This window comes from Silurus aristotelis (assembly GCF_946808225.1).
Source record: "Silurus aristotelis genome assembly, chromosome: 7".
Lineage (NCBI taxonomy): Eukaryota > Metazoa > Chordata > Actinopteri > Siluriformes > Siluridae > Silurus > Silurus aristotelis.
Window position 1 is genome coordinate 17605687 of NC_139580.1, and position 144179 is coordinate 17749865.

The following is a 144179-nucleotide window of genomic DNA, read 5'->3' on the forward strand; positions in this document are numbered from 1 at the left end:
CTATGCTGGTTCATTAGGCTTATTGACTGCTTGCACAGGACAGATCTAATAGCTCAGTGGGTTAAGCATAGGTTTACTGGTCAGCAGGTCCCCACAAGGTTGTGGGTTCAAGCCCCAGCTTTTGCATGGTAGGATTTTTTATTTTTTATTAATATAATAGTTTGTCTACTTTGTGCTATTAAACTGTAAATCAATTTGTTAATTAAAGAGACCTGTTTAAAAGATTGCTCCTTTTATTTGTATTTTTTTTATTTTTAACTTGTTTGGCCTACTTTTAATATAAGTTACATAGTGTTGAAGTATGGAAAAGAATCTATGCTGGTTCATTAGGCTTATTGACTGCTTGCACAAGACAGATCTAATAGCTCAGTGGGTTAAGCATAGGTTTACTGGTCAGCAGGTCCCCACAAGGTTATGGGTTCAAGCCACCAGCTGTGGCATGGTAGGATTTTTTATTTTTTTAATATAATAGTTTGTCTACTTTGTGATATTAAACTGTAAATCAATTTGTTAATTAAAGAGACCTGTTTAAAAGATTGCTTCATTTATTTGTCCTTTTTTAAACTTGTTTGGCCTACTTTTAATATAAGTTACATAGTGTTGAAGTATGGAAAAGAAGCTATGCTGGTTCATTAGGCTTATTGACTGCTTGCACAAGACAGATCTAATAGCTCAGTGGGTTAAGCATAGGTTTACTGGTCAGCAAGTCCCCACAAGGTTGTTGGTTCAAGCCCCAGCTTTGGCATGGTAGGATTTTTTTTTTTTTTAATATAATAGTTTGTCTACTTTGTGATATTAAGCTGTAAATCGATTTGTTAATTAGAGAGACCTGTTTAAAAGATTGCTTCATTTATTTGTCTTTTTTTTTTTTTAAACTTGTTTGGCCTACTTTTAATATAAGTTACATAGTGTTGAAGTATGGAAAAGAAGCTATGCTGGTTCATTAGGCTTATTAACTGCTTGCACAAGACAGATCCAATACCTCAGTGGGTTAAGCATAGGTTTACTGGTCAGCAACTCCCCACAAGGTTGTTGGTTCAAGCCCCAGCTTTGGCATGGTAGGATTTTTTATTTTTTTTATATAATAGTTTGTCTACTTTGTGATATTAAACTGTAAATCAATTTGTTAATTAGAGAGACCTGTTTAAAAGATTGCTTCATTTATTTGTCTTTTTTTTTTTTAAACTTGTTTGGCCCACTTTTAATGTTACATAGTGTTGAAGTATGGAAAATAAGCTATGCTGGTTCATTAGGCTTATTGACTGCTTGCACAAGACAGATCTAATAGCTCAGTGGGTTAAGCAGAGGTTTACTGGTCAGCAGGTCCCCACAAGGTTGTTGGTTCAAGCCCCAGCTTTGGCATGGTAGGATTTTTTATTTTTTTAATATAATAGTTTGTCTACTTTGTGATATTAAGCTGTTAATCGATTTGTTAATTAGAGAGACCTGTTTAAAAGATTGCTTCATTTATTTGTCTTTTTTTTTTAAAACTTGTTTGGCCTACTTTTAATATAAGTTACATAGTGTTGAAGTATGGAAAAGAAGCTATGCTGGTTCATTAGGCTTATTAACTGCTTGCACAAGACAGATCCAATAGCTCAGTGGGTTAAGCATAGGTTTACTGGTCAGCAGGTCCCCACAAGGCTGTTGGGTCAAGCACCAGCTTTGGCATGGTAGGATTTTTTATTTTTTTTATATAATAGTTTGTCTACTTTGTGATATTAAACTGTAAATCAATTTGTTAATTAGAGAGACCTGTTTAAAATATTGCTTCATTTATTTGTCCTTTTTTAAACTTAAAAATATTGCTTCCTGTTTAAAAGATTGCTTCTTTTATTTGTCTTTTTTTTTTTACTTGTTTGGCCCACTTTTAATATGTTACAGTGTTGAAGTATGGAAAATAAGCTATGCTGGTTCATTAGGCTTATTGACTGCTTGCACAGGACAGATCTAATAGCTCAGTGGGTTAAGCATAGGTTTACTGGTCAGCAGGTCCCCACAAGGTTGTGGGTTCAAGCCCCAGCTTTTGCATGGTAGGATTTTTTATTTTTTATTAATATAATAGTTTGTCTACTTTGTGCTATTAAACTGTAAATCAATTTGTTAATTAAAGAGACCTGTTTAAAAGATTGCTTCTTTTATTTGTATTTTTTTTATTTTTAACTTGTTTGGCCTACTTTTAATATAAGTTACATAGTGTTGAAGTATGGAAAAGAAGCTATGCTGGTTCATTAGGCTTATTGACTGCTTGCACAAGACAGATCTAATAGCTCAGTGGGTTAAGCATAGGTTTACTGGTCAGCAAGTCCCCACAAGGTTGTTGGTTCAAGCCCCAGCTTTGGCATGGTAGGATTTTTTTTTTTTTTAATATAATAGTTTGTCTACTTTGTGATATTAAGCTGTAAATCGATTTGTTAATTAGAGAGACCTGTTTAAAAGATTGCTTCATTTATTTGTCTTTTTTTTTTTTTAACTTGTTTGGCCTACTTTTAATATAAGTTACATAGTGTTGAAGTATGGAAAAGAAGCTATGCTGGTTCATTAGGCTTATTGACTGCTTGCACAAGACAGATCTAATAGCTCAGTGGGTTAAGCATAGGTTTACTGGTCAGCAGGTCCCCACAAGGTTGTTGGTTCAATCCCCAGCTTTGGCATGGTAGGATTTTTTATTTTTTTAATATAATAGTTTGTCTACTTTGTGATATTAAGCTGTAAATCGATTTGTTAATTAGAGAGACCTGTTTAAAAGATTGCTTCATTTATTTGTCTTTTTTTTTTTTAAACTTGTTTGGCCTACTTTTAATATAAGTTACATAGTGTTGAAGTATGGAAAAGCAGCTATGCTGGTTCATTAGGCTTATTGACTGCTTGCAAAAGACAGATCTAATAGCTCAGTGGGTTAAGCATAGGTTTACTGGTCAGCAGGTCCCCACAAGGTTATGGGTTCAAGCCACCAGCTGTGGCATGGTAGGATTTTTTATTTTTTTAATATAATAGTTTGTCTACTTTGTGATATTAAACTGTAAATCAATTTGTTAATTAAAGAGACCTGTTTAAAAGATTGCTTCATTTATTTGTCTTTTTTTTTTTTTAACTTGTTTGGCCTACTTTTAATATAAGTTACATAGTGTTGAAGTATGGAAAAGAAGCTATGCTGGTTCATTAGGCTTATTGACTGCTTGCACAAGACAGATCTAATAGCTCAGGGGGTTAAGCATAGGTTTACTGGTCAGCAGGTCCTCTCAAGGTTATGGGTTCAAGCCACCAGCTGTGGCATGGTATTATTATTATTATTATTTTTTAATATAATAGTTTGTATACTTTGTGATATTAAACTAATAGCTCAGTGGGTTAAGCATAGGTTTACTGGTCAGCAGGTCCCCACAAGGTTGTGGGTTCAAGCCCCAGCTTTGGCATGGTAGGATTTTTTATTTTTTTAATATAATAGTTTGTCTACTTTGTGATATTAAACTGTAAATCAATTTGTTAATTAAAGAGACCTGTTTAAAATATTGCTTCCTGTTTAAAAGATTGCTTCTTTTATTTGTCTTTTTTTTTTTTTACTTGTTTGGCCCACTTTTAATATGTTACATAGTGTTGAAGTATGGAAAAGAAGCTATGCTGGTTAATTAGGCTTATTGACTGCTTGCACAGGACAGATCTAATAGCTCAGTGGGTTAAGCATAGGTTTACTGGTCAGCAGGTCCCCACAAGGTTGTGGGTTCAAGCCCCAGCTTTGGCATGGTAGGATTTTTTATTTTTTATTAATATAATAGTTTGTCTACTTTGTGCTATTAAACTGTAAATCAATTTGTTAATTAAAGAGACCTGTTTAAAAGATTGCTTCTTTTATTTGTATTTTTTTTTTTTTTTTCTTGTTTGGCCCACTTTTAATATGAGTTACATAGTGTTGAAGTATGGAAAACAAGCCATGCTGGTTCATTAGGCTTATTGACTGCTTGCACAAGACAGATCTAATAGCTTAGTGGGTTAAGCATAGGTTTACTGGTCAGCAGGTCCCCCCAAGGTTGTTGGTTCAAGCCCCAGCTTTGGCATGGTAGGATTTTTTATTTTTTTTAAAATAATAGTTTGTCTACTTTGTGATATTAAGCTGTAAATCGATTTGTTAATTAGAGAGACCTGTTTAAAAGATTGCTTCATTTATTTGTCTTTTTTTTTTTTAAACTTGTTTGGCCTACTTTTAATATAAGTTACATAGTGTTGAAGTATGGAAAAGCAGCTATGCTGGTTCATTAGGCTTATTGACTGCTTGCACAAGACAGATCTAATAGCTCAGTGGGTTAAGCATAGGTTTACTGGTCAGCAGGTCCCCACAAGGTTGTGGGTTCAAGCCCCAGCTTTGGCATGGTAGGATTTTTTATTTTTTTAATATAATAGTTTGTCTACTTTGTGATATTAAACTGTAAATCAATTTGTTAATTAAAGAGACCTGTTTAAAATATTGCTTCCTGTTTAAAAGATTGCTTCTTTTATTTGTCTTTTTTTTTTTTTACTTGTTTGGCCCACTTTTAATATGTTACATAGTGTTGAAGTATGGAAAAGAAGCTATGCTGGTTCATTAGGCTTATTGACTGCTTGCACAGGACAGATCTAATAGCTCAGTGGGTTAAGCATAGGTTTACTGGTCAGCAGGTCCCCACAAGGTTGTGGGTTCAAGCCCCAGCTTTGGCATGGTAGGATTTTTTATTTTTTATTAATATAATAGTTTGTCTACTTTGTGCTATTAAACTGTAAATCAATTTGTTAATTAAAGAGACCTGTTTAAAAGATTGCTTCTTTTATTTGTATTTTTTTTTTTTTTTTCTTGTTTGGCCCACTTTTAATATGAGTTACATAGTGTTGAAGTATGGAAAACAAGCCATGCTGGTTCATTAGGCTTATTGACTGCTTGCACAAGACAGATCTAATAGCTTAGTGGGTTAAGCATAGGTTTACTGGTCAGCAGGTCCCCACAAGGTTGTTGGTTCAAGCCCCAGCTTTGGCATGGTAGGATTTTTTATTTTTTTTAAAATAATAGTTTGTCTACTTTGTGATATTAAGCTGTAAATCTATTTGTTAATTAGAGAGACCTGTTTAAAAGATTGCTTCATTTATTTGTCTTTTTTTTTTTTAAACTTGTTTGGCCTACTTTTAATATAAGTTACATAGTGTTGAAGTATGGAAAAGCAGCTATGCTGGTTCATTAGGCTTATTGACTGCTTGCACAAGACAGATCTAATAGCTCAGTGGGTTAAGCATAGGTTTACTGGTCAGCAGGTCCCCACAAGGTTATGGGTTCAAGCCACCAGCTGTGGCATGGTAGGATTTTTTATTTTTTTAATATAATAGTTTGTCTACTTTGTGATATTAAACTGTAAATCAATTTGTTAATTAAAGAGACCTGTTTAAAAGATTGCTTCATTTATTTGTCTTTTTTTTTTTTTAACTTGTTTGGCCTACTTTTAATATAAGTTACATAGTGTTGAAGTATGGAAAAGAAGCTATGCTGGTTCATTAGGCTTATTGACTGCTTGCACAAGACAGATCTAATAGCTCAGGGGGTTAAGCATAGGTTTACTGGTCAGCAGGTCCTCTCAAGGTTATGGGTTCAAGCCACCAGCTGTGGCATGGTATTATTATTATTATTATTTTTTAATATAATAGTTTGTATACTTTGTGATATTAAACTAATAGCTCAGTGGGTTAAGCATAGGTTTACTGGTCAGCAGGTCCCCACAAGGTTGTGGGTTCAAGCCCCAGCTTTGGCATGGTAGGATTTTTTATTTTTTTAATATAATAGTTTGTCTACTTTGTGATATTAAACTGTAAATCAATTTGTTAATTAAAGAGACCTGTTTAAAATATTGCTTCCTGTTTAAAAGATTGCTTCTTTTATTTGTCTTTTTTTTTTTTTACTTGTTTGGCCCACTTTTAATATGTTACATAGTGTTGAAGTATGGAAAAGAAGCTATGCTGGTTCATTAGGCTTATTGACTGCTTGCACAGGACAGATCTAATAGCTCAGTGGGTTAAGCATAGGTTTACTGGTCAGCAGGTCCCCACAAGGTTGTGGGTTCAAGCCCCAGCTTTGGCATGGTAGGATTTTTTATTTTTTATTAATATAATAGTTTGTCTACTTTGTGCTATTAAACTGTAAATCAATTTGTTAATTAAAGAGACCTGTTTAAAAGATTGCTTCTTTTATTTGTATTTTTTTTTTTTTTTTCTTGTTTGGCCCACTTTTAATATGAGTTACATAGTGTTGAAGTATGGAAAACAAGCCATGCTGGTTCATTAGGCTTATTGACTGCTTGCACAAGACAGATCTAATAGCTTAGTGGGTTAAGCATAGGTTTACTGGTCAGCAGGTCCCCACAAGGTTGTTGGTTCAAGCCCCAGCTTTGGCATGGTAGGATTTTTTATTTTTTTTAAAATAATAGTTTGTCTACTTTGTGATATTAAGCTGTAAATCGATTTGTTAATTAGAGAGACCTGTTTAAAAGATTGCTTCATTTATTTGTTTTTTTTTTTAAACTTGTTTGGCCTACTTTTAATATAAGTTACATAGTGTTGAAGTATGGAAAAGAAGCTATGCTGGTTCATTAGGCTTATTGACTGCTTGCACAAGACAGATCTAATAGCTCAGTGGGTTAAGCATAGGTTTACTGGTCAGCAGGTCCCCACAAGGTTGTTGGTTCAAGCCCCAGCTTTGGCATGGTAGGATTTTTTATTTTTTTTATATAATAGTTTGTCTACTTTGTGATATTACACTGTAAATCAATTTGTAAATTAGATAGACCAGTTTAAAAGATTGCTTCATTTATTTGTCCTTTTTTAAACTTGTTTGGCCTACTTTTAATATAAGTTACATAGTGTTGAAGTATGGAAAAGAAGCTATGCTGGTTCATTAGGCTTATTGACTGCTTGCACAAGACGGATCTAATAGCTCAGTGGGTTAAGCATAGGTTTACTGGTCAGCAAGTCCCCACAAGGTTGTTGGTTCAAGCCCCAGCTTTGGCATGGTAGGATTTTTTATTTTTTTTATATAATAGTTTGTCTACTTTGTGATATTAAACTGTAAATCAATTTGTTAATTAGAGAGACCTGTTTAAAAGATTGCTTCATTTATTTGTCTTTTTTTTTTGTTAAACTTGTTTGGCCTACTTTTAATATAAGTTACATAGTGTTGAAGTATGGAAAAGAAGCTATGCTGGTTCATTAGGCTTATTGACTGCTTGCACAAGACAGATCTAATAGCTCAGTGGGTTAAGCAGAGGTTTACTGGTCAGCAGGTCCCCACAAGGTTGTTGGTTCAAGCCCCAGCTTTGGCATGGTAGGATTTTTTATTTTTTTAATATAATAGTTTGTCTACTTTGTGATATTAAACTGTAAATCAATTTGTTAATTAAAGAGACCTGTTTAAAAGATTGCTTCATTTATTTGTCTTTTTTTTTTTTTAACTTGTTTGGCCTACTTTTAATATAAGTTACATAGTGTTGAAGTATGGAAAAGAAGCTATGCTGGTTCATTAGGCTTATTGACTGCTTGCACAAGACAGATCTAATAGCTCAGGGGGTTAAGCATAGGTTTACTGGTCAGCAGGTCCTCTCAAGGTTATGGGTTCAAGCCACCAGCTGTGGCATGGTATTATTATTATTATTATTTTTTAATATAATAGTTTGTATACTTTGTGATATTAAACTAATAGCTCAGTGGGTTAAGCATAGGTTTACTGGTCAGCAGGTCCCCACAAGGTTGTGGGTTCAAGCCCCAGCTTTGGCATGGTAGGATTTTTTATTTTTTTAATATAATAGTTTGTCTACTTTGTGATATTAAACTGTAAATCAATTTGTTAATTAAAGAGACCTGTTTAAAATATTGCTTCCTGTTTAAAAGATTGCTTCTTTTATTTGTCTTTTTTTTTTTTTACTTGTTTGGCCCACTTTTAATATGTTACATAGTGTTGAAGTATGGAAAAGAAGCTATGCTGGTTCATTAGGCTTATTGACTGCTTGCACAGGACAGATCTAATAGCTCAGTGGGTTAAGCATAGGTTTACTGGTCAGCAGGTCCCCACAAGGTTGTGGGTTCAAGCCCCAGCTTTGGCATGGTAGGATTTTTTATTTTTTATTAATATAATAGTTTGTCTACTTTGTGCTATTAAACTGTAAATCAATTTGTTAATTAAAGAGACCTGTTTAAAAGATTGCTTCTTTTATTTGTATTTTTTTTTTTTTTTTCTTGTTTGGCCCACTTTTAATATGAGTTACATAGTGTTGAAGTATGGAAAACAAGCCATGCTGGTTCATTAGGCTTATTGACTGCTTGCACAAGACAGATCTAATAGCTTAGTGGGTTAAGCATAGGTTTACTGGTCAGCAGGTCCCCACAAGGTTGTTGGTTCAAGCCCCAGCTTTGGCATGGTAGGATTTTTTATTTTTTTTTAAATAATAGTTTGTCTACTTTGTGATATTAAGCTGTAAATCGATTTGTTAATTAGAGAGACCTGTTTAAAAGATTGCTTCATTTATTTGTCTTTTTTTTTTTTAAACTTGTTTGGCCTACTTTTAATATAAGTTACATAGTGTTGAAGTATGGAAAAGCAGCTATGCTGGTTCATTAGGCTTATTGACTGCTTGCACAAGACAGATCTAATAGCTCAGTGGGTTAAGCATAGGTTTACTGGTCAGCAGGTCCCCACAAGGTTGTGGGTTCAAGCCCCAGCTTTGGCATGGTAGGATTTTTTATTTTTTTAATATAATAGTTTGTCTACTTTGTGATATTAAACTGTAAATCAATTTGTTAATTAAAGAGACCTGTTTAAAATATTGCTTCCTGTTTAAAAGATTGCTTCTTTTATTTGTCTTTTTTTTTTTTTACTTGTTTGGCCCACTTTTAATATGTTACATAGTGTTGAAGTATGGAAAAGAAGCTATGCTGGTTCATTAGGCTTATTGACTGCTTGCACAGGACAGATCTAATAGCTCAGTGGGTTAAGCATAGGTTTACTGGTCAGCAGGTCCCCACAAGGTTGTGGGTTCAAGCCCCAGCTTTGGCATGGTAGGATTTTTTATTTTTTATTAATATAATAGTTTGTCTACTTTGTGCTATTAAACTGTAAATCAATTTGTTAATTAAAGAGACCTGTTTAAAAGATTGCTTCTTTTATTTGTATTTTTTTTTTTTTTTTCTTGTTTGGCCCACTTTTAATATGAGTTACATAGTGTTGAAGTATGGAAAACAAGCCATGCTGGTTCATTAGGCTTATTGACTGCTTGCACAAGACAGATCTAATAGCTTAGTGGGTTAAGCATAGGTTTACTGGTCAGCAGGTCCCCACAAGGTTGTTGGTTCAAGCCCCAGCTTTGGCATGGTAGGATTTTTTATTTTTTTTAAAATAATAGTTTGTCTACTTTGTGATATTAAGCTGTAAATCGATTTGTTAATTAGAGAGACCTGTTTAAAAGATTGCTTCATTTATTTGTCTTTTTTTTTTTTAAACTTGTTTGGCCTACTTTTAATATAAGTTACATAGTGTTGAAGTATGGAAAAGCAGCTATGCTGGTTCATTAGGCTTATTGACTGCTTGCACAAGACAGATCTAATAGCTCAGTGGGTTAAGCATAGGTTTACTGGTCAGCAGGTCCCCACAAGGTTATGGGTTCAAGCCACCAGCTGTGGCATGGTAGGATTTTTTATTTTTTTAATATAATAGTTTGTCTACTTTGTGATATTAAACTGTAAATCAATTTGTTAATTAAAGAGACCTGTTTAAAAGATTGCTTCATTTATTTGTCTTTTTTTTTTTTTAACTTGTTTGGCCTACTTTTAATATAAGTTACATAGTGTTGAAGTATGGAAAAGAAGCTATGCTGGTTCATTAGGCTTATTGACTGCTTGCACAAGACAGATCTAATAGCTCAGGGGGTTAAGCATAGGTTTACTGGTCAGCAGGTCCTCTCAAGGTTATGGGTTCAAGCCACCAGCTGTGGCATGGTATTATTATTATTATTATTTTTTAATATAATAGTTTGTATACTTTGTGATATTAAACTAATAGCTCAGTGGGTTAAGCATAGGTTTACTGGTCAGCAGGTCCCCACAAGGTTGTGGGTTCAAGCCCCAGCTTTGGCATGGTAGGATTTTTTATTTTTTTAATATAATAGTTTGTCTACTTTGTGATATTAAACTGTAAATCAATTTGTTAATTAAAGAGACCTGTTTAAAATATTGCTTCCTGTTTAAAAGATTGCTTCTTTTATTTGTCTTTTTTTTTTTTTACTTGTTTGGCCCACTTTTAATATGTTACATAGTGTTGAAGTATGGAAAAGAAGCTATGCTGGTTCATTAGGCTTATTGACTGCTTGCACAGGACAGATCTAATAGCTCAGTGGGTTAAGCATAGGTTTACTGGTCAGCAGGTCCCCACAAGGTTGTGGGTTCAAGCCCCAGCTTTGGCATGGTAGGATTTTTTATTTTTTATTAATATAATAGTTTGTCTACTTTGTGCTATTAAACTGTAAATCAATTTGTTAATTAAAGAGACCTGTTTAAAAGATTGCTTCTTTTATTTGTATTTTTTTTTTTTTTTTCTTGTTTGGCCCACTTTTAATATGAGTTACATAGTGTTGAAGTATGGAAAACAAGCCATGCTGGTTCATTAGGCTTATTGACTGCTTGCACAAGACAGATCTAATAGCTTAGTGGGTTAAGCATAGGTTTACTGGTCAGCAGGTCCCCACAAGGTTGTTGGTTCAAGCCCCAGCTTTGGCATGGTAGGATTTTTTATTTTTTTTAAAATAATAGTTTGTCTACTTTGTGATATTAAGCTGTAAATCGATTTGTTAATTAGAGAGACCTGTTTAAAAGATTGCTTCATTTATTTGTTTTTTTTTTTAAACTTGTTTGGCCTACTTTTAATATAAGTTACATAGTGTTGAAGTATGGAAAAGAAGCTATGCTGGTTCATTAGGCTTATTGACTGCTTGCACAAGACAGATCTAATAGCTCAGTGGGTTAAGCATAGGTTTACTGGTCAGCAGGTCCCCACAAGGTTGTTGGTTCAAGCCCCAGCTTTGGCATGGTAGGATTTTTTATTTTTTTTATATAATAGTTTGTCTACTTTGTGATATTACACTGTAAATCAATTTGTAAATTAGATAGACCAGTTTAAAAGATTGCTTCATTTATTTGTCCTTTTTTAAACTTGTTTGGCCTACTTTTAATATAAGTTACATAGTGTTGAAGTATGGAAAAGAAGCTATGCTGGTTCATTAGGCTTATTGACTGCTTGCACAAGACGGATCTAATAGCTCAGTGGGTTAAGCATAGGTTTACTGGTCAGCAAGTCCCCACAAGGTTGTTGGTTCAAGCCCCAGCTTTGGCATGGTAGGATTTTTTATTTTTTTTATATAATAGTTTGTCTACTTTGTGATATTAAACTGTAAATCAATTTGTTAATTAGAGAGACCTGTTTAAAAGATTGCTTCATTTATTTGTCTTTTTTTTTTGTTAAACTTGTTTGGCCTACTTTTAATATAAGTTACATAGTGTTGAAGTATGGAAAAGAAGCTATGCTGGTTCATTAGGCTTATTGACTGCTTGCACAAGACAGATCTAATAGCTCAGTGGGTTAAGCAGAGGTTTACTGGTCAGCAGGTCCCCACAAGGTTGTTGGTTCAAGCCCCAGCTTTGGCATGGTAGGATTTTTTATTTTTTTAATATAATAGTTTGTCTACTTTGTGATATTAAGCTGTAAATCGATTTGTTAATTAGAGAGACCTGTTTAAAAGATTGCTTCATTTATTTGTCTTTTTTTTTTAAAACTTGTTTGGCCTACTTTTAATATAAGTTACATAGTGTTGAAGTATGGAAAAGAAGCTATGCTGGTTCATTAGGCTTATTGACTGCTTGCACAAGACAGATCTAATAGCTCAGTGGGTTAAGCATAGGTTTACTGGTCAGCAGGTCCCCACAAGGTTATGGGTTCAAGCCACCAGCTGTGGCATGGTATTATTATTATTATTATTTTTTAATATAATAGTTTGTCTACTTTGTGATATTAAACTGTAAATCGATTTGTTAATTAGAGAGACCTGTTTAAAAGATTGCTTCATTTATTTGTCTTTTTTTTTTTAAAACTTGTTTGGCCTACTTTTAATATAAGTTACATAGTGTTGAAGTATGGAAAAGAAGCTATGCTGGTTCATTAGGCTTATTGACTGCTTGCACAAGACAGATCTAATAGCTCAGTGGGTTAAGCATAGGTTTACTGGTCAGCAGGTCCCCACAAGGTTGTTGGTTCAAGCCCCAGCTTTGGCATGGTAGGATTTTTTATTTTTTTTATATAATAGTTTGTCTACTTTGTGATATTAAACTGTAAATCAATTTGTTAATTAGAGAGACCTGTTTAAAATATTGCTTCATTTATTTGTCCTTTTTTAAACTTAAAAATATTGCTTCCTGTTTAAAAGATTGCTTCTTTTATTTGTCTTTTTTTTTTTTACTTGTTTGGCCCACTTTTAATATGTTACAGTGTTGAAGTATGGAAAATAAGCTATGCTGGTTCATTAGGCTTATTGACTGCTTGCACAGGACAGATCTAATAGCTCAGTGGGTTAAGCATAGGTTTACTGGTCAGCAGGTCCCCACAAGGTTGTGGGTTCAAGCCCCAGCTTTTGCTTGGTAGGATTTTTTATTTTTTATTAATATAATAGTTTGTCTACTTTGTGCTATTAAACTGTAAATCAATTTGTTAATTAAAGAGACCTGTTTAAAAGATTGCTCCTTTTATTTGTATTTTTTTTATTTTTAACTTGTTTGGCCTACTTTTAATATAAGTTACATAGTGTTGAAGTATGGAAAAGAAGCTATGCTGGTTCATTAGGCTTATTGACTGCTTGCACAAGACAGATCTAATAGCTCAGTGGGTTAAGCATAGGTTTACTGGTCAGCAGGTCCCCACAAGGTTATGGGTTCAAGCCACCAGCTGTGGCATGGTAGGATTTTTTATTTTTTTAATATAATAGTTTGTCTACTTTGTGATATTAAACTGTAAATCAATTTGTTAATTAAAGAGACCTGTTTAAAAGATTGCTTCATTTATTTGTCCTTTTTTAAACTTGTTTGGCCTACTTTTAATATAAGTTACATAGTGTTGAAGTATGGAAAAGAAGCTATGCTGGTTCATTAGGCTTATTGACTGCTTGCACAAGACAGATCTAATAGCTCAGTGGGTTAAGCATAGGTTTACTGGTCAGCAAGTCCCCACAAGGTTGTTGGTTCAAGCCCCAGCTTTGGCATGGTAGGATTTTTTTTTTTTTAAATATAATAGTTTGTCTACTTTGTGATATTAAGCTGTAAATCGATTTGTTAATTAGAGAGACCTGTTTAAAAGATTGCTTCATTTATTTGTCTTTTTTTTTTTTAAACTTGTTTGGCCTACTTTTAATATAAGTTACATAGTGTTGAAGTATGGAAAAGAAGCTATGCTGGTTCATTAGGCTTATTGACTGCTTGCACAAGACAGATCTAATAGCTCAGTGGGTTAAGCATAGGTTTACTGGTCAGCAGGTCCCCACAAGGTTGTTGGTTCAATCCCCAGCTTTGGCATGGTAGGATTTTTAATTTTTTTAATATAATAGTTTGTCTGCTTTGTGATATTAAGCTGTAAATCGATTTGTTAATTAGAGAGACCTGTTTAAAAGATTGCTTCATTTATTTGTCTTTTTTTTTTTTAAACTTGTTTGGCCTACTTTTAATATAAGTTACATAGTGTTGAAGTATGGAAAAGCAGCTATGCTGGTTCATTAGGCTTATTGACTGCTTGCACAAGACAGATCTAATAGCTCAGTGGGTTAAGCATAGGTTTACTGGTCAGCAGGTCCCCACAAGGTTATGGGTTCAAGCCACCAGCTGTGGCATGGTAGGATTTTTTATTTTTTTAATATAATAGTTTGTCTACTTTGTGATATTAAACTGTAAATCAATTTGTTAATTAAAGAGACCTGTTTAAAAGATTGCTTCATTTATTTGTCTTTTTTTTTTTTTAACTTGTTTGGCCTACTTTTAATATAAGTTACATAGTGTTGAAGTATGGAAAAGAAGCTATGCTGGTTCATTAGGCTTATTGACTGCTTGCACAAGACAGATCTAATAGCTCAGTGGGTTAAGCATAGGTTTACTGGTCAGCAGGTCCCCACAAGGTTATGGGTTCAAGCCACCAGCTGTGGCATGGTATTATTATTATTATTATTTTTTAATATAATAGTTTGTCTACTTTGTGATATTAAACTGTAAATCGATTTGTTAATTAGAGAGACCTGTTTAAAAGATTGCTTCATTTATTTGTCTTTTTTTTTTTAAAACTTGTTTGGCCTACTTTTAATATAAGTTACATAGTGTTGAAGTATGGAAAAGAAGCTATGCTGGTTCATTAGGCTTATTGACTGCTTGCACAAGACAGATCTAATAGCTCAGTGGGTTAAGCATAGGTTTACTGGTCAGCAGGTCACCACAAGGTTGTGGGTTCAAGCCCCAGCTTTGGCATGGTAGGATTTTTTATTTTTTTTATATAATAGTTTGTCTACTTTGTGATATTAAACTGTAAATCAATTTGTTAATTAGAGAGACCTGTTTAAAATATTGCTTCATTTATTTGTCCTTTTTTAAACTTAAAAATATTGCTTCCTGTTTAAAAGATTGCTTCTTTTATTTGTCTTTTTTTTTTTTACTTGTTTGGCCCACTTTTAATATGTTACAGTGTTGAAGTATGGAAAATAAGCTATGCTGGTTCATTAGGCTTATTGACTGCTTGCACAGGACAGATCTAATAGCTCAGTGGGTTAAGCATAGGTTTACTGGTCAGCAGGTCCCCACAAGGTTGTGGGTTCAAGCCCCAGCTTTTGCATGTTAGGATTTTTTATTTTTTATTAATATAATAGTTTGTCTACTTTGTGCTATTAAACTGTAAATCAATTTGTTAATTAAAGAGACCTGTTTAAAAGATTGCTTCTTTTATTTGTATTTTTTTTATTTTTAACTTGTTTGGCCTACTTTTAATATAAGTTACATAGTGTTGAAGTATGGAAAAGAAGCTATGCTGGTTCATTAGGCTTATTGACTGCTTGCACAAGACAGATCTAATAGCTCAGTGGGTTAAGCATAGGTTTACTGGTCAGCAGGTCCCCACAAGGTTATGGGTTCAAGCCACCAGCTGTGGCATGGTAGGATTTTTTATTTTTTTAATATAATAGTTTGTCTACTTTGTGATATTAAACTGTAAATCAATTTGTTAATTAAAGAGACCTGTTTAAAAGATTGCTTCATTTATTTGTCCTTTTTTAAACTTGTTTGGCCTACTTTTAATATAAGTTACATAGTGTTGAAGTATGGAAAAGAAGCTATGCTGGTTCATTAGGCTTATTGACTGCTTGCACAAGACGGATCTAATAGCTCAGTGGGTTAAGCATAGGTTTACTGGTCAGCAAGTCCCCACAAGGTTGTTGGTTCAAGCCCCAGCTTTGGCATGGTAGGATTTTTTTTTTTTTTAATATAATAGTTTGTCTACTTTGTGATATTAAGCTGTAAATCGATTTGTTAATTAGAGAGACCTGTTTAAAAGATTGCTTCATTTATTTGTCTTTTTTTTTTTTTAAACTTGTTTGGCCTACTTTTAATATAAGTTACATAGTGTTGAAGTATGGAAAAGAAGCTATGCTGGTTCATTAGGCTTATTAACTGCTTGCACAAGACAGATCCAATACCTCAGTGGGTTAAGCATAGGTTTACTGGTCAGCAAGTCCCCACAAGGTTGTTGGTTCAAGCCCCAGCTTTGGCATGGTAGGATTTTTTATTTTTTTTATATAATAGTTTGTCTACTTTGTGATATTAAACTGTAAATCAATTTGTTAATTAGAGAGACCTGTTTAAAAGATTGCTTCATTTATTTGTCTTTTTTTTTTTTAAACTTGTTTGGCCTACTTTTAATATAAGTTACATAGTGTTGAAGTATGGAAAAGAAGCTATGCTGGTTCATTAGGCTTATTGACTGCTTGCACAAGACAAATCTAATAGCTCAGTGGGTTAAGCAGAGGTTTACTGGTCAGCAGGTCCCCACAAGGTTGTTGGTTCAAGCCCCAGCTTTGGCATGGTAGGATTTTTTATTTTTTTAATATAATAGTTTGTCTACTTTGTGATATTAAGCTGTTAATCGATTTGTTAATTAGAGAGACCTGTTTAAAAGATTGCTTCATTTATTTGTCTTTTTTTTTTAAAACTTGTTTGGCCTACTTTTAATATAAGTTACATAGTGTTGAAGTATGGAAAAGAAGCTATGCTGGTTCATTAGGCTTATTAACTGCTTGCACAAGACAGATCCAATAGCTCAGTGGGTTAAGCATAGGTTTACTGGTCAGCAGGTCCCCACAAGGCTGTTGGGTCAAGCACCAGCTTTGGCATGGTAGGATTTTTTATTTTTTTTATATAATAGTTTGTCTACTTTGTGATATTAAACTGTAAATCAATTTGTTAATTAGAGAGACCTGTTTAAAATATTGCTTCATTTATTTGTCCTTTTTTAAACTTAAAAATATTGCTTCCTGTTTAAAAGATTGCTTCTTTTATTTGTCTTTTTTTTTTTACTTGTTTGGCCCACTTTTAATATGTTACAGTGTTGAAGTATGGAAAATAAGCTATGCTGGTTCATTAGGCTTATTGACTGCTTGCACAGGACAGATCTAATAGCTCAGTGGGTTAAGCATAGGTTTACTGGTCAGCAGGTCCCCACAAGGTTGTGGGTTCAAGCCCCAGCTTTTGCATGGTAGGATTTTTTATTTTTTATTAATATAATAGTTTGTCTACTTTGTGCTATTAAACTGTAAATCAATTTGTTAATTAAAGAGACCTGTTTAAAAGATTGCTTCTTTTATTTGTATTTTTTTTATTTTTAACTTGTTTGGCCTACTTTTAATATAAGTTACATAGTGTTGAAGTATGGAAAAGAAGCTATGCTGGTTCATTAGGCTTATTGACTGCTTGCACAAGACAGATCTAATAGCTCAGTGGGTTAAGCATAGGTTTACTGGTCAGCAAGTCCCCACAAGGTTGTTGGTTCAAGCCCCAGCTTTGGCATGGTAGGATTTTTTTTTTTTTTAATATAATAGTTTGTCTACTTTGTGATATTAAGCTGTAAATCGATTTGTTAATTAGAGAGACCTGTTTAAAAGATTGCTTCATTTATTTGTCTTTTTTTTTTTTAAACTTGTTTGGCCTACTTTTAATATAAGTTACATAGTGTTGAAGTATGGAAAAGAAGCTATGCTGGTTCATTAGGCTTATTGACTGCTTGCACAAGACAGATCTAATAGCTCAGTGGGTTAAGCATAGGTTTACTGGTCAGCAGGTCCCCACAAGGTTGTTGGTTCAATCCCCAGCTTTGGCATGGTAGGATTTTTTATTTTTTTAATATAATAGTTTGTCTACTTTGTGATATTAAGCTGTAAATCGATTTGTTAATTAGAGAGACCTGTTTAAAAGATTGCTTCATTTATTTGTCTTTTTTTTTTTTAAACTTGTTTGGCCTACTTTTAATATAAGTTACATAGTGTTGAAGTATGGAAAAGCAGCTATGCTGGTTCATTAGGCTTATTGACTGCTTGCACAAGACAGATCTAATAGCTCAGTGGGTTAAGCATAGGTTTACTGGTCAGCAGGTCCCCACAAGGTTATGGGTTCAAGCCACCAGCTGTGGCATGGTAGGATTTTTTATTTTTTTAATATAATAGTTTGTCTACTTTGTGATATTAAACTGTAAATCAATTTGTTAATTAAAGAGACCTGTTTAAAAGATTGCTTCATTTATTTGTCTTTTTTTTTTTTTAACTTGTTTGGCCTACTTTTAATATAAGTTACATAGTGTTGAAGTATGGAAAAGAAGCTATGCTGGTTCATTAGGCTTATTGACTGCTTGCACAAGACAGATCTAATAGCCCAGGGGGTTAAGCATAGGTTTACTGGTCAGCAGGTCCTCTCAAGGTTATGGGTTCAAGCCACCAGCTGTGGCATGGTATTATTATTATTATTATTTTTTAATATAATAGTTTGTATACTTTGTGATATTAAACTAATAGCTCAGTGGGTTAAGCATAGGTTTACTGGTCAGCAGGTCCCCACAAGGTTGTGGGTTCAAGCCCCAGCTTTGGCATGGTAGGATTTTTTATTTTTTTAATATAATAGTTTGTCTACTTTGTGATATTAAACTGTAAATCAATTTGTTAATTAAAGAGACCTGTTTAAAATATTGCTTCCTGTTTAAAAGATTGCTTCTTTTATTTGTCTTTTTTTTTTTTTACTTGTTTGGCCCACTTTTAATATGTTACATAGTGTTGAAGTATGGAAAAGAAGCTATGCTGGTTCATTAGGCTTATTGACTGCTTGCACAGGACAGATCTAATAGCTCAGTGGGTTAAGCATAGGTTTACTGGTCAGCAGGTCCCCACAAGGTTGTGGGTTCAAGCCCCAGCTTTGGCATGGTAGGATTTTTAATTTTTTATTAATATAATAGTTTGTCTACTTTGTGCTATTAAACTGTAAATCAATTTGTTAATTAAAGAGACCTGTTTAAAAGATTGCTTCTTTTATTTGTATTTTTTTTTTTTTTTTTCTTGTTTGGCCCACTTTTAATATGAGTTACATAGTGTTGAAGTATGGAAAACAAGCCATGCTGGTTCATTAGGCTTATTGACTGCTTGCACAAGACAGATCTAATAGCTTAGTGGGTTAAGCATAGGTTTACTGGTCAGCAGGTCCCCACAAGGTTGTTGGTTCAAGCCCCAGCTTTGGCATGGTAGGATTTTTTATTTTTTTTTAAATAATAGTTTGTCTACTTTGTGATATTAAGCTGTAAATCGATTTGTTAATTAGAGAGACCTGTTTAAAAGATTGCTTCATTTATTTGTTTTTTTTTTTAAACTTGTTTGGCCTACTTTTAATATAAGTTACATAGTGTTGAAGTATGGAAAAGAAGCTATGCTGGTTCATTAGGCTTATTGACTGCTTGCACAAGACATATCTAATAGCTCAGTGGGTTAAGCATAGGTTTACTGGTCAGCAGGTCCCCACAAGGTTGTTGGTTCAAGCCCCAGCTTTGGCATGGTAGGATTTTTTATTTTTTTTATATAATAGTTTGTCTACTTTGTGATATTACACTGTAAATCAATTTGTAAATTAGATAGACCAGTTTAAAAGATTGCTTCATTTATTTGTCCTTTTTTAAACTTGTTTGGCCTACTTTTAATATAAGTTACATAGTGTTGAAGTATGGAAAAGAAGCTATGCTGGTTCATTAGGCTTATTGAATGCTTGCACAAGACAGATCTAATAGCTCAGTGGGTTAAGCATAGGTTTACTGGTCAGCAGGTCCCCACAAGGTTGTTGGTTCAATCCCCAGCTTTGGCATGGTAGGATTTTTAATTTTTTTAATATAATAGTTTGTCTGCTTTGTGATATTAAGCTGTAAATCGATTTGTTAATTAGAGAGACCTGTTTAAAAGATTGCTTCATTTATTTGTCTTTTTTTTTTTTAAACTTGTTTGGCCTACTTTTAATATAAGTTACATAGTGTTGAAGTATGGAAAAGCAGCTATGCTGGTTCATTAGGCTTATTGACTGCTTGCACAAGACAGATCTAATAGCTCAGTGGGTTAAGCATAGGTTTACTGGTCAGCAGGTCCCCACAAGGTTATGGGTTCAAGCCACCAGCTGTGGCATGGTAGGATTTTTTATTTTTTTAATATAATAGTTTGTCTACTTTGTGATATTAAACTGTAAATCAATTTGTTAATTAAAGAGACCTGTTTAAAAGATTGCTTCATTTATTTGTCTTTTTTTTTTTTTAACTTGTTTGGCCTACTTTTAATATAAGTTACATAGTGTTGAAGTATGGAAAAGAAGCTATGCTGGTTCATTAGGCTTATTGACTGCTTGCACAAGACAGATCTAATAGCTCAGTGGGTTAAGCATAGGTTTACTGGTCAGCAGGTCCCCACAAGGTTATGGGTTCAAGCCACCAGCTGTGGCATGGTATTATTATTATTATTATTTTTTAATATAATAGTTTGTCTACTTTGTGATATTAAACTGTAAATCGATTTGTTAATTAGAGAGACCTGTTTAAAAGATTGCTTCATTTATTTGTCTTTTTTTTTTTAAAACTTGTTTGGCCTACTTTTAATATAAGTTACATAGTGTTGAAGTATGGAAAAGAAGCTATGCTGGTTCATTAGGCTTATTGACTGCTTGCACAAGACAGATCTAATAGCTCAGTGGGTTAAGCATAGGTTTACTGGTCAGCAGGTCACCACAAGGTTGTGGGTTCAAGCCCCAGCTTTGGCATGGTAGGATTTTTTATTTTTTTTATATAATAGTTTGTCTACTTTGTGATATTAAACTGTAAATCAATTTGTTAATTAGAGAGACCTGTTTAAAATATTGCTTCATTTATTTGTCCTTTTTTAAACTTAAAAATATTGCTTCCTGTTTAAAAGATTGCTTCTTTTATTTGTCTTTTTTTTTTTTACTTGTTTGGCCCACTTTTAATATGTTACAGTGTTGAAGTATGGAAAATAAGCTATGCTGGTTCATTAGGCTTATTGACTGCTTGCACAGGACAGATCTAATAGCTCAGTGGGTTAAGCATAGGTTTACTGGTCAGCAGGTCCCCACAAGGTTGTGGGTTCAAGCCCCAGCTTTTGCATGGTAGGATTTTTTATTTTTTATTAATATAATAGTTTGTCTACTTTGTGCTATTAAACTGTAAATCAATTTGTTAATTAAAGAGACCTGTTTAAAAGATTGCTTCTTTTATTTGTATTTTTTTTATTTTTAACTTGTTTGGCCTACTTTTAATATAAGTTACATAGTGTTGAAGTATGGAAAAGAAGCTATGCTGGTTCATTAGGCTTATTGACTGCTTGCACAAGACAGATCTAATAGCTCAGTGGGTTAAGCATAGGTTTACTGGTCAGCAGGTCCCCACAAGGTTATGGGTTCAAGCCACCAGCTGTGGCATGGTAGGATTTTTTATTTTTTTAATATAATAGTTTGTCTACTTTGTGATATTAAACTGTAAATCAATTTGTTAATTAAAGAGACCTGTTTAAAAGATTGCTTCATTTATTTGTCCTTTTTTAAACTTGTTTGGCCTACTTTTAATATAAGTTACATAGTGTTGAAGTATGGAAAAGAAGCTATGCTGGTTCATTAGGCTTATTGACTGCTTGCACAAGACAGATCTAATAGCTCAGTGGGTTAAGCATAGGTTTACTGGTCAGCAGGTCCCCACAAGGTTGTGGGTTCAAGCCCCAGCTTTGGCATGGTAGGATTTTTTATTAATATAATAGTTTGTCTACTTTGTGCTATTAAACTGTAAATCAATTTGTTAATTAGAGAGACCTGTTTAAAAGATTGCTTCATTTATTTGTCTTTTTTTTTTTTTAAACTTGTTTGGCCTACTTTTAATATAAGTTACATAGTGTTGAAGTATGGAAAAGAAGCTATGCTGGTTCATTAGGCTTATTAACTGCTTGCACAAGACAGATCCAATAGCTCAGTGGGTTAAGCATAGGTTTACTGGTCAGCAGGTCCCCACAAGGTTGTTGGTTCAAGCCCCAGCTTTGGCATGGTAGGATTTTTTATTTTTTTTATATAATAGTTTGTCTACTTTGTGATATTAAACTGTAAATCAATTTGTTAATTAGAGAGACCTGTTTAAAATATTGCTTCATTTATTTGTCCTTTTTTAAACTTAAAAATATTGCTTCCTGTTTAAAAGATTGCTTCTTTTATTTGTCTTTTTTTTTTTTTACTTGTTTGGCCCACTTTTAATATGTTACAGTGTTGAAGTATGGAAAATAAGCTATGCTGGTTCATTAGGCTTATTGACTGCTTGCACAGGACAGATCTAATAGCTCAGTGGGTTAAGCATAGATTTACTGGTCAGCAGGTCCCCACAAGGTTGTGGGTTCAAGCCCCAGCTTTTGCATGGTAGGATTTTTTATTTTTTATTAATATAATAGTTTGTCTACTTTGTGCTATTAAACTGTAAATCAATTTGTTAATTAAAGAGACCTGTTTAAAAGATTGCTTCTTTTATTTGTATTTTTTTTATTTTTAACTTGTTTGGCCTACTTTTAATATAAGTTACATAGTGTTGAAGTATGGAAAAGAAGCTATGCTGGTTCATTAGGCTTATTGACTGCTTGCACAAGACAGATCTAATAGCTCAGTGGGTTAAGCATAGGTTTACTGGTCAGCAGGTCCCCACAAGGTTATGGGTTCAAGCCACCAGCTGTGGCATGGTAGGATTATTTATTTTTTTAATATAATAGTTTGTCTACTTTGTGATATTAAACTGTAAATCAATTTGTTAATTAAAGAGACCTGTTTAAAAGATTGCTTCATTTATTTGTCCTTTTTTAAACTTGTTTGGCCTACTTTTAATATAAGTTACATAGTGTTGAAGTATGGAAAAGAAGCTATGCTGGTTCATTAGGCTTATTGACTGCTTGCACAAGACAGATCTAATAGCTCAGTGGGTTAAGCATAGGTTTACTGGTCAGCAAGTCCCCACAAGGTTGTTGGTTCAAGCCCCAGCTTTGGCATGGTAGGATTTTTTATTTTTTATTAATATAATAGTTTGTCTACTTTGTGATATTAAGCTGTAAATCGATTTGTTAATTAGAGAGACCTGTTTAAAAGATTGCTTCATTTATTTGTTTTTTTTTTTAAACTTGTTTGGCCTACTTTTAATATAAGTTACATAGTGTTGAAGTATGGAAAAGAAGCTATGCTGGTTCATTAGGCTTATTGACTGCTTGCACAAGACAGATCTAATAGCTCAGTGGGTTAAGCATAGGTTTACTGGTCAGCAGGTCCCCACAAGGTTGTTGGTTCAAGCCCCAGCTTTGGCATGGTAGGATTTTTTATTTTTTTTATATAATAGTTTGTCTACTTTGTGATATTACACTGTAAATCAATTTGTTAATTAGATAGACCTGTTTAAAAGATTGCTTCATTTATTTGTCCTTTTTTAAACTTGTTTGGCCTACTTTTAATATAAGTTACATAGTGTTGAAGTATGGAAAAGAAGCTATGCTGGTTCATTAGGCTTATTGACTGCTTGCACAAGACAGATCTAATAGCTCAGTGGGTTAAGCAGAGGTTTACTGGTCAGCAGGTCCCCACAAGGTTGTTGGTTCAAGCCCCAGCTTTGGCATGGTAGGATTTTTTATTTTTTTAATATAATAGTTTGTCTACTTTGTGATATTAAGCTGTAAATCGATTTGTTAATTAGAGAGACCTGTTTAAAAGATTGTTTCATTTATTTGTCTTTTTTTTTTAAAACTTGTTTGGCCTACTTTTAATATAAGTTACATAGTGTTGAAGTATGGAAAAGAAGCTATGCTGGTTCATTAGGCTTATTGACTGCTTGCACAAGACAGATCTAATAGCTCAGTGGGTTAAGCATAGGTTTACTGGTCAGCAGGTCCCCACAAGGTTATGGGTTCAAGCCACCAGCTGTGGCATGGTATTATTATTATTATTATTTTTTAATATAATAGTTTGTCTACTTTGTGATATTAAACTGTAAATCGATTTGTTAATTAGAGAGACCTGTTTAAAAGATTGCTTCATTTATTTGTCTTTTTTTTTTTAAAACTTGTTTGGCCTACTTTTAATATAAGTTACATAGTGTTGAAGTATGGAAAAGAAGCTATGCTGGTTCATTAGGCTTATTGACTGCTTGCACAAGACAGATCTAATAGCTCAGTGGGTTAAGCATAGGTTTACTGGTCAGCAGGTCACCACAAGGTTGTGGGTTCAAGCCCCAGCTTTGGCATGGTAGGATTTTTTATTTTTTTTATATAATAGTTTGTCTACTTTGTGATATTAAACTGTAAATCAATTTGTTAATTAGAGAGACCTGTTTAAAATATTGCTTCATTTATTTGTCCTTTTTTAAACTTAAAAATATTGCTTCCTGTTTAAAAGATTGCTTCTTTTATTTGTCTTTTTTTTTTTTACTTGTTTGGCCCACTTTTAATATGTTACAGTGTTGAAGTATGGAAAATAAGCTATGCTGGTTCATTAGGCTTATTGACTGCTTGCACAGGACAGATCTAATAGCTCAGTGGGTTAAGCATAGGTTTACTGGTCAGCAGGTCCCCACAAGGTTGTGGGTTCAAGCCCCAGCTTTTGCATGGTAGGATTTTTTATTTTTTATTAATATAATAGTTTGTCTACTTTGTGCTATTAAACTGTAAATCAATTTGTTAATTAAAGAGACCTGTTTAAAAGATTGCTTCTTTTATTTGTATTTTTTTTATTTTTAACTTGTTTGGCCTACTTTTAATATAAGTTACATAGTGTTGAAGTATGGAAAAGAAGCTATGCTGGTTCATTAGGCTTATTGACTGCTTGCACAAGACAGATCTAATAGCTCAGTGGGTTAAGCATAGGTTTACTGGTCAGCAGGTCCCCACAAGGTTATGGGTTCAAGCCACCAGCTGTGGCATGGTAGGATTTTTTATTTTTTTAATATAATAGTTTGTCTACTTTGTGATATTAAACTGTAAATCAATTTGTTAATTAAAGAGACCTGTTTAAAAGATTGCTTCATTTATTTGTCCTTTTTTAAACTTGTTTGGCCTACTTTTAATATAAGTTACATAGTGTTGAAGTATGGAAAAGAAGCTATGCTGGTTCATTAGGCTTATTGACTGCTTGCACAAGACAGATCTAATAGCTCAGTGGGTTAAGCATAGGTTTACTGGTCAGCAGGTCCCCACAAGGTTGTGGGTTCAAGCCCCAGCTTTGGCATGGTAGGATTTTTTATTAATATAATAGTTTGTCTACTTTGTGCTATTAAACTGTAAATCAATTTGTTAATTAGAGAGACCTGTTTAAAAGATTGCTTCATTTATTTGTCTTTTTTTTTTTTTAAACTTGTTTGGCCTACTTTTAATATAAGTTACATAGTGTTGAAGTATGGAAAAGAAGCTATGCTGGTTCATTAGGCTTATTAACTGCTTGCACAAGACAGATCCAATAGCTCAGTGGGTTAAGCATAGGTTTACTGGTCAGCAGGTCCCCACAAGGTTGTTGGTTCAAGCCCCAGCTTTGGCATGGTAGGATTTTTTATTTTTTTTATATAATAGTTTGTCTACTTTGTGATATTAAACTGTAAATCAATTTGTTAATTAGAGAGACCTGTTTAAAATATTGCTTCATTTATTTGTCCTTTTTTAAACTTAAAAATATTGCTTCCTGTTTAAAAGATTGCTTCTTTTATTTGTCTTTTTTTTTTTTACTTGTTTGGCCCACTTTTAATATGTTACAGTGTTGAAGTATGGAAAATAAGCTATGCTGGTTCATTAGGCTTATTGACTGCTTGCACAGGACAGATCTAATAGCTCAGTGGGTTAAGCATAGGTTTACTGGTCAGCAGGTCCCCACAAGGTTGTGGGTTCAAGCCCCAGCTTTTGCATGGTAGGATTTTTTATTTTTTATTAATATAATAGTTTGTCTACTTTGTGCTATTAAACTGTAAATCAATTTGTTAATTAAAGAGACCTGTTTAAAAGATTGCTTCTTTTATTTGTATTTTTTTTATTTTTAACTTGTTTGGCCTACTTTTAATATAAGTTACATAGTGTTGAAGTATGGAAAAGAAGCTATGCTGGTTCATTAGGCTTATTGACTGCTTGCACAAGACAGATCTAATAGCTCAGTGGGTTAAGCATAGGTTTACTGGTCAGCAGGTCCCCACAAGGTTATGGGTTCAAGCCACCAGCTGTGGCATGGTAGGATTATTTATTTTTTTAATATAATAGTTTGTCTACTTTGTGATATTAAACTGTAAATCAATTTGTTAATTAAAGAGACCTGTTTAAAAGATTGCTTCATTTATTTGTCCTTTTTTAAACTTGTTTGGCCTACTTTTAATATAAGTTACATAGTGTTGAAGTATGGAAAAGAAGCTATGCTGGTTCATTAGGCTTATTGACTGCTTGCACAAGACAGATCTAATAGCTCAGTGGGTTAAGCATAGGTTTACTGGTCAGCAAGTCCCCACAAGGTTGTTGGTTCAAGCCCCAGCTTTGGCATGGTAGGATTTTTTTTTTTTTTAATATAATAGTTTGTCTACTTTGTGATATTAAGCTGTAAATCGATTTGTTAATTAGAGAGACCTGTTTAAAAGATTGCTTCATTTATTTGTCTTTTTTTTTTTTAAACTTGTTTGGCCTACTTTTAATATAAGTTACATAGTGTTGAAGTATGGAAAAGAAGCTATGCTGGTTCATTAGGCTTATTGACTGCTTGCACAAGACAGATCTAATAGCTCAGTGGGTTAAGCATAGGTTTACTGGTCAGCAGGTCCCCACAAGGTTGTTGGTTCAATCCCCAGCTTTGGCATGGTAGGATTTTTTATTTTTTTAATATAATAGTTTGTCTGCTTTGTGATATTAAGCTGTAAATCGATTTGTTAATTAGAGAGACCTGTTTAAAAGATTGCTTCATTTATTTGTCTTTTTTTTTTTTAAACTTGTTTGGCCTACTTTTAATATAAGTTACATAGTGTTGAAGTATGGAAAAGCAGCTATGCTGGTTCATTAGGCTTATTGACTGCTTGCACAAGACAGATCTAATAGCTCAGTGGGTTAAGCATAGTTTTACTGGTCAGCAGGTCCCCACAAGGTTATGGGTTCAAGCCACCAGCTGTGGCATGGTAGGATTTTTTATTTTTTTAATATAATAGTTTGTCTACTTTGTGATATTAAACTGTAAATCAATTTGTTAATTAAAGAGACCTGTTTAAAAGATTGCTTCATTTATTTGTCTTTTTTTTTTTTTAACTTGTTTGGCCTACTTTTAATATAAGTTACATAGTGTTGAAGTATGGAAAAGAAGCTATGCTGGTTCATTAGGCTTATTGACTGCTTGCACAAGACAGATCTAATAGCTCAGGGGGTTAAGCATAGGTTTACTGGTCAGCAGGTCCTCTCAAGGTTATGGGTTCAAGCCACCAGCTGTGGCATGGTATTATTATTATTATTATTATTTTTTAATATAATAGTTTGTATACTTTGTGATATTAAACTAATAGCTCAGTGGGTTAAGCATAGGTTTACTGGTCAGCAGGTCCCCACAAGGTTGTGGGTTCAAGCCCCAGCTTTGGCATGGTAGGATTTTTTATTTTTTTAATATAATAGTTTGTCTACTTTGTGATATTAAACTGTAAATCAATTTGTTAAATAAAGAGACCAGTTTAAAATATTGCTTCCTGTTTAAAAGATTGCTTCTTTTATTTGTCTTTTTTTTTTTTTACTTGTTTGGCCCACTTTTAATATGTTACATAGTGTTGAAGTATGGAAAAGAAGCTATGCTGGTTCATTAGGCTTATTGACTGCTTGCACAGGACAGATCTAATAGCTCAGTGGGTTAAGCATAGGTTTACTGGTCAGCAGGTCCCCACAAGGTTGTGGGTTCAAGCCCCAGCTTTGGCATGGTAGGATTTTTTATTTTTTATTAATATAATAGTTTGTCTACTTTGTGCTATTAAACTGTAAATCAATTTGTTAATTAAAGAGACCTGTTTAAAAGATTGCTTCTTTTATTTGTTTTTTTTTTTTTTTTTTTCTTGTTTGGCCCACTTTTAATATGAGTTACATAGTGTTGAAGTATGGAAAACAAGCCATGCTGGTTCATTAGGCTTATTGACTGCTTGCACAAGACAGATCTAATAGCTCAGTGGGTTAAGCATAGGTTTACTGGTCAGCAGGTCCCCACAAGGTTGTTGGTTCAAGCCCCAGCTTTGGCATGGTAGGATTTTTTATTTTTTTTAATATAATAGTTTGTCTACTTTGTGATATTAAGCTGTAAATCGATTTGTTAATTAGAGAGACCTGTTTAAAAGATTGCTTCATTTATTTGTTTTTTTTTTTAAACTTGTTTGGCCTACTTTTAATATAAGTTACATAGTGTTGAAGTATGGAAAAGAAGCTATGCTGGTTCATTAGGCTTATTGACTGCTTGCACAAGACAGATCTAATAGCTCAGTGGGTTAAGCATAGGTTTACTGGTCAGCAGGTCCCCACAAGGTTGTTGGTTCAAGCCCCAGCTTTGGCATGGTAGGATTTTTTATTTTTTTTATATAATAGTTTGTCTACTTTGTGATATTACACTGTAAATCAATTTGTTAATTAGATAGACCTGTTTAAAAGATTGCTTCATTTATTTGTCCTTTTTTAAACTTGTTTGGCCTACTTTTAATATAAGTTACATAGTGTTGAAGTATGGAAAAGAAGCTATGCTGGTTCATTAGGCTTATTGACTGCTTGCACAAGACAGATCTAATAGCTCAGTGGGTTAAGCAGAGGTTTACTGGTCAGCAGGTCCCCACAAGGTTGTTGGTTCAAGCCCCAGCTTTGGCATGGTAGGATTTTTTATTTTTTTAATATAATAGTTTGTCTACTTTGTGATATTAAGCTGTAAATCGATTTGTTAATTAGAGAGACCTGTTTAAAAGATTGTTTCATTTATTTGTCTTTTTTTTTTTAAACTTGTTTGGCCTACTTTTAATATAAGTTACATAGTGTTGAAGTATGGAAAAGAAGCTATGCTGGTTCATTAGGCTTATTGACTGCTTGCACAAGACAGATCTAATAGCTCAGTGGGTTAAGCATAGGTTTACTGGTCAGCAGGTCCCCACAAGGTTATGGGTTCAAGCCACCAGCTGTGGCATGGTATTATTATTATTATTTTTTAATATAATAGTTTGTCTACTTTGTGATATTAAACTGTAAATCGATTTGTTAATTAGAGAGACCTGTTTAAAAGATTGCTTCATTTATTTGTCTTTTTTTTTTTAAAACTTGTTTGGCCTACTTTTAATATAAGTTACATAGTGTTGAAGTATGGAAAAGAAGCTATGCTGGTTCATTAGGCTTATTGACTGCTTGCACAAGACAGATCTAATAGCTCAGTGGGTTAAGCATAGGTTTACTGGTCAGCAGGTCCCCACAAGGTTGTGGGTTCAAGCCCCAGCTTTGGCATGGTAGGATTTTTTATTTTTTATTAATATAATAGTTTGTCTACTTTGTGCTATTAAACTGTAAATCAATTTGTTAATTAAAGAGACCTGTTTAAAAGATTGCTTCTTTTATTTGTATTTTTTTTTTTTTTTCTTGTTTGGCCCACTTTTAATATGAGTTACATAGTGTTGAAGTATGGAAAACAAGCCATGCTGGTTCATTAGGCTTATTGACTGCTTGCACAAGACAGATCTAATAGCTCAGTGGGTTAAGCATAGGTTTACTGGTCAGCAGGTCCCCACAAGGTTGTTGGTTCAAGCCCCAGCTTTGGCATGGTAGGATTTTTTATTTTTTTTAATATAATAGTTTGTCTACTTTGTGATATTAAGCTGTAAATCGATTTGTTAATTAGAGAGACCTGTTTAAAAGATTGCTTCATTTATTTGTTTTTTTTTTTAAACTTGTTTGGCCTACTTTTAATATAAGTTACATAGTGTTGAAGTATGGAAAAGAAGCTATGCTGGTTCATTAGGCTTATTGACTGCTTGCACAAGACAGATCTAATAGCTCAGTGGGTTAAGCATAGGTTTACTGGTCAGCAGGTCCCCACAAGGTTGTTGGTTCAAGCCCCAGCTTTGGCATGGTAGGATTTTTTATTTTTTTTATATAATAGTTTGTCTACTTTGTGATATTACACTGTAAATCAATTTGTTAATTAGATAGACCTGTTTAAAAGATTGCTTCATTTATTTGTCCTTTTTTAAACTTGTTTGGCCTACTTTTAATATAAGTTACATAGTGTTGAAGTATGGAAAAGAAGCTATGCTGGTTCATTAGGCTTATTGACTGCTTGCACAAGACAGATCTAATAGCTCAGTGGGTTAAGCAGAGGTTTACTGGTCAGCAGGTCCCCACAAGGTTGTTGGTTCAAGCCCCAGCTTTGGCATGGTAGGATTTTTTATTTTTTTAATATAATAGTTTGTCTACTTTGTGATATTAAGCTGTAAATCGATTTGTTAATTAGAGAGACCTGTTTAAAAGATTGTTTCATTTATTTGTCTTTTTTTTTTAAAACTTGTTTGGCCTACTTTTAATATAAGTTACATAGTGTTGAAGTATGGAAAAGAAGCTATGCTGGTTCATTAGGCTTATTGACTGCTTGCACAAGACAGATCTAATAGCTCAGTGGGTTAAGCATAGGTTTACTGGTCAGCAGGTCCCCACAAGGTTATGGGTTCAAGCCACCAGCTGTGGCATGGTATTATTATTATTATTATTATTTTTTAATATAATAGTTTGTCTACTTTGTGATATTAAACTGTAAATCGATTTGTTAATTAGAGAGACCTGTTTAAAAGATTGCTTCATTTATTTGTCTTTTTTTTTTTAAAACTTGTTTGGCCTACTTTTAATATAAGTTACATAGTGTTGAAGTATGGAAAAGAAGCTATGCTGGTTCATTAGGCTTATTGACTGCTTGCACAAGACAGATCTAATAGCTCAGTGGGTTAAGCATAGGTTTACTGGTCAGCAGGTCCCCACAAGGTTGTGGGTTCAAGCCCCAGCTTTGGCATGGTAGGATTTTTTATTTTTTATTAATATAATAGTTTGTCTACTTTGTGCTATTAAACTGTAAATCAATTTGTTAATTAAAGAGACTTGTTTAAAAGATTGCTTCTTTTATTTGTATTTTTTTTTTTTTTTTCTTGTTTGGCCCACTTTTAATATGAGTTACATAGTGTTGAAGTATGGAAAACAAGCCATGCTGGTTCATTAGGCTTATTGACTGCTTGCACAAGACAGATCTAATAGCTCAGTGGGTTAAGCATAGGTTTACTGGTCAGCAGGTCCCCACAAGGTTGTTGGTTCAAGCCCCAGCTTTGGCATGGTAGGATTTTTTATTAATATAATAGTTTGTCTACTTTGTGCTATTAAACTGTAAATCAATTTGTTAATTAGAGAGACCTGTTTAAAAGATTGCTTCATTTATTTGTCTTTTTTTTTTTTTAAACTTGTTTGGCCTACTTTTAATATAAGTTACATAGTGTTGAAGTATGGAAAAGAAGCTATGCTGGTTCATTAGGCTTATTAACTGCTTGCACAAGACAGATCCAATAGCTCAGTGGGTTAAGCATAGGTTTACTGGTCAGCAGGTCCCCACAAGGTTGTTGGTTCAAGCCCCAGCTTTGGCATGGTAGGATTTTTTATTTTTTTTATATAATAGTTTGTCTACTTTGTGATATTAAACTGTAAATCAATTTGTTAATTAGAGAGACCTGTTTAAAATATTGCTGTATTTATTTGTCCTTTTTTAAACTTAAAAATATTGCTTCCTGTTTAAAAGATTGCTTCTTTTATTTGTCTTTTTTTTTTTTACTTGTTTGGCCCACTTTTAATATGTTACAGTGTTGAAGTATGGAAAATAAGCTATGCTGGTTCATTAGGCTTATTGACTGCTTGCACAGGACAGATCTAATAGCTCAGTGGGTTAAGCATAGGTTTACTGGTCAGCAGGTCCCCACAAGGTTGTGGGTTCAAGCCCCAGCTTTTGCATGGTAGGATTTTTTATTTTTTATTAATATAATAGTTTGTCTACTTTGTGCTATTAAACTGTAAATCAATTTGTTAATTAAAGAGACCTGTTTAAAAGATTGCTTCTTTTATTTGTATTTTTTTTATTTTTAACTTGTTTGGCCTACTTTTAATATAAGTTACATAGTGTTGAAGTATGGAAAAGAAGCTATGCTGGTTCATTAGGCTTATTGACTGCTTGCACAAGACAGATCTAATAGCTCAGTGGGTTAAGCATAGGTTTACTGGTCAGCAGGTCCCCACAAGGTTGTGGGTTCAAGCCCCAGCTGTGGCATGGTAGGATTATTTATTTTTTTAATATAATAGTTTGTCTACTTTGTGATATTAAACTGTAAATCAATTTGTTAATTAAAGAGACCTGTTTAAAAGATTGCTTCATTTATTTGTCCTTTTTTAAACTTGTTTGGCCTACTTTTAATATAAGTTACATAGTGTTGAAGTATGGAAAAGAAGCTATGCTGGTTCATTAGGCTTATTGACTGCTTGCACAAGACAGATCTAATAGCTCAGTGGGTTAAGCATAGGTTTACTGGTCAGCAGGTCCCCACAAGGTTGTGGGTTCAAGCCCCAGCTTTGGCATGGTAGGATTTTTTATTAATATAATAGTTTGTCTACTTTGTGCTATTAAACTGTAAATCAATTTGTTAATTAGAGAGACCTGTTTAAAAGATTGCTTCATTTATTTGTCTTTTTTTTTTTTTAAACTTGTTTGGCCTACTTTTAATATAAGTTACATAGTGTTGAAGTATGGAAAAGAAGCTATGCTGGTTCATTAGGCTTATTAACTGCTTGCACAAGACAGATCCAATAGCTCAGTGGGTTAAGCATAGGTTTACTGGTCAGCAGGTCCCCACAAGGTTGTTGGTTCAAGCCCCAGCTTTGGCATGGTAGGATTTTTTATTTTTTTTATATAATAGTTTGTCTACTTTGTGATATTAAACTGTAAATCAATTTGTTAATTAGAGAGACCTGTTTAAAATATTGCTGTATTTATTTGTCCTTTTTTAAACTTAAAAATATTGCTTCCTGTTTAAAAGATTGCTTCTTTTATTTGTCTTTTTTTTTTTTACTTGTTTGGCCCACTTTTAATATGTTACAGTGTTGAAGTATGGAAAATAAGCTATGCTGGTTCATTAGGCTTATTGACTGCTTGCACAGGACAGATCTAATAGCTCAGTGGGTTAAGCATAGGTTTACTGGTCAGCAGGTCCCCACAAGGTTGTGGGTTCAAGCCCCAGCTTTTGCATGGTAGGATTTTTTATTTTTTATTAATATAATAGTTTGTCTACTTTGTGCTATTAAACTGTAAATCAATTTGTTAATTAAAGAGACCTGTTTAAAAGATTGCTTCTTTTATTTGTATTTTTTTTATTTTTAACTTGTTTGGCCTACTTTTAATATAAGTTACATAGTGTTGAAGTATGGAAAAGAAGCTATGCTGGTTCATTAGGCTTATTGACTGCTTGCACAAGACAGATCTAATAGCTCAGTGGGTTAAGCATAGGTTTACTGGTCAGCAGGTCCCCACAAGGTTGTGGGTTCAAGCCCCAGCTGTGGCATGGTAGGATTATTTATTTTTTTAATATAATAGTTTGTCTACTTTGTGATATTAAACTGTAAATCAATTTGTTAATTAGAGAGACCTGTTTAAAAGATTGCTTCATTTATTTGTCTTTTTTTTTTTTTAAACTTGTTTGGCCTACTTTTAATATAAGTTACATAGTGTTGAAGTATGGAAAAGAAGCTATGCTGGTTCATTAGGCTTATTAACTGCTTGCACAAGACAGATCCAATAGCTCAGTGGGTTAAGCATAGGTTTACTGGTCAGCAGGTCCCCACAAGGTTGTTGGTTCAAGCCCCAGCTTTGGCATGGTAGGATTTTTTATTTTTTTTATATAATAGTTTGTCTACTTTGTGATATTAAACTGTAAATCAATTTGTTAATTAGAGAGACCTGTTTAAAATATTGCTTCATTTATTTGTCCTTTTTTAAACTTAAAAATATTGCTTCCTGTTTAAAAGATTGCTTCTTTTATTTGTCTTTTTTTTTTTTACTTGTTTGGCCCACTTTTAATATGTTACAGTGTTGAAGTATGGAAAATAAGCTATGCTGGTTCATTAGGCTTATTGACTGCTTGCACAGGACAGATCTAATAGCTCAGTGGGTTAAGCATAGGTTTACTGGTCAGCAGGTCCCCACAAGGTTGTGGGTTCAAGCCCCAGCTTTTGCATGGTAGGATTTTTTATTTTTTATTAATATAATAGTTTGTCTACTTTGTGATATTAAGCTGTAAATCGATTTGTTAATTAGAGAGACCTGTTTAAAAGATTGCTTCATTTATTTGTTTTTTTTTTTAAACTTGTTTGGCCTACTTTTAATATAAGTTACATAGTGTTGAAGTATGGAAAAGAAGCTATGCTGGTTCATTAGGCTTATTGACTGCTTGCACAAGACAGATCTAATAGCTCAGTGGGTTAAGCATAGGTTTACTGGTCAGCAGGTCCCCACAAGGTTGTTGGTTCAAGCCCCAGCTTTGGCATGGTAGGATTTTTTATTTTTTTTATATAATAGTTTGTCTACTTTGTGATATTACACTGTAAATCAATTTGTTAATTAGATAGACCAGTTTAAAAGATTGCTTCATTTATTTGTCCTTTTTTAAACTTGTTTGGCCTACTTTTAATATAAGTTACATAGTGTTGAAGTATGGAAAAGAAGCTATGCTGGTTCATTAGGCTTATTGACTGCTTGCACAAGACGGATCTAATAGCTCAGTGGGTTAAGCATAGGTTTACTGGTCAGCAAGTCCCCACAAGGTTGTTGGTTCAAGCCCCAGCTTTGGCATGGTAGGATTTTTTATTTTTTTTATATAATAGTTTGTCTACTTTGTGATATTAAACTGTAAATCAATTTGTTAATTAGAGAGACCTGTTTAAAAGATTGCTTCATTTATTTGTCTTTTTTTTTTTTTAAACTTGTTTGGCCTACTTTTAATATAAGTTACATAGTGTTGAAGTATGGAAAAGAAGCTATGCTGGTTCATTAGGCTTATTGACTGCTTGCACAAGACAGATCTAATAGCTCAGTGGGTTAAGCAGAGGTTTACTGGTCAGCAGGTCCCCACAAGGTTGTTGGTTCAAGCCCCAGCTTTGGCATGGTAGGATTTTTTATTTTTTTAATATAATAGTTTGTCTACTTTGTGATATTAAGCTGTAAATCGATTTGTTAATTAGAGAGACCTGTTTAAAAGATTGCTTCATTTATTTGTCTTTTTTTTTTAAAACTTGTTTGGCCTACTTTTAATATAAGTTACATAGTGTTGAAGTATGGAAAAGAAGCTATGCTGGTTCATTAGGCTTATTGACTGCTTGCACAAGACAGATCTAATAGCTCAGTGGGTTAAGCATAGGTTTACTGGTCAGCAGGTCCCCACAAGGTTATGGGTTCAAGCCACCAGCTGTGGCATGGTATTATTATTATTATTTTTTTTTAATATAATAGTTTGTCTACTTTGTGATATTAAACTGTAAATCGATTTGTTAATTAGAGAGACCTGTTTAAAAGATTGCTTCATTTATTTGTCTTTTTTTTTTTAAAACTTGTTTGGCCTACTTTTAATATAAGTTACATAGTGTTGAAGTATGGAAAAGAAGCTATGCTGGTTCATTAGGCTTATTGACTGCTTGCACAAGACAGATCTAATAGCTCAGTGGGTTAAGCATAGGTTTACTGGTCAGCAGGTCCCCACAAGGTTGTTGGTTCAAGCCCCAGCTTTGGCATGGTAGGATTTTTTATTTTTTTTATATAATAGTTTGTCTACTTTGTGATATTAAACTGTAAATCAATTTGTTAATTAGAGAGACCTGTTTAAAATATTGCTTCATTTATTTGTCCTTTTTTAAACTTAAAAATATTGCTTCCTGTTTAAAAGATTGCTTCTTTTATTTGTCTTTTTTTTTTTTACTTGTTTGGCCCACTTTTAATATGTTACAGTGTTGAAGTATGGAAAATAAGCTATGCTGGTTCATTAGGCTTATTGACTGCTTGCACAGGACAGATCTAATAGCTCAGTGGGTTAAGCATAGGTTTACTGGTCAGCAGGTCCCCACAAGGTTGTGGGTTCAAGCCCCAGCTTTTGCTTGGTAGGATTTTTTATTTTTTATTAATATAATAGTTTGTCTACTTTGTGCTATTAAACTGTAAATCAATTTGTTAATTAAAGAGACCTGTTTAAAAGATTGCTCCTTTTATTTGTATTTTTTTTATTTTTAACTTGTTTGGCCTACTTTTAATATAAGTTACATAGTGTTGAAGTATGGAAAAGAAGCTATGCTGGTTCATTAGGCTTATTGACTGCTTGCACAAGACAGATCTAATAGCTCAGTGGGTTAAGCATAGGTTTACTGGTCAGCAGGTCCCCACAAGGTTATGGGTTCAAGCCACCAGCTGTGGCATGGTAGGATTTTTTATTTTTTTAATATAATAGTTTGTCTACTTTGTGATATTAAACTGTAAATCAATTTGTTAATTAAAGAGACCTGTTTAAAAGATTGCTTCATTTATTTGTCCTTTTTTAAACTTGTTTGGCCTACTTTTAATATAAGTTACATAGTGTTGAAGTATGGAAAAGAAGCTATGCTGGTTCATTAGGCTTATTGACTGCTTGCACAAGACAGATCTAATAGCTCAGTGGGTTAAGCATAGGTTTACTGGTCAGCAAGTCCCCACAAGGTTGTTGGTTCAAGCCCCAGCTTTGGCATGGTAGGATTTTTTTTTTTTTAAATATAATAGTTTGTCTACTTTGTGATATTAAGCTGTAAATCGATTTGTTAATTAGAGAGACCTGTTTAAAAGATTGCTTCATTTATTTGTCTTTTTTTTTTTTAAACTTGTTTGGCCTACTTTTAATATAAGTTACATAGTGTTGAAGTATGGAAAAGAAGCTATGCTGGTTCATTAGGCTTATTGACTGCTTGCACAAGACAGATCTAATAGCTCAGTGGGTTAAGCATAGGTTTACTGGTCAGCAGGTCCCCACAAGGTTGTGGGTTCAAGCCCCAGCTTTGGCATGGTAGGATTTTTTATTAATATAATAGTTTGTCTACTTTGTGCTATTAAACTGTAAATCAATTTGTTAATTAGAGAGACCTGTTTAAAAGATTGCTTCATTTATTTGTCTTTTTTTTTTTTTAAACTTGTTTGGCCTACTTTTAATATAAGTTACATAGTGTTGAAGTATGGAAAAGAAGCTATGCTGGTTCATTAGGCTTATTAACTGCTTGCACAAGACAGATCCAATAGCTCAGTGGGTTAAGCATAGGTTTACTGGTCAGCAGGTCCCCACAAGGTTGTTGGTTCAAGCCCCAGCTTTGGCATGGTAGGATTTTTTATTTTTTTTATATAATAGTTTGTCTACTTTGTGATATTAAACTGTAAATCAATTTGTTAATTAGAGAGACCTGTTTAAAATATTGCTGTATTTATTTGTCCTTTTTTAAACTTAAAAATATTGCTTCCTGTTTAAAAGATTGCTTCTTTTATTTGTCTTTTTTTTTTTTACTTGTTTGGCCCACTTTTAATATGTTACAGTGTTGAAGTATGGAAAATAAGCTATGCTGGTTCATTAGGCTTATTGACTGCTTGCACAGGACAGATCTAATAGCTCAGTGGGTTAAGCATAGGTTTACTGGTCAGCAGGTCCCCACAAGGTTGTGGGTTCAAGCCCCAGCTTTTGCATGGTAGGATTTTTTATTTTTTATTAATATAATAGTTTGTCTACTTTGTGCTATTAAACTGTAAATCAATTTGTTAATTAAAGAGACCTGTTTAAAAGATTGCTTCTTTTATTTGTATTTTTTTTATTTTTAACTTGTTTGGCCTACTTTTAATATAAGTTACATAGTGTTGAAGTATGGAAAAGAAGCTATGCTGGTTCATTAGGCTTATTGACTGCTTGCACAAGACAGATCTAATAGCTCAGTGGGTTAAGCATAGGTTTACTGGTCAGCAGGTCCCCACAAGGTTGTGGGTTCAAGCCCCAGCTGTGGCATGGTAGGATTATTTATTTTTTTAATATAATAGTTTGTCTACTTTGTGATATTAAACTGTAAATCAATTTGTTAATTAGAGAGACCTGTTTAAAAGATTGCTTCATTTATTTGTCTTTTTTTTTTTTTAAACTTGTTTGGCCTACTTTTAATATAAGTTACATAGTGTTGAAGTATGGAAAAGAAGCTATGCTGGTTCATTAGGCTTATTAACTGCTTGCACAAGACAGATCCAATAGCTCAGTGGGTTAAGCATAGGTTTACTGGTCAGCAGGTCCCCACAAGGTTGTTGGTTCAAGCCCCAGCTTTGGCATGGTAGGATTTTTTATTTTTTTTATATAATAGTTTGTCTACTTTGTGATATTAAACTGTAAATCAATTTGTTAATTAGAGAGACCTGTTTAAAATATTGCTTCATTTATTTGTCCTTTTTTAAACTTAAAAATATTGCTTCCTGTTTAAAAGATTGCTTCTTTTATTTGTCTTTTTTTTTTTTACTTGTTTGGCCCACTTTTAATATGTTACAGTGTTGAAGTATGGAAAATAAGCTATGCTGGTTCATTAGGCTTATTGACTGCTTGCACAGGACAGATCTAATAGCTCAGTGGGTTAAGCATAGGTTTACTGGTCAGCAGGTCCCCACAAGGTTGTGGGTTCAAGCCCCAGCTTTTGCATGGTAGGATTTTTTATTTTTTATTAATATAATAGTTTGTCTACTTTGTGATATTAAGCTGTAAATCGATTTGTTAATTAGAGAGACCTGTTTAAAAGATTGCTTCATTTATTTGTTTTTTTTTTTAAACTTGTTTGGCCTACTTTTAATATAAGTTACATAGTGTTGAAGTATGGAAAAGAAGCTATGCTGGTTCATTAGGCTTATTGACTGCTTGCACAAGACAGATCTAATAGCTCAGTGGGTTAAGCATAGGTTTACTGGTCAGCAGGTCCCCACAAGGTTGTTGGTTCAAGCCCCAGCTTTGGCATGGTAGGATTTTTTATTTTTTTTATATAATAGTTTGTCTACTTTGTGATATTACACTGTAAATCAATTTGTTAATTAGATAGACCAGTTTAAAAGATTGCTTCATTTATTTGTCCTTTTTTAAACTTGTTTGGCCTACTTTTAATATAAGTTACATAGTGTTGAAGTATGGAAAAGAAGCTATGCTGGTTCATTAGGCTTATTGACTGCTTGCACAAGACGGATCTAATAGCTCAGTGGGTTAAGCATAGGTTTACTGGTCAGCAAGTCCCCACAAGGTTGTTGGTTCAAGCCCCAGCTTTGGCATGGTAGGATTTTTTATTTTTTTTATATAATAGTTTGTCTACTTTGTGATATTAAACTGTAAATCAATTTGTTAATTAGAGAGACCTGTTTAAAAGATTGCTTCATTTATTTGTCTTTTTTTTTTTTTAAACTTGTTTGGCCTACTTTTAATATAAGTTACATAGTGTTGAAGTATGGAAAAGAAGCTATGCTGGTTCATTAGGCTTATTGACTGCTTGCACAAGACAGATCTAATAGCTCAGTGGGTTAAGCAGAGGTTTACTGGTCAGCAGGTCCCCACAAGGTTGTTGGTTCAAGCCCCAGCTTTGGCATGGTAGGATTTTTTATTTTTTTAATATAATAGTTTGTCTACTTTGTGATATTAAGCTGTAAATCGATTTGTTAATTAGAGAGACCTGTTTAAAAGATTGCTTCATTTATTTGTCTTTTTTTTTTAAAACTTGTTTGGCCTACTTTTAATATAAGTTACATAGTGTTGAAGTATGGAAAAGAAGCTATGCTGGTTCATTAGGCTTATTGACTGCTTGCACAAGACAGATCTAATAGCTCAGTGGGTTAAGCATAGGTTTACTGGTCAGCAGGTCCCCACAAGGTTATGGGTTCAAGCCACCAGCTGTGGCATGGTATTATTATTATTATTTTTTTTTAATATAATAGTTTGTCTACTTTGTGATATTAAACTGTAAATCGATTTGTTAATTAGAGAGACCTGTTTAAAAGATTGCTTCATTTATTTGTCTTTTTTTTTTTAAAACTTGTTTGGCCTACTTTTAATATAAGTTACATAGTGTTGAAGTATGGAAAAGAAGCTATGCTGGTTCATTAGGCTTATTGACTGCTTGCACAAGACAGATCTAATAGCTCAGTGGGTTAAGCATAGGTTTACTGGTCAGCAGGTCCCCACAAGGTTGTTGGTTCAAGCCCCAGCTTTGGCATGGTAGGATTTTTTATTTTTTTTATATAATAGTTTGTCTACTTTGTGATATTAAACTGTAAATCAATTTGTTAATTAGAGAGACCTGTTTAAAATATTGCTTCATTTATTTGTCCTTTTTTAAACTTAAAAATATTGCTTCCTGTTTAAAAGATTGCTTCTTTTATTTGTCTTTTTTTTTTTTACTTGTTTGGCCCACTTTTAATATGTTACAGTGTTGAAGTATGGAAAATAAGCTATGCTGGTTCATTAGGCTTATTGACTGCTTGCACAGGACAGATCTAATAGCTCAGTGGGTTAAGCATAGGTTTACTGGTCAGCAGGTCCCCACAAGGTTGTGGGTTCAAGCCCCAGCTTTTGCTTGGTAGGATTTTTTATTTTTTATTAATATAATAGTTTGTCTACTTTGTGCTATTAAACTGTAAATCAATTTGTTAATTAAAGAGACCTGTTTAAAAGATTGCTCCTTTTATTTGTATTTTTTTTATTTTTAACTTGTTTGGCCTACTTTTAATATAAGTTACATAGTGTTGAAGTATGGAAAAGAAGCTATGCTGGTTCATTAGGCTTATTGACTGCTTGCACAAGACAGATCTAATAGCTCAGTGGGTTAAGCATAGGTTTACTGGTCAGCAGGTCCCCACAAGGTTATGGGTTCAAGCCACCAGCTGTGGCATGGTAGGATTTTTTATTTTTTTAATATAATAGTTTGTCTACTTTGTGATATTAAACTGTAAATCAATTTGTTAATTAAAGAGACCTGTTTAAAAGATTGCTTCATTTATTTGTCCTTTTTTAAACTTGTTTGGCCTACTTTTAATATAAGTTACATAGTGTTGAAGTATGGAAAAGAAGCTATGCTGGTTCATTAGGCTTATTGACTGCTTGCACAAGACAGATCTAATAGCTCAGTGGGTTAAGCATAGGTTTACTGGTCAGCAAGTCCCCACAAGGTTGTTGGTTCAAGCCCCAGCTTTGGCATGGTAGGATTTTTTTTTTTTTTAATATAATAGTTTGTCTACTTTGTGATATTAAGCTGTAAATCGATTTGTTAATTAGAGAGACCTGTTTAAAAGATTGCTTCATTTATTTGTCTTTTTTTTTTTTAAACTTGTTTGGCCTACTTTTAATATAAGTTACATAGTGTTGAAGTATGGAAAAGAAGCTATGCTGGTTCATTAGGCTTATTGACTGCTTGCACAAGACAGATCTAATAGCTCAGTGGGTTAAGCATAGGTTTACTGGTCAGCAGGTCCCCACAAGGTTGTTGGTTCAATCCCCAGCTTTGGCATGGTAGGATTTTTAATTTTTTTAATATAATAGTTTGTCTGCTTTGTGATATTAAGCTGTAAATCGATTTGTTAATTAGAGAGACCTGTTTAAAAGATTGCTTCATTTATTTGTCTTTTTTTTTTTTAAACTTGTTTGGCCTACTTTTAATATAAGTTACATAGTGTTGAAGTATGGAAAAGCAGCTATGCTGGTTCATTAGGCTTATTGACTGCTTGCACAAGACAGATCTAATAGCTCAGTGGGTTAAGCATAGGTTTACTGGTCAGCAGGTCCCCACAAGGTTATGGGTTCAAGCCACCAGCTGTGGCATGGTAGGATTTTTTATTTTTTTAATATAATAGTTTGTCTACTTTGTGATATTAAACTGTAAATCAATTTGTTAATTAAAGAGACCTGTTTAAAAGATTGCTTCATTTATTTGTCTTTTTTTTTTTTTAACTTGTTTGGCCTACTTTTAATATAAGTTACATAGTGTTGAAGTATGGAAAAGAAGCTATGCTGGTTCATTAGGCTTATTGACTGCTTGCACAAGACAGATCTAATAGCTCAGTGGGTTAAGCATAGGTTTACTGGTCAGCAGGTCCCCACAAGGTTATGGGTTCAAGCCACCAGCTGTGGCATGGTATTATTATTATTATTATTTTTTAATATAATAGTTTGTCTACTTTGTGATATTAAACTGTAAATCGATTTGTTAATTAGAGAGACCTGTTTAAAAGATTGCTTCATTTATTTGTCTTTTTTTTTTTAAAACTTGTTTGGCCTACTTTTAATATAAGTTACATAGTGTTGAAGTATGGAAAAGAAGCTATGCTGGTTCATTAGGCTTATTGACTGCTTGCACAAGACAGATCTAATAGCTCAGTGGGTTAAGCATAGGTTTACTGGTCAGCAGGTCACCACAAGGTTGTGGGTTCAAGCCCCAGCTTTGGCATGGTAGGATTTTTTATTTTTTTTATATAATAGTTTGTCTACTTTGTGATATTAAACTGTAAATCAATTTGTTAATTAGAGAGACCTGTTTAAAATATTGCTTCATTTATTTGTCCTTTTTTAAACTTAAAAATATTGCTTCCTGTTTAAAAGATTGCTTCTTTTATTTGTCTTTTTTTTTTTTACTTGTTTGGCCCACTTTTAATATGTTACAGTGTTGAAGTATGGAAAATAAGCTATGCTGGTTCATTAGGCTTATTGACTGCTTGCACAGGACAGATCTAATAGCTCAGTGGGTTAAGCATAGGTTTACTGGTCAGCAGGTCCCCACAAGGTTGTGGGTTCAAGCCCCAGCTTTTGCATGTTAGGATTTTTTATTTTTTATTAATATAATAGTTTGTCTACTTTGTGCTATTAAACTGTAAATCAATTTGTTAATTAAAGAGACCTGTTTAAAAGATTGCTTCTTTTATTTGTATTTTTTTTATTTTTAACTTGTTTGGCCTACTTTTAATATAAGTTACATAGTGTTGAAGTATGGAAAAGAAGCTATGCTGGTTCATTAGGCTTATTGACTGCTTGCACAAGACAGATCTAATAGCTCAGTGGGTTAAGCATAGGTTTACTGGTCAGCAGGTCCCCACAAGGTTATGGGTTCAAGCCACCAGCTGTGGCATGGTAGGATTTTTTATTTTTTTAATATAATAGTTTGTCTACTTTGTGATATTAAACTGTAAATCAATTTGTTAATTAAAGAGACCTGTTTAAAAGATTGCTTCATTTATTTGTCCTTTTTTAAACTTGTTTGGCCTACTTTTAATATAAGTTACATAGTGTTGAAGTATGGAAAAGAAGCTATGCTGGTTCATTAGGCTTATTAACTGCTTGCACAAGACAGATCCAATACCTCAGTGGGTTAAGCATAGGTTTACTGGTCAGCAAGTCCCCACAAGGTTGTTGGTTCAAGCCCCAGCTTTGGCATGGTAGGATTTTTTATTTTTTTTATATAATAGTTTGTCTACTTTGTGATATTAAACTGTAAATCAATTTGTTAATTAGAGAGACCTGTTTAAAAGATTGCTTCATTTATTTGTCTTTTTTTTTTTTAAACTTGTTTGGCCTACTTTTAATATAAGTTACATAGTGTTGAAGTATGGAAAAGAAGCTATGCTGGTTCATTAGGCTTATTGACTGCTTGCACAAGACAGATCTAATAGCTCAGTGGGTTAAGCAGAGGTTTACTGGTCAGCAGGTCCCCACAAGGTTGTTGGTTCAAGCCCCAGCTTTGGCATGGTAGGATTTTTTATTTTTTTAATATAATAGTTTGTCTACTTTGTGATATTAAGCTGTTAATCGATTTGTTAATTAGAGAGACCTGTTTAAAAGATTGCTTCATTTATTTGTCTTTTTTTTTTAAAACTTGTTTTGCCTACTTTTAATATAAGTTACATAGTGTTGAAGTATGGAAAAGAAGCTATGCTGGTTCATTAGGCTTATTAACTGCTTGCACAAGACAGATCCAATAGCTCAGTGGGTTAAGCATAGGTTTACTGGTCAGCAGGTCCCCACAAGGCTGTTGGGTCAAGCACCAGCTTTGGCATGGTAGGATTTTTTATTTTTTTTATATAATAGTTTGTCTACTTTGTGATATTAAACTGTAAATCAATTTGTTAATTAGAGAGACCTGTTTAAAATATTGCTTCATTTATTTGTCCTTTTTTAAACTTAAAAATATTGCTTCCTGTTTAAAAGATTGCTTCTTTTATTTGTCTTTTTTTTTTTACTTGTTTGGCCCACTTTTAATATGTTACAGTGTTGAAGTATGGAAAATAAGCTATGCTGGTTCATTAGGCTTATTGACTGCTTGCACAGGACAGATCTAATAGCTCAGTGGGTTAAGCATAGGTTTACTGGTCAGCAGGTCCCCACAAGGTTGTGGGTTCAAGCCCCAGCTTTTGCATGGTAGGATTTTTTATTTTTTATTAATATAATAGTTTGTCTACTTTGTGCTATTAAACTGTAAATCAATTTGTTAATTAAAGAGACCTGTTTAAAAGATTGCTTCTTTTATTTGTATTTTTTTTATTTTTAACTTGTTTGGCCTACTTTTAATATAAGTTACATAGTGTTGAAGTATGGAAAAGAAGCTATGCTGGTTCATTAGGCTTATTGACTGCTTGCACAAGACAGATCTAATAGCTCAGTGGGTTAAGCATAGGTTTACTGGTCAGCAAGTCCCCACAAGGTTGTTGGTTCAAGCCCCAGCTTTGGCATGGTAGGATTTTTTTTTTTTTTAATATAATAGTTTGTCTACTTTGTGATATTAAGCTGTAAATCGATTTGTTAATTAGAGAGACCTGTTTAAAAGATTGCTTCATTTATTTGTCTTTTTTTTTTTTAAACTTGTTTGGCCTACTTTTAATATAAGTTACATAGTGTTGAAGTATGGAAAAGAAGCTATGCTGGTTCATTAGGCTTATTGACTGCTTGCACAAGACAGATCTAATAGCTCAGTGGGTTAAGCATAGGTTTACTGGTCAGCAGGTCCCCACAAGGTTGTTGGTTCAATCCCCAGCTTTGGCATGGTAGGATTTTTTATTTTTTTAATATAATAGTTTGTCTACTTTGTGATATTAAGCTGTAAATCGATTTGTTAATTAGAGAGACCTGTTTAAAAGATTGCTTCATTTATTTGTCTTTTTTTTTTTTAAACTTGTTTGGCCTACTTTTAATATAAGTTACATAGTGTTGAAGTATGGAAAAGCAGCTATGCTGGTTCATTAGGCTTATTGACTGCTTGCACAAGACAGATCTAATAGCTCAGTGGGTTAAGCATAGGTTTACTGGTCAGCAGGTCCCCACAAGGTTATGGGTTCAAGCCACCAGCTGTGGCATGGTAGGATTTTTTATTTTTTTAATATAATAGTTTGTCTACTTTGTGATATTAAACTGTAAATCAATTTGTTAATTAAAGAGACCTGTTTAAAAGATTGCTTCATTTATTTGTCTTTTTTTTTTTTTAACTTGTTTGGCCTACTTTTAATATAAGTTACATAGTGTTGAAGTATGGAAAAGAAGCTATGCTGGTTCATTAGGCTTATTGACTGCTTGCACAAGACAGATCTAATAGCCCAGGGGGTTAAGCATAGGTTTACTGGTCAGCAGGTCCTCTCAAGGTTATGGGTTCAAGCCACCAGCTGTGGCATGGTATTATTATTATTATTATTTTTTAATATAATAGTTTGTATACTTTGTGATATTAAACTAATAGCTCAGTGGGTTAAGCATAGGTTTACTGGTCAGCAGGTCCCCACAAGGTTGTGGGTTCAAGCCCCAGCTTTGGCATGGTAGGATTTTTTATTTTTTTAATATAATAGTTTGTCTACTTTGTGATATTAAACTGTAAATCAATTTGTTAATTAAAGAGACCTGTTTAAAATATTGCTTCCTGTTTAAAAGATTGCTTCTTTTATTTGTCTTTTTTTTTTTTTACTTGTTTGGCCCACTTTTAATATGTTACATAGTGTTGAAGTATGGAAAAGAAGCTATGCTGGTTCATTAGGCTTATTGACTGCTTGCACAGGACAGATCTAATAGCTCAGTGGGTTAAGCATAGGTTTACTGGTCAGCAGGTCCCCACAAGGTTGTGGGTTCAAGCCCCAGCTTTGGCATGGTAGGATTTTTTATTTTTTATTAATATAATAGTTTGTCTACTTTGTGCTATTAAACTGTAAATCAATTTGTTAATTAAAGAGACCTGTTTAAAAGATTGCTTCTTTTATTTGTATTTTTTTTTTTTTTTTTCTTGTTTGGCCCACTTTTAATATGAGTTACATAGTGTTGAAGTATGGAAAACAAGCCATGCTGGTTCATTAGGCTTATTGACTGCTTGCACAAGACAGATCTAATAGCTTAGTGGGTTAAGCATAGGTTTACTGGTCAGCAGGTCCCCACAAGGTTGTTGGTTCAAGCCCCAGCTTTGGCATGGTAGGATTTTTTATTTTTTTTAAAATAATAGTTTGTCTACTTTGTGATATTAAGCTGTAAATCGATTTGTTAATTAGAGAGACCTGTTTAAAAGATTGCTTCATTTATTTGTTTTTTTTTTTAAACTTGTTTGGCCTACTTTTAATATAAGTTACATAGTGTTGAAGTATGGAAAAGAAGCTATGCTGGTTCATTAGGCTTATTGACTGCTTGCACAAGACATATCTAATAGCTCAGTGGGTTAAGCATAGGTTTACTGGTCAGCAGGTCCCCACAAGGTTGTTGGTTCAAGCCCCAGCTTTGGCATGGTAGGATTTTTTATTTTTTTTATATAATAGTTTGTCTACTTTGTGATATTACACTGTAAATCAATTTGTAAATTAGATAGACCAGTTTAAAAGATTGCTTCATTTATTTGTCCTTTTTTAAACTTGTTTGGCCTACTTTTAATATAAGTTACATAGTGTTGAAGTATGGAAAAGAAGCTATGCTGGTTCATTAGGCTTATTGACTGCTTGCACAAGACAGATCTAATAGCTCAGTGGGTTAAGCATAGGTTTACTGGTCAGCAGGTCCCCACAAGGTTGTTGGTTCAATCCCCAGCTTTGGCATGGTAGGAGTTTTAATTTTTTTAATATAATAGTTTGTCTGCTTTGTGATATTAAGCTGTAAATCGATTTGTTAATTAGAGAGACCTGTTTAAAAGATTGCTTCATTTATTTGTCTTTTTTTTTTTTAAACTTGTTTGGCCTACTTTTAATATAAGTTACATAGTGTTGAAGTATGGAAAAGCAGCTATGCTGGTTCATTAGGCTTATTGACTGCTTGCACAAGACAGATCTAATAGCTCAGTGGGTTAAGCATAGGTTTACTGGTCAGCAGGTCCCCACAAGGTTATGGGTTCAAGCCACCAGCTGTGGCATGGTAGGATTTTTTATTTTTTTAATATAATAGTTTGTCTACTTTGTGATATTAAACTGTAAATCAATTTGTTAATTAAAGAGACCTGTTTAAAAGATTGCTTCATTTATTTGTCTTTTTTTTTTTTTAACTTGTTTGGCCTACTTTTAATATAAGTTACATAGTGTTGAAGTATGGAAAAGAAGCTATGCTGGTTCATTAGGCTTATTGACTGCTTGCACAAGACAGATCTAATAGCTCAGTGGGTTAAGCATAGGTTTACTGGTCAGCAGGTCCCCACAAGGTTATGGGTTCAAGCCACCAGCTGTGGCATGGTATTATTATTATTATTATTTTTTAATATAATAGTTTGTCTACTTTGTGATATTAAACTGTAAATCGATTTGTTAATTAGAGAGACCTGTTTAAAAGATTGCTTCATTTATTTGTCTTTTTTTTTTTAAAACTTGTTTGGCCTACTTTTAATATAAGTTACATAGTGTTGAAGTATGGAAAAGAAGCTATGCTGGTTCATTAGGCTTATTGACTGCTTGCACAAGACAGATCTAATAGCTCAGTGGGTTAAGCATAGGTTTACTGGTCAGCAGGTCACCACAAGGTTGTGGGTTCAAGCCCCAGCTTTGGCATGGTAGGATTTTTTATTTTTTTTATATAATAGTTTGTCTACTTTGTGATATTAAACTGTAAATCAATTTGTTAATTAGAGAGACCTGTTTAAAATATTGCTTCATTTATTTGTCCTTTTTTAAACTTAAAAATATTGCTTCCTGTTTAAAAGATTGCTTCTTTTATTTGTCTTTTTTTTTTTTACTTGTTTGGCCCACTTTTAATATGTTACAGTGTTGAAGTATGGAAAATAAGCTATGCTGGTTCATTAGGCTTATTGACTGCTTGCACAGGACAGATCTAATAGCTCAGTGGGTTAAGCATAGGTTTACTGGTCAGCAGGTCCCCACAAGGTTGTGGGTTCAAGCCCCAGCTTTTGCATGGTAGGATTTTTTATTTTTTATTAATATAATAGTTTGTCTACTTTGTGCTATTAAACTGTAAATCAATTTGTTAATTAAAGAGACCTGTTTAAAAGATTGCTTCTTTTATTTGTATTTTTTTTATTTTTAACTTGTTTGGCCTACTTTTAATATAAGTTACATAGTGTTGAAGTATGGAAAAGAAGCTATGCTGGTTCATTAGGCTTATTGACTGCTTGCACAAGACAGATCTAATAGCTCAGTGGGTTAAGCATAGGTTTACTGGTCAGCAGGTCCCCACAAGGTTATGGGTTCAAGCCACCAGCTGTGGCATGGTAGGATTTTTTATTTTTTTAATATAATAGTTTGTCTACTTTGTGATATTAAACTGTAAATCAATTTGTTAATTAAAGAGACCTGTTTAAAAGATTGCTTCATTTATTTGTCCTTTTTTAAACTTGTTTGGCCTACTTTTAATATAAGTTACATAGTGTTGAAGTATGGAAAAGAAGCTATGCTGGTTCATTAGGCTTATTGACTGCTTGCACAAGACAGATCTAATAGCTCAGTGGGTTAAGCATAGGTTTACTGGTCAGCAAGTCCCCACAAGGTTGTTGGTTCAAGCCCCAGCTTTGGCATGGTAGGATTTTTTTTTTTTTTAATATAATAGTTTGTCTACTTTGTGATATTAAGCTGTAAATCGATTTGTTAATTAGAGAGACCTGTTTAAAAGATTGCTTCATTTATTTGTCTTTTTTTTTTTTAAACTTGTTTGGCCTACTTTTAATATAAGTTACATAGTGTTGAAGTATGGAAAAGAAGCTATGCTGGTTCATTAGGCTTATTGACTGCTTGCACAAGACAGATCTAATAGCTCAGTGGGTTAAGCATAGGTTTACTGGTCAGCAGGTCCCCACAAGGTTGTTGGTTCAATCCCCAGCTTTGGCATGGTAGGATTTTTTATTTTTTTAATATAATAGTTTGTCTGCTTTGTGATATTAAGCTGTAAATCGATTTGTTAATTAGAGAGACCTGTTTAAAAGATTGCTTCATTTATTTGTCTTTTTTTTTTTTAAACTTGTTTGGCCTACTTTTAATATAAGTTACATAGTGTTGAAGTATGGAAAAGCAGCTATGCTGGTTCATTAGGCTTATTGACTGCTTGCACAAGACAGATCTAATAGCTCAGTGGGTTAAGCATAGTTTTACTGGTCAGCAGGTCCCCACAAGGTTATGGGTTCAAGCCACCAGCTGTGGCATGGTAGGATTTTTTATTTTTTTAATATAATAGTTTGTCTACTTTGTGATATTAAACTGTAAATCAATTTGTTAATTAAAGAGACCTGTTTAAAAGATTGCTTCATTTATTTGTCTTTTTTTTTTTTTAACTTGTTTGGCCTACTTTTAATATAAGTTACATAGTGTTGAAGTATGGAAAAGAAGCTATGCTGGTTCATTAGGCTTATTGACTGCTTGCACAAGACAGATCTAATAGCTCAGGGGGTTAAGCATAGGTTTACTGGTCAGCAGGTCCTCTCAAGGTTATGGGTTCAAGCCACCAGCTGTGGCATGGTATTATTATTATTATTATTATTTTTTAATATAATAGTTTGTATACTTTGTGATATTAAACTAATAGCTCAGTGGGTTAAGCATAGGTTTACTGGTCAGCAGGTCCCCACAAGGTTGTGGGTTCAAGCCCCAGCTTTGGCATGGTAGGATTTTTTATTTTTTTAATATAATAGTTTGTCTACTTTGTGATATTAAACTGTAAATCAATTTGTTAATTAAAGAGACCTGTTTAAAATATTGCTTCCTGTTTAAAAGATTGCTTCTTTTATTTGTCTTTTTTTTTTTTACTTGTTTGGCCCACTTTTAATATGTTACATAGTGTTGAAGTATGGAAAAGAAGCTATGCTGGTTCATTAGGCTTATTGACTGCTTGCACAGGACAGATCTAATAGCTCAGTGGGTTAAGCATAGGTTTACTGGTCAGCAGGTCCCCACAAGGTTGTGGGTTCAAGCCCCAGCTTTGGCATGGTAGGATTTTTTATTTTTTATTAATATAATAGTTTGTCTACTTTGTGCTATTAAACTGTAAATCAATTTGTTAATTAAAGAGACCTGTTTAAAAGATTGCTTCTTTTATTTGTTTTTTTTTTTTTTTTTTTCTTGTTTGGCCCACTTTTAATATGAGTTACATAGTGTTGAAGTATGGAAAACAAGCCATGCTGGTTCATTAGGCTTATTGACTGCTTGCACAAGACAGATCTAATAGCTCAGTGGGTTAAGCATAGGTTTACTGGTCAGCAGGTCCCCACAAGGTTGTTGGTTCAAGCCCCAGCTTTGGCATGGTAGGATTTTTTATTTTTTTTAATATAATAGTTTGTCTACTTTGTGATATTAAGCTGTAAATCGATTTGTTAATTAGAGAGACCTGTTTAAAAGATTGCTTCATTTATTTGTTTTTTTTTTTAAACTTGTTTGGCCTACTTTTAATATAAGTTACATAGTGTTGAAGTATGGAAAAGAAGCTATGCTGGTTCATTAGGCTTATTGACTGCTTGCACAAGACAGATCTAATAGCTCAGTGGGTTAAGCATAGGTTTACTGGTCAGCAGGTCCCCACAAGGTTGTTGGTTCAAGCCCCAGCTTTGGCATGGTAGGATTTTTTATTTTTTTTATATAATAGTTTGTCTACTTTGTGATATTACACTGTAAATCAATTTGTTAATTAGATAGACCTGTTTAAAAGATTGCTTCATTTATTTGTCCTTTTTTAAACTTGTTTGGCCTACTTTTAATATAAGTTACATAGTGTTGAAGTATGGAAAAGAAGCTATGCTGGTTCATTAGGCTTATTGACTGCTTGCACAAGACAGATCTAATAGCTCAGTGGGTTAAGCAGAGGTTTACTGGTCAGCAGGTCCCCACAAGGTTGTTGGTTCAAGCCCCAGCTTTGGCATGGTAGGATTTTTTATTTTTTTAATATAATAGTTTGTCTACTTTGTGATATTAAGCTGTAAATCGATTTGTTAATTAGAGAGACCTGTTTAAAAGATTGTTTCATTTATTTGTCTTTTTTTTTTTAAACTTGTTTGGCCTACTTTTAATATAAGTTACATAGTGTTGAAGTATGGAAAAGAAGCTATGCTGGTTCATTAGGCTTATTGACTGCTTGCACAAGACAGATCTAATAGCTCAGTGGGTTAAGCATAGGTTTACTGGTCAGCAGGTCCCCACAAGGTTATGGGTTCAAGCCACCAGCTGTGGCATGGTATTATTATTATTATTTTTTAATATAATAGTTTGTCTACTTTGTGATATTAAACTGTAAATCGATTTGTTAATTAGAGAGACCTGTTTAAAAGATTGCTTCATTTATTTGTCTTTTTTTTTTTAAAACTTGTTTGGCCTACTTTTAATATAAGTTACATAGTGTTGAAGTATGGAAAAGAAGCTATGCTGGTTCATTAGGCTTATTGACTGCTTGCACAAGACAGATCTAATAGCTCAGTGGGTTAAGCATAGGTTTACTGGTCAGCAGGTCCCCACAAGGTTGTGGGTTCAAGCCCCAGCTTTGGCATGGTAGGATTTTTTATTTTTTATTAATATAATAGTTTGTCTACTTTGTGCTATTAAACTGTAAATCAATTTGTTAATTAAAGAGACCTGTTTAAAAGATTGCTTCTTTTATTTGTATTTTTTTTTTTTTTTTCTTGTTTGGCCCACTTTTAATATGAGTTACATAGTGTTGAAGTATGGAAAACAAGCCATGCTGGTTCATTAGGCTTATTGACTGCTTGCACAAGACAGATCTAATAGCTCAGTGGGTTAAGCATAGGTTTACTGGTCAGCAGGTCCCCACAAGGTTGTTGGTTCAAGCCCCAGCTTTGGCATGGTAGGATTTTTTATTTTTTTTAATATAATAGTTTGTCTACTTTGTGATATTAAGCTGTAAATCGATTTGTTAATTAGAGAGACCTGTTTAAAAGATTGCTTCATTTATTTGTTTTTTTTTTTAAACTTGTTTGGCCTACTTTTAATATAAGTTACATAGTGTTGAAGTATGGAAAAGAAGCTATGCTGGTTCATTAGGCTTATTGACTGCTTGCACAAGACAGATCTAATAGCTCAGTGGGTTAAGCATAGGTTTACTGGTCAGCAGGTCCCCACAAGGTTGTTGGTTCAAGCCCCAGCTTTGGCATGGTAGGATTTTTTATTTTTTTTATATAATAGTTTGTCTACTTTGTGATATTACACTGTAAATCAATTTGTTAATTAGATAGACCTGTTTAAAAGATTGCTTCATTTATTTGTCCTTTTTTAAACTTGTTTGGCCTACTTTTAATATAAGTTACATAGTGTTGAAGTATGGAAAAGAAGCTATGCTGGTTCATTAGGCTTATTGACTGCTTGCACAAGACAGATCTAATAGCTCAGTGGGTTAAGCAGAGGTTTACTGGTCAGCAGGTCCCCACAAGGTTGTTGGTTCAAGCCCCAGCTTTGGCATGGTAGGATTTTTTATTTTTTTAATATAATAGTTTGTCTACTTTGTGATATTAAGCTGTAAATCGATTTGTTAATTAGAGAGACCTGTTTAAAAGATTGTTTCATTTATTTGTCTTTTTTTTTTAAAACTTGTTTGGCCTACTTTTAATATAAGTTACATAGTGTTGAAGTATGGAAAAGAAGCTATGCTGGTTCATTAGGCTTATTGACTGCTTGCACAAGACAGATCTAATAGCTCAGTGGGTTAAGCATAGGTTTACTGGTCAGCAGGTCCCCACAAGGTTATGGGTTCAAGCCACCAGCTGTGGCATGGTATTATTATTATTATTATTATTTTTTAATATAATAGTTTGTCTACTTTGTGATATTAAACTGTAAATCGATTTGTTAATTAGAGAGACCTGTTTAAAAGATTGCTTCATTTATTTGTCTTTTTTTTTTTAAAACTTGTTTGGCCTACTTTTAATATAAGTTACATAGTGTTGAAGTATGGAAAAGAAGCTATGCTGGTTCATTAGGCTTATTGACTGCTTGCACAAGACAGATCTAATAGCTCAGTGGGTTAAGCATAGGTTTACTGGTCAGCAGGTCCCCACAAGGTTGTGGGTTCAAGCCCCAGCTTTGGCATGGTAGGATTTTTTATTTTTTATTAATATAATAGTTTGTCTACTTTGTGCTATTAAACTGTAAATCAATTTGTTAATTAAAGAGACCTGTTTAAAAGATTGCTTCTTTTATTTGTATTTTTTTTTTTTTTTCTTGTTTGGCCCACTTTTAATATGAGTTACATAGTGTTGAAGTATGGAAAACAAGCCATGCTGGTTCATTAGGCTTATTGACTGCTTGCACAAGACAGATCTAATAGCTCAGTGGGTTAAGCATAGGTTTACTGGTCAGCAGGTCCCCACAAGGTTGTTGGTTCAAGCCCCAGCTTTGGCATGGTAGGATTTTTTATTTTTTTTAATATAATAGTTTGTCTACTTTGTGATATTAAGCTGTAAATCGATTTGTTAATTAGAGAGACCTGTTTAAAAGATTGCTTCATTTATTTGTTTTTTTTTTTAAACTTGTTTGGCCTACTTTTAATATAAGTTACATAGTGTTGAAGTATGGAAAAGAAGCTATGCTGGTTCATTAGGCTTATTGACTGCTTGCACAAGACAGATCTAATAGCTCAGTGGGTTAAGCATAGGTTTACTGGTCAGCAGGTCCCCACAAGGTTGTTGGTTCAAGCCCCAGCTTTGGCATGGTAGGATTTTTTATTTTTTTTATATAATAGTTTGTCTACTTTGTGATATTACACTGTAAATCAATTTGTTAATTAGATAGACCTGTTTAAAAGATTGCTTCATTTATTTGTCCTTTTTTAAACTTGTTTGGCCTACTTTTAATATAAGTTACATAGTGTTGAAGTATGGAAAAGAAGCTATGCTGGTTCATTAGGCTTATTGACTGCTTGCACAAGACAGATCTAATAGCTCAGTGGGTTAAGCAGAGGTTTACTGGTCAGCAGGTCCCCACAAGGTTGTTGGTTCAAGCCCCAGCTTTGGCATGGTAGGATTTTTTATTTTTTTAATATAATAGTTTGTCTACTTTGTGATATTAAGCTGTAAATCGATTTGTTAATTAGAGAGACCTGTTTAAAAGATTGTTTCATTTATTTGTCTTTTTTTTTTTAAACTTGTTTGGCCTACTTTTAATATAAGTTACATAGTGTTGAAGTATGGAAAAGAAGCTATGCTGGTTCATTAGGCTTATTGACTGCTTGCACAAGACAGATCTAATAGCTCAGTGGGTTAAGCATAGGTTTACTGGTCAGCAGGTCCCCACAAGGTTATGGGTTCAAGCCACCAGCTGTGGCATGGTATTATTATTATTATTATTTTTTAATATAATAGTTTGTCTACTTTGTGATATTAAACTGTAAATCGATTTGTTAATTAGAGAGACCTGTTTAAAAGATTGCTTCATTTATTTGTCTTTTTTTTTTTAAAACTTGTTTGGCCTACTTTTAATATAAGTTACATAGTGTTGAAGTATGGAAAAGAAGCTATGCTGGTTCATTAGGCTTATTGACTGCTTGCACAAGACAGATCTAATAGCTCAGTGGGTTAAGCATAGGTTTACTGGTCAGCAGGTCACCACAAGGTTGTGGGTTCAAGCCCCAGCTTTGGCATGGTAGGATTTTTTATTTTTTTTATATAATAGTTTGTCTACTTTGTGATATTAAACTGTAAATCAATTTGTTAATTAGAGAGACCTGTTTAAAATATTGCTTCATTTATTTGTCCTTTTTTAAACTTAAAAATATTGCTTCCTGTTTAAAAGATTGCTTCTTTTATTTGTCTTTTTTTTTTTTACTTGTTTGGCCCACTTTTAATATGTTACAGTGTTGAAGTATGGAAAATAAGCTATGCTGGTTCATTAGGCTTATTGACTGCTTGCACAGGACAGATCTAATAGCTCAGTGGGTTAAGCATAGGTTTACTGGTCAGCAGGTCCCCACAAGGTTGTGGGTTCAAGCCCCAGCTTTTGCATGGTAGGATTTTTTATTTTTTATTAATATAATAGTTTGTCTACTTTGTGCTATTAAACTGTAAATCAATTTGTTAATTAAAGAGACCTGTTTAAAAGATTGCTTCTTTTATTTGTATTTTTTTTATTTTTAACTTGTTTGGCCTACTTTTAATATAAGTTACATAGTGTTGAAGTATGGAAAAGAAGCTATGCTGGTTCATTAGGCTTATTGACTGCTTGCACAAGACAGATCTAATAGCTCAGTGGGTTAAGCATAGGTTTACTGGTCAGCAGGTCCCCACAAGGTTATGGGTTCAAGCCACCAGCTGTGGCATGGTAGGATTTTTTATTTTTTTAATATAATAGTTTGTCTACTTTGTGATATTAAACTGTAAATCAATTTGTTAATTAAAGAGACCTGTTTAAAAGATTGCTTCATTTATTTGTCCTTTTTTAAACTTGTTTGGCCTACTTTTAATATAAGTTACATAGTGTTGAAGTATGGAAAAGAAGCTATGCTGGTTCATTAGGCTTATTGACTGCTTGCACAAGACAGATCTAATAGCTCAGTGGGTTAAGCATAGGTTTACTGGTCAGCAGGTCCCCACAAGGTTGTGGGTTCAAGCCCCAGCTTTGGCATGGTAGGATTTTTTATTAATATAATAGTTTGTCTACTTTGTGCTATTAAACTGTAAATCAATTTGTTAATTAGAGAGACCTGTTTAAAAGATTGCTTCATTTATTTGTCTTTTTTTTTTTTTAAACTTGTTTGGCCTACTTTTAATATAAGTTACATAGTGTTGAAGTATGGAAAAGAAGCTATGCTGGTTCATTAGGCTTATTAACTGCTTGCACAAGACAGATCCAATAGCTCAGTGGGTTAAGCATAGGTTTACTGGTCAGCAGGTCCCCACAAGGTTGTTGGTTCAAGCCCCAGCTTTGGCATGGTAGGATTTTTTATTTTTTTTATATAATAGTTTGTCTACTTTGTGATATTAAACTGTAAATCAATTTGTTAATTAGAGAGACCTGTTTAAAATATTGCTGTATTTATTTGTCCTTTTTTAAACTTAAAAATATTGCTTCCTGTTTAAAAGATTGCTTCTTTTATTTGTCTTTTTTTTTTTTACTTGTTTGGCCCACTTTTAATATGTTACAGTGTTGAAGTATGGAAAATAAGCTATGCTGGTTCATTAGGCTTATTGACTGCTTGCACAGGACAGATCTAATAGCTCAGTGGGTTAAGCATAGGTTTACTGGTCAGCAGGTCCCCACAAGGTTGTGGGTTCAAGCCCCAGCTTTTGCATGGTAGGATTTTTTATTTTTTATTAATATAATAGTTTGTCTACTTTGTGCTATTAAACTGTAAATCAATTTGTTAATTAAAGAGACCTGTTTAAAAGATTGCTTCTTTTATTTGTATTTTTTTTATTTTTAACTTGTTTGGCCTACTTTTAATATAAGTTACATAGTGTTGAAGTATGGAAAAGAAGCTATGCTGGTTCATTAGGCTTATTGACTGCTTGCACAAGACAGATCTAATAGCTCAGTGGGTTAAGCATAGGTTTACTGGTCAGCAGGTCCCCACAAGGTTATGGGTTCAAGCCACCAGCTGTGGCATGGTAGGATTATTTATTTTTTTAATATAATAGTTTGTCTACTTTGTGATATTAAACTGTAAATCAATTTGTTAATTAAAGAGACCTGTTTAAAAGATTGCTTCATTTATTTGTCCTTTTTTAAACTTGTTTGGCCTACTTTTAATATAAGTTACATAGTGTTGAAGTATGGAAAAGAAGCTATGCTGGTTCATTAGGCTTATTGACTGCTTGCACTAGACAGATCTAATAGCTCAGTGGGTTAAGCATAGGTTTACTGGTCAGCAAGTCCCCACAAGGTTGTTGGTTCAAGCCCCAGCTTTGGCATGGTAGGATTTTTTATTTTTTTAATATAATAGTTTGTCTACTTTGTGATATTAAGCTGTAAATCGATTTGTTAATTAGAGAGACCTGTTTAAAAGATTGCTTCATTTATTTGTCTTTTTTTTTTTTAAACTTGTTTGGCCTACTTTTAATATAAGTTACATAGTGTTGAAGTATGGAAAAGAAGCTATGCTGGTTCATTAGGATTATTGACTGCTTGCACAAGACAGATCTAATAGCTCAGTGGGTTAAGCATAGGTTTACTGGTCAGCAGGTCCCCACAAGGTTGTTGGTTCAATCCCCAGCTTTGGCATGGTAGGATTTTTTATTTTTTTAATATAATAGTTTGTCTGCTTTGTGATATTAAGCTGTAAATCGATTTGTTAATTAGAGAGACCTGTTTAAAAGATTGCTTCATTTATTTGTCTTTTTTTTTTTTAAACTTGTTTGGCCTACTTTTAATATAAGTTACATAGTGTTGAAGTATGGAAAAGCAGCTATGCTGGTTCATTAGGCTTATTGACTGCTTGCACAAGACAGATCTAATAGCTCAGTGGGTTAAGCATAGGTTTACTGGTCAGCAGGTCCCCACAAGGTTATGGGTTCAAGCCACCAGCTGTGGCATGGTAGGATTTTTTATTTTTTTAATATAATAGTTTGTCTACTTTGTGATATTAAACTGTAAATCAATTTGTTAATTAAAGAGACCTGTTTAAAAGATTGCTTCATTTATTTGTCTTTTTTTTTTTTTTACTTGTTTGGCCTACTTTTAATATAAGTTACATAGTGTTGAAGTATGGAAAAGAAGCTATGCTGGTTCATTAGGCTTATTGACTGCTTGCACAAGACAGATCTAATAGCTCAGGGGGTAAAGCATAGGTTTACTGGTCAGCAGGTCCTCTCAAGGTTATGGGTTCAAGCCACCAGCTGTGGCATGGTATTATTATTATTATTATTTTTTAATATAATAGTTTGTATACTTTGTGATATTAAACTAATAGCTCAGTGGGTTAAGCATAGGTTTACTGGTCAGCAGGTCCCCACAAGGTTGTGGGTTCAAGCCCCAGCTTTGGCATGGTAGGATTTTTTATTTTTTTAATATAATAGTTTGTCTACTTTGTGATATTAAACTGTAAATCAATTTGTTAATTAAAGAGACCTGTTTAAAATATTGCTTCCTGTTTAAAAGATTGCTTCTTTTATTTGTCTTTTTTTTTTTTTACTTGTTTGGCCCACTTTTAATATGTTACATAGTGTTGAAGTATGGAAAAGAAGCTATGCTGGTTCATTAGGCTTATTGACTGCTTGCACAGGACAGATCTAATAGCTCAGTGGGTTAAGCATAGGTTTACTGGTCAGCAGGTCCCCACAAGGTTGTGGGTTCAAGCCCCAGCTTTGGCATGGTAGGATTTTTTATTTTTTATTAATATAATAGTTTGTCTACTTTGTGCTATTAAACTGTAAATCAATTTGTTAATTAAAGAGACCTGTTTAAAAGATTGCTTCTTTTATTTGTATTTTTTTTTTTTTTTCTTATTTGGCCCACTTTTAATATGAGTTACATAGTGTTGAAGTATGGAAAACAAGCCATGCTGGTTCATTAGGCTTATTGACTGCTTGCACAAGACAGATCTAATAGCTCAGTGGGTTAAGCATAGGTTTACTGGTCAGCAGGTCCCCACAAGGTTGTTGGTTCAAGCCCCAGCTTTGGCATGGTAGGATTTTTTATTTTTTTTAATATAATAGTTTGTCTACTTTGTGATATTAAGCTGTAAATCGATTTGTTAATTAGAGAGACCTGTTTAAAAGATTGCTTCATTTATTTGTTTTTTTTTTTAAACTTGTTTGGCCTACTTTTAATATAAGTTACATCGTGTTGAAGTATGGAAAAGAAGCTATGCTGGTTCATTAGGCTTATTGACTGCTTGCACAAGACAGATCTAATAGCTCAGTGGGTTAAGCATAGGTTTACTGGTCAGCAGGTCCCCACAAGGTTGTTGGTTCAAGCCCCAGCTTTGGCATGGTAGGATTTTTTATTTTTTTTATATAATAGTTTGTCTACTTTGTGATATTACACTGTAAATCAATTTGTTAATTAGATAGACCTGTTTAAAAGATTGCTTCATTTATTTGTCCTTTTTTAAACTTGTTTGGCCTACTTTTAATATAAGTTACATAGTGTTGAAGTATGGAAAAGAAGCTATGCTGGTTCATTAGGCTTATTGACTGCTTGCACAAGACAGATCTAATAGCTCAGTGGGTTAAGCAGAGGTTTACTGGTCAGCAGGTCCCCACAAGGTTGTTGGTTCAAGCCCCAGCTTTGGCATTGTAGGATTTTTTATTTTTTTAATATAATAGTTTGTCTACTTTGTGATATTAAGCTGTAAATCGATTTGTTAATTAGAGAGACCTGTTTAAAAAATTGTTTCATTTATTTGTCTTTTTTTTTAAAAACTTGTTTGGCCTACTTTTAATATAAGTTACATAGTGTTGAAGTATGGAAAAGAAGCTATGCTGGTTCATTAGGCTTATTGACTGCTTGCACAAGACAGATCTAATAGCTCAGTGGGTTAAGCATAGGTTTACTGGTCAGCAGGTCCCCACAAGGTTATGGGTTCAAGCCACCAGCTGTGGCATGGTATTATTATTATTATTATTTTTTAATATAATAGTTTGTCTACTTTGTGATATTAAACTGTAAATCGATTTGTTAATTAGAGAGACCTGTTTAAAAGATTGCTTCATTTATTTGTCTTTTTTTTTTTAAAACTTGTTTGGCCTACTTTTAATATAAGTTACATAGTGTTGAAGTATGGAAAAGAAGCTATGCTGGTTCATTAGGCTTATTGACTGCTTGCACAAGACAGATCTAATAGCTCAGTGGGTTAAGCATAGGTTTACTGGTCAGCAGGTCACCACAAGGTTGTGGGTTCAAGCCCCAGCTTTGGCATGGTAGGATTTTTTATTTTTTTTATATAATAGTTTGTCTACTTTGTGATATTAAACTGTAAATCAATTTGTTAATTAGAGAGACCTGTTTAAAATATTGCTTCATTTATTTGTCCTTTTTTAAACTTAAAAATATTGCTTCCTGTTTAAAAGATTGCTTCTTTTATTTGTCTTTTTTTTTTTTACTTGTTTGGCCCACTTTTAATATGTTACAGTGTTGAAGTATGGAAAATAAGCTATGCTGGTTCATTAGGCTTATTGACTGCTTGCACAGGACAGATCTAATAGCTCAGTGGGTTAAGCATAGGTTTACTGGTCAGCAGGTCCCCACAAGGTTGTGGGTTCAAGCCCCAGCTTTTGCATGGTAGGATTTTTTATTTTTTATTAATATAATAGTTTGTCTACTTTGTGCTATTAAACTGTAAATCAATTTGTTAATTAAAGAGACCTGTTTAAAAGATTGCTTCTTTTATTTGTATTTTTTTTATTTTTAACTTGTTTGGCCTACTTTTAATATAAGTTACATAGTGTTGAAGTATGGAAAAGAAGCTATGCTGGTTCATTAGGCTTATTGACTGCTTGCACAAGACAGATCTAATAGCTCAGTGGGTTAAGCATAGGTTTACTGGTCAGCAGGTCCCCACAAGGTTATGGGTTCAAGCCACCAGCTGTGGCATGGTAGGATTTTTTATTTTTTTAATATAATAGTTTGTCTACTTTGTGATATTAAACTGTAAATCAATTTGTTAATTAAAGAGACCTGTTTAAAAGATTGCTTCATTTATTTGTCCTTTTTTAAACTTGTTTGGCCTACTTTTAATATAAGTTACATAGTGTTGAAGTATGGAAAAGAAGCTATGCTGGTTCATTAGGCTTATTGACTGCTTGCACAAGACAGATCTAATAGCTCAGTGGGTTAAGCATAGGTTTACTGGTCAGCAGGTCCCCACAAGGTTGTGGGTTCAAGCCCCAGCTTTGGCATGGTAGGATTTTTTATTAATATAATAGTTTGTCTACTTTGTGCTATTAAACTGTAAATCAATTTGTTAATTAGAGAGACCTGTTTAAAAGATTGCTTCATTTATTTGTCTTTTTTTTTTTTTAAACTTGTTTGGCCTACTTTTAATATAAGTTACATAGTGTTGAAGTATGGAAAAGAAGCTATGCTGGTTCATTAGGCTTATTAACTGCTTGCACAAGACAGATCCAATAGCTCAGTGGGTTAAGCATAGGTTTACTGGTCAGCAGGTCCCCACAAGGTTGTTGGTTCAAGCCCCAGCTTTGGCATGGTAGGATTTTTTATTTTTTTTATATAATAGTTTGTCTACTTTGTGATATTAAACTGTAAATCAATTTGTTAATTAGAGAGACCTGTTTAAAATATTGCTGTATTTATTTGTCCTTTTTTAAACTTAAAAATATTGCTTCCTGTTTAAAAGATTGCTTCTTTTATTTGTCTTTTTTTTTTTTACTTGTTTGGCCCACTTTTAATATGTTACAGTGTTGAAGTATGGAAAATAAGCTATGCTGGTTCATTAGGCTTATTGACTGCTTGCACAGGACAGATCTAATAGCTCAGTGGGTTAAGCATAGGTTTACTGGTCAGCAGGTCCCCACAAGGTTGTGGGTTCAAGCCCCAGCTTTTGCATGGTAGGATTTTTTATTTTTTATTAATATAATAGTTTGTCTACTTTGTGCTATTAAACTGTAAATCAATTTGTTAATTAAAGAGACCTGTTTAAAAGATTGCTTCTTTTATTTGTATTTTTTTTATTTTTAACTTGTTTGGCCTACTTTTAATATAAGTTACATAGTGTTGAAGTATGGAAAAGAAGCTATGCTGGTTCATTAGGCTTATTGACTGCTTGCACAAGACAGATCTAATAGCTCAGTGGGTTAAGCATAGGTTTACTGGTCAGCAGGTCCCCACAAGGTTATGGGTTCAAGCCACCAGCTGTGGCATGGTAGGATTATTTATTTTTTTAATATAATAGTTTGTCTACTTTGTGATATTAAACTGTAAATCAATTTGTTAATTAAAGAGACCTGTTTAAAAGATTGCTTCATTTATTTGTCCTTTTTTAAACTTGTTTGGCCTACTTTTAATATAAGTTACATAGTGTTGAAGTATGGAAAAGAAGCTATGCTGGTTCATTAGGCTTATTGACTGCTTGCACTAGACAGATCTAATAGCTCAGTGGGTTAAGCATAGGTTTACTGGTCAGCAAGTCCCCACAAGGTTGTTGGTTCAAGCCCCAGCTTTGGCATGGTAGGATTTTTTATTTTTTTAATATAATAGTTTGTCTACTTTGTGATATTAAGCTGTAAATCGATTTGTTAATTAGAGAGACCTGTTTAAAAGATTGCTTCATTTATTTGTCTTTTTTTTTTTTAAACTTGTTTGGCCTACTTTTAATATAAGTTACATAGTGTTGAAGTATGGAAAAGAAGCTATGCTGGTTCATTAGGATTATTGACTGCTTGCACAAGACAGATCTAATAGCTCAGTGGGTTAAGCATAGGTTTACTGGTCAGCAGGTCCCCACAAGGTTGTTGGTTCAATCCCCAGCTTTGGCATGGTAGGATTTTTTATTTTTTTAATATAATAGTTTGTCTGCTTTGTGATATTAAGCTGTAAATCGATTTGTTAATTAGAGAGACCTGTTTAAAAGATTGCTTCATTTATTTGTCTTTTTTTTTTTTAAACTTGTTTGGCCTACTTTTAATATAAGTTACATAGTGTTGAAGTATGGAAAAGCAGCTATGCTGGTTCATTAGGCTTATTGACTGCTTGCACAAGACAGATCTAATAGCTCAGTGGGTTAAGCATAGGTTTACTGGTCAGCAGGTCCCCACAAGGTTATGGGTTCAAGCCACCAGCTGTGGCATGGTAGGATTTTTTATTTTTTTAATATAATAGTTTGTCTACTTTGTGATATTAAACTGTAAATCAATTTGTTAATTAAAGAGACCTGTTTAAAAGATTGCTTCATTTATTTGTCTTTTTTTTTTTTTAACTTGTTTGGCCTACTTTTAATATAAGTTACATAGTGTTGAAGTATGGAAAAGAAGCTATGCTGGTTCATTAGGCTTATTGACTGCTTGCACAAGACAGATCTAATAGCTCAGGGGGTAAAGCATAGGTTTACTGGTCAGCAGGTCCTCTCAAGGTTATGGGTTCAAGCCACCAGCTGTGGCATGGTATTATTATTATTATTATTTTTTAATATAATAGTTTGTATACTTTGTGATATTAAACTAATAGCTCAGTGGGTTAAGCATAGGTTTACTGGTCAGCAGGTCCCCACAAGGTTGTGGGTTCAAGCCCCAGCTTTGGCATGGTAGGATTTTTTATTTTTTTAATATAATAGTTTGTCTACTTTGTGATATTAAACTGTAAATCAATTTGTTAATTAAAGAGACCTGTTTAAAATATTGCTTCCTGTTTAAAAGATTGCTTCTTTTATTTGTCTTTTTTTTTTTTTTACTTGTTTGGCCCACTTTTAATATGTTACATAGTGTTGAAGTATGGAAAAGAAGCTATGCTGGTTCATTAGGCTTATTGACTGCTTGCACAGGACAGATCTAATAGCTCAGTGGGTTAAGCATAGGTTTACTGGTCAGCAGGTCCCCACAAGGTTGTGGGTTCAAGCCCCAGCTTTGGCATGGTAGGATTTTTTATTTTTTATTAATATAATAGTTTGTCTACTTTGTGCTATTAAACTGTAAATCAATTTGTTAATTAAAGAGACCTGTTTAAAAGATTGCTTCTTTTATTTGTATTTTTTTTTTTTTTTTCTTATTTGGCCCACTTTTAATATGAGTTACATAGTGTTGAAGTATGGAAAACAAGCCATGCTGGTTCATTAGGCTTATTGACTGCTTGCACAAGACAGATCTAATAGCTCAGTGGGTTAAGCATAGGTTTACTGGTCAGCAGGTCCCCACAAGGTTGTTGGTTCAAGCCCCAGCTTTGGCATGGTAGGATTTTTTATTTTTTTTAATATAATAGTTTGTCTACTTTGTGATATTAAGCTGTAAATCGATTTGTTAATTAGAGAGACCTGTTTAAAAGATTGCTTCATTTATTTGTTTTTTTTTTTAAACTTGTTTGGCCTACTTTTAATATAAGTTACATCGTGTTGAAGTATGGAAAAGAAGCTATGCTGGTTCATTAGGCTTATTGACTGCTTGCACAAGACAGATCTAATAGCTCAGTGGGTTAAGCATAGGTTTACTGGTCAGCAGGTCCCCACAAGGTTGTTGGTTCAAGCCCCAGCTTTGGCATGGTAGGATTTTTTATTTTTTTTATATAATAGTTTGTCTACTTTGTGATATTACACTGTAAATCAATTTGTTAATTAGATAGACCTGTTTAAAAGATTGCTTCATTTATTTGTCCTTTTTTAAACTTGTTTGGCCTACTTTTAATATAAGTTACATAGTGTTGAAGTATGGAAAAGAAGCTATGCTGGTTCATTAGGCTTATTGACTGCTTGCACAAGACAGATCTAATAGCTCAGTGGGTTAAGCAGAGGTTTACTGGTCAGCAGGTCCCCACAAGGTTGTTGGTTCAAGCCCCAGCTTTGGCATTGTAGGATTTTTTATTTTTTTAATATAATAGTTTGTCTACTTTGTGATATTAAGCTGTAAATCGATTTGTTAATTAGAGAGACCTGTTTAAAAAATTGTTTCATTTATTTGTCTTTTTTTTTAAAAACTTGTTTGGCCTACTTTTAATATAAGTTACATAGTGTTGAAGTATGGAAAAGAAGCTATGCTGGTTCATTAGGCTTATTGACTGCTTGCACAAGACAGATCTAATAGCTCAGTGGGTTAAGCATAGGTTTACTGGTCAGCAGGTCCCCACAAGGTTATGGGTTCAAGCCACCAGCTGTGGCATGGTATTATTATTATTATTATTTTTTAATATAATAGTTTGTCTACTTTGTGATATTAAACTGTAAATCGATTTGTTAATTAGAGAGACCTGTTTAAAAGATTGCTTCATTTATTTGTCTTTTTTTTTTTAAAACTTGTTTGGCCTACTTTTAATATGTTACATAGTGTTGAAGTATGGAAAAGAAGCTATGCTGGTTCATTAGGCTTATTGACTGCTTGTACAAGACAGATCTAATAGCTCAGTGGGTTAAGCATAGGTTTACTGGTCAGCAGGTCCCCACAAGGTTGTGGGTTCAAGCCCCAGCTTTGGCATGGTAGGATTTTTTATTTTTTATTAATATAATAGTTTGTCTACTTTGTGCTATTAAACTGTAAATCAATTTGTTAATTAAAGAGACCTGTTTAAAAGATTGCTTCTTTTATTTGTATTTTTTTTAATTTTTTTCTTGTTTGGCCTACTTTTAATATAAGTTACATAGTGTTGAAGTATGGAAAAGAAGCTATGCTGGTTCATTAGGCTTATTGACTGCTTGCACAAGACAGATCTAATAGCTCAGTGGGTTAAGCATAGGTTTACTGGTCAGCAGGTCCCCACAAGGTTATGGGTTCAAGCCACCAGCTGTGGCATGGTATTATTATTATTATTATTTTTTAATATAATAGTTTGTCTACTTTGTGATATTAAACTGTAAATCGATTTGTTAATTAGAGAGACCTGTTTAAAAGATTGCTTCATTTATTTGTCTTTTTTTTTTTAAAACTTGTTTGGCCTACTTTTAATATAAGTTACATAGTGTTAAAGTATGGAAAAGAAGCTATGCTGGTTCATTAGGCTTATTGACTGCTTGCACAAGACAGATCTAATAGCTCAGTGGGTTAAGCATAGGTTTACTGGTCAGCAGGTCCCCACAAGGTTGTGGGTTCAAGCCCCAGCTTTGGCATGGTAGGATTTTTTATTAATATAATAGTTTGTCTACTTTGTGCTATTAAACTGTAAATCAATTTGTTAATTAGAGAGACCTGTTTAAAAGATTGCTTCATTTATTTGTCTTTTTTTTTTTTTAAACTTGTTTGGCCTACTTTTAATATAAGTTACATAGTGTTGAAGTATGGAAAAGAAGCTATGCTGGTTCATTAGGCTTATTAACTGCTTGCACAAGACAGATCCAATAGCTCAGTGGGTTAAGCATAGGTTTACTGGTCAGCAGGTCCCCACAAGGTTGTTGGTTCAAGCCCCAGCTTTGGCATGGTAGGATTTTTTATTTTTTTTATATAATAGTTTGTCTACTTTGTGATATTAAACTGTAAATCAATTTGTTAATTGGAGAGACCTGTTTAAAATATTGCTTCATTTATTTGTCCTTTTTTAAACTTAAAAATATTGCTTCCTGTTTAAAAGATTGCTTCTTTTATTTGTCTTTTTTTTTTTTACTTGTTTGGCCCACTTTTAATATGTTACAGTGTTGAAGTATGGAAAATAAGCTATGCTGGTTCATTAGGCTTATTGACTGCTTGCACAGGACAGATCTAATAGCTCAGTGGGTTAAGCATAGGTTTACTGGTCAGCGGGTCCCCACAAGGTTGTGGGTTCAAGCCCCAGCTTTTGCATGGTATTATTATTACTATTATTATTTTTTAATATAATAGTTTGTCTACTTTGTGCTATTAAACTGTAAATCAATTTGTTAATTAAAGAGACCTGTTTAAAAGATTGCTTCTTTTATTTGTATTTTTTTTATTTTTAACTTGTTTGGCCTACTTTTAATATAAGTTACATAGTGTTGAAGTATGGAAAAGCAGCTATGCTGGTTCATTAGGCTTATTGACTGCTTGCACAAGACAGATCTAATAGCTCAGTGGGTTAAGCATAGGTTTACTGGTCAGCAGGTCCCCACAAGGTTATGGGTTCAAGCCACCAGCTGTGGCATGGTAGGATTTTTTATTTTTTTAATATAATAGTTTGTCTACTTTGTGATATTAAACTGTAAATCAATTTGTTAATTAAAGAGACCTGTTTAAAAGATTGCTTCATTTATTTGTCTTTTTTTTTTTAACTTGTTTGGCCTACTTTTAATATAAGTTACATAGTGTTGAAGTATGGAAAAGAAGCTATGCTGGTTCATTAGGCTTATTGACTGCTTGCACAAGACAGATCTAATAGCTCAGGGGGTTAAGCATAGGTTTACTGGTCAGCAGGTCCCCACAAGGTTGTGGGTTCAAGCCCCAGCTTTGGCATGGTAGGATTTTTTATTTTTTTTAATATAATAGTTTTTTCTACTTTGTGATATTAAACTGTAAATCAATTTGTTAATTAAAGAGACCTGTTTAAAAGATTGCTTCTTTTATTTGTATTTTTTTTTATTTTTTTCTTGTTTGGCCCACTTTTAATATGAGTTACATAGTGTTGAAGTATGGAAAACAAGCCATGCTGGTTCATTAGGCTTATTGACTGCTTGCACAAGACAGATCTAATAGCTCAGTGGGTTAAGCATAGGTTTACTGGTCAGCAGGTCCCCACAAGGTTGTTGGTTCAAGCCCCAGCTTTGGCATGGTAGGATTTTTTATTTTTTATTAATATAATAGTTTGTCTACTTTGTGCTATTAAACTGTAAATCAATTTGTTAATTAAAGAGACCTGTTTAAAAGATTGCTTCTTTTATTTGTATTTTTTTTTATTTTTTTCTTGTTTGGCCCACTTTTAATATGAGTTACATAGTGTTGAAGTATGGAAAACAAGCCATGCTGGTTCATTAGGCTTATTGACTGCTTGCACAAGACAGATCTAATAGCTCAGTGGGTTAAGCATAGGTTTACTGGTCAGCAGGTCCCCACAAGGTTGTTGGTTCAAGCCCCAGCTTTGGCATGGTAGGATTTTTTATTTTTTTTAATATAATAGTTTTTTCTACTTTGTGATATTAAGCTGTAAATCGATTTGTTAATTAGAGAGACCTGTTTAAAAGATTGCTTCATTTATTTGTTTTTTTTTTTAAACTTGTTTGGCCTACTTTTAATATAAGTTACATAGTGTTCATTCATTCATTCATTTTCTCCCGCTTATCCGTAATTCGGGTCACGGGGGCAGCAGTCTAAGCAGGCCCCTGCCTTCGACTGCTGCCCAAACTTCACAGCACCGTCCCTTACGGTCCCTCCTGCAGGTGGTGAGCCCACGGGAAGTTACATAGTGTTGAAGTATGGAAAAGAAGCTATGCTGGTTCATTAGGCTTATTGACTGCTTGCACAAGACAGATCTAATAGCTCAGTGGGTTAAGCATAGGTTTACTGGTCAGCAGGTCCCCACAAGGTTGTTGGTTCAAGCCCCAGCTTTGGCATGGTAGGATTTTTTATTTTTTTTATATAATAGTTTGTCTACTTTGTGATATTACACTGTAAATCAATTTGTTAATTAGATAGACCAGTTTAAAAGATTGCTTCATTTATTTGTCCTTTTTTAAACTTGTTTGGCCTACTTTTAATATAAGTTACATAGTGTTGAAGTATGGAAAAGGAGCTATGCTGGTTCATTAGGCTTATTGACTGCTTGCACAAGACGGATCTAATAGCTCAGTGGGTTAAGCATAGGTTTACTGGTCAGCAAGTCCCCACAAGGTTGTTGGTTCAAGCCCCAGCTTTGGCATGGTAGGATTTTTAATTTTTTTTATATAATAGTTTGTCTACTTTGTGATATTAAACTGTAAATCAATTTGTTAATTAGAGAGACCTGTTTAAAAGATTGCTTCATTTATTTGTCTTTTTTTTTTTTAAACTTGTTTGGCCTACTTTTAATATAAGTTACATAGTGTTGAAGTATGGAAAAGAAGCTATGCTGGTTCATTAGGCTTATTGACTGCTTGCACAAGACAGATCTAATAGCTCAGTGGGTTAAGCAGAGGTTTACTGGTCAGCAGGTCCCCACAAGGTTGTTGGTTCAAGCCCCAGCTTTGGCATGGTAGGATTTTTTATTTTTTTTATATAATAGTTTGTCTACTTTGTGATATTAAACTGTAAATCAATTTGTTAATTAGAGAGACCTGTTTAAAATATTGCTTCATTTATTTGTCCTTTTTTAAACTTAAAAATATTGCTTCCTGTTTAAAAGATTGCTTCTTTTATTTGTCTTTTTTTTTTTTACTTGTTTGGCCCACTTTTAATATGTTACAGTGTTGAAGTATGGAAAATAAGCTATGCTGGTTCATTAGGCTTATTGACTGCTTGCACAGGACAGATCTAATAGCTCAGTGGGTTAAGCATAGGTTTACTGGTCAGCAGGTCCCCACAAGGTTGTGGGTTCAAGCCCCAGCTTTTGCATGGTAGGATTTTTTATTTTTTATTAATATAATAGTTTGTCTACTTTGTGCTATTAAACTGTAAATCAATTTGTTAATTAAAGAGACCTGTTTAAAAGATTGCTTCTTTTATTTGTATTTTTTTTATTTTTAACTTGTTTGGCCTACTTTTAATATAAGTTACATAGTGTTGAAGTATGGAAAAGAAGCTATGCTGGTTCATTAGGCTTATTGACTGCTTGCACAAGACAGATCTAATAGCTCAGTGGGTTAAGCATAGGTTTACTGGTCAGCAAGTCCCCACAAGGTTGTTGGTTCAAGCCCCAGCTTTGGCATGGTAGGATTTTTTTTTTTTTCAATATAATAGTTTGTCTACTTTGTGATATTAAGCTGTAAATCGATTTGTTAATTAGAGAGACCTGTTTAAAAGATTGCTTCATTTATTTGTCTTTTTTTTTTTTAAACTTGTTTGGCCTACTTTTAATATAAGTTACATAGTGTTGAAGTATGGAAAAGAAGCTATGCTGGTTCATTAGGCTTATTGACTGCTTGCACAAGACAGATCTAATAGCTCAGTGGGTTAAGCATAGGTTTACTGGTCAGCAGGTCCCCACAAGGTTATGGGTTCAAGCCACCAGCTGTGGCATGGTAGGATTTTTTATTTTTTTAATATAATAGTTTGTCTACTTTGTGATATTAAACTGTAAATCAATTTGTTAATTAAAGAGACCTGTTTAAAAGATTGCTTCATTTATTTGTCTTTTTTTTTTTTTAACTTGTTTGGCCTACTTTTAATATAAGTTACATAGTGTTGAAGTATGGAAAACAAGCCATGCTGGTTCATTAGGCTTATTGACTGCTTGCACAAGACAGATCTAATAGCTCAGTGGGTTAAGCATAGGTTTACTGGTCAGCAGGTCCCCACAAGGTTGTTGGTTCAAGCCCCAGCTTTGGCATGGTAGGATTTTTTATTTTTTTTAATATAATAGTTTGTCTACTTTGTGATATTAAGCTGTAAATCGATTTGTTAATTAGAGAGACCTGTTTAAAAGATTGCTTCATTTATTTGTCCTTTTTTAAACTTGTTTGGCCTACTTTTAATATAAGTTACATAGTGTTGAAGTATGGAAAAGAAGCTATGCTGGTTCATTAGGCTTATTGACTGCTTGCACAAGACAGATCTAATAGCTCAGTGGGTTAAGCAGAGGTTTACTGGTCAGCAGGTCCCCACAAGGTTGTTGGTTCAAGCCCCAGCTTTGGCATGGTAGGATTTTTTATTTTTTTAATATAATAGTTTGTCTACTTTGTGATATTAAGCTGTAAATCGATTTGTTAATTAGAGAGACCTGTTTAAAAGATTGTTTCATTTATTTGTCTTTTTTTTTAAAACTTGTTTGGCCTACTTTTAATATAAGTTACATAGTGTTGAAGTATGGAAAAGAAGCTATGCTGGTTCATTAGGCTTATTGACTGCTTGCACAAGACAGATCTAATAGCTCAGTGGGTTAAGCATAGGTTTACTGGTCAGCAGGTCCCCACAAGGTTATGGGTTCAAGCCACCAGCTGTGGCATGGTATTATTATTATTATTATTTTTTAATATAATAGTTTGTCTACTTTGTGATATTAAACTGTAAATCGATTTGTTAATTAGAGAGACCTGTTTAAAAGATTGCTTCATTTATTTGTCTTTTTTTTTTAAAAACTTCTTTGGCCTACTTTTAATATAAGTTACATAGTGTTGAAGTATGGAAAAGAAGCTATGCTGGTTCATTAGGCTTATTGACTGCTTGCACAAGACAGATCTAATAGCTCAGTGGGTTAAGCATAGGTTTACTGGTCAGCAGGTCACCACAAGGATGTGGGTTCAAGCCCCAGCTTTGGCATGGTAGGATTTTTTATTTTTTTTATATAATAGTTTGTCTACTTTGTGATATTAAACTGTAAATCAATTTGTTAATTAGAGAGACCTGTTTAAAATATTGCTTCATTTATTTGTCCTTTTTTAAACTTAAAAATATTGCTTCCTGTTTAAAAGATTGCTTCTTTTATTTGTCTTTTTTTTTTTTACTTGTTTGGCCCACTTTTAATATGTTACAGTGTTGAAGTATGGAAAATAAGCTATGCTGGTTCATTAGGCTTATTGACTGCTTGCACAGGACAGATCTAATAGCTCAGTGGGTTAAGCATAGGTTTACTGGTCAGCAGGTCCCCACAAGGTTGTGGGTTCAAGCCCCAGCTTTTGCATGGTAGGATTTTTTATTTTTTATTAATATAATAGTTTGTCTACTTTGTGCTATTAAACTGTAAATCAATTTGTTAATTAAAGAGACCTGTTTAAAAGATTGCTTCTTTTATTTGTATTTTTTTTATTTTTAACTTGTTTGGCCTACTTTTAATATAAGTTACATAGTGTTGAAGTATGGAAAAGAAGCTATGCTGGTTCATTAGGCTTATTGACTGCTTGCACAAGACAGATCTAATAGCTCAGTGGGTTAAGCATAGGTTTACTGGTCAGCAGGTCCCCACAAGGTTATGGGTTCAAGCCACCAGCTGTGGCATGGTAGGATTTTTTATTTTTTTAATATAATAGTTTGTCTACTTTGTGATATTAAACTGTAAATCAATTTGTTAATTAAAGAGACCTGTTTAAAAGATTGCTTCATTTATTTGTCCTTTTTTAAACTTGTTTGGCCTACTTTTAATATAAGTTACATAGTGTTGAAGTATGGAAAAGAAGCTATGCTGGTTCATTAGGCTTATTGACTGCTTGCACAAGACAGATCTAATAGCTCAGTGGGTTAAGCATAGGTTTACTGGTCAGCAGGTCCCCACAAGGTTGTGGGTTCAAGCCCCAGCTTTGGCATGGTAGGATTTTTTATTAATATAATAGTTTGTCTACTTTGTGCTATTAAACTGTAAATCAATTTGTTAATTAGAGAGACCTGTTTAAAAGATTGCTTCATTTATTTGTCTTTTTTTTTTTTTAAACTTGTTTGGCCTACTTTTAATATAAGTTACATAGTGTTGAAGTATGGAAAAGAAGCTATGCTGGTTCATTAGGCTTATTAACTGCTTGCACAAGACAGATCCAATAGCTCAGTGGGTTAAGCATAGGTTTACTGGTCAGCAGGTCCCCACAAGGTTGTTGGTTCAAGCCCCAGCTTTGGCATGGTAGGATTTTTTATTTTTTTTATATAATAGTTTGTCTACTTTGTGATATTAAACTGTAAATCAATTTGTTAATTAGAGAGACCTGTTTAAAATATTGCTTCATTTATTTGTCCTTTTTTAAACTTAAAAATATTGCTTCCTGTTTAAAAGATTGCTTCTTTTATTTGTCTTTTTTTTTTTTACTTGTTTGGCCCACTTTTAATATGTTACAGTGTTGAAGTATGGAAAATAAGCTATGCTGGTTCATTAGGCTTATTGACTGCTTGCACAGGACAGATCTAATAGCTCAGTGGGTTAAGCATAGGTTTACTGGTCAGCAGGTCCCCACAAGGTTGTGGGTTCAAGCCCCAGCTTTTGCATGGTAGGATTTTTTTTTTTTTATTAATATAATAGTTTGTCTACTTTGTGCTATTAAACTGTAAATCAATTTGTTAATTAAAGAGACCTGTTTAAAAGATTGCTTCTTTTATTTGTATTTTTTTTATTTTTAACTTGTTTGGCCTACTTTTAATATAAGTTACATAGTGTTGAAGTATGGAAAAGAAGCTATGCTGGTTCATTAGGCTTATTGACTGCTTGCACAAGACAGATCTAATAGCTCAGTGGGTTAAGCATAGGTTTACTGGTCAGCAGGTCCCCACAAGGTTATGGGTTCAAGCCACCAGCTGTGGCATGGTAGGATTATTTATTTTTTTAATATAATAGTTTGTCTACTTTGTGATATTAAACTGTAAATCAATTTGTTAATTAAAGAGACCTGTTTAAAAGATTGCTTCATTTATTTGTCCTTTTTTAAACTTGTTTGGCCTACTTTTAATATAAGTTACATAGTGTTGAAGTATGGAAAAGAAGCTATGCTGGTTCATTAGGCTTATTGACTGCTTGCACAAGACAGATCTAATAGCTCAGTGGGTTAAGCATAGGTTTACTGGTCAGCAAGTCCCCACAAGGTTGTTGGTTCAAGCCCCAGCTTTGGCATGGTAGGATTTTTTATTTTTTTAATATAATAGTTTGTCTACTTTGTGATATTAAGCTGTAAATCGATTTGTTAATTAGAGAGACCTGTTTAAAAGATTGCTTCATTTATTTGTCTTTTTTTTTTTTAAACTTGTTTGGCCTACTTTTAATATAAGTTACATAGTGTTGAAGTATGGAAAAGAAGCTATGCTGGTTCATTAGGATTATTGACTGCTTGCACAAGACAGATCTAATAGCTCAGTGGGTTAAGCATAGGTTTACTGGTCAGCAGGTCCCCACAAGGTTGTTGGTTCAATCCCCAGCTTTGGCATGGTAGGATTTTTTATTTTTTTAATATAATAGTTTGTCTGCTTTGTGATATTAAGCTGTAAATCGATTTGTTAATTAGAGAGACCTGTTTAAAAGATTGCTTCATTTATTTGTCTTTTTTTTTTTTAAACTTGTTTGGCCTACTTTTAATATAAGTTACATAGTGTTGAAGTATGGAAAAGCAGCTATGCTGGTTCATTAGGCTTATTGACTGCTTGCACAAGACAGATCTAATAGCTCAGTGGGTTAAGCATAGGTTTACTGGTCAGCAGGTCCCCACAAGGTTGTTGGTTCAATCCCCAGCTTTGGCATGGTAGGATTTTTTATTTTTTTAATATAATAGTTTGTCTGCTTTGTGATATTAAGCTGTAAATCGATTTGTTAATTAGAGAGACCTGTTTAAAAGATTGCTTCATTTATTTGTCTTTTTTTTTTTTTAAACTTGTTTGGACTACTTTTAATATAAGTTACATAGTGTTGAAGTATGGAAAAGCAGCTATGCTGGTTCATTAGGCTTATTGACTGCTTGCACAAGACAGATCTAATAGCTCAGTGGGTTAAGCATAGGTTTACTGGTCAGCAGGTCCCCACAAGGTTATGGGTTCAAGCCACCAGCTGTGGCATGGTAGGATTTTTTATTTTTTTAATATAATAGTTTGTCTACTTTGTGATATTAAACTGTAAATCAATTTGTTAATTAAAGAGACCTGTTTAAAAGATTGCTTCATTTATTTGTCTTTTTTTTTTTTTTAACTTGTTTGGCCTACTTTTAATATAAGTTACATAGTGTTGAAGTATGGAAAAGAAGCTATGCTGGTTCATTAGGCTTATTGACTGCTTGCACAAGACAGATCTAATAGCTCAGGGGGTAAAGCATAGGTTTACTGGTCAGCAGGTCCTCTCAAGGTTATGGGTTCAAGCCACCAGCTGTGGCATGGTATTATTATTATTATTATTTTTTAATATAATAGTTTGTATACTTTGTGATATTAAACTAATAGCTCAGTGGGTTAAGCATAGGTTTACTGGTCAGCAGGTCCCCACAAGGTTGTGGGTTCAAGCCCCAGCTTTGGCATGGTAGGATTTTTTATTTTTTTAATATAATAGTTTGTCTACTTTGTGATATTAAACTGTAAATCAATTTGTTAATTAAAGAGACCTGTTTAAAATATTGCTTCCTGTTTAAAAGATTGCTTCTTTTATTTGTCTTTTTTTTTTTTTACTTGTTTGGCCCACTTTTAATATGTTACATAGTGTTGAAGTATGGAAAAGAAGCTATGCTGGTTCATTAGGCTTATTGACTGCTTGCACAGGACAGATCTAATAGCTCAGTGGGTTAAGCATAGGTTTACTGGTCAGCAGGTCCCCACAAGGTTGTGGGTTCAAGCCCCAGCTTTGGCATGGTAGGATTTTTTATTTTTTATTAATATAATAGTTTGTCTACTTTGTGCTATTAAACTGTAAATCAATTTGTTAATTAAAGAGACCTGTTTAAAAGATTGCTTCTTTTATTTGTATTTTTTTTTTTTTTTTTCTTGTTTGGCCCACTTTTAATATGAGTTACATAGTGTTGAAGTATGGAAAACAAGCCATGCTGGTTCATTAGGCTTATTGACTGCTTGCCCAAGACAGATCTAATAGCTCAGTGGGTTAAGCATAGGTTTACTGGTCAGCAGGTCCCCACAAGGTTGTTGGTTCAAGCCCCAGCTTTGGCATGGTAGGATTTTTTATTTTTTTTAATATAATAGTTTGTCTACTTTGTGATATTAAGCTGTAAATCGATTTGTTAATTAGAGAGACCTGTTTAAAAGATTGCTTCATTTATTTGTTTTTTTTTTTAAACTTGTTTGGCCTACTTTTAATATAAGTTACATAGTGTTGAAGTATGGAAAAGAAGCTATGCTGGTTCATTAGGCTTATTGACTGCTTGCACAAGACAGATCTAATAGCTCAGTGGGTTAAGCATAGGTTTACTGGTCAGCAGGTCCCCACAAGGTTGTTGGTTCAAGCCCCAGCTTTGGCATGGTAGGATTTTTTATTTTTTTTATATAATAGTTTGTCTACTTTGTGATATTACACTGTAAATCAATTTGTTAATTAGATAGACCTGTTTAAAAGATTGCTTCATTTATTTGTCCTTTTTTAAACTTGTTTGGCCTACTTTTAATATAAGTTACATAGTGTTGAAGTATGGAAAAGAAGCTATGCTGGTTCATTAGGCTTATTGACTGCTTGCACAAGACAGATCTAATAGCTCAGTGGGTTAAGCAGAGGTTTACTGGTCAGCAGGTCCCCACAAGGTTGTTGGTTCAAGCCCCAGCTTTGGCATGGTAGGATTTTTTATTTTTTTAATATAATAGTTTGTCTACTTTGTGATATTAAGCTGTAAATCGATTTGTTAATTAGAGAGACCTGTTTAAAAGATTGTTTCATTTATTTGTCTTTTTTTTTTAAAACTTGTTTGGCCTACTTTTAATATAAGTTACATAGTGTTGAAGTATGGAAAAGAAGCTATGCTGGTTCATTAGGCTTATTGACTGCTTGCACAAGACAGATCTAATAGCTCAGTGGGTTAAGCATAGGTTTACTGGTCAGCAGGTCCCCACAAGGTTATGGGTTCAAGCCACCAGCTGTGGCATGGTATTATTATTATTATTATTTTTTAATATAATAGTTTGTCTACTTTGTGATATTAAACTGTAAATCGATTTGTTAATTAGAGAGACCTGTTTAAAAGATTGCTTCATTTATTTGTCTTTTTTTTTTTAAAACTTCTTTGGCCTACTTTTAATATAAGTTACATAGTGTTGAAGTATGGAAAAGAAGCTATGCTGGTTCATTAGGCTTATTGACTGCTTGCACAAGACAGATCTAATAGCTCAGTGGGTTAAGCATAGGTTTACTGGTCAGCAGGTCACCACAAGGTTGTGGGTTCAAGCCCCAGCTTTGGCATGGTAGGATTTTTTATTTTTTTTATATAATAGTTTGTCTACTTTGTGATATTAAACTGTAAATCAATTTGTTAATTAGAGAGACCTGTTTAAAATATTGCTTCATTTATTTGTCCTTTTTTAAACTTAAAAATATTGCTTCCTGTTTAAAAGATTGCTTCTTTTATTTGTCTTTTTTTTTTTTACTTGTTTGGCCCACTTTTAATATGTTACAGTGTTGAAGTATGGAAAATAAGCTATGCTGGTTCATTAGGCTTATTGACTGCTTGCACAGGACAGATCTAATAGCTCAGTGGGTTAAGCATAGGTTTACTGGTCAGCAGGTCCCCACAAGGTTGTGGGTTCAAGCCCCAGCTTTTGCATGGTAGGATTTTTTATTTTTTATTAATATAATAGTTTGTCTACTTTGTGCTATTAAACTGTAAATCAATTTGTTAATTAAAGAGACCTGTTTAAAAGATTGCTTCTTTTATTTGTATTTTTTTTATTTTTAACTTGTTTGGCCTACTTTTAATATAATTTACATAGTGTTGAAGTATGGAAAAGAAGCTATGCTGGTTCATTAGGCTTATTGACTGCTTGCACAAGACAGATCTAATAGCTCAGTGGGTTAAGCATAGGTTTACTGGTCAGCAGGTCCCCACAAGGTTATGGGTTCAAGCCACCAGCTGTGGCATGGTAGGATTTTTTATTTTTTTAATATAATAGTTTGTCTACTTTGTGATATTAAACTGTAAATCAATTTGTTAATTAAAGAGACCTGTTTAAAAGATTGCTTCATTTATTTGTCCTTTTTTAAACTTGTTTGGCCTACTTTTAATATAAGTTACATAGTGTTGAAGTATGGAAAAGAAGCTATGCTGGTTCATTAGGCTTATTGACTGCTTGCACAAGACAGATCTAATAGCTCAGTGGGTTAAGCATAGGTTTACTGGTCAGCAGGTCCCCACAAGGTTGTGGGTTCAAGCCCCAGCTTTGGCATGGTAGGATTTTTTATTAATATAATAGTTTGTCTACTTTGTGCTATTAAACTGTAAATCAATTTGTTAATTAGAGAGACCTGTTTAAAAGATTGCTTCATTTATTTGTCTTTTTTTTTTTTTAAACTTGTTTGGCCTACTTTTAATATAAGTTACATAGTGTTGAAGTATGGAAAAGAAGCTATGCTGGTTCATTAGGCTTATTAACTGCTTGCACAAGACAGATCTAATAGCTCAGTGGGTTAAGCATAGGTTTACTGGTCAGCAGGTCCCCACAAGGTTGTTGGTTCAATCCCCAGCTTTGGCATGGTAGGATTTTTTATTTTTTTAATATAATAGTTTGTCTGCTTTGTGATATTAAGCTGTAAATCGATTTGTTAATTAGAGAGACCTGTTTAAAAGATTGCTTCATTTATTTGTCTTTTTTTTTTTTAAACTTGTTTGGCCTACTTTTAATATAAGTTACATAGTGTTGAAGTATGGAAAAGCAGCTATGCTGGTTCATTAGGCTTATTGACTGCTTGCACAAGACAGATCTAATAGCTCAGTGGGTTAAGCATAGGTTTACTGGTCAGCAGGTCCCCACAAGGTTGTTGGTTCAATCCCCAGCTTTGGCATGGTAGGATTTTTTATTTTTTTAATATAATAGTTTGTCTGCTTTGTGATATTAAGCTGTAAATCGATTTGTTAATTAGAGAGACCTGTTTAAAAGATTGCTTCATTTATTTGTCTTTTTTTTTTTTTAAACTTGTTTGGACTACTTTTAATATAAGTTACATAGTGTTGAAGTATGGAAAAGCAGCTATGCTGGTTCATTAGGCTTATTGACTGCTTGCACAAGACAGATCTAATAGCTCAGTGGGTTAAGCATAGGTTTACTGGTCAGCAGGTCCCCACAAGGTTATGGGTTCAAGCCACCAGCTGTGGCATGGTAGGATTTTTTATTTTTTTAATATAATAGTTTGTCTACTTTGTGATATTAAACTGTAAATCAATTTGTTAATTAAAGAGACCTGTTTAAAAGATTGCTTCATTTATTTGTCTTTTTTTTTTTTTTAACTTGTTTGGCCTACTTTTAATATAAGTTACATAGTGTTGAAGTATGGAAAAGAAGCTATGCTGGTTCATTAGGCTTATTGACTGCTTGCACAAGACAGATCTAATAGCTCAGGGGGTAAAGCATAGGTTTACTGGTCAGCAGGTCCTCTCAAGGTTATGGGTTCAAGCCACCAGCTGTGGCATGGTATTATTATTATTATTATTTTTTAATATAATAGTTTGTATACTTTGTGATATTAAACTAATAGCTCAGTGGGTTAAGCATAGGTTTACTGGTCAGCAGGTCCCCACAAGGTTGTGGGTTCAAGCCCCAGCTTTGGCATGGTAGGATTTTTTATTTTTTTAATATAATAGTTTGTCTACTTTGTGATATTAAACTGTAAATCAATTTGTTAATTAAAGAGACCTGTTTAAAATATTGCTTCCTGTTTAAAAGATTGCTTCTTTTATTTGTCTTTTTTTTTTTTTACTTGTTTGGCCCACTTTTAATATGTTACATAGTGTTGAAGTATGGAAAAGAAGCTATGCTGGTTCATTAGGCTTATTGACTGCTTGCACAGGACAGATCTAATAGCTCAGTGGGTTAAGCATAGGTTTACTGGTCAGCAGGTCCCCACAAGGTTGTGGGTTCAAGCCCCAGCTTTGGCATGGTAGGATTTTTTATTTTTTATTAATATAATAGTTTGTCTACTTTGTGCTATTAAACTGTAAATCAATTTGTTAATTAAAGAGACCTGTTTAAAAGATTGCTTCTTTTATTTGTATTTTTTTTTTTTTTTTTCTTGTTTGGCCCACTTTTAATATGAGTTACATAGTGTTGAAGTATGGAAAACAAGCCATGCTGGTTCATTAGGCTTATTGACTGCTTGCCCAAGACAGATCTAATAGCTCAGTGGGTTAAGCATAGGTTTACTGGTCAGCAGGTCCCCACAAGGTTGTTGGTTCAAGCCCCAGCTTTGGCATGGTAGGATTTTTTATTTTTTTTAATATAATAGTTTGTCTACTTTGTGATATTAAGCTGTAAATCGATTTGTTAATTAGAGAGACCTGTTTAAAAGATTGCTTCATTTATTTGTTTTTTTTTTTAAACTTGTTTGGCCTACTTTTAATATAAGTTACATAGTGTTGAAGTATGGAAAAGAAGCTATGCTGGTTCATTAGGCTTATTGACTGCTTGCACAAGACAGATCTAATAGCTCAGTGGGTTAAGCATAGGTTTACTGGTCAGCAGGTCCCCACAAGGTTGTTGGTTCAAGCCCCAGCTTTGGCATGGTAGGATTTTTTATTTTTTTTATATAATAGTTTGTCTACTTTGTGATATTACACTGTAAATCAATTTGTTAATTAGATAGACCTGTTTAAAAGATTGCTTCATTTATTTGTCCTTTTTTAAACTTGTTTGGCCTACTTTTAATATAAGTTACATAGTGTTGAAGTATGGAAAAGAAGCTATGCTGGTTCATTAGGCTTATTGACTGCTTGCACAAGACAGATCTAATAGCTCAGTGGGTTAAGCAGAGGTTTACTGGTCAGCAGGTCCCCACAAGGTTGTTGGTTCAAGCCCCAGCTTTGGCATGGTAGGATTTTTTATTTTTTTAATATAATAGTTTGTCTACTTTGTGATATTAAGCTGTAAATCGATTTGTTAATTAGAGAGACCTGTTTAAAAGATTGTTTCATTTATTTGTCTTTTTTTTTTAAAACTTGTTTGGCCTACTTTTAATATAAGTTACATAGTGTTGAAGTATGGAAAAGAAGCTATGCTGGTTCATTAGGCTTATTGACTGCTTGCACAAGACAGATCTAATAGCTCAGTGGGTTAAGCATAGGTTTACTGGTCAGCAGGTCCCCACAAGGTTATGGGTTCAAGCCACCAGCTGTGGCATGGTATTATTATTATTATTATTTTTTAATATAATAGTTTGTCTACTTTGTGATATTAAACTGTAAATCGATTTGTTAATTAGAGAGACCTGTTTAAAAGATTGCTTCATTTATTTGTCTTTTTTTTTTTAAAACTTCTTTGGCCTACTTTTAATATAAGTTACATAGTGTTGAAGTATGGAAAAGAAGCTATGCTGGTTCATTAGGCTTATTGACTGCTTGCACAAGACAGATCTAATAGCTCAGTGGGTTAAGCATAGGTTTACTGGTCAGCAGGTCACCACAAGGTTGTGGGTTCAAGCCCCAGCTTTGGCATGGTAGGATTTTTTATTTTTTTTATATAATAGTTTGTCTACTTTGTGATATTAAACTGTAAATCAATTTGTTAATTAGAGAGACCTGTTTAAAATATTGCTTCATTTATTTGTCCTTTTTTAAACTTAAAAATATTGCTTCCTGTTTAAAAGATTGCTTCTTTTATTTGTCTTTTTTTTTTTTACTTGTTTGGCCCACTTTTAATATGTTACAGTGTTGAAGTATGGAAAATAAGCTATGCTGGTTCATTAGGCTTATTGACTGCTTGCACAGGACAGATCTAATAGCTCAGTGGGTTAAGCATAGGTTTACTGGTCAGCAGGTCCCCACAAGGTTGTGGGTTCAAGCCCCAGCTTTTGCATGGTAGGATTTTTTATTTTTTATTAATATAATAGTTTGTCTACTTTGTGCTATTAAACTGTAAATCAATTTGTTAATTAAAGAGACCTGTTTAAAAGATTGCTTCTTTTATTTGTATTTTTTTTATTTTTAACTTGTTTGGCCTACTTTTAATATAATTTACATAGTGTTGAAGTATGGAAAAGAAGCTATGCTGGTTCATTAGGCTTATTGACTGCTTGCACAAGACAGATCTAATAGCTCAGTGGGTTAAGCATAGGTTTACTGGTCAGCAGGTCCCCACAAGGTTATGGGTTCAAGCCACCAGCTGTGGCATGGTAGGATTTTTTATTTTTTTAATATAATAGTTTGTCTACTTTGTGATATTAAACTGTAAATCAATTTGTTAATTAAAGAGACCTGTTTAAAAGATTGCTTCATTTATTTGTCCTTTTTTAAACTTGTTTGGCCTACTTTTAATATAAGTTACATAGTGTTGAAGTATGGAAAAGAAGCTATGCTGGTTCATTAGGCTTATTGACTGCTTGCACAAGACAGATCTAATAGCTCAGTGGGTTAAGCATAGGTTTACTGGTCAGCAGGTCCCCACAAGGTTGTGGGTTCAAGCCCCAGCTTTGGCATGGTAGGATTTTTTATTAATATAATAGTTTGTCTACTTTGTGCTATTAAACTGTAAATCAATTTGTTAATTAGAGAGACCTGTTTAAAAGATTGCTTCATTTATTTGTCTTTTTTTTTTTTTAAACTTGTTTGGCCTACTTTTAATATAAGTTACATAGTGTTGAAGTATGGAAAAGAAGCTATGCTGGTTCATTAGGCTTATTAACTGCTTGCACAAGACAGATCCAATAGCTCAGTGGGTTAAGCATAGGTTTACTGGTCAGCAGGTCCCCACAAGGTTGTTGGTTCAAGCCCCAGCTTTGGCATGGTAGGATTTTTTATTTTTTTTATATAATAGTTTGTCTACTTTGTGATATTAAACTGTAAATCAATTTGTTAATTAGAGAGACCTGTTTAAAATATTGCTTCATTTATTTGTCCTTTTTTAAACTTAAAAATATTGCTTCCTGTTTAAAAGATTGCTTCTTTTATTTGTCTTTTTTTTTTTTACTTGTTTGGCCCACTTTTAATATGTTACAGTGTTGAAGTATGGAAAATAAGCTATGCTGGTTCATTAGGCTTATTGACTGCTTGCACAGGACAGATCTAATAGCTCAGTGGGTTAAGCATAGGTTTACTGGTCAGCAGGTCCCCACAAGGTTGTGGGTTCAAGCCCCAGCTTTTGCATGGTAGGATTTTTTATTTTTTATTAATATAATAGTTTGTCTACTTTGTGCTATTAAACTGTAAATCAATTTGTTAATTAAAGAGACCTGTTTAAAAGATTGCTTCTTTTATTTGTATTTTTTTTATTTTTAACTTGTTTGGCCTACTTTTAATATAAGTTACATAGTGTTGAAGTATGGAAAAGAAGCTATGCTGGTTCATTAGGCTTATTGACTGCTTGCACAAGACAGATCTAATAGCTCAGTGGGTTAAGCATAGGTTTACTGGTCAGCAGGTCCCCACAAGGTTATGGGTTCAAGCCACCAGCTGTGGCATGGTAGGATTATTTATTTTTTTAATATAATAGTTTGTCTACTTTGTGATATTAAACTGTAAATCAATTTGTTAATTAAAGAGACCTGTTTAAAAGATTGCTTCATTTATTTGTCCTTTTTTAAACTTGTTTGGCCTACTTTTAATATAAGTTACATAGTGTTGAAGTATGGAAAAGAAGCTATGCTGGTTCATTAGGCTTATTGACTGCTTGCACAAGACAGATCTAATAGCTCAGTGGGTTAAGCATAGGTTTACTGGTCAGCAAGTCCCCACAAGGTTGTTGGTTCAAGCCCCAGCTTTGGCATGGTAGGATTTTTTATTTTTTTAATATAATAGTTTGTCTACTTTGTGATATTAAGCTGTAAATCGATTTGTTAATTAGAGAGACCTGTTTAAAAGATTGCTTCATTTATTTGTCTTTTTTTTTTTTAAACTTGTTTGGCCTACTTTTAATATAAGTTACATAGTGTTGAAGTATGGAAAAGAAGCTATGCTGGTTCATTAGGATTATTGACTGCTTGCACAAGACAGATCTAATAGCTCAGTGGGTTAAGCATAGGTTTACTGGTCAGCAGGTCCCCACAAGGTTGTTGGTTCAATCCCCAGCTTTGGCATGGTAGGATTTTTTATTTTTTTAATATAATAGTTTGTCTGCTTTGTGATATTAAGCTGTAAATCGATTTGTTAATTAGAGAGACCTGTTTAAAAGATTGCTTCATTTATTTGTCTTTTTTTTTTTTAAACTTGTTTGGCCTACTTTTAATATAAGTTACATAGTGTTGAAGTATGGAAAAGCAGCTATGCTGGTTCATTAGGCTTATTGACTGCTTGCACAAGACAGATCTAATAGCTCAGTGGTTTAAGCATAGGTTTACTGGTCAGCAGGTCCCCACAAGGTTATGGGTTCAAGCCACCAGCTGTGGCATGGTAGGATTTTTTATTTTTTTAATATAATAGTTTGTCTACTTTGTGATATTAAACTGTAAATCAATTTGTTAATTAAAGAGACCTGTTTAAAAGATTGCTTCATTTATTTGTCTTTTTTTTTTTTTTAACTTGTTTGGCCTACTTTTAATATAAGTTACATAGTGTTGAAGTATGGAAAAGAAGCTATGCTGGTTCATTAGGCTTATTGACTGCTTGCACAAGACAGATCTAATAGCTCAGGGGGTAAAGCATAGGTTTACTGGTCAGCAGGTCCTCTCAAGGTTATGGGTTCAAGCCACCAGCTGTGGCATTGTATTATTATTATTATTATTTTTTAATATAATAGTTTGTATACTTTGTGATATTAAACTAATAGCTCAGTGGGTTAAGCATAGGTTTACTGGTCAGCAGGTCCCCACAAGGTTGTGGGTTCAAGCCCCAGCTTTGGCATGGTAGGATTTTTTATTTTTTTAATATAATAGTTTGTCTACTTTGTGATATTAAACTGTAAATCAATTTGTTAATTAAAGAGACCTGTTTAAAATATTGCTTCCTGTTTAAAAGATTGCTTCTTTTATTTGTCTTTTTTTTTTTTTACTTGTTTGGCCCACTTTTAATATGTTACATAGTGTTGAAGTATGGAAAAGAAGCTATGCTGGTTCATTAGGCTTATTGACTGCTTGCACAGGACAGATCTAATAGCTCAGTGGGTTAAGCATAGGTTTACTGGTCAGCAGGTCCCCACAAGGTTGTGGGTTCAAGCCCCAGCTTTGGCATGGTAGGATTTTTTATTTTTTATTAATATAATAGTTTGTCTACTTTGTGCTATTAAACTGTAAATCAATTTGTTAATTAAAGAGACCTGTTTAAAAGATTGCTTCTTTTATTTGTATTTTTTTTTTTTTTTTCTTGTTTGGCCCACTTTTAATATGAGTTACATAGTGTTGAAGTATGGAAAACAAGCCATGCTGGTTCATTAGGCTTATTGACTGCTTGCACAAGACAGATCTAATAGCTCAGTGGGTTAAGCATAGGTTTACTGGTCAGCAGGTCCCCACAAGGTTGTTGGTTCAAGCCCCAGCTTTGGCATGGTAGTATTTTTTATTTTTTTTAATATAATAGTTTGTCTACTTTGTGATATTAAGCTGTAAATCGATTTGTTAATTAGAGAGACCTGTTTAAAAGATTGCTTCATTTATTTGTTTTTTTTTTTAAACTTGTTTGGCCTACTTTTAATATAAGTTACATAGTGTTGAAGTATGGAAAAGAAGCTATGCTGGTTCATTAGGCTTATTGACTGCTTGCACAAGACAGATCTAATAGCTCAGTGGGTTAAGCATAGGTTTACTGGTCAGCAGGTCCCCACAAGGTTGTTGGTTCAAGCCCCAGCTTTGGCATGGTAGGATTTTTTATTTTTTTTATATAATAGTTTGTCTACTTTGTGATATTACACTGTAAATCAATTTGTTAATTAGATAGACCTGTTTAAAAGATTGCTTCATTTATTTGTCCTTTTTTAAACTTGTTTGGCCTACTTTTAATATAAGTTACATAGTGTTGAAGTATGGAAAAGAAGCTATGCTGGTTCATTAGGCTTATTGACTGCTTGCACAAGACAGATCTAATAGCTCAGTGGGTTAAGCAGAGGTTTACTGGTCAGCAGGTCCCCACAAGGTTGTTGGTTCAAGCCCCAGCTTTGGCATGGTAGGATTTTTTATTTTTTTAATATAATAGTTTGTCTACTTTGTGATATTAAGCTGTAAATCGATTTGTTAATTAGAGAGACCTGTTTAAAAGATTGTTTCATTTATTTGTCTTTTTTTTTTAAAACTTGTTTGGCCTACTTTTAATATAAGTTACATAGTGTTGAAGTATGGAAAAGAAGCTATGCTGGTTCATTAGGCTTATTGACTGCTTGCACAAGACAGATCTAATAGCTCAGTGGGTTAAGCATAGGTTTACTGGTCAGCAGGTCCCCACAAGGTTATGGGTTCAAGCCACCAGCTGTGGCATGGTATTATTATTATTATTATTATTTTTTAATATAATAGTTTGTCTACTTTGTGATATTAAACTGTAAATCGATTTGTTAATTAGAGAGACCTGTTTAAAAGATTGCTTCATTTATTTGTCTTTTTTTTTTTAAAACTTGTTTGGCCTACTTTTAATATAAGTTACATAGTGTTGAAGTATGGAAAAGAAGCTATGCTGGTTCATTAGGCTTATTGACTGCTTGCACAAGACAGATCTAATAGCTCAGTGGGTTAAGCATAGGTTTACTGGTCAGCAGGTCCCCACAAGGTTGTGGGTTCAAGCCCCAGCTTTGGCATGGTAGGATTTTTTATTTTTTATTAATATAATAGTTTGTCTACTTTGTGCTATTAAACTGTAAATCAATTTGTTAATTAAAGAGACCTGTTTAAAAGATTGCTTCTTTTATTTGTATTTTTTTTTATTTTTTTCTTGTTTGGCCTACTTTTAATATAAGTTACATAGTGTTGAAGTATGGAAAAGAAGCTATGCTGGTTCATTAGGCTTATTGACTGCTTGCACAAGACAGATCTAATAGCTCAGTGGGTTAAGCATAGGTTTACTGGTCAGCAGGTCCCCACAAGGTTATGGGTTCAAGCCACCAGCTGTGGCATGGTATTATTATTATTATTATTTTTTAATATAATAGTTTGTCTACTTTGTGATGTTAAACTGTAAATCGATTTGTTAATTAGAGAGACCTGTTTAAAAGATTGCTTCATTTATTTGTCTTTTTTTTTTTAAAACTTGTTTGGCCTACTTTTAATATAAGTTACATAGTGTTGAAGTATGGAAAAGAAGCTATGCTGGTTCATTAGGCTTATTGACTGCTTGCACAAGACAGATCTAATAGCTCAGTGGGTTAAGCATAGGTTTACTGGTCAGCAGGTCCCCACAAGGTTGTGGGTTCAAGCCCCAGCTTTGGCATGGTAGGATTTTTTATTAATATAATAGTTTGTCTACTTTGTGCTATTAAACTGTAAATCAATTTGTTAATTAGAGAGACCTGTTTAAAAGATTGCTTCATTTATTTGTCTTTTTTTTTTTTTAAACTTGTTTGGCCTACTTTTAATATAAGTTACATAGTGTTGAAGTATGGAAAAGAAGCTATGCTGGTTCATTAGGCTTATTAACTGCTTGCACAAGACAGATCCAATAGCTCAGTGGGTTAAGCATAGGTTTACTGGTCAGCAGGTCCCCACAAGGTTGTTGGTTCAAGCCCCAGCTTTGGCATGGTAGGATTTTTTATTTTTTTTATATAATAGTTTGTCTACTTTGTGATATTAAACTGTAAATCAATTTGTTAATTAGAGAGACCTGTTTAAAATATTGCTTCATTTATTTGTCCTTTTTTAAACTTAAAAATATTGCTTCCTGTTTAAAAGATTGCTTCTTTTATTTGTCTTTTTTTTTTTTACTTGTTTGGCCCACTTTTAATATGTTACAGTGTTGAAGTATGGAAAATAAGCTATGCTGGTTCATTAGGCTTATTGACTGCTTGCACAGGACAGATCTAATAGCTCAGTGGGTTAAGCATAGGTTTACTGGTCAGCAGGTCCCCACAAGGTTGTGGGTTCAAGCCCCAGCTTTTGCATGGTATTATTATTATTATTATTTTTTAATATAATAGTTTGTCTACTTTGTGATATTAAACTGTAAATCGATTTGTTAATTAGAGAGACCTGTTTAAAAGATTGCTTCATTTATTTGTCTTTTTTTTTTAAAAACTTGTTTGGCCTACTTTTAATATAAGTTACATAGTGTTGAAGTATGGAAAAGAAGCTATGCGGGTTCATTAGGCTTATTGACTGCTTGCACAAGACAGATCTAATAGCTCAGTGGGTTAAGCATAGGTTTACTGGTCAGCAGGTCCCCACAAGGTTGTGGGTTCAAGCCCCAGCTTTGGCATGGTAGGATTTTTTATTTTTTTAATATAATAGTTTGTCTACTTTGTGATATTAAACTGTAAATCAATTTGTTAATTAAAGAGACCTGTTTAAAATATTGCTTCCTGTTTAAAAGATTGCTTCTTTTATTTGTCTTTTTTTTTTTTTACTTGTTTGGCCCACTTTTAATATGTTACATAGTGTTGAAGTATGGAAAAGAAGCTATGCTGGTTCATTAGGCTTATTGACTGCTTGCACAGGACAGATCTAATAGCTCAGTGGGTTAAGCATAGGTTTACTGGTCAGCAGGTCCCCACAAGGTTGTGGGTTCAAGCCCCAGCTTTGGCATGGTAGGATTTTTTATTTTTTATTAATATAATAGTTTGTCTACTTTGTGCTATTAAACTGTAAATCAATTTGTTAATTAAAGAGACCTGTTTAAAAGATTGCTTCTTTTATTTGTATTTTTTTTATTTTTAACTTGTTTGGCCTACTTTTAATATAAGTTACATAGTGTTGAAGTATGGAAAAGAAGCTATGCTGGTTCATTAGGCTTATTGACTGCTTGCACAAGACAGATCTAATAGCTCAGTGGGTTAAGCATAGGTTTACTGGTCAGCAGGTCCCCACAAGGTTGTTGGTTCAAGCCCCAGCTTTGGCATGGTAGGATTTTTTATTTTTTTTATATAATAGTTTGTCTACTTTGTGATATTACACTGTAAATCAATTTGTTAATTAGATAGACCTGTTTAAAAGATTGCTTCATTTATTTGTCCTTTTTTAAACTTGTTTGGCCTACTTTTAATATAAGTTACATAGTGTTGAAGTATGGAAAAGAAGCTATGCTGGTTCATTAGGCTTATTGACTGCTTGCACAAGACAGATCTAATAGCTCAGTGGGTTAAGCAGAGGTTTACTGGTCAGCAGGTCCCCACAAGGTTGTTGGTTCAAGCCCCAGCTTTGGCATGGTAGGATTTTTTATTTTTTTAATATAATAGTTTGTCTACTTTGTGATATTAAGCTGTAAATCGATTTGTTAATTAGAGAGACCTGTTTAAAAGATTGTTTCATTTATTTGTCTTTTTTTTTTAAAACTTGTTTGGCCTACTTTTAATATAAGTTACATAGTGTTGAAGTATGGAAAAGAAGCTATGCTGGTTCATTAGGCTTATTGACTGCTTGCACAAGACAGATCTAATAGCTCAGTGGGTTAAGCATAGGTTTACTGGTCAGCAGGTCCCCACAAGGTTATGGGTTCAAGCCACCAGCTGTGGCATGGTATTATTATTATTATTATTTTTTAATATAATAGTTTGTCTACTTTGTGATATTAAACTGTAAATCGATTTGTTAATTAGAGAGACCTGTTTAAAAGATTGCTTCATTTATTTGTCTTTTTTTTTTTAAAACTTGTTTGGCCTACTTTTAATATAAGTTACATAGTGTTGAAGTATGGAAAAGAAGCTATGCTGGTTCATTAGGCTTATTGACTGCTTGCACAAGACAGATCTAATAGCTCAGTGGGTTAAGCATAGGTTTACTGGTCAGCAGGTCCCCACAAGGTTGTGGGTTCAAGCCCCAGCTTTGGCATGGTAGGATTTTTTATTTTTTATTAATATAATAGTTTGTCTACTTTGTGCTATTAAACTGTAAATCAATTTGTTAATTAAAGAGACCTGTTTAAAAGATTGCTTCTTTTATTTGTATTTTTTTTTATTTTTTTCTTGTTTGGCCTACTTTTAATATAAGTTACATAGTGTTGAAGTATGGAAAAGAAGCTATGCTGGTTCATTAGGCTTATTGACTGCTTGCACAAGACAGATCTAATAGCTCAGTGGGTTAAGCATAGGTTTACTGGTCAGCAGGTCCCCACAAGGTTATGGGTTCAAGCCACCAGCTGTGGCATGGTATTATTATTATTATTATTTTTTAATATAATAGTTTGTCTACTTTGTGATATTAAACTGTAAATCGATTTGTTAATTAGAGAGACCTGTTTAAAAGATTGCTTCATTTATTTGTCTTTTTTTTTTTAAAACTTGTTTGGCCTACTTTTAATATAAGTTACATAGTGTTGAAGTATGGAAAAGAAGCTATGCTGGTTCATTAGGCTTATTGACTGCTTGCACAAGACAGATCTAATAGCTCAGTGGGTTAAGCATAGGTTTACTGGTCAGCAGGTCCCCACAAGGTTGTGGGTTCAAGCCCCAGCTTTGGCATGGTAGGATTTTTTATTAATATAATAGTTTGTCTACTTTGTGCTATTAAACTGTAAATCAATTTGTTAATTAGAGAGACCTGTTTAAAAGATTGCTTCATTTATTTGTCTTTTTTTTTTTTTAAACTTGTTTGGCCTACTTTTAATATAAGTTACATAGTGTTGAAGTATGGAAAAGAAGCTATGCTGGTTCATTAGGCTTATTAACTGCTTGCACAAGACAGATCCAATAGCTCAGTGGGTTAAGCATAGGTTTACTGGTCAGCAGGTCCCCACAAGGTTGTTGGTTCAAGCCCCAGCTTTGGCATGGTAGGATTTTTTATTTTTTTTATATAATAGTTTGTCTACTTTGTGATATTAAACTGTAAATCAATTTGTTAATTAGAGAGACCTGTTTAAAATATTGCTTCATTTATTTGTCCTTTTTTAAACTTAAAAATATTGCTTCCTGTTTAAAAGATTGCTTCTTTTATTTGTCTTTTTTTTTTTTACTTGTTTGGCCCACTTTTAATATGTTACAGTGTTGAAGTATGGAAAATAAGCTATGCTGGTTCATTAGGCTTATTGACTGCTTGCACAGGACAGATCTAATAGCTCAGTGGGTTAAGCATAGGTTTACTGGTCAGCAGGTCCCCACAAGGTTGTGGGTTCAAGCCCCAGCTTTTGCATGGTATTATTATTATTTTTTAATATAATAGTTTGTCTACTTTGTGATATTAAACTGTAAATCGATTTGTTAATTAGAGAGACCTGTTTAAAAGATTGCTTCATTTATTTGTCTTTTTTTTTTAAAAACTTGTTTGGCCTACTTTTAATATAAGTTACATAGTGTTGAAGTATGGAAAAGAAGCTATGCGGGTTCATTAGGCTTATTGACTGCTTGCCCAAGACAGATCTAATAGCTCAGTGGGTTAAGCATAGGTTTACTGGTCAGCAGGTCCCCACAAGGTTGTGGGTTCAAGCCCCAGCTTTGGCATGGTAGGATTTTTTATTAATATAATAGTTTGTCTACTTTGTGCTATTAAACTGTAAATCAATTTGTTAATTAGAGAGACCTGTTTAAAAGATTGCTTCATTTATTTGTCTTTTTTTTTTTTTAAACTTGTTTGGCCTACTTTTAATATAAGTTACATAGTGTTGAAGTATGGAAAAGAAGCTATGCTGGTTCATTAGGCTTATTAACTGCTTGCACAAGACAGATCCAATAGCTCAGTGGGTTAAGCATAGGTTTACTGGTCAGCAGGTCCCCACAAGGTTGTTGGTTCAAGCCCCAGCTTTGGCATGGTAGGATTTTTTATTTTTTTTATATAATAGTTTGTCTACTTTGTGATATTAAACTGTAAATCAATTTGTTAATTAGAGAGACCTGTTTAAAATATTGCTTCATTTATTTGTCCTTTTTTAAACTTAAAAATATTGCTTCCTGTTTAAAAGATTGCTTCTTTTATTTGTCTTTTTTTTTTTTACTTGTTTGGCCCACTTTTAATATGTTACAGTGTTGAAGTATGGAAAATAAGCTATGCTGGTTCATTAGGCTTATTGACTGCTTGCACAGGACAGATCTAATAGCTCAGTGGGTTAAGCATAGGTTTACTGGTCAGCAGGTCCCCACAAGGTTGTGGGTTCAAGCCCCAGCTTTTGCATGGTAGGATTTTTTATTTTTTATTAATATAATAGTTTGTCTACTTTGTGCTATTAAACTGTAAATCAATTTGTTAATTAAAGAGACCTGTTTAAAAGATTGCTTCTTTTATTTGTATTTTTTTTATTTTTAACTTGTTTGGCCTACTTTTAATATAAGTTACATAGTGTTGAAGTATGGAAAAGAAGCTATGCTGGTTCATTAGGCTTATTGACTGCTTGCACAAGACAGATCTAATAGCTCAGTGGGTTAAGCATAGGTTTACTGGTCAGCAGGTCCCCACAAGGTTGTTGGTTCAATCCCTAGCTGTGGCATGGTAGGATTTTTTATTTTTTTAATATAATAGTTTGTCTACTTTGTGATATTAAACTGTAAATCAATTTGTTAATTAAAGAGACCTGTTTAAAAGATTGCTTCATTTATTTGTCTTTTTTTTTTTTAAACTTGTTTGGCCTACTTTTAATATAAGTTACATAGTGTTGAAGTATGGAAAAGCAGCTATGCTGGTTCATTAGGCTTATTGACTGCTTGCACAAGACAGATCTAATAGCTCAGTGGGTTAAGCATAGGTTTACTGGTCAGCAGGTCCCCACAAGGTTATGGGTTCAAGCCACCAGCTGTGGCATGGTAGGATTTTTTATTTTTTTAATATAATAGTTTGTCTACTTTGTGATATTAAACTGTAAATCAATTTGTTAATTAAAGAGACCTGTTTAAAAGATTGCTTCATTTATTTGTCTTTTTTTTTTTTAACTTGTTTGGCCTACTTTTAATATAAGTTACATAGTGTTGAAGTATGGAAAAGAAGCTATGCTGGTTCATTAGGCTTATTGACTGCTTGCACAAGACAGATCTAATAGCTCAGGGGGTTAAGCATAGGTTTACTGGTCAGCAGGTCCCCACAAGGTTGTGGGTTCAAGCCCCAGCTTTGGCATGGTAGGATTTTTTATTTTTTATTAATATAATAGTTTGTCTACTTTGTGCTATTAAACTGTAAATCAATTTGTTAATTAAAGAGACCTGTTTAAAAGATTGCTTCTTTTATTTGTATTTTTTTTTATTTTTTTCTTGTTTGGCCCACTTTTAATATGAGTTACATAGTGTTGAAGTATGGAAAACAAGCCATGCTGGTTCATTAGGCTTATTGACTGCTTGCACAAGACAGATCTAATAGCTCAGTGGGTTAAGCATAGGTTTACTGGTCAGCAGGTCCCCACAAGGTTGTTGGTTCAAGCCCCAGCTTTGGCATGGTAGGATTTTTTATTTTTTTTAATATAATAGTTTTTTCTACTTTGTGATTTTAAGCTGTAAATCGATTTGTTAATTAGAGAGACCTGTTTAAAAGATTGCTTCATTTATTTGTTTTTTTTTTTAAACTTGTTTGGCCTACTTTTAATATAAGTTACATAGTGTTCATTCATTCATTCATTTTCTCCCGCTTATCCGTAATTCGGGTCACGGGGGCAGCAGTCTAAGCAGGCCCCTGCCTTCGACTGCTGCCCAAACTTCACAGCACCGTCCCTTACGGTCCCTCCTGCAGGTGGTGAGCCCACGGGAAGTTACATAGTGTTGAAGTATGGAAAAGAAGCTATGCTGGTTCATTAGGCTTATTGACTGCTTGCACAAGACAGATCTAATAGCTCAGTGGGTTAAGCATAGGTTTACTGGTCAGCAGGTCCCCACAAGGTTGTTGGTTCAAGCCCCAGCTTTGGCATGGTAGGATTTTTTATTTTTTTTATATAATAGTTTGTCTACTTTGTGATATTACACTGTAAATCAATTTGTTAATTAGATAGACCAGTTTAAAAGATTGCTTCATTTATTTGTCCTTTTTTAAACTTGTTTGGCCTACTTTTAATATAAGTTACATAGTGTTGAAGTATGGAAAAGAAGCTATGCTGGTTCATTAGGCTTATTGACTGCTTGCACAAGACGGATCTAATAGCTCAGTGGGTTAAGCATAGGTTTACTGGTCAGCAAGTCCCCACAAGGTTGTTGGTTCAAGCCCCAGCTTTGGCATGGTAGGATTTTTTATTTTTTTTATATAATAGTTTGTCTACTTTGTGATATTAAACTGTAAATCAATTTGTTAATTAGAGAGACCTGTTTAAAAGATTGCTTCATTTATTTGTCTTTTTTTTTTTTAAACTTGTTTGGCCTACTTTTAATATAAGTTACATAGTGTTGAAGTATGGAAAAGAAGCTATGCTGGTTCATTAGGCTTATTGACTGCTTGCACAAGACAGATCTAATAGCTCAGTGGGTTAAGCATAGGTTTACTGGTCAGCAGGTCCCCACAAGGTTATGGGTTCAAGCCACCAGCTGTGGCATGGTAGGATTTTTTATTTTTTTAATATAATAGTTTGTCTACTTTGTGATATTAAACTGTAAATCAATTTGTTAATTAAAGAGACCTGTTTAAAAGATTGCTTCTTTTATTTGTCTTTTTTTTTTTTTACTTGTTTGGCCCACTTTTAATATGTTACAGTGTTGAAGTATGGAAAATAAGCTATGCTGGTTCATTAGGCTTATTGACTGCTTGCACAGGACAGATCTAATAGCTCAGTGGGTTAAGCATAGGTTTACTGGTCAGCAGGTCCCCACAAGGTTGTGGGTTCAAGCCCCAGCTTTTGCATGGTATTATTATTATTATTATTTTTTAATATAATAGTTTGTCTACTTTGTGATATTAAACTGTAAATCGATTTGTTAATTAGAGAGACCTGTTTAAAAGATTGCTTCATTTATTTGTCTTTTTTTTTTAAAAACTTGTTTGGCCTACTTTTAATATAAGTTACATAGTGTTGAAGTATGGAAAAGAAGCTATGCGGGTTCATTAGGCTTATTGACTGCTTGCACAAGACAGATCTAATAGCTCAGTGGGTTAAGCATAGGTTTACTGGTCAGCAGGTCCCCACAAGGTTGTGGGTTCAAGCCCCAGCTTTGGCATGGTAGGATTTTTTATTAATATAATAGTTTGTCTACTTTGTGCTATTAAACTGTAAATCAATTTGTTAATTAGAGAGACCTGTTTAAAAGATTGCTTCATTTATTTGTCTTTTTTTTTTTTTTAACTTGTTTGGCCTACTTTTAATATAAGTTACATAGTGTTGAAGTATGGAAAAGAAGCTATGCTGGTTCATTAGGCTTATTAACTGCTGGCACAAGACAGATCCAATAGCTCAGTGGGTTAAGCATAGGTTTACTGGTCAGCAGGTCCCCACAAGGTTGTTGGTTCAAGCCCCAGCTTTGGCATGGTAGGATTTTTTATTTTTTTTATATAATAGTTTGAATACTTTGTGATATTAAACTGTAAATCAATTTGTTAATTAGAGAGACCTGTTTAAAATATTGCTTCATTTATTTGTCCTTTTTTAAACTTAAAAATATTGCTTCCTGTTTAAAAGATTGCTTCTTTTATTTGTCTTTTTTTTTTTTACTTGTTTGGCCCACTTTTAATATGTTACAGTGTTGAAGTATGGAAAATAAGCTATGCTGGTTCATTAGGCTTATTGACTGCTTGCACAGGACAGATCTAATAGCTCAGTGGGTTAAGCATAGGTTTACTGGTCAGCAGGTCCCCACAAGGTTGTGGGTTCAAGCCCCAGCTTTTGCATGGTAGGATTTTTTATTTTTTATTAATATAATAGTTTGTCTACTTTGTGCTATTAAACTGTAAATCAATTTGTTAATTAAAGAGACCTGTTTAAAAGATTGCTTCTTTTATTTGTATTTTTTTTATTTTTAACTTGTTTGGCCTACTTTTAATATAAGTTACATAGTGTTGAAGTATGGAAAAGAAGCTATGCTGGTTCATTAGGCTTATTGACTGCTTGCACAAGACAGATCTAATAGCTCAGTGGGTTAAGCATAGGTTTACTGGTCAGCAGGTCCCCACAAGGTTGTTGGTTCAATCCCTAGCTGTGGCATGGTAGGATTTTTTATTTTTTTAATATAATAGTTTGTCTACTTTGTGATATTAAACTGTAAATCAATTTGTTAATTAAAGAGACCTGTTTAAAAGATTGCTTCATTTATTTGTCTTTTTTTTTTTTAAACTTGTTTGGCCTACTTTTAATATAAGTTACATAGTGTTGAAGTATGGAAAAGCAGCTATGCTGGTTCATTAGGCTTATTGACTGCTTGCACAAGACAGATCTAATAGCTCAGTGGGTTAAGCATAGGTTTACTGGTCAGCAGGTCCCCACAAGGTTATGGGTTCAAGCCACCAGCTGTGGCATGGTAGGATTTTTTATTTTTTTAATATAATAGTTTGTCTACTTTGTGATATTAAACTGTAAATCAATTTGTTAATTAAAGAGACCTGTTTAAAAGATTGCTTCATTTATTTGTCTTTTTTTTTTTTAACTTGTTTGGCCTACTTTTAATATAAGTTACATAGTGTTGAAGTATGGAAAAGAAGCTATGCTGGTTCATTAGGCTTATTGACTGCTTGCACAAGACAGATCTAATAGCTCAGGGGGTTAAGCATAGGTTTACTGGTCAGCAGGTCCCCACAAGGTTGTGGGTTCAAGCCCCAGCTTTGGCATGGTAGGATTTTTTATTTTTTATTAATATAATAGTTTGTCTACTTTGTGCTATTAAACTGTAAATCAATTTGTTAATTAAAGAGACCTGTTTAAAAGATTGCTTCTTTTATTTGTATTTTTTTTTATTTTTTTCTTGTTTGGCCCACTTTTAATATGAGTTACATAGTGTTGAAGTATGGAAAACAAGCCATGCTGGTTCATTAGGCTTATTGACTGCTTGCACAAGACAGATCTAATAGCTCAGTGGGTTAAGCATAGGTTTACTGGTCAGCAGGTCCCCACAAGGTTGTTGGTTCAAGCCCCAGCTTTGGCATGGTAGGATTTTTTATTTTTTTTAATATAATAGTTTTTTCTACTTTGTGATATTAAGCTGTAAATCGATTTGTTAATTAGAGAGACCTGTTTAAAAGATTGCTTCATTTATTTGTTTTTTTTTTTAAACTTGTTTGGCCTACTTTTAATATAAGTTACATAGTGTTCATTCATTCATTCATTTTCTCCCGCTTATCCGTAATTCGGGTCACGGGGGCAGCAGTCTAAGCAGGCCCCTGCCTTCGACTGCTGCCCAAACTTCACAGCACCGTCCCTTACGGTCCCTCCTGCAGGTGGTGAGCCCACGGGAAGTTACATAGTGTTGAAGTATGGAAAATAAGCTATGCTGGTTCATTAGGCTTATTGACTGCTTGCACAAGACAGATCTAATAGCTCAGTGGGTTAAGCATAGGTTTACTGGTCAGCAGGTCCCCACAAGGTTGTTGGTTCAAGCCCCAGCTTTGGCATGGTAGGATTTTTTATTTTTTTTATATAATAGTTTGTCTACTTTGTGATATTACACTGTAAATCAATTTGTTAATTAGATAGACCAGTTTAAAAGATTGCTTCATTTATTTGTCCTTTTTTAAACTTGTTTGGCCTACTTTTAATATAAGTTACATAGTGTTGAAGTATGGAAAAGAAGCTATGCTGGTTCATTAGGCTTATTGACTGCTTGCACAAGACGGATCTAATAGCTCAGTGGGTTAAGCATAGGTTTACTGGTCAGCAAGTCCCCACAAGGTTGTTGGTTCAAGCCCCAGCTTTGGCATGGTAGGATTTTTTATTTTTTTCATATAATAGTTTGTCTACTTTGTGATATTAAACTGTAAATCAATTTGTTAATTAGAGAGACCTGTTTAAAAGATTGCTTCATTTATTTGTCTTTTTTTTTTTTAAACTTGTTTGGCCTACTTTTAATATAAGTTACATAGTGTTGAAGTATGGAAAAGAAGCTATGCTGGTTCATTAGGCTTATTGACTGCTTGCACAAGACAGATCTAATAGCTCAGTGTGTTAAGCAGAGGTTTACTGGTCAGCAGGTCCCCACATGGTTGTTGGTTCAAGCCCCAGCTTTGGCATGGTAGGATTTTTTATTTTTTTTATATAATAGTTTGTCTACTTTGTGATATTAAACTGTAAATCAATTTGTTAATTAGAGAGACCTGTTTAAAATATTGCTTCATTTATTTGTCCTTTTTTAAACTTAAAAATATTGCTTCCTGTTTAAAAGATTGCTTCTTTTATTTGTCTTTTTTTTTTTTACTTGTTTGGCCCACTTTTAATATGTTACAGTGTTGAAGTATGGAAAATAAGCTATGCTGGTTCATTAGGCTTATTGACTGCTTGCACAGGACAGATCTAATAGCTCAGTGGGTTAAGCATAGGTTTACTGGTCAGCAGGTCCCCACAAGGTTGTGGGTTCAAGCCCCAGCTTTTGCATGGTAGGATTTTTTATTTTTTATTAATATAATAGTTTGTCTACTTTGTGCTATTAAACTGTAAATCAATTTGTTAATTAAAGAGACCTGTTTAAAAGATTGCTTCTTTTATTTGTATTTTTTTTATTTTTAACTTGTTTGGCCTACTTTTAATATAAGTTACATAGTGTTGAAGTATGGAAAAGAAGCTATGCTGGTTCATTAGGCTTATTGACTGCTTGCACAAGACAGATCTAATAGCTCAGTGGGTTAAGCATAGGTTTACTGGTCAGCAAGTCCCCACAAGGTTGTTGGTTCAAGCCCCAGCTTTGGCATGGTAGGATTTTTTTTTTTTTTAATATAATAGTTTGTCTACTTTGTGATATTAAGCTGTAAATCGATTTGTTAATTAGAGAGACCTGTTTAAAAGATTGCTTCATTTATTTGTCTTTTTTTTTTTTAAACTTGTTTGGCCTACTTTTAATATAAGTTACATAGTGTTGAAGTATGGAAAAGAAGCTATGCTGGTTCATTAGGCTTATTGACTGCTTGCACAAGACAGATCTAATAGCTCAGTGGGTTAAGCATAGGTTTACTGGTCAGCAGGTCCCCACAAGGTTATGGGTTCAAGCCACCAGCTGTGGCATGGTAGGATTTTTTATTTTTTTAATATAATAGTTTGTCTACTTTGTGATATTAAACTGTAAATCAATTTGTTAATTAAAGAGACCTGTTTAAAAGATTGCTTCTTTTATTTGTCTTTTTTTTTTTTTACTTGTTTGGCCCACTTTTAATATGTTACAGTGTTGAAGTATGGAAAATAAGCTATGCTGGTTCATTAGGCTTATTGACTGCTTGCACAGGACAGATCTAATAGCTCAGTGGGTTAAGCATAGGTTTACTGGTCAGCAGGTCCCCACAAGGTTGTGGGTTCAAGCCCCAGCTTTTGCATGGTATTATTATTATTTTTTAATATAATAGTTTGTCTACTTTGTGATATTAAACTGTAAATCGATTTGTTAATTAGAGAGACCTGTTTAAAAGATTGCTTCATTTATTTGTCTTTTTTTTTTAAAAACTTGTTTGGCCTACTTTTAATATAAGTTACATAGTGTTGAAGTATGGAAAAGAAGCTATGCGGGTTCATTAGGCTTATTGACTGCTTGCCCAAGACAGATCTAATAGCTCAGTGGGTTAAGCATAGGTTTACTGGTCAGCAGGTCCCCACAAGGTTGTGGGTTCAAGCCCCAGCTTTGGCATGGTAGGATTTTTTATTAATATAATAGTTTGTCTACTTTGTGCTATTAAACTGTAAATCAATTTGTTAATTAGAGAGACCTGTTTAAAAGATTGCTTCATTTATTTGTCTTTTTTTTTTTTTAAACTTGTTTGGCCTACTTTTAATATAAGTTACATAGTGTTGAAGTATGGAAAAGAAGCTATGCTGGTTCATTAGGCTTATTAACTGCTGGCACAAGACAGATCCAATAGCTCAGTGGGTTAAGCATAGGTTTACTGGTCAGCAGGTCCCCACAAGGTTGTTGGTTCAAGCCCCAGCTTTGGCATGGTAGGATTTTTTATTTTTTTTATATAATAGTTTGTCTACTTTGTGATATTAAACTGTAAATCAATTTGTTAATTAGAGAGACCTGTTTAAAATATTGCTTCATTTATTTGTCCTTTTTTAAACTTAAAAATATTGCTTCCTGTTTAAAAGATTGCTTCTTTTATTTGTCTTTTTTTTTTTTACTTGTTTGGCCCACTTTTAATATGTTACAGTGTTGAAGTATGGAAAATAAGCTATGCTGGTTCATTAGGCTTATTGACTGCTTGCACAGGACAGATCTAATAGCTCAGTGGGTTAAGCATAGGTTTACTGGTCAGCAGGTCCCCACAAGGTTGTGGGTTCAAGCCCCAGCTTTTGCATGGTAGGATTTTTTATTTTTTATTAATATAATAGTTTGTCTACTTTGTGCTATTAAACTGTAAATCAATTTGTTAATTAAAGAGACCTGTTTAAAAGATTGCTTCTTTTATTTGTATTTTTTTTATTTTTAACTTGTTTGGCCTACTTTTAATATAAGTTACATAGTGTTGAAGTATGGAAAAGAAGCTATGCTGGTTCATTAGGCTTATTGACTGCTTGCACAAGACAGATCTAATAGCTCAGTGTGTTAAGCAGAGGTTTACTGGTCAGCAGGTCCCCACATGGTTGTTGGTTCAAGCCCCAGCTTTGGCATGGTAGGATTTTTTATTTTTTTTATATAATAGTTTGTCTACTTTGTGATATTAAACTGTAAATCAATTTGTTAATTAGAGAGACCTGTTTAAAATATTGCTTCATTTATTTGTCCTTTTTTAAACTTAAAAATATTGCTTCCTGTTTAAAAGATTGCTTCTTTTATTTGTCTTTTTTTTTTTTACTTGTTTGGCCCACTTTTAATATGTTACAGTGTTGAAGTATGGAAAATAAGCTATGCTGGTTCATTAGGCTTATTGACTGCTTGCACAGGACAGATCTAATAGCTCAGTGGGTTAAGCATAGGTTTACTGGTCAGCAGGTCCCCACAAGGTTGTGGGTTCAAGCCCCAGCTTTTGCATGGTAGGATTTTTTATTTTTTATTAATATAATAGTTTGTCTACTTTGTGCTATTAAACTGTAAATCAATTTGTTAATTAAAGAGACCTGTTTAAAAGATTGCTTCTTTTATTTGTATTTTTTTTATTTTTAACTTGTTTGGCCTACTTTTAATATAAGTTACATAGTGTTGAAGTATGGAAAAGAAGCTATGCTGGTTCATTAGGCTTATTGACTGCTTGCACAAGACAGATCTAATAGCTCAGTGGGTTAAGCATAGGTTTACTGGTCAGCAAGTCCCCACAAGGTTGTTGGTTCAAGCCCCAGCTTTGGCATGGTAGGATTTTTTTTTTTTTTAATATAATAGTTTGTCTACTTTGTGATATTAAGCTGTAAATCGATTTGTTAATTAGAGAGACCTGTTTAAAAGATTGCTTCATTTATTTGTCTTTTTTTTTTTTAAACTTGTTTGGCCTACTTTTAATATAAGTTACATAGTGTTGAAGTATGGAAAAGAAGCTATGCTGGTTCATTAGGCTTATTGACTGCTTGCACAAGACAGATCTAATAGCTCAGTGGGTTAAGCATAGGTTTACTGGTCAGCAGGTCCCCACAAGGTTATGGGTTCAAGCCACCAGCTGTGGCATGGTAGGATTTTTTATTTTTTTAATATAATAGTTTGTCTACTTTGTGATATTAAACTGTAAATCAATTTGTTAATTAAAGAGACCTGTTTAAAAGATTGCTTCTTTTATTTGTCTTTTTTTTTTTTTACTTGTTTGGCCCACTTTTAATATGTTACAGTGTTGAAGTATGGAAAATAAGCTATGCTGGTTCATTAGGCTTATTGACTGCTTGCACAGGACAGATCTAATAGCTCAGTGGGTTAAGCATAGGTTTACTGGTCAGCAGGTCCCCACAAGGTTGTGGGTTCAAGCCCCAGCTTTTGCATGGTATTATTATTATTATTATTTTTTAATATAATAGTTTGTCTACTTTGTGATATTAAACTGTAAATCGATTTGTTAATTAGAGAGACCTGTTTAAAAGATTGCTTCATTTATTTGTCTTTTTTTTTTAAAAACTTGTTTGGCCTACTTTTAATATAAGTTACATAGTGTTGAAGTATGGAAAAGAAGCTATGCGGGTTCATTAGGCTTATTGACTGCTTGCACAAGACAGATCTAATAGCTCAGTGGGTTAAGCATAGGTTTACTGGTCAGCAGGTCCCCACAAGGTTGTGGGTTCAAGCCCCAGCTTTGGCATGGTAGGATTTTTTATTAATATAATAGTTTGTCTACTTTGTGCTATTAAACTGTAAATCAATTTGTTAATTAGAGAGACCTGTTTAAAAGATTGCTTCATTTATTTGTCTTTTTTTTTTTTTAAACTTGTTTGGCCTACTTTTAATATAAGTTACATAGTGTTGAAGTATGGAAAAGAAGCTATGCTGGTTCATTAGGCTTATTAACTGCTGGCACAAGACAGATCCAATAGCTCAGTGGGTTAAGCATAGGTTTACTGGTCAGCAGGTCCCCACAAGGTTGTTGGTTCAAGCCCCAGCTTTGGCATGGTAGGATTTTTTATTTTTTTTATATAATAGTTTGTCTACTTTGTGATATTAAACTGTAAATCAATTTGTTAATTAGAGAGACCTGTTTAAAATATTGCTTCATTTATTTGTCCTTTTTTAAACTTAAAAATATTGCTTCCTGTTTAAAAGATTGCTTCTTTTATTTGTCTTTTTTTTTTTTACTTGTTTGGCCCACTTTTAATATGTTACAGTGTTGAAGTATGGAAAATAAGCTATGCTGGTTCATTAGGCTTATTGACTGCTTGCACAGGACAGATCTAATAGCTCAGTGGGTTAAGCATAGGTTTACTGGTCAGCAGGTCCCCACAAGGTTGTGGGTTCAAGCCCCAGCTTTTGCATGGTAGGATTTTTTATTTTTTATTAATATAATAGTTTGTCTACTTTGTGCTATTAAACTGTAAATCAATTTGTTAATTAAAGAGACCTGTTTAAAAGATTGCTTCTTTTATTTGTATTTTTTTTATTTTTAACTTGTTTGGCCTACTTTTAATATAAGTTACATAGTGTTGAAGTATGGAAAAGAAGCTATGCTGGTTCATTAGGCTTATTGACTGCTTGCACAAGACAGATCTAATAGCTCAGTGGGTTAAGCATAGGTTTACTGGTCAGCAGGTCCCCACAAGGTTGTTGGTTCAATCCCTAGCTGTGGCATGGTAGGATTTTTTATTTTTTTAATATAATAGTTTGTCTACTTTGTGATATTAAACTGTAAATCAATTTGTTAATTAAAGAGACCTGTTTAAAAGATTGCTTCATTTATTTGTCTTTTTTTTTTTTAAACTTGTTTGGCCTACTTTTAATATAAGTTACATAGTGTTGAAGTATGGAAAAGCAGCTATGCTGGTTCATTAGGCTTATTGACTGCTTGCACAAGACAGATCTAATAGCTCAGTGGGTTAAGCATAGGTTTACTGGTCAGCAGGTCCCCACAAGGTTATGGGTTCAAGCCACCAGCTGTGGCATGGTAGGATTTTTTATTTTTTTAATATAATAGTTTGTCTACTTTGTGATATTAAACTGTAAATCAATTTGTTAATTAAAGAGACCTGTTTAAAAGATTGCTTCATTTATTTGTCTTTTTTTTTTTTAACTTGTTTGGCCTACTTTTAATATAAGTTACATAGTGTTGAAGTATGGAAAAGAAGCTATGCTGGTTCATTAGGCTTATTGACTGCTTGCACAAGACAGATCTAATAGCTCAGGGGGTTAAGCATAGGTTTACTGGTCAGCAGGTCCCCACAAGGTTGTGGGTTCAAGCCCCAGCTTTGGCATGGTAGGATTTTTTATTTTTTATTAATATAATAGTTTGTCTACTTTGTGCTATTAAACTGTAAATCAATTTGTTAATTAAAGAGACCTGTTTAAAAGATTGCTTCTTTTATTTGTATTTTTTTTTATTTTTTTCTTGTTTGGCCCACTTTTAATATGAGTTACATAGTGTTGAAGTATGGAAAACAAGCCATGCTGGTTCATTAGGCTTATTGACTGCTTGCACAAGACAGATCTAATAGCTCAGTGGGTTAAGCATAGGTTTACTGGTCAGCAGGTCCCCACAAGGTTGTTGGTTCAAGCCCCAGCTTTGGCATGGTAGGATTTTTTATTTTTTTTAATATAATAGTTTTTTCTACTTTGTGATATTAAGCTGTAAATCGATTTGTTAATTAGAGAGACCTGTTTAAAAGATTGCTTCATTTATTTGTTTTTTTTTTTAAACTTGTTTGGCCTACTTTTAATATAAGTTACATAGTGTTCATTCATTCATTCATTTTCTCCCGCTTATCCGTAATTCGGGTCACGGGGGCAGCAGTCTAAGCAGGCCCCTGCCTTCGACTGCTGCCCAAACTTCACAGCACCGTCCCTTACGGTCCCTCCTGCAGGTGGTGAGCCCACGGGAAGTTACATAGTGTTGAAGTATGGAAAAGAAGCTATGCTGGTTCATTAGGCTTATTGACTGCTTGCACAAGACAGATCTAATAGCTCAGTGGGTTAAGCATAGGTTTACTGGTCAGCAGGTCCCCACAAGGTTGTTGGTTCAAGCCCCAGCTTTGGCATGGTAGGATTTTTTATTTTTTTTATATAATAGTTTGTCTACTTTGTGATATTACACTGTAAATCAATTTGTTAATTAGATAGACCAGTTTAAAAGATTGCTTCATTTATTTGTCCTTTTTTAAACTTGTTTGGCCTACTTTTAATATAAGTTACATAGTGTTGAAGTATGGAAAAGAAGCTATGCTGGTTCATTAGGCTTATTGACTGCTTGCACAAGACGGATCTAATAGCTCAGTGGGTTAAGCATAGGTTTACTGGTCAGCAAGTCCCCACAAGGTTGTTGGTTCAAGCCCCAGCTTTGGCATGGTAGGATTTTTTATTTTTTTTATATAATAGTTTGTCTACTTTGTGATATTAAACTGTAAATCAATTTGTTAATTAGAGAGACCTGTTTAAAAGATTGCTTCATTTATTTGTCTTTTTTTTTTTTAAACTTGTTTGGCCTACTTTTAATATAAGTTACATAGTGTTGAAGTATGGAAAAGAAGCTATGCTGGTTCATTAGGCTTATTGACTGCTTGCACAAGACAGATCTAATAGCTCAGTGGGTTAAGCAGAGGTTTACTGGTCAGCAGGTCCCCACAAGGTTGTTGGTTCAAGCCCCAGCTTTGGCATGGTAGGATTTTTTATTTTTTTTATATAATAGTTTGTCTACTTTGTGATATTAAACTGTAAATCAATTTGTTAATTAGAGAGACCTGTTTAAAATATTGCTTCATTTATTTGTCCTTTTTTAAACTTAAAAATATTGCTTCCTGTTTAAAAGATTGCTTCTTTTATTTGTCTTTTTTTTTTTTACTTGTTTGGCCCACTTTTAATATGTTACAGTGTTGAAGTATGGAAAATAAGCTATGCTGGTTCATTAGGCTTATTGACTGCTTGCACAGGACAGATCTAATAGCTCAGTGGGTTAAGCATAGGTTTACTGGTCAGCAGGTCCCCACAAGGTTGTGGGTTCAAGCCCCAGCTTTTGCATGGTAGGATTTTTTATTTTTTATTAATATAATAGTTTGTCTACTTTGTGCTATTAAACTGTAAATCAATTTGTTAATTAAAGAGACCTGTTTAAAAGATTGCTTCTTTTATTTGTATTTTTTTTATTTTTAACTTGTTTGGCCTACTTTTAATATAAGTTACATAGTGTTGAAGTATGGAAAAGAAGCTATGCTGGTTCATTAGGCTTATTGACTGCTTGCACAAGACAGATCTAATAGCTCAGTGTGTTAAGCAGAGGTTTACTGGTCAGCAGGTCCCCACATGGTTGTTGGTTCAAGCCCCAGCTTTGGCATGGTAGGATTTTTTATTTTTTTTATATAATAGTTTGTCTACTTTGTGATATTAAACTGTAAATCAATTTGTTAATTAGAGAGACCTGTTTAAAATATTGCTTCATTTATTTGTCCTTTTTTAAACTTAAAAATATTGCTTCCTGTTTAAAAGATTGCTTCTTTTATTTGTCTTTTTTTTTTTTACTTGTTTGGCCCACTTTTAATATGTTACAGTGTTGAAGTATGGAAAATAAGCTATGCTGGTTCATTAGGCTTATTGACTGCTTGCACAGGACAGATCTAATAGCTCAGTGGGTTAAGCATAGGTTTACTGGTCAGCAGGTCCCCACAAGGTTGTGGGTTCAAGCCCCAGCTTTTGCATGGTAGGATTTTTTATTTTTTATTAATATAATAGTTTGTCTACTTTGTGCTATTAAACTGTAAATCAATTTGTTAATTAAAGAGACCTGTTTAAAAGATTGCTTCTTTTATTTGTATTTTTTTTATTTTTAACTTGTTTGGCCTACTTTTAATATAAGTTACATAGTGTTGAAGTATGGAAAAGAAGCTATGCTGGTTCATTAGGCTTATTGACTGCTTGCACAAGACAGATCTAATAGCTCAGTGGGTTAAGCATAGGTTTACTGGTCAGCAAGTCCCCACAAGGTTGTTGGTTCAAGCCCCAGCTTTGGCATGGTAGGATTTTTTTTTTTTTTTAATATAATAGTTTGTCTACTTTGTGATATTAAGCTGTAAATCGATTTGTTAATTAGAGAGACCTGTTTAAAAGATTGCTTCATTTATTTGTCTTTTTTTTTTTTAAACTTGTTTGGCCTACTTTTAATATAAGTTACATAGTGTTGAAGTATGGAAAAGAAGCTATGCTGGTTCATTAGGCTTATTGACTGCTTGCACAAGACAGATCTAATAGCTCAGTGGGTTAAGCATAGGTTTACTGGTCAGCAGGTCCCCACAAGGTTATGGGTTCAAGCCACCAGCTGTGGCATGGTAGGATTTTTTATTTTTTTAATATAATAGTTTGTCTACTTTGTGATATTAAACTGTAAATCAATTTGTTAATTAAAGAGACCTGTTTAAAAGATTGCTTCTTTTATTTGTCTTTTTTTTTTTTTACTTGTTTGGCCCACTTTTAATATGTTACAGTGTTGAAGTATGGAAAATAAGCTATGCTGGTTCATTAGGCTTATTGACTGCTTGCACAGGACAGATCTAATAGCTCAGTGGGTTAAGCATAGGTTTACTGGTCAGCAGATCCCCACAAGGTTGTGGGTTCAAGCCCCAGCTTTTGCATGGTATTATTATTATTATTATTTTTTAATATAATAGTTTGTCTACTTTGTGATATTAAACTGTAAATCGATTTGTTAATTAGAGAGACCTGTTTAAAAGATTGCTTCATTTATTTGTCTTTTTTTTTTAAAAACTTGTTTGGCCTACTTTTAATATAAGTTACATAGTGTTGAAGTATGGAAAAGAAGCTATGCGGGTTCATTAGGCTTATTGACTGCTTGCACAAGACAGATCTAATAGCTCAGTGGGTTAAGCATAGGTTTACTGGTCAGCAGGTCCCCACAAGGTTGTGGGTTCAAGCCCCAGCTTTGGCATGGTAGGATTTTTTATTAATATAATAGTTTGTCTACTTTGTGCTATTAAACTGTAAATCAATTTGTTAATTAGAGAGACCTGTTTAAAAGATTGCTTCATTTATTTGTCTTTTTTTTTTTTTAAACTTGTTTGGCCTACTTTTAATATAAGTTACATAGTGTTGAAGTATGGAAAAGAAGCTATGCTGGTTCATTAGGCTTATTAACTGCTGGCACAAGACAGATCCAATAGCTCAGTGGGTTAAGCATAGGTTTACTGGTCAGCAGGTCCCCACAAGGTTGTTGGTTCAAGCCCCAGCTTTGGCATGGTAGGATTTTTTATTTTTTTTATATAATAGTTTGTCTACTTTGTGATATTAAACTGTAAATCAATTTGTTAATTAGAGAGACCTGTTTAAAATATTGCTTCATTTATTTGTCCTTTTTTAAACTTAAAAATATTGCTTCCTGTTTAAAAGATTGCTTCTTTTATTTGTCTTTTTTTTTTTTACTTGTTTGGCCCACTTTTAATATGTTACAGTGTTGAAGTATGGAAAATAAGCTATGCTGGTTCATTAGGCTTATTGACTGCTTGCACAGGACAGATCTAATAGCTCAGTGGGTTAAGCATAGGTTTACTGGTCAGCAGGTCCCCACAAGGTTGTGGGTTCAAGCCCCAGCTTTTGCATGGTAGGATTTTTTATTTTTTATTAATATAATAGTTTGTCTACTTTGTGCTATTAAACTGTAAATCAATTTGTTAATTAAAGAGACCTGTTTAAAAGATTGCTTCTTTTATTTGTATTTTTTTTATTTTTAACTTGTTTGGCCTACTTTTAATATAAGTTACATAGTGTTGAAGTATGGAAAAGAAGCTATGCTGGTTCATTAGGCTTATTGACTGCTTGCACAAGACAGATCTAATAGCTCAGTGGGTTAAGCATAGGTTTACTGGTCAGCAGGTCCCCACAAGGTTGTTGGTTCAATCCCTAGCTGTGGCATGGTAGGATTTTTTATTTTTTTAATATAATAGTTTGTCTACTTTGTGATATTAAACTGTAAATCAATTTGTTAATTAAAGAGACCTGTTTAAAAGATTGCTTCATTTATTTGTCTTTTTTTTTTTTAAACTTGTTTGGCCTACTTTTAATATAAGTTACATAGTGTTGAAGTATGGAAAAGCAGCTATGCTGGTTCATTAGGCTTATTGACTGCTTGCACAAGACAGATCTAATAGCTCAGTGGGTTAAGCATAGGTTTACTGGTCAGCAGGTCCCCACAAGGTTATGGGTTCAAGCCACCAGCTGTGGCATGGTAGGATTTTTTATTTTTTTAATATAATAGTTTGTCTACTTTGTGATATTAAACTGTAAATCAATTTGTTAATTAAAGAGACCTGTTTAAAAGATTGCTTCATTTATTTGTCTTTTTTTTTTTTAACTTGTTTGGCCTACTTTTAATATAAGTTACATAGTGTTGAAGTATGGAAAAGAAGCTATGCTGGTTCATTAGGCTTATTGACTGCTTGCACAAGACAGATCTAATAGCTCAGGGGGTTAAGCATAGGTTTACTGGTCAGCAGGTCCCCACAAGGTTGTGGGTTCAAGCCCCAGCTTTGGCATGGTAGGATTTTTTATTTTTTATTAATATAATAGTTTGTCTACTTTGTGCTATTAAACTGTAAATCAATTTGTTAATTAAAGAGACCTGTTTAAAAGATTGCTTCTTTTATTTGTATTTTTTTTTATTTTTTTCTTGTTTGGCCCACTTTTAATATGAGTTACATAGTGTTGAAGTATGGAAAACAAGCCATGCTGGTTCATTAGGCTTATTGACTGCTTGCACAAGACAGATCTAATAGCTCAGTGGGTTAAGCATAGGTTTACTGGTCAGCAGGTCCCCACAAGGTTGTTGGTTCAAGCCCCAGCTTTGGCATGGTAGGATTTTTTATTTTTTTTAATATAATAGTTTTTTCTACTTTGTGATATTAAGCTGTAAATCGATTTGTTAATTAGAGAGACCTGTTTAAAAGATTGCTTCATTTATTTGTTTTTTTTTTTAAACTTGTTTGGCCTACTTTTAATATAAGTTACATAGTGTTCATTCATTCATTCATTTTCTCCCGCTTATCCGTAATTCGGGTCACGGGGGCAGCAGTCTAAGCAGGCCCCTGCCTTCGACTGCTGCCCAAACTTCACAGCACCGTCCCTTACGGTCCCTCCTGCAGGTGGTGAGCCCACGGGAAGTTACATAGTGTTGAAGTATGGAAAAGAAGCTATGCTGGTTCATTAGGCTTATTGACTGCTTGCACAAGACAGATCTAATAGCTCAGTGGGTTAAGCATAGGTTTACTGGTCAGCAGGTCCCCACAAGGTTGTTGGTTCAAGCCCCAGCTTTGGCATGGTAGGATTTTTTATTTTTTTTATATAATAGTTTGTCTACTTTGTGATATTACACTGTAAATCAATTTGTTAATTAGATAGACCAGTTTAAAAGATTGCTTCATTTATTTGTCCTTTTTTAAACTTGTTTGGCCTACTTTTAATATAAGTTACATAGTGTTGAAGTATGGAAAAGAAGCTATGCTGGTTCATTAGGCTTATTGACTGCTTGCACAAGACGGATCTAATAGCTCAGTGGGTTAAGCATAGGTTTACTGGTCAGCAAGTCCCCACAAGGTTGTTGGTTCAAGCCCCAGCTTTGGCATGGTAGGATTTTTTATTTTTTTTATATAATAGTTTGTCTACTTTGTGATATTAAACTGTAAATCAATTTGTTAATTAGAGAGACCTGTTTAAAAGATTGCTTCATTTATTTGTCTTTTTTTTTTTTAAACTTGTTTGGCCTACTTTTAATATAAGTTACATAGTGTTGAAGTATGGAAAAGAAGCTATGCTGGTTCATTAGGCTTATTGACTGCTTGCACAAGACAGATCTAATAGCTCAGTGGGTTAAGCAGAGGTTTACTGGTCAGCAGGTCCCCACAAGGTTGTTGGTTCAAGCCCCAGCTTTGGCATGGTAGGATTTTTTATTTTTTTTATATAATAGTTTGTCTACTTTGTGATATTAAACTGTAAATCAATTTGTTAATTAGAGAGACCTGTTTAAAATATTGCTTCATTTATTTGTCCTTTTTTAAACTTAAAAATATTGCTTCCTGTTTAAAAGATTGCTTCTTTTATTTGACTTTTTTTTTTTTACTTGTTTGGCCCACTTTTAATATGTTACAGTGTTGAAGTATGGAAAATAAGCTATGCTGGTTCATTAGGCTTATTGACTGCTTGCACAGGACAGATCTAATAGCTCAGTGGGTTAAGCATAGGTTTACTGGTCAGCAGGTCCCCACAAGGTTGTGGGTTCAAGCCCCAGCTTTTGCATGGTAGGATTTTTTATTTTTTATTAATATAATAGTTTGTCTACTTTGTGCTATTAAACTGTAAATCAATTTGTTAATTAAAGAGACCTGTTTAAAAGATTGCTTCTTTTATTTGTATTTTTTTTATTTTTAACTTGTTTGGCCTACTTTTAATATAAGTTACATAGTGTTGAAGTATGGAAAAGAAGCTATGCTGGTTCATTAGGCTTATTGACTGCTTGCACAAGACAGATCTAATAGCTCAGTGGGTTAAGCATAGGTTTACTGGTCAGCAAGTCCCCACAAGGTTGTTGGTTCAAGCCCCAGCTTTGGCATGGTAGGATTTTTTTTTTTTTTAATATAATAGTTTGTCTACTTTGTGATATTAAGCTGTAAATCGATTTGTTAATTAGAGAGACCTGTTTAAAAGATTGCTTCATTTATTTGTCTTTTTTTTTTTTAAACTTGTTTGGCCTACTTTTAATATAAGTTACATAGTGTTGAAGTATGGAAAAGAAGCTATGCTGGTTCATTAGGCTTATTGACTGCTTGCACAAGACAGATCTAATAGCTCAGTGGGTTAAGCATAGGTTTACTGGTCAGCAGGTCCCCACAAGGTTATGGGTTCAAGCCACCAGCTGTGGCATGGTAGGATTTTTTATTTTTTTAATATAATAGTTTGTCTACTTTGTGATATTAAACTGTAAATCAATTTGTTAATTAAAGAGACCTGTTTAAAAGATTGCTTCATTTATTTGTCTTTTTTTTTTTTTAACTTGTTTGGCCTACTTTTAATATAAGTTACATAGTGTTGAAGTATGGAAAAGAAGCTATGCTGGTTCATTAGGCTTATTGACTGCTTGCACAAGACAGATCTAATAGCTCAGGGGGTTAAGCATAGGTTTACTGGTCAGCAGGTCCTCTCAAGGTTATGGGTTCAAGCCACCAGCTGTGGCATGGTATTATTATTATTATTATTTTTTAATATAATAGTTGTATACTTTGTGATATTAAACTAATAGCTCAGTGGGTTAAGCATAGGTTTACTGGTCAGCAGGTCCCCACAAGGTTGTGGGTTCAAGCCCCAGCTTTGGCATGGTAGGATTTTTTATTTTTTTAATATAATAGTTTGTCTACCTTGTGATATTAAACTGTAAATCAATTTGTTAATTAAAGAGACCTGTTTAAAATATTGCTTCCTGTTTAAAAGATTGCTTCTTTTATTTGTCTTTTTTTTTTTTTACTTGTTTGGCCCACTTTTAATATGTTACATAGTGTTGAAGTATGGAAAAGAAGCTATGCTGGTTCATTAGGCTTATTGACTGCTTGCACAGGACAGATCTAATAGCTCAGTGGGTTAAGCATAGGTTTACTGGTCAGCAGGTCCCCACAAGGTTGTGGGTTCAAGCCCCAGCTTTGGCATGGTAGGATTTTTTATTTTTTATTAATATAATAGTTTGTCTACTTTGTGCTATTAAACTGTAAATCAATTTGTTAATTAAAGAGACCTGTTTAAAAGATTGCTTCTTTTATTTGTATTTTTTTTTATTTTTTTCTTGTTTGGCCCACTTTTAATATAAGTTACATAGTGTTGAAGTATGGAAAACAAGCCATGCTGGTTCATTAGGCTTATTGACTGCTTGCACAAGACAGATCTAATAGCTCAGTGGGTTAAGCATAGGTTTACTGGTCAGCAGGTCCCCACAAGGTTGTTGGTTCAAGCCCCAGCTTTGGCATGGTAGGATTTTTTATTTTTTTTATATAATAGTTTGTCTACTTTGTGATATTACACTGTAAATCAATTTGTTAATTAGATAGACCTGTTTAAAAGATTGCTTCATTTATTTGTCCTTTTTTAAACTTGTTTGGCCTACTTTTAATATAAGTTACATAGTGTTGAAGTATGGAAAAGAAGCTATGCTGGTTCATTAGGCTTATTGACTGCTTGCACAAGACAGATCTAATAGCTCAGTGGGTTAAGCAGAGGTTTACTGGTCAGCAGGTCCCCACAAGGTTGTTGGTTCAAGCCCCAGCTTTGGCATGGTAGGATTTTTTATTTTTTTAATATAATAGTTTGTCTACTTTGTGATATTAAGCTGTAAATCGATTTGTTAATTAGAGAGACCTGTTTAAAAGATTGTTTCATTTATTTGTCTTTTTTTTTAAAAACTTGTTTGGCCTACTTTTAATATAAGTTACATAGTGTTGAAGTATGGAAAAGAAGCTATGCTGGTTCATTAGGCTTATTGACTGCTTGCACAAGACAGATCTAATAGCTCAGTGGGTTAAGCATAGGTTTACTGGTCAGCAGGTCCCCACAAGGTTATGGGTTCAAGCCACCAGCTGTGGCATGGTATTATTATTATTATTATTTTTTAATATAATAGTTTGTCTACTTTGTGATATTAAACTGTAAATCGATTTGTTAATTAGAGAGACCTGTTTAAAAGATTGCTTCATTTATTTGTCTTTTTTTTTTAAAAACTTGTTTGGCCTACTTTTAATATAAGTTACATAGTGTTGAAGTATGGAAAAGAAGCTATGCTGGTTCATTAGGCTTATTGACTGCTTGCACAAGACAGATCTAATAGCTCAGTGGGTTAAGCATAGGTTTACTGGTCAGCAGGTCCCCACAAGGTTATGGGTTCAAGCCACCAGCTGTGGCATGGTATTATTATTATTATTATTTTTTAATATAATAGTTTGTCTACTTTGTGATATTAAACTGTAAATCGATTTGTTAATTAGAGAGACCTGTTTAAAAGATTGCTTCATTTATTTGTCTTTTTTTTTTTAAAACTTGTTTGGCCTACTTTTAATATAAGTTACATAGTGTTGAAGTATGGAAAAGAAGCTATGCTGGTTCATTAGGCTTATTGACAGCTTGCACAAGACAGATCTAATAGCTCAGTGGGTTAAGCATAGGTTTACTGGTCAGCAGGTCCCCACAAGGTTGTTGGTTCAAGCCCCAGCTTTGGCATGGTAGGATTTTTTATTTTTTTTAATATAATAGTTTTTTCTACTTTGTGATATTAAGCTGTAAATCGATTTGTTAATTAGAGAGACCTGTTTAAAAGATTGCTTCATTTATTTGTTTTTTTTTTTAAACTTGTTTGGCCTACTTTTAATATAAGTTACATAGTGTTCATTCATTCATTCATTTTCTCCCGCTTATCCGTAATTCGGGTCACGGGGGCAGCAGTCTAAGCAGGCCCCTGCCTTCGACTGCTGCCCAAACTTCACAGCACCGTCCCTTACGGTCCCTCCTGCAGGTGGTGAGCCCACGGGAAGTTACATAGTGTTGAAGTATGGAAAAGAAGCTATGCTGGTTCATTAGGCTTATTGACTGCTTGCACAAGACAGATCTAATAGCTCAGTGGGTTAAGCATAGGTTTACTGGTCAGCAGGTCCCCACAAGGTTGTTGGTTCAAGCCCCAGCTTTGGCATGGTAGGATTTTTTATTTTTTTTATATAATAGTTTGTCTACTTTGTGATATTACACTGTAAATCAATTTGTTAATTAGATAGACCAGTTTAAAAGATTGCTTCATTTATTTGTCCTTTTTTAAACTTGTTTGGCCTACTTTTAATATAAGTTACATAGTGTTGAAGTATGGAAAAGAAGCTATGCTGGTTCATTAGGCTTATTGACTGCTTGCACAAGACGGATCTAATAGCTCAGTGGGTTAAGCATAGGTTTACTGGTCAGCAAGTCCCCACAAGGTTGTTGGTTCAAGCCCCAGCTTTGGCATGGTAGGATTTTTTATTTTTTTTATATAATAGTTTGTCTACTTTGTGATATTAAACTGTAAATCAATTTGTTAATTAGAGAGACCTGTTTAAAAGATTGCTTCATTTATTTGTCTTTTTTTTTTTTAAACTTGTTTGGCCTACTTTTAATATAAGTTACATAGTGTTGAAGTATGGAAAAGAAGCTATGCTGGTTCATTAGGCTTATTGACTGCTTGCACAAGACAGATCTAATAGCTCAGTGGGTTAAGCAGAGGTTTACTGGTCAGCAGGTCCCCACAAGGTTGTTGGTTCAAGCCCCAGCTTTGGCATGGTAGGATTTTTTATTTTTTTTATATAATAGTTTGTCTACTTTGTGATATTAAACTGTAAATCAATTTGTTAATTAGAGAGACCTGTTTAAAATATTGCTTCATTTATTTGTCCTTTTTTAAACTTAAAAATATTGCTTCCTGTTTAAAAGATTGCTTCTTTTATTTGTCTTTTTTTTTTTTACTTGTTTGGCCCACTTTTAATATGTTACAGTGTTGAAGTATGGAAAATAAGCTATGCTGGTTCATTAGGCTTATTGACTGCTTGCACAGGACAGATCTAATAGCTCAGTGGGTTAAGCATAGGTTTACTGGTCAGCAGGTCCCCACAAGGTTGTGGGTTCAAGCCCCAGCTTTTGCATGGTAGGATTTTTAATTTTTTATTAATATAATAGTTTGTCTACTTTGTGCTATTAAACTGTAAATCAATTTGTTAATTAAAGAGACCTGTTTAAAAGATTGCTTCTTTTATTTGTATTTTTTTTATTTTTAACTTGTTTGGCCTACTTTTAATATAAGTTACATAGTGTTGAAGTATGGAAAAGAAGCTATGCTGGTTCATTAGGCTTATTGACTGCTTGCACAAGACAGATCTAATAGCTCAGTGGGTTAAGCATAGGTTTACTGGTCAGCAAGTCCCCACAAGGTTGTTGGTTCAAGCCCCAGCTTTGGCATGGTAGGATTTTTTTTTTTTTTAATATAATAGTTTGTCTACTTTGTGATATTAAGCTGTAAATCGATTTGTTAATTAGAGAGACCTGTTTAAAAGATTGCTTCATTTATTTGTCTTTTTTTTTTTAACTTGTTTGGCCTACTTTTAATATAAGTTACATAGTGTTGAAGTATGGAAAAGAAGCTATGCTGGTTCATTAGGCTTATTGACTGCTTGCACAAGACAGATCTAATAGCTCAGGGGGTTAAGCATAGGTTTACTGGTCAGCAGGTCCTCTCAAGGTTATGGGTTCAAGCCACCAGCTGTGGCATGGTATTATTATTATTATTATTTTTTAATATAATAGTTGTATACTTTGTGATATTAAACTAATAGCTCAGTGGGTTAAGCATAGGTTTACTGGTCAGCAGGTCCCCACAAGGTTGTGGGTTCAAGCCCCAGCTTTGGCATGGTAGGATTTTTTATTTTTTTAATATAATAGTTTGTCTACTTTGTGATATTAAACTGTAAATCAATTTGTTAATTAAAGAGACCTGTTTAAAATATTGCTTCCTGTTTAAAAGATTGCTTCTTTTATTTGTCTTTTTTTTTTTTTACTTGTTTGGCCCACTTTTAATATGTTACATAGTGTTGAAGTATGGAAAAGAAGCTATGCTGGTTCATTAGGCTTATTGACTGCTTGCACAGGACAGATCTAATAGCTCAGTGGGTTAAGCATAGGTTTACTGGTCAGCAGGTCCCCACAAGGTTGTGGGTTCAAGCCCCAGCTTTGGCATGGTAGGATTTTTTATTTTTTATTAATATAATAGTTTGTCTACTTTGTGCTATTAAACTGTAAATCAATTTGTTAATTAAAGAGACCTGTTTAAAAGATTGCTTCTTTTATTTGTATTTTTTTTTATTTTTTTCTTGTTTGGCCCACTTTTAATATAAGTTACATAGTGTTGAAGTATGGAAAACAAGCCATGCTGGTTCATTAGGCTTATTGACTGCTTGCACAAGACAGATCTAATAGCTCAGTGGGTTAAGCATAGGTTTACTGGTCAGCAGGTCCCCACAAGGTTGTTGGTTCAAGCCCCAGCTTTGGCATGGTAGGATTTTTTATTTTTTTTATATAATAGTTTGTCTACTTTGTGATATTACACTGTAAATCAATTTGTTAATTAGATAGACCTGTTTAAAAGATTGCTTCATTTATTTGTCCTTTTTTAAACTTGTTTGGCCTACTTTTAATATAAGTTACATAGTGTTGAAGTATGGAAAAGAAGCTATGCTGGTTCATTAGGCTTATTGACTGCTTGCACAAGACGGATCTAATAGCTCAGTGGGTTAAGCATAGGTTTACTGGTCAGCAAGTCCCCACAAGGTTGTTGGTTCAAGCCCCAGCTTTGGCATGGTAGGATTTTTTATTTTTTTTATATAATAGTTTGTCTACTTTGTGATATTACACTGTAAATCAATTTGTTAATTAGAGAGACCTGTTTAAAAGATTGCTTCATTTATTTGTTTTTTTTTTTTAAACTTGTTTGGCCTACTTTTAATATAAGTTACATAGTGTTGAAGTATGGAAAAGAAGCTATGCTGGTTCATTAGGCTTATTGACTGCTTGCACAAGACAGATCTAATAGCTCAGGGGGTTAAGCATAGGTTTACTGGTCAGCAGGTCCTCTCAAGGTTATGGGTTCAAGCCACCAGCTGTGGCATGGTATTATTATTATTATTATTTTTTAATATAATAGTTGTATACTTTGTGATATTAAACTAATAGCTCAGTGGGTTAAGCATAGGTTTACTGGTCAGCAGGTCCCCACAAGGTTGTGGGTTCAAGCCCCAGCTTTGGCATGGTAGGATTTTTTATTTTTTTAATATAATAGTTTGTCTACTTTGTGATATTAAACTGTAAATCAATTTGTTAATTAAAGAGACCTGTTTAAAATATTGCTTCCTGTTTAAAAGATTGCTTCTTTTATTTGTCTTTTTTTTTTTTTACTTGTTTGGCCCACTTTTAATATGTTACATAGTGTTGAAGTATGGAAAAGAAGCTATGCTGGTTCATTAGGCTTATTGACTGCTTGCACAGGACAGATCTAATAGCTCAGTGGGTTAAGCATAGGTTTACTGGTCAGCAGGTCCCCACAAGGTTGTGGGTTCAAGCCCCAGCTTTGGCATGGTAGGATTTTTTATTTTTTATTAATATAATAGTTTGTCTACTTTGTGCTATTAAACTGTAAATCAATTTGTTAATTAAAGAGACCTGTTTAAAAGATTGCTTCTTTTATTTGTATTTTTTTTTATTTTTTTCTTGTTTGGCCCACTTTTAATATAAGTTACATAGTGTTGAAGTATGGAAAACAAGCCATGCTGGTTCATTAGGCTTATTGACTGCTTGCACAAGACAGATCTAATAGCTCAGTGGGTTAAGCATAGGTTTACTGGTCAGCAGGTCCCCACAAGGTTGTTGGTTCAAGCCCCAGCTTTGGCATGGTAGGATTTTTTATTTTTTTTATATAATAGTTTGTCTACTTTGTGATATTACACTGTAAATCAATTTGTTAATTAGATAGACCTGTTTAAAAGATTGCTTCATTTATTTGTCCTTTTTTAAACTTGTTTGGCCTACTTTTAATATAAGTTACATAGTGTTGAAGTATGGAAAAGAAGCTATGCTGGTTCATTAGGCTTATTGACTGCTTGCACAAGACAGATCTAATAGCTCAGTGGGTTAAGCAGAGGTTTACTGGTCAGCAGGTCCCCACAAGGTTGTTGGTTCAAGCCCCAGCTTTGGCATGGTAGGATTTTTTATTTTTTTAATATAATAGTTTGTCTACTTTGTGATATTAAGCTGTAAATCGATTTGTTAATTAGAGAGACCTGTTTAAAAGATTGTTTCATTTATTTGTCTTTTTTTTTAAAAACTTGTTTGGCCTACTTTTAATATAAGTTACATAGTGTTGAAGTATGGAAAAGAAGCTATGCTGGTTCATTAGGCTTATTGACTGCTTGCACAAGACAGATCTAATAGCTCAGTGGGTTAAGCATAGGTTTACTGGTCAGCAGGTCCCCACAAGGTTATGGGTTCAAGCCACCAGCTGTGGCATGGTATTATTATTATTATTATTTTTTAATATAATAGTTTGTCTACTTTGTGATATTAAACTGTAAATCGATTTGTTAATTAGAGAGACCTGTTTAAAAGATTGCTTCATTTATTTGTCTTTTTTTTTTAAAAACTTGTTTGGCCTACTTTTAATATAAGTTACATAGTGTTGAAGTATGGAAAAGAAGCTATGCTGGTTCATTAGGCTTATTGACTGCTTGCACAAGACAGATCTAATAGCTCAGTGGGTTAAGCATAGGTTTACTGGTCAGCAGGTCCCCACAAGGTTATGGGTTCAAGCCACCAGCTGTGGCATGGTATTATTATTATTATTATTTTTTAATATAATAGTTTGTCTACTTTGTGATATTAAACTGTAAATCGATTTGTTAATTAGAGAGACCTGTTTAAAAGATTGCTTCATTTATTTGTCTTTTTTTTTTTAAAACTTGTTTGGCCTACTTTTAATATAAGTTACATAGTGTTGAAGTATGGAAAAGAAGCTATGCTGGTTCATTAGGCTTATTGACAGCTTGCACAAGACAGATCTAATAGCTCAGTGGGTTAAGCATAGGTTTACTGGTCAGCAGGTCCCCACAAGGTTGTTGGTTCAAGCCCCAGCTTTGGCATGGTAGGATTTTTTATTTTTTTTAATATAATAGTTTTTTCTACTTTGTGATATTAAGCTGTAAATCGATTTGTTAATTAGAGAGACCTGTTTAAAAGATTGCTTCATTTATTTGTTTTTTTTTTTAAACTTGTTTGGCATACTTTTAATATAAGTTACATAGTGTTCATTCATTCATTCATTTTATCCCGCTTATCCGTAATTCGGGTCACGGGGGCAGCAGTCTAAGCAGGCCCCTGCCTTCGACTGCTGCCCAAACTTCACAGCACCGTCCCTTACGGTCCCTCCTGCAGGTGGTGAGCCCACGGGAAGTTACATAGTGTTGAAGTATGGAAAAGAAGCTATGCTGGTTCATTAGGCTTATTGACTGCTTGCACAAGACAGATCTAATAGCTCAGTGGGTTAAGCATAGGTTTACTGGTCAGCAGGTCCCCACAAGGTTGTTGGTTCAAGCCCCAGCTTTGGCATGGTAGGATTTTTTATTTTTTTTATATAATAGTTTGTCTACTTTGTGATATTACACTGTAAATCAATTTGTTAATTAGATAGACCAGTTTAAAAGATTGCTTCATTTATTTGTCCTTTTTTAAACTTGTTTGGCCTACTTTTAATATAAGTTACATAGTGTTGAAGTATGGAAAAGAAGCTATGCTGGTTCATTAGGCTTATTGACTGCTTGCACAAGACGGATCTAATAGCTCAGTGGGTTAAGCATAGGTTTACTGGTCAGCAAGTCCCCACAAGGTTGTTGGTTCAAGCCCCAGCTTTGGCATGGTAGGATTTTTTATTTTTTTTATATAATAGTTTGTCTACTTTGTGATATTAAACTGTAAATCAATTTGTTAATTAGAGAGACCTGTTTAAAAGATTGCTTCATTTATTTGTCTTTTTTTTTTTTAAACTTGTTTGGCCTACTTTTAATATAAGTTACATAGTGTTGAAGTATGGAAAAGAAGCTATGCTGGTTCATTAGGCTTATTGACTGCTTGCACAAGACAGATCTAATAGCTCAGTGGGTTAAGCAGAGGTTTACTGGTCAGCAGGTCCCCACAAGGTTGTTGGTTCAAGCCCCAGCTTTGGCATGGTAGGATTTTTTATTTTTTTTATATAATAGTTTGTCTACTTTGTGATATTAAACTGTAAATCAATTTGTTAATTAGAGAGACCTGTTTAAAATATTGCTTCATTTATTTGTCCTTTTTTAAACTTAAAAATATTGCTTCCTGTTTAAAAGATTGCTTCTTTTATTTGTCTTTTTTTTTTTTACTTGTTTGGCCCACTTTTAATATGTTACAGTGTTGAAGTATGGAAAATAAGCTATGCTGGTTCATTAGGCTTATTGACTGCTTGCACAGGACAGATCTAATAGCTCAGTGGGTTAAGCATAGGTTTACTGGTCAGCAGGTCCCCACACGGTTGTGGGTTCAAGCCCCAGCTTTTGCATGGTAGGATTTTTAATTTTTTATTAATATAATAGTTTGTCTACTTTGTGCTATTAAACTGTAAATCAATTTGTTAATTAAAGAGACCTGTTTAAAAGATTGCTTCTTTTATTTGTATTTTTTTTATTTTTAACTTGTTTGGCCTACTTTTAATATAAGTTACATAGTGTTGAAGTATGGAAAAGAAGCTATGCTGGTTCATTAGGCTTATTGACTGCTTGCACAAGACAGATCTAATAGCTCAGTGGGTTAAGCATAGGTTTACTGGTCAGCAAGTCCCCACAAGGTTGTTGGTTCAAGCCCCAGCTTTGGCATGGTAGGATTTTTTTTTTTTTTAATATAATAGTTTGTCTACTTTGTGATATTAAGCTGTAAATCGATTTGTTAATTAGAGAGACCTGTTTAAAAGATTGCTTCATTTATTTGTCTTTTTTTTTTTAAACTTGTTTGGCCTACTTTTAATATAAGTTACATAGTGTTGAAGTATGGAAAAGAAGCTATGCTGGTTCATTAGGCTTATTGACTGCTTGCACAAGACAGATCTAATAGCTCAGTGGGTTAAGCATAGGTTTACTGGTCAGCAGGTCCCCACAAGGTTATGGGTTCAAGCCCCAGCTGTGGCATGGTAGGATTTTTTATTTTTTTAATATAATAGTTTGTCTACTTTGTGATATTAAACTGTAAATCAATTTGTTAATTAAAGAGACCTGTTTAAAAGATTGCTTCATTTATTTGTCTTTTTTTTTTTTTAACTTGTTTGGCCTACTTTTAATATAAGTTACATAGTGTTGAAGTATGGAAAAGAAGCTATGCTGGTTCATTAGGCTTATTGACTGCTTGCACAAGACAGATCTAATAGCTCAGGGGGTTAAGCATAGGTTTACTGGTCAGCAGGTCCTCTCAAGGTTATGGGTTCAAGCCACCAGCTGTGGCATGGTATTATTATTATTATTATTTTTTAATATAATAGTTGTATACTTTGTGATATTAAACTAATAGCTCAGTGGGTTAAGCATAGGTTTACTGGTCAGCAGGTCCCCACAAGGTTGTGGGTTCAAGCCCCAGCTTTGGCATGGTAGGATTTTTTATTTTTTTAATATAATAGTTTGTCTACTTTGTGATATTAAACTGTAAATCAATTTGTTAATTAAAGAGACCTGTTTAAAATATTGCTTCCTGTTTAAAAGATTGCTTCTTTTATTTGTCTTTTTTTTTTTTTACTTGTTTGGCCCACTTTTAATATGTTACATAGTGTTGAAGTATGGAAAAGAAGCTATGCTGGTTCATTAGGCTTATTGACTGCTTGCACAGGACAGATCTAATAGCTCAGTGGGTTAAGCATAGGTTTACTGGTCAGCAGGTCCCCACAAGGTTGTGGGTTCAAGCCCCAGCTTTGGCATGGTAGGATTTTTTATTTTTTATTAATATAATAGTTTGTCTACTTTGTGCTATTAAACTGTAAATCAATTTGTTAATTAAAGAGACCTGTTTAAAAGATTGCTTCTTTTATTTGTATTTTTTTTTATTTTTTTCTTGTTTGGCCCACTTTTAATATAAGTTACATAGTGTTGAAGTATGGAAAACAAGCCATGCTGGTTCATTAGGCTTATTGACTGCTTGCACAAGACAGATCTAATAGCTCAGTGGGTTAAGCATAGGTTTACTGGTCAGCAGGTCCCCACAAGGTTGTTGGTTCAAGCCCCAGCTTTGGCATGGTAGGATTTTTTATTTTTTTTATATAATAGTTTGTCTACTTTGTGATATTACACTGTAAATCAATTTGTTAATTAGATAGACCTGTTTAAAAGATTGCTTCATTTATTTGTCCTTTTTTAAACTTGTTTGGCCTACTTTTAATATAAGTTACATAGTGTTGAAGTATGGAAAAGAAGCTATGCTGGTTCATTAGGCTTATTGACTGCTTGCACAAGACGGATCTAATAGCTCAGTGGGTTAAGCATAGGTTTACTGGTCAGCAAGTCCCCACAAGGTTGTTGGTTCAAGCCCCAGCTTTGGCATGGTAGGATTTTTTATTTTTTTTATATAATAGTTTGTCTACTTTGTGATATTACACTGTAAATCAATTTGTTAATTAGAGAGACCTGTTTAAAAGATTGCTTCATTTATTTGTTTTTTTTTTTAAACTTGTTTGGCCTACTTTTAATATAAGTTACATAGTGTTGAAGTATGGAAAAGAAGCTATGCTGGTTCATTAGGCTTATTGACTGCTTGCACAAGACAGATCTAATAGCTCAGGGGGTTAAGCATAGGTTTACTGGTCAGCAGGTCCTCTCAAGGTTATGGGTTCAAGCCACCAGCTGTGGCATGGTATTATTATTATTATTATTTTTTAATATAATAGTTGTATACTTTGTGATATTAAACTAATAGCTCAGTGGGTTAAGCATAGGTTTACTGGTCAGCAGGTCCCCACAAGGTTGTGGGTTCAAGCCCCAGCTTTGGCATGGTAGGATTTTTTATTAATATAATAGTTTGTCTACTTTGTGCTATTAAACTGTAAATCAATTTGTTAATTAGAGAGACCTGTTTAAAAGATTGCTTCATTTATTTGTCTTTTTTTTTTTTTAAACTTGTTTGGCCTACTTTTAATATAAGTTACATAGTGTTGAAGTATGGAAAAGAAGCTATGCTGGTTCATTAGGCTTATTAACTGCTTGCACAAGACAGATCCAATAGCTCAGTGGGTTAAGCATAGGTTTACTGGTCAGCAGGTCCCCACAAGGTTGTTGGTTCAAGCCCCAGCTTTGGCATGGTAGGATTTTTTATTTTTTTTATATAATAGTTTGTCTACTTTGTGATATTAAACTGTAAATCAATTTGTTAATTAGAGAGACCTGTTTAAAATATTGCTTCATTTATTTGTCCTTTTTTAAACTTAAAAATATTGCTTCCTGTTTAAAAGATTGCTTCTTTTATTTGTCTTTTTTTTTTTTACTTGTTTGGCCCACTTTTAATATGTTACAGTGTTGAAGTATGGAAAATAAGCTATGCTGGTTCATTAGGCTTATTGACTGCTTGCACTGGACAGATCTAATAGCTCAGTGGGTTAAGCATAGGTTTACTGGTCAGCAGGTCCCCACAAGGTTGTGGGTTCAAGCCCCAGCTTTTGCATGGTAGGATTTTTTATTTTTTATTAATATAATAGTTTGTCTACTTTGTGCTATTAAACTGTAAATCAATTTGTTAATTAAAGAGACCTGTTTAAAAGATTGCTTCTTTTATTTGTATTTTTTTTTATTTTTAACTTGTTTGGCCTACTTTTAATATAAGTTACATAGTGTTGAAGTATGGAAAAGAAGCTATGCTGGTTCATTAGGCTTATTGACTGCTTGCACAAGACAGATCTAATAGCTCAGTGGGTTAAGCATAGGTTTACTGGTCAGCAGGTCCCCACAAGGTTATGGGTTCAAGCCACCAGCTGTGGCATGGTAGGATTATTTATTTTTTTAATATAATAGTTTGTCTACTTTGTGATATTAAACTGTAAATCAATTTGTTAATTAAAGAGACCTGTTTAAAAGATTGCTTCATTTATTTGTCCTTTTTTAAACTTGTTTGGCCTACTTTTAATATAAGTTACATAGTGTTGAAGTATGGAAAAGAAGCTATGCTGGTTCATTAGGCTTATTGACTGCTTGCACAAGACAGATCTAATAGCTCAGTGGGTTAAGCATAGGTTTACTGGTCAGCAAGTCCCCACAAGGTTGTTGGTTCAAGCCCCAGCTTTGGTATGGTAGGATTTTTTATTTTTTTAATATAATAATTTGTCTACTTTGTGATATTAAACTGTAAATCGATTTGTTAATTAGAGAGACCTGTTTAAAAGATTGCTTCATTTATTTGTCTTTTTTTTTTTTAAACTTGTTTGGCCTACTTTTAATATAAGTTACATAGTGTTGAAGTATGGAAAAGAAGCTATGCTGGTTCATTAGGATTATTGACTGCTTGCACAAGACAGATCTAATAGCTCAGTGGGTTAAGCATAGGTTTACTGGTCAGCAGGTCCCCACAAGGTTGTTGGTTCAATCCCCAGCTTTGGCATGGTAGGATTTTTTATTTTTTTAATATAATAGTTTGTCTGCTTTGTGATATTAAGCTGTAAATCGATTTGTTAATTAGAGAGACCTGTTTAAAAGATTGCTTCATTTATTTGTCTTTTTTTTTTTTAAACTTGTTTGGCCTACTTTTAATATAAGTTACATAGTGTTGAAGTATGGAAAAGCAGCTATGCTGGTTCATTAGGCTTATTGACTGCTTGCACAAGACAGATCTAATAGCTCAGTGGGTTAAGCATAGGTTTACTGGTCAGCAGGTCCCCACAAGGTTATGGGTTCAAGCCACCAGCTGTGGCATGGTAGGATTTTTTATTTTTTTAATATAATAGTTTGTCTACTTTGTGATATTAAACTGTAAATCAATTTGTTAATTAAAGAGACCTGTTTAAAAGATTGTTTCATTTATTTGTCTTTTTTTTTTTTTAACTTGTTTGGCCTACTTTTAATATAAGTTACATAGTGTTGAAGTATGGAAAAGAAGCTATGCTGGTTCATTAGGCTTATTGACTGCTTGCACAAGACAGATCTAATAGCTCAGGGGGTAAAGCATAGGTTTACTGGTCAGCAGGTCCTCTCAAGGTTATGGGTTCAAGCCACCAGCTGTGGCATGGTATTATTATTATTATTATTTTTTAATATAATAGTTTGTATACTTTGTGATATTAAACTAATAGCTCAGTGGGTTAAGCATAGGTTTACTGGTCAGCAGGTCCCCACAAGGTTGTGGGTTCAAGCCCCAGCTTTGGCATGGTAGGATTTTTTATTTTTTTAATATAATAGTTTGTCTACTTTGTGATATTAAACTGTAAATCAATTTGTTAATTAAAGAGACCTGTTTAAAATATTGCTTCCTGTTTAAAAGATTGCTTCTTTTATTTGTCTTTTTTTTTTTTTACTTGTTTGGCCCACTTTTAATATGTTACATAGTGTTGAAGTATGGAAAAGAAGCTATGCTGGTTCATTAGGCTTATTGACTGCTTGCACAGGACAGATCTAATAGCTCAGTGGGTTAAGCATAGGTTTACTGGTCAGCAGGTCCCCACAAGGTTGTGGGTTCAAGCCCCAGCTTTGGCATGGTAGGATTTTTTATTTTTTATTAATATAATAGTTTGTCTACTTTGTGCTATTAAACTGTAAATCAATTTGTTAATTAAAGAGACCTGTTTAAAAGATTGCTTCTTTTATTTGTATTTTTTTTTTTTTTTTTCTTGTTTGGCCCACTTTTAATATGAGTTACATAGTGTTGAAGTATGGAAAACAAGCCATGCTGGTTCATTAGGCTTATTGACTGCTTGCACAAGACAGATCTAATAGCTCAGTGGGTTAAGCATAGGTTTACTGGTCAGCAGGTCCCCACAAGGTTGTTGGTTCAAGCCCCAGCTTTGGCATGGTAGGATTTTTTATTTTTTTTAATATAATAGTTTGTCTACTTTGTGATATTAAGCTGTAAATCGATTTGTTAATTAGAGAGACCTGTTTAAAAGATTGCTTCATTTATTTGTTTTTTTTTTTAAACTTGTTTGGCCTACTTTTAATATAAGTTACATAGTGTTGAAGTATGGAAAAGAAGCTATGCTGGTTCATTAGGCTTATTGACTGCTTGCACAAGACAGATCTAATAGCTCAGTGGGTTAAGCATAGGTTTACTGGTCAGCAGGTCCCCACAAGGTTGTTGGTTCAAGCCCCAGCTTTGGCATGGTAGGATTTTTTATTTTTTTTATATAATAGTTTGTCTACTTTGTGATATTACACTGTAAATCAATTTGTTAATTAGATAGACCTGTTTAAAAGATTGCTTCATTTATTTGTCCTTTTTTAAACTTGTTTGGCCTACTTTTAATATAAGTTACATAGTGTTGAAGTATGGAAAAGAAGCTATGCTGGTTCATTAGGCTTATTGACTGCTTGCACAAGACAGATCTAATAGCTCAGTGGGTTAAGCAGAGGTTTACTGGTCAGCAGGTCCCCACAAGGTTGTTGGTTCAAGCCCCAGCTTTGGCATGGTAGGATTTTTTATTTTTTTAATATAATAGTTTGTCTACTTTGTGATATTAAGCTGTAAATCGATTTGTTAATTAGAGAGACCTGTTTAAAAGATTGTTTCATTTATTTGTCTTTTTTTTTTAAAACTTGTTTGGCCTACTTTTAATATAAGTTACATAGTGTTGAAGTATGGAAAAGAAGCTATGCTGGTTCATTAGGCTTATTGACTGCTTGCACAAGACAGATCTAATAGCTCAGTGGGTTAAGCATAGGTTTACTGGTCAGCAGGTCCCCACAAGGTTATGGGTTCAAGCCACCAGCTGTGGCATGGTATTATTATTATTATTATTTTTTAATATAATAGTTTGTCTACTTTGTGATATTAAACTGTAAATCGATTTGTTAATTAGAGAGACCTGTTTAAAAGATTGCTTCATTTATTTGTCTTTTTTTTTTTAAAACTTGTTTGGCCTACTTTTAATATAAGTTACATAGTGTTGAAGTATGGAAAAGAAGCTATGCTGGTTCATTAGGCTTATTGACTGCTTGCACAAGACAGATCTAATAGCTCAGTGGGTTAAGCATAGGTTTACTGGTCAGCAGGTCCCCACAAGGTTGTGGGTTCAAGCCACCAGCTTTGGCATGGTAGGATTTTTTATTTTTTATTAATATAATAGTTTGTCTACTTTGTGCTATTAAACTGTAAATCAATTTGTTAATTAAAGAGACCTGTTTAAAAGATTGCTTCTTTTATTTGTATTTTTTTTTTTTTTTTTCTTGTTTGGCCTACTTTTAATATAAGTTACATAGTGTTGAAGTATGGAAAAGAAGCTATGCTGGTTCATTAGGCTTATTGACTGCTTGCACAAGACAGATCTAATAGCTCAGTGGGTTAAGCATAGGTTTACTGGTCAGCAGGTCCCCACAAGGTTATGGGTTCAAGCCACCAGCTGTGGCATGGTATTATTATTATTATTATTTTTTAATATAATAGTTTGTCTACTTTGTGATATTAAACTGTAAATCGATTTGTTAATTAGAGAGACCTGTTTAAAAGATTGCTTCATTTATTTGTCTTTTTTTTTTTAAAACTTGTTTGGCCTACTTTTAATATAAGTTACATAGTGTTGAAGTATGGAAAAGAAGCTATGCTGGTTCATTAGGCTTATTGACTGCTTGCACAAGACAGATCTAATAGCTCAGTGGGTTAAGCATAGGTTTACTGGTCAGCAGGTCCCCACAAGGTTGTGGGTTCAAGCCCCAGCTTTGGCATGGTAGGATTTTTTATTTTTTATTAATATAATAGTTTGTCTACTTTGTGCAATTAAACTGTAAATCAATTTGTTAATTAAAGAGACCTGTTTAAAAGATTGCTTCTTTTATTTGTATTTTTTTTTTTTTTTTTCTTGTTTGGCCCACTTTTAATATGAGTTACATAGTGTTGAAGTATGGAAAACAAGCCATGCTGGTTCATTAGGCTTATTGACTGCTTGCACAAGACAGATCTAATAGCTCAGTGGGTTAAGCATAGGTTTACTGGTCAGCAGGTCCCCACAAGGTTGTTGGTTCAAGCCCCAGCTTTGGCATGGTAGGATTTTTTATTTTTTTTAATATAATAGTTTTTTCTACTTTGTGATATTAAGCTGTAAATCGATTTGTTAATTAGAGAGACCTGTTTAAAAGATTGCTTCATTTATTTGTTTTTTTTTTTAAACTTGTTTGGCCTACTTTTAATATAAGTTACATAGTGTTCATTCATTCATTCATTTTCTCCCGCTTATCCGTAATTCGGGTCACGGGGGCAGCAGTCTAAGCAGGCCCCTGCCTTCGACTGCTGCCCAAACTTCACAGCACCGTCCCTTACGGTCCCTCCTGCAGGTGGTGAGCCCACGGGAAGTTACATAGTGTTGAAGTATGGAAAAGAAGCTATGCTGGTTCATTAGGCTTATTGACTGCTTGCACAAGACAGATCTAATAGCTCAGTGGGTTAAGCATAGGTTTACTGGTCAGCAGGTCCCCACAAGGTTGTTGGTTCAAGCCCCAGCTTTGGCATGGTAGGATTTTTTATTTTTTTTAAATAATAGTTTGTCTACTTTGTGATATTACACTGTAAATCAATTTGTTAATTAGATAGACCAGTTTAAAAGATTGCTTCATTTATTTGTCCTTTTTTAAACTTGTTTGGCCTACTTTTAATATAAGTTACATAGTGTTGAAGTATGGAAAAGAAGCTATGCTGGTTCATTAGGCTTATTGACTGCTTGCACAAGACGGATCTAATAGCTCAGTGGGTTAAGCATAGGTTTACTGGTCAGCAAGTCCCCACAAGGTTGTTGGTTCAAGCCCCAGCTTTGGCATGGTAGGATTTTTTATTTTTTTTATATAATAGTTTGTCTACTTTGTGATATTAAACTGTAAATCAATTTGTTAATTAGAGAGACCTGTTTAAAAGATTGCTTCATTTATTTGTCTTTTTTTTTTTTAAACTTGTTTGGCCTACTTTTAATATAAGTTACATAGTGTTGAAGTATGGAAAAGAAGCTATGCTGGTTCATTAGGCTTATTGACTGCTTGCACAAGACAGATCTAATAGCTCAGTGGGTTAAGCAGAGGTTTACTGGTCAGCAGGTCCCCACAAGGTTGTTGGTTCAAGCCCCAGCTTTGGCATGGTAGGATTTTTTATTTTTTTTATATAATAGTTTGTCTACTTTGTGATATTAAACTGTAAATCAATTTGTTAATTAGAGAGACCTGTTTAAAATATTGCTTCATTTATTTGTCCTTTTTTAAACTTAAAAATATTGCTTCCTGTTTAAAAGATTGCTTCTTTTATTTGTCTTTTTTTTTTTTACTTGTTTGGCCCACTTTTAATATGTTACAGTGTTGAAGTATGGAAAATAAGCTATGCTGGTTCATTAGGCTTATTGACTGCTTGCACAGGACAGCTCTAATAGCTCAGTGGGTTAAGCATAGGTTTACTGGTCAGCAGGTCCCCACAAGGTTGTGGGTTCAAGCCCCAGCTTTTGCATGGTATTATTATTATTATTATTTTTTAATATAATAGTTTGTCTACTTTGTGATATTAAACTGTAAATCGATTTGTTAATTAGAGAGACCTGTTTAAAAGATTGCTTCATTTATTTGTCTTTTTTTTTTAAAAACTTGTTTGGCCTACTTTTAATATAAGTTACATAGTGTTGAAGTATGGAAAAGAAGCTATGCGGGTTCATTAGGCTTATTGACTGCTTGCACAAGACAGATCTAATAGCTCAGTGGGTTAAGCATAGGTTTACTGGTCAGCAGGTCCCCACAAGGTTGTGGGTTCAAGCCCCAGCTTTGGCATGGTAGGATTTTTTATTAATATAATAGTTTGTCTACTTTGTGCTATTAAACTGTAAATCAATTTGTTAATTAGAGAGACCTGTTTAAAAGATTGCTTCATTTATTTGTCTTTTTTTTTTTTTAAACTTGTTTGGCCTACTTTTAATATAAGTTACATAGTGTTGAAGTATGGAAAAGAAGCTATGCTGGTTCATTAGGCTTATTAACTGCTTGCACAAGACAGATCCAATAGCTCAGTGGGTTAAGCATAGGTTTACTGGTCAGCAGGTCCCCACAAGGTTGTTGGTTCAAGCCCCAGCTTTGGCATGGTAGGATTTTTTATTTTTTTTATATAATAGTTTGTCTACTTTGTGATATTAAACTGTAAATCAATTTGTTAATTAGAGAGACCTGTTTAAAATATTGCTTCATTTATTTGTCCTTTTTTAAACTTAAAAATATTGCTTCCTGTTTAAAAGATTGCTTCTTTTATTTGTCTTTTTTTTTTTTACTTGTTTGGCCCACTTTTAATATGTTACAGTGTTGAAGTATGGAAAATAAGCTATGCTGGTTCATTAGGCTTATTGACTGCTTGCACAGGACAGATCTAATAGCTCAGTGGGTTAAGCATAGGTTTACTGGTCAGCAGGTCCCCACAAGGTTGTGGGTTCAAGCCCCAGATTTTGCATGGTAGGATTTTTTATTTTTTATTAATATAATAGTTTGTCTACTTTGTGCTATTAAACTGTAAATCAATTTGTTAATTAAAGAGACCTGTTTAAAAGATTGCTTCTTTTATTTGTAATTTTTTTATTTTTAACTTGTTTGGCCTACTTTTAATATAAGTTACATAGTGTTGAAGTATGGAAAAGAAGCTATGCTGGTTCATTAGGCTTATTGACTGCTTGCACAAGACAGATCTAATAGCTCAGTGGGTTAAGCATAGGTTTACTGGTCAGCAGGTCCCCACAAGGTTGTTGGTTCAATCCCTAGCTGTGGCATGGTAGGATTTTTTATTTTTTTAATATAATAGTTTGTCTACTTTGTGATATTAAACTGTAAATCAATTTGTTAATTAGAGAGACCTGTTTAAAAGATTGCTTCATTTATTTGTCTTTTTTTTTTTTAAACTTGTTTGGCCTACTTTTAATATAAGTTACATAGTGTTGAAGTATGGAAAAGAAGCTATGCTGGTTCATTAGGCTTATTGACTGCTTGCACAAGACAGATCTAATAGCTCAGTGGGTTAAGCAGAGGTTTACTGGTCAGCAGGTCCCCACAAGGTTGTTGGTTCAAGCCCCAGCTTTGGCATGGTAGGATTTTTTATTTTTTTTATATAATAGTTTGTCTACTTTGTGATATTAAACTGTAAATCAATTTGTTAATTAGAGAGACCTGTTTAAAATATTGCTTCATTTATTTGTCCTTTTTTAAACTTAAAAATATTGCTTCCTGTTTAAAAGATTGCTTCTTTTATTTGTCTTTTTTTTTTTTACTTGTTTGGCCCACTTTTAATATGTTACAGTGTTGAAGTATGGAAAATAAGCTATGCTGGTTCATTAGGCTTATTGACTGCTTGCACAGGACAGATCTAATAGCTCAGTGGGTTAAGCATAGGTTTACTGGTCAGCAGGTCCCCACAAGGTTGTGGGTTCAAGCCCCAGCTTTTGCATGGTAGGATTTTTTATTTTTTATTAATATAATAGTTTGTCTACTTTGTGCTATTAAACTGTAAATCAATTTGTTAATTAAAGAGACCTGTTTAAAAGATTGCTTCTTTTATTTGTATTTTTTTTATTTTTAACTTGTTTGGCCTACTTTTAATATAAGTTACATAGTGTTGAAGTATGGAAAAGAAGCTATGCTGGTTCATTAGGCTTATTGACTGCTTGCACAAGACAGATCTAATAGCTCAGTGGGTTAAGCATAGGTTTACTGGTCAGCAAGTCCCCACAAGGTTGTTGGTTCAAGCCCCAGCTTTGGCATGGTAGGATTTTTTTTTTTTTTAATATAATAGTTTGTCTACTTTGTGATATTAAGCTGTAAATCGATTTGTTAATTAGAGAGACCTGTTTAAAAGATTGCTTCATTTATTTGTCTTTTTTTTTTTTAAACTTGTTTGGCCTACTTTTAATATAAGTTACATAGTGTTGAAGTATGGAAAAGAAGCTATGCTGGTTCATTAGGCTTATTGACTGCTTGCACAAGACAGATCTAATAGCTCAGTGGGTTAAGCATAGGTTTACTGGTCAGCAGGTCCCCACAAGGTTATGGGTTCAAGCCACCAGCTGTGGCATGGTAGTATTTTTTATTTTTTTAATATAATAGTTTGTCTACTTTGTGATATTAAACTGTAAATCAATTTGTTAATTAAAGAGACCTGTTTAAAAGATTGCTTCATTTATTTGTCTTTTTTTTTTTTAACTTGTTTGGCCTACTTTTAATATAAGTTACATAGTGTTGAAGTATGGAAAAGAAGCTATGCTGGTTCATTAGGCTTATTGACTGCTTGCACAAGACAGATCTAATAGCTCAGGGGGTTAAGCATAGGTTTACTGGTCAGCAGGTCCTCTCAAGGTTATGGGTTCAAGCCACCAGCTGTGGCATGGTATTATTATTATTATTATTTTTTAATATAATAGTTGTATACTTTGTGATATTAAACTAATAGCTCAGTGGGTTAAGCATAGGTTTACTGGTCAGCAGGTCCCCACAAGGTTGTGGGTTCAAGCCCCAGCTTTGGCATGGTAGGATTTTTTATTTTTTTAATATAATAGTTTGTCTACTTTGTGATATTAAACTGTAAATCAATTTGTTAATTAAAGAGACCTGTTTAAAATATTGCTTCCTGTTTAAAAGATTGCTTCTTTTATTTGTCTTTTTTTTTTTTTACTTGTTTGGCCCACTTTTAATATGTTACATAGTGTTGAAGTATGGAAAAGAAGCTATGCTGGTTCATTAGGCTTATTGACTGCTTGCACAGAACAGATCTAATAGCTCAGTGGGTTAAGCATAGGTTTACTGGTCAGCAGGTCCCCACAAGGTTGTGGGTTCAAGCCCCAGCTTTGGCATGGTAGGATTTTTTATTTTTTATTAATATAATAGTTTGTCTACTTTGTGCTATTAAACTGTAAATCAATTTGTTAATTAAAGAGACCTGTTTAAAAGATTGCTTCTTTTATTTGTATTTTTTTTTATTTTTTTCTTGTTTGGCCCACTTTTAATATGAGTTACATAGTGTTGAAGTATGGAAAACAAGCCATGCTGGTTCATTAGGCTTATTGACTGCTTGCACAAGACAGATCTAATAGCTCAGTGGGTTAAGCATAGGTTTACTGGTCAGCAGGTCCCCACAAGGTTGTTGGTTCAAGCCCTAGCTTTGGCATGGTAGGATTTTTTATTTTTTTTAATATAATAGTTTGTCTACTTTGTGATATTAAGCTGTAAATCGATTTGTTAATTAGAGAGACCTGTTTAAAAGATTGCTTCATTTATTTGTTTTTTTTTTTAAACTTGTTTGGCCTACTTTTAATATAAGTTACATAGTGTTGAAGTATGGAAAAGAAGCTATGCTGGTTCATTAGGCTTATTGACTGCTTGCACAAGACAGATCTAATAGCTCAGTGGGTTAAGCATAGGTTTACTGGTCAGCAGGTCCCCACAAGGTTGTTGGTTCAAGCCCCAGCTTTGGCATGGTAGGATTTTTTATTTTTTTTATATAATAGTTTGTCTACTTTGTGATATTACACTGTAAATCAATTTGTTAATTAGATAGACCAGTTTAAAAGATTGCTTCATTTATTTGTCCTTTTTTAAACTTGTTTGGCCTACTTTTAATATAAGTTACATAGTGTTGAAGTATGGAAAAGAAGCTATGCTGGTTCATTAGGCTTATTGACTGCTTGCACAAGACAGATCTAATAGCTCAGTGGGTTAAGCATAGGTTTACTGGTCAGCAGGTCCCCACAAGGTTATGGGTTCAAGCCACCAGCTGTGGCATGGTATTATTATTATTATTATTTTTTAATATAATAGTTTGTCTACTTTGTGATATTAAACTGTAAATCGATTTGTTAATTAGAGAGACCTGTTTAAAAGATTGCTTCATTTATTTGTCTTTTTTTTTTTAAAACTTGTTTGGCCTACTTTTAATATAAGTTACATAGTGTTGAAGTATGGAAAAGAAGCTATGCTGGTTCATTAGGCTTATTCACTGCTTGCACAAGACAGATCTAATAGCTCAGTGGGTTAAGCATAGGTTTACTGGTCAGCAGGTCCCCACAAGATTGTGGGTTCAAGCCCCAGCTTTGGCATGGTAGGATTTTTTATTAATATAATAGTTTGTCTACTTTGTGCTATTAAACTGTAAATCAATTTGTTAATTAGAGAGACCTGTTTAAAAGATTGCTTCATTTATTTGTCTTTTTTTTTTTTTAAACTTGTTTGGCCTACTTTTAATATAAGTTACATAGTGTTGAAGTATGGAAAAGAAGCTATGCTGGTTCATTAGGCTTATTAACTGCTTGCACAAGACAGATCCAATAGCTCAGTGGGTTAAGCATAGGTTTACTGGTCAGCAGGTCCCCACAAGGTTGTTGGTTCAAGCCCCAGCTTTGGCATGGTAGGATTTTTTATTTTTTTTATATAATAGTTTGTCTACTTTGTGATATTAAACTGTAAATCAATTTGTTAATTAGAGAGACCTGTTTAAAATATTGCTTCATTTATTTGTCCTTTTTTAAACTTAAAAATATTGCTTCCTGTTTAAAAGATTGCTTCTTTTATTTGTCTTTTTTTTTTTTACTTGTTTGGCCCACTTTTAATATGTTACAGTGTTGAAGTATGGAAAATAAGCTATGCTGGTTCATTAGGCTTATTGACTGCTTGCACAGGACAGATCTAATAGCTCAGTGGGTTAAGCATAGGTTTACTGGTCAGCAGGTCCCCACAAGGTTGTGGGTTCAAGCCCCAGCTTTTGCATGGTAGGATTTTTTATTTTTTATTAATATAATAGTTTGTCTACTTTGTGATATTAAGCTGTAAATCGATTTGTTAATTAGAGAGACCTGTTTAAAAGATTGCTTCATTTATTTGTTTTTTTTTTTAAACTTGTTTGGCCTACTTTTAATATAAGTTACATAGTGTTGAAGTATGGAAAAGAAGCTATGCTGGTTCATTAGGCTTATTGACTGCTTGCACAAGACAGATCTAATAGCTCAGTGGGTTAAGCATAGGTTTACTGGTCAGCAGGTCCCCACAAGGTTGTTGGTTCAAGCCCCAGCTTTGGCATGGTAGGATTTTTTATTTTTTTTATATAATAGTTTGTCTACTTTGTGATATTACACTGTAAATCAATTTGTTAATTAGATAGACCAGTTTAAAAGATTGCTTCATTTATTTGTCCTTTTTTAAACTTGTTTGGCCTACTTTTAATATAAGTTACATAGTGTTGAAGTATGGAAAAGAAGCTATGCTGGTTCATTAGGCTTATTGACTGCTTGCACAAGACGGATCTAATAGCTCAGTGGGTTAAGCATAGGTTTACTGGTCAGCAAGTCCCCACAAGGTTGTTGGTTCAAGCCCCAGCTTTGGCATGGTAGGATTTTTTATTTTTTTTATATAATAGTTTGTCTACTTTGTGATATTAAACTGTAAATCAATTTGTTAATTAGAGAGACCTGTTTAAAAGATTGCTTCATTTATTTGTCTTTTTTTTTTTTAAACTTGTTTGGCCTACTTTTAATATAAGTTACATAGTGTTGAAGTATGGAAAAGAAGCTATGCTGGTTCATTAGGCTTATTGACTGCTTGCACAAGACAGATCTAATAGCTCAGTGGGTTAAGCAGAGGTTTACTGGTTAGCAGGTCCCCACAAGGTTGTTGGTTCAAGCCCCAGCTTTGGCATGGTAGGATTTTTTATTTTTTTAATATAATAGTTTGTCTACTTTGTGATATTAAGCTGTAAATCGATTTGTTAATTAGAGAGACCTGTTTAAAAGATTGCTTCATTTATTTGTCTTTTTTTTTTAAAACTTGTTTGGCCTACTTTTAATATAAGTTACATAGTGTTGAAGTATGGAAAAGAAGCTATGCTGGTTCATTAGGCTTATTGACTGCTTGCACAAGACAGATCTAATAGCTCAGTGGGTTAAGCATAGGTTTACTGGTCAGCAGGTCCCCACAAGGTTATGGGTTCAAGCCACCAGCTGTGGCATGGTATTATTATTATTATTATTTTTTAATATAATAGTTTGTCTACTTTGTGATATTAAACTGTAAATCAATTTGTTAATTAGATAGACCAGTTTAAAAGATTGCTTCATTTATTTGTCCTTTTTTAAACTTGTTTGGCCTACTTTTAATATAAGTTACATAGTGTTGAAGTATGGAAAAGAAGCTATGCTGGTTCATTAGGCTTATTGACTGCTTGCACAAGACGGATCTAATAGCTCAGTGGGTTAAGCATAGGTTTACTGGTCAGCAAGTCCCCACAAGGTTGTTGGTTCAAGCCCCAGCTTTGGCATGGTAGGATTTTTTATTTTTTTTATATAATAGTTTGTCTACTTTGTGATATTAAACTGTAAATCAATTTGTTAATTAGAGAGACCTGTTTAAAAGATTGCTTCATTTATTTGTCTTTTTTTTTTTTTAAACTTGTTTGGCCTACTTTTAATATAAGTTACATAGTGTTGAAGTATGGAAAAGAAGCTATGCTGGTTCATTAGGCTTATTGACTGCTTGCACAAGACAGATCTAATAGCTCAGTGGGTTAAGCAGAGGTTTACTGGTTAGCAGGTCCCCACAAGGTTGTTGGTTCAAGCCCCAGCTTTGGCATGGTAGGATTTTTTATTTTTTTAATATAATAGTTTGTCTACTTTGTGATATTAAGCTGTAAATCGATTTGTTAATTAGAGAGACCTGTTTAAAAGATTGCTTCATTTATTTGTTTTTTTTTTTAAACTTGTTTGGCCTACTTTTAATATAAGTTACATAGTGTTGAAGTATGGAAAAGAAGCTATGCTGGTTCATTAGGCTTATTGACTGCTTGCACAAGACAGATCTAATAGCTCAGTGGGTTAAGCATAGGTTTACTGGTCAGCAGGTCCCCACAAGGTTGTTGGTTCAAGCCCCAGCTTTGGCATGGTAGGATTTTTTATTTTTTTTATATAATAGTTTGTCTACTTTGTGATATTACACTGTAAATCAATTTGTTAATTAGATAGACCAGTTTAAAAGATTGCTTCATTTATTTGTCCTTTTTTAAACTTGTTTGGCCTACTTTTAATATAAGTTACATAGTGTTGAAGTATGGAAAAGAAGCTATGCTGGTTCATTAGGCTTATTGACTGCTTGCACAAGACGGATCTAATAGCTCAGTGGGTTAAGCATAGGTTTACTGGTCAGCAAGTCCCCACAAGGTTGTTGGTTCAAGCCCCAGCTTTGGCATGGTAGGATTTTTTATTTTTTTTATATAATAGTTTGTCTACTTTGTGATATTAAACTGTAAATCAATTTGTTAATTAGAGAGACCTGTTTAAAAGATTGCTTCATTTATTTGTCTTTTTTTTTTTTTAAACTTGTTTGGCCTACTTTTAATATAAGTTACATAGTGTTGAAGTATGGAAAAGAAGCTATGCTGGTTCATTAGGCTTATTGACTGCTTGCACAAGACAGATCTAATAGCTCAGTGGGTTAAGCAGAGGTTTACTGGTTAGCAGGTCCCCACAAGGTTGTTGGTTCAAGCCCCAGCTTTGGCATGGTAGGATTTTTTATTTTTTTAATATAATAGTTTGTCTACTTTGTGATATTAAGCTGTAAATCGATTTGTTAATTAGAGAGACCTGTTTAAAAGATTGCTTCATTTATTTGTCTTTTTTTTTTAAAACTTGTTTGGCCTACTTTTAATATAAGTTACATAGTGTTGAAGTATGGAAAAGAAGCTATGCTGGTTCATTAGGCTTATTGACTGCTTGCACAAGACAGATCTAATAGCTCAGTGGGTTAAGCATAGGTTTACTGGTCAGCAGGTCCCCACAAGGTTGTTGGTTCAAGCCCCAGCTTTGGCATGGTAGGATTTTTTATTTTTTTTATATAATAGTTTGTCTACTTTGTGATATTAAACTGTAAATCAATTTGTTAATTAGAGAGACCTGTTTAAAAGATTGCTTCATTTATTTGTCTTTTTTTTTTTTTAAACTTGTTTGGCCTACTTTTAATATAAGTTACATAGTGTTGAAGTATGGAAAAGAAGCTATGCTGGTTCATTAGGCTTATTGACTGCTTGCACAAGACAGATCTAATAGCTCAGTGGGTTAAGCAGAGGTTTACTGGTTAGCAGGTCCCCACAAGGTTGTTGGTTCAAGCCCCAGCTTTGGCATGGTAGGATTTTTTATTTTTTTAATATAATAGTTTGTCTACTTTGTGATATTAAGCTGTAAATCGATTTGTTAATTAGAGAGACCTGTTTAAAAGATTGCTTCATTTATTTGTCTTTTTTTTTTAAAACTTGTTTGGCCTACTTTTAATATAAGTTACATAGTGTTGAAGTATGGAAAAGAAGCTATGCTGGTTCATTAGGCTTATTGACTGCTTGCACAAGACAGATCTAATAGCTCAGTGGGTTAAGCATAGGTTTACTGGTCAGCAGGTCCCCACAAGGTTATGGGTTCAAGCCACCAGCTGTGGCATGGTATTATTATTATTATTATTTTTTAATATAATAGTTTGTCTACTTTGTGATATTAAACTGTAAATCGATTTGTTAATTAGAGAGACCTGTTTAAAAGATTGCTTCATTTATTTGTCTTTTTTTTTTTAAAACTTGTTTGGCCTACTTTTAATATAAGTTACATAGTGTTGAAGTATGGAAAAGAAGCTATGCTGGTTCATTAGGCTTATTGACTGCTTGCACAAGACAGATCTAATAGCTCAGTGGGTTAAGCATAGGTTTACTGGTCAGCAGGTCCCCACAAGGTTGTGGGTTCAAGCCCCAGCTTTGGCATGGTAGGATTTTTTATTAATATAATAGTTTGTCTACTTTGTGCTATTAAACTGTAAATCAATTTGTTAATTAGAGAGACCTGTTTAAAAGATTGCTTCATTTATTTGTCTTTTTTTTTTTTTAAACTTGTTTGGCCTACTTTTAATATAAGTTACATAGTGTTGAAGTATGGAAAAGAAGCTATGCTGGTTCATTAGGCTTATTAACTGCTTGCACAAGACAGATCCAATAGCTCAGTGGGTTAAGCATAGGTTTACTGGTCAGCAGGTCCCCACAAGGTTGTTGGTTCAAGCCCCAGCTTTGGCATGGTAGGATTTTTTATTTTTTTTATATAATAGTTTGTCTACTTTGTGATATTAAACTGTAAATCAATTTGTTAATTAGAGAGACCTGTTTAAAATATTGCTTCATTTATTTGTCCTTTTTTAAACTTAAAAATATTGCTTCCTGTTTAAAAGATTGCTTCTTTTATTTGTCTTTTTTTTTTTTACTTGTTTGGCCCACTTTTTAATATGTTACAGTGTTGAAGTATGGAAAATAAGCTATGCTGGTTCATTAGGCTTATTGACTGCTTGCACAGGACAGATCTAATAGCTCAGTGGGTTAAGCATAGGTTTACTGGTCAGCAGGTCCCCACAAGGTTGTGGGTTCAAGCCCCAGCTTTTGCATGGTAGGATTTTTTTTTTTTTATTAATATAATAGTTTGTCTACTTTGTGCTATTAAACTGTAAATCAATTTGTTAATTAAAGAGACCTGTTTAAAAGATTGCTTCTTTTATTTGTATTTTTTTTATTTTTAACTTGTTTGGCCTACTTTTAATATAAGTTACATAGTGTTGAAGTATGGAAAAGAAGCTATGCTGGTTCATTAGGCTTATTGACTGCTTGCACAAGACAGATCTAATAGCTCAGTGGGTTAAGCATAGGTTTACTGGTCAGCAGGTCCCCACAAGGTTATGGGTTCAAGCCACCAGTTGTGGCATGGTAGGATTTTTTATTTTTTTAATATAATAGTTTGTCTACTTTGTGATATTAAACTGTAAATCAATTTGTTAATTAAAGAGACCTGTTTAAAAGATTGCTTCATTTATTTGTCCTTTTTTAAACTTGTTTGGCCTACTTTTAATATAAGTTACATAGTGTTGAAGTATGGAAAAGAAGCTATGCTGGTTCATTAGGCTTATTGACTGCTTGCACAAGACAGATCTAATAGCTCAGTGGGTTAAGCATAGGTTTACTGGTCAGCAGGTCCCCACAAGGTTGTTGGTTCAAGCCCCAGCTTTGGCATGGTAGGATTTTTTATTTTTTTAATATAATAGTTTGTCTACTTTGTGATATTAAGCTGTAAATCGATTTGTTAATTAGAGAGACCTGTTTAAAAGATTGCTTCATTTATTTGTCTTTTTTTTTTTTAAACTTGTTTGGCCTACTTTTAATATAAGTTACATAGTGTTGAAGTATGGAAAAGAAGCTATGCTGGTTCATTAGGCTTATTGACTGCTTGCACAAGACAGATCTAATAGCTCAGTGGGTTAAGCATAGGTTTACTGGTCAGCAGGTCCCCACAAGGTTGTTGGTTCAATCCCCAGCTTTGGCATGGTAGGATTTTTTATTTTTTTAATATAATAGTTTGTCTACTTTGTGATATTAAGCTGTAAATCGATTTGTTAATTAGAGAGACCTGTTTAAAAGATTGCTTCATTTATTTGTCTTTTTTTTTTTTAAACTTGTTTGGCCTACTTTTAATATAAGTTACATAGTGTTGAAGTATGGAAAAGCAGCTATGCTGGTTCATTAGGCTTATTGACTGCTTGCACAAGACAGATCTAATAGCTCAGTGGGTTAAGCATAGGTTTACTGGTCAGCATGTCCCCACAAGGTTATGGGTTCAAGCCACCAGCTGTGGCATGGTAGGATTTTTTATTTTTTTAATATAATAGTTTGTCTACTTTGTGATATTAAACTGTAAATCAATTTGTTAATTAAAGAGACCTGTTTAAAAGATTGCTTCATTTATTTGTCTTTTTTTTTTTTTAACTTGTTTGGCCTACTTTTAATATAAGTTACATAGTGTTGAAGTATGGAAAAGAAGCTATGCTGGTTCATTAGGCTTATTGACTGCTTGCACAAGACAGATCTAATAGCTCAGGGGGTTAAGCATAGGTTTACTGGTCAGTAGGTCCTCTCAAGGTTATGGGTTCAAGCCACCAGCTGTGGCATGGTATTATTATTATTATTATTATTTTTTAATATAATAGTTTGTATACTTTGTGATATTAAACTAATAGCTCAGTGGGTTAAGCATAGGTTTACTGGTCAGCAGGTCCCCACAAGGTTGTGGGTTCAAGCCCCAGCTTTGGCATGGTAGGATTTTTTATTTTTTTAATATAATAGTTTGTCTACTTTGTGATATTAAACTGTAAATCAATTTGTTAATTAGAGAGACCTGTTTAAAATATTGCTTCATTTATTTGTCCTTTTTTAAACTTAAAAATATTGCTTCCTGTTTAAAAGATTGCTTCTTTTATTTGTCTTTTTTTTTTTTACTTGTTTGGCCCACTTTTAATATGTTACAGTGTTGAAGTATGGAAAATAAGCTATGCTGGTTCATTAGGCTTATTGACTGCTTGCACAGGACAGATCTAATAGCTCAGTGGGTTAAGCATAGGTTTACTGGTCAGCAGGTCCCCACAAGGTTGTGGGTTCAAGCCCCAGCTTTTGCATGGTAGGATTTTTTATTTTTTATTAATATAATAGTTTGTCTACTTTGTGCTATTAAACTGTAAATCAATTTGTTAATTAAAGAGACCTGTTTAAAAGATTGCTTCTTTTATTTGTATTTTTTTTATTTTTAACTTGTTTGGCCTACTTTTAATATAAGTTACATAGTGTTGAAGTATGGAAAAGAAGCTATGCTGGTTCATTAGGCTTATTGACTGCTTGCACAAGACAGATCTAATAGCTCAGTGGGTTAAGCATAGGTTTACTGGTCAGCAGGTCCCCACAAGGTTATGGGTTCAAGCCACCAGCTGTGGCATGGTAGGATTTTTTATTTTTTTAATATAATAGTTTGTCTACTTTGTGATATTAAACTGTAAATCAATTTGTTAATTAAAGAGACCTGTTTAAAAGATTGCTTCATTTATTTGTCCTTTTTTAAACTTGTTTGGCCTACTTTTAATATAAGTTACATAGTGTTGAAGTATGGAAAAGAAGCTATGCTGGTTCATTAGGCTTATTGACTGCTTGCACAAGACAGATCTAATAGCTCAGTGGGTTAAGCATAGGTTTACTGGTCAGCAAGTCCCCACAAGGTTGTTGGTTCAAGCCCCAGCTTTGGCATGGTAGGATTTTTTTTTTTTTTAATATAATAGTTTGTCTACTTTGTGATATTAAGCTGTAAATCGATTTGTTAATTAGAGAGACCTGTTTAAAAGATTGCTTCATTTATTTGTCTTTTTTTTTTTTAAACTTGTTTGGCCTACTTTTAATATAAGTTACATAGTGTTGAAGTATGGAAAAGAAGCTATGCTGGTTCATTAGGCTTATTGACTGCTTGCACAAGACAGATCTAATAGCTCAGTGGGTTAAGCATAGGTTTACTGGTCAGCAGGTCCCCACAAGGTTGTTGGTTCAATCCCCAGCTTTGGCATGGTAGGATTTTTTATTTTTTTAATATAATAGTTTGTCTACTTTGTGATATTAAGCTGTAAATCGATTTGTTAATTAGAGAGACCTGTTTAAAAGATTGCTTCATTTATTTGTCTTTTTTTTTTTTAAACTTGTTTGGCCTACTTTTAATATAAGTTACATAGTGTTGAAGTATGGAAAAGCAGCTATGCTGGTTCATTAGGCTTATTGACTGCTTGCACAAGACAGATCTAATAGCTCAGTGGGTTAAGCATAGGTTTACTGGTCAGCATGTCCCCACAAGGTTATGGGTTCAAGCCACCAGCTGTGGCATGGTAGGATTTTTTATTTTTTTAATATAATAGTTTGTCTACTTTGTGATATTAAACTGTAAATCAATTTGTTAATTAAAGAGACCTGTTTAAAAGATTGCTTCATTTATTTGTCTTTTTTTTTTTTTAACTTGTTTGGCCTACTTTTAATATAAGTTACATTGTGTTGAAGTATGGAAAAGAAGCTATGCTGGTTCATTAGGCTTATTGACTGCTTGCACAAGACAGATCTAATAGCTCAGGGGGTTAAGCATAGGTTTACTGGTCAGCAGGTCCTCTCAAGGTTATGGGTTCAAGCCACCAGCTGTGGCATGGTATTATTATTATTATTATTATTTTTTAATATAATAGTTTGTATACTTTGTGATATTAAACTAATAGCTCAGTGGGTTAAGCATAGGTTTACTGGTCAGCAGGTCCCCACAAGGTTGTGGGTTCAAGCCCCAGCTTTGGCATGGTAGGATTTTTTATTTTTTTAATATAATAGTTTGTCTACTTTGTGATATTAAGCTGTAAATCGATTTGTTAATTAGAGAGACCTGTTTAAAAGATTGCTTCATTTATTTGTCTTTTTTTTTTTTAAACTTGTTTGGCCTACTTTTAATATAAGTTACATAGTGTTGAAGTATGGAAAAGCAGCTATGCTGGTTCATTAGGCTTATTGACTGCTTGCACAAGACAGATCTAATAGCTCAGTGGGTTAAGCATAGGTTTACTGGTCAGCAGGTCCCCACAAGGTTATGGGTTCAAGCCACCAGCTGTGGCATGGTAGGATTTTTTATTTTTTTAATATAATAGTTTGTCTACTTTGTGATATTAAACTGTAAATCAATTTGTTAATTAAAGAGACCTGTTTAAAAGATTGCTTCATTTATTTGTCTTTTTTTTTTTTAAACTTGTTTGGCCTACTTTTAATATAAGTTACATAGTGTTGAAGTATGGAAAAGAAGCTATGCTGGTTCATTAGGCTTATTGACTGCTTGCACAAGACAGATCTAATAGCTCAGGGGGTTAAGCATAGGTTTACTGGTCAGCAGGTCCTCTCAAGGTTATGGGTTCAAGCCACCAGCTGTGGCATGGTATTATTATTATTATTATTTTTTAATATAATAGTTTGTATACTTTGTGATATTAAACTAATAGCTCAGTGGGTTAAGCATAGGTTTACTGGTCAGCAGGTCCCCACAAGGTTGTGGGTTCAAGCCCCAGCTTTGGCATGGTAGGATTTTTTATTTTTTTAATATAATAGTTTGTCTACTTTGTGATATTAAACTGTAAATCAATTTGTTAATTAAAGAGACCTGTTTAAAATATTGCTTCCTGTTTAAAAGATTGCTTCTTTTATTTGTCTTTTTTTTTTTTTACTTGTTTGGCCCACTTTTAATATGTTACATAGTGTTGAAGTATGGAAAAGAAGCTATGCTGGTTCATTAGGCTTATTGACTGCTTGCACAGGACAGATCTAATAGCTCAGTGGGTTAAGCATAGGTTTACTGGTCAGCAGGTCCCCACAAGGTTGTGGGTTCAAGCCCCAGCTTTTGCATGGTAGGATTTTTTATTTTTTATTAATATAATAGTTTGTCTACTTTGTGCTATTAAACTGTAAATCAATTTGTTAATTAAAGAGACCTGTTTAAAAGATTGCTTCTTTTATTTGTATTTTTTTTATTTTTAACTTGTTTGGCCTACTTTTAATATAAGTTACATAGTGTTGAAGTATGGAAAAGAAGCTATGCTGGTTCATTAG